This window comes from Anoplopoma fimbria, chromosome 3, assembly GCF_027596085.1.
Source record: "Anoplopoma fimbria isolate UVic2021 breed Golden Eagle Sablefish chromosome 3, Afim_UVic_2022, whole genome shotgun sequence".
NCBI classification, from domain to species: Eukaryota; Metazoa; Chordata; class Actinopteri; order Perciformes; family Anoplopomatidae; genus Anoplopoma; species Anoplopoma fimbria.
The window spans coordinates 24,032,079-24,157,753 of record NC_072451.1 but is presented as its reverse complement, the minus strand read 5'-3'; the positions used below and the strand labels follow the sequence as shown (position 1 = coordinate 24,157,753).

Below are 125,675 nucleotides of genomic sequence, written 5' to 3'. Positions count from 1 at the left end.
TCTACTTATAAATGTTTTTCTAATTGCAAGGGCCCAATGCCTGGCCTGTTGTGTTGCTTCTTGCAGTTTTCTTGGAACCCGCTCATACAAACAACTTCACACTCAACACCTGTGCTTCAAGGGTCCTCAGAAATACTTCTTCCATTACATAGTTGCGCCACACACCCAAGTTGCGGCTAATTACAGTTATGAACACCAGTGAAATACACTCTGGTTCACAGGAAAAAACAACAGGGGCAAACTTTATAATTAGTCAAGGTAGGCAACCTAGGCCTGGGGGCCAAAATAAAAGGGCCCCAAACAGCTATAGATGTATTTTCGATCTTAAGATATGAAAACCATTGAATACTATACAATACAACTTAACCCCAAATTGCTCCTGAAGGCTGTGCCATCTGTGTGTAAATGAGTGTGAATGCTTAGATAGTTCTGATGGGCAAGTGGCATGTACCATGGTAGCCCCAGCCATCATTCTATGAATTGGTGTGAATGGGTGAATAACATGTAGTGTAAAAGCGCTTTGAGTAGTCGGAAGACTAGAAAGGATGTATACAAGTACAAGTTCATCCAAGTCCAAATGCGGTATTATTCGTTTCATTATTAATAGTCAATAGTTATAAGCTATGAGTTTAATTCAGAGCAGATCTATGATTCAGTCATTGCCGACCGGGATTTCCTCCACACATGGCTCTCAACATGGACACAAATGAGCCAACGGCTAGCAGCTAAGGGTGCTTATAGCACGAACCAGAGAGCTAACAGCGTTAACCTGGGGGGGAACTGGAGGTTAGATGGACCCCATGTGTTGGGACTGCGTTATCAGCACTAACTCAAACGCAGTACAGGCACAGTGTAGAGCAGTGTAAGCTAGCCAGGGGGACACACAAAGGTGGCAGGGCCAGCTTAGGAGTTATGTGGGTACTGGCAACCTTATACGTGTTATGTGTAAATGGCAAAAACCATAGGCAGAGTGGTGCTGTTCCTGTGTAGGCTATCTGGTTGAGCTATCTTGTGAAGTAAAGTTTGGTTGGCAAAGTTATCCAGCATCCAGCAGCCAAAGTGAACTGTAGTCAATGACATGCTAGACTGCAGAGCCCTGAAGCTCTGCTGCTGAACAGAGACTGTTCCCGGGTTTATTCAAACTCTATTAATATTGAACATGTCTGGTGTCCAAATTGCAACAAACTCCCCACAGCACTCACCTTTCTCCCCAGCAAATACACCCAACACGTGTGGAGCAGATCAGATGAGCTGTTTTTGAGATATGCGTAGAACACAGACAGACAGAGATTCTGCTTTACAGTAAGATGAATGATGGAAAAAAAAGTGATGTGTTGATATTTGATATATTTAGGTTTAGAGTCCATTCAAGTAAGGGTAGAAAGTAATATTTTCATAATTGTGTATCAATAAGTATTTCAGTACTACATCTCTATTAGGTCAACTTGTTCTAACCAATTTCAGTTTTTTTATGTTATTGACGTTGGTATTCAGATCTGAGGTGTTTCTGTGGTATTTTGTGTGCGTCAGTGGCTTGAAAAGATCTTTTGATATGCGAGTATAACATACAGATTCTCAGTATAACATAGAGATTCTCAAAAGTAATAATGCTCAATAAACATAAGAGTATGTCAGATTTACCTCTATACGTGAAGGACATATGATCAACATTATCACAGCATTCTGCTCTCTAGCTATTTGTCACATTACTGCCATACTTAAGTAAAGCCACTTCCGTAGTTGTTTAAACCCAAACCACTATCTTTTCTTAAACCCAAGCTAGTTTTATTGTTTCCTTAACTGTAACTGTTGTTTCCTGTGAAGAATGCAAATGGTATTTATTACATTTATTTTGCCTTGTCTTGTACATAGACAGTATAACTAGAAACCAGACCGCAATATATGCATTTTACTTGTATATATTAAAACTTTATGTCTGTTTGTCCAGTATGTTAATACCTACTTGTTGTACGTCAATAGCTGAATCTATGTTGTTCATCCGTGTATAGATTTGTTCTCTCTGTTTAGCCGTTGGTTTCCTGTACACTTGTTACTTGCACTATGTGTAAACACAATGAGAGCTACTGACAACATGTACATGTATGGGTCATCATACTACAACATATCAACTCAATGCTCCATTGGATCTTAACAAAAACACCAAAATTGCTCAAGAAGAATTTATTGGCAAACAGCTGGAAAAGGTCAAACTTTATGCTCTTTTGACATACACACATTTATGAAAACAAGATCAAAATATATTTAAATATACATTACATTTTTAATCACAGATACAACAATATATAAAGGTCTATTTTTGTTTCATGGTTGTTTACTCCTCATAGAATAAAGCAAGAAAAGTCCATTTGGAAAGAGTGATGTTTTTCTGACTTTGTCGTGTGATTCCTCACACACATTTATTCTGGCCCCTTCTCCCTCCCTTTCCATTTCTGCGTTTCTGCTGTGGTGCGTTTGTTAATGGCAGGGACACTGTTGGTGTGGTGTTGCTTGGTGATCCTTCTTCAACCTGTCCCATCTCTTGCAATGCCTTTTTTTCGTCCACCTTCAGAATGACTCTTTTTGCCCATTTACTGTTAGGGTCGGAGCAAATCCTGGATCCACCCTTTGTCAGAAACCTGTAATTGATTGTGATCAATTAATTGAATTGCAATGCTGTTTCAATATTGTTATTAATGAACGTCTTCAAAATCATTTTCATGTCATTAAAAAACTTGTTTTCTCACTTAATTTTAGTGGACAATTTAACAGCAGCATCTATTTTCAGAAAGGATCCCTGGGTTTTTTCTAATCTAATTTTCCAATGCCCAAAACCTGGGCAAATAAAACCCAAACTGTCTGCATATGTACCAATGGAGGTAAGTGAGGAAATGTGTTCCTCATTTGTGTGTTGTTAATGTGAATTTTGTGAATCCACCATATACATATTTGTTCTTAGTTGAGTTATTGCTTAATTACAATTGGCAGGACCACTTACACTATGGCTGTGATTTTACAGGCTCCTTCATCCTGATAGTAGTAATCCAGAATATTTTTAGGATGGACTTTTGTGTCAGACCGCCCGAGACAACAGCTGGCCACCGGTGCATGGGCTAAACAAGACAGACATGGAGAAACAGCGATTAAGTAACCTTCATTTTACCCTCCTAAACGCTCAATCAAAAATCTTGAACATTTCTGCGGTACTCACTTGCATGGACGGCGCTCATCCATGTGACGAAGCAAAGGAGAGCAGCTAACACAAGGCTGAATCTCATCTTCTGGCTTTGTTTTCAATTGTTGAGTTTAGTATCTCTCAGCACAAACCTAGACGATCTGAATCACACACAGAAAATAATTTTGCTGCTTGCTTGAGAAGTTGTCAAAGCAACAAGACAGTCTTACTATTGCAAAGAGCAAAGTTCTGATCATTCAAGTTTTGATCATGGCTCTTATAAAACACAAGCCCTTTCCGCCTCTCCCCCACCATCACACCCCTAACCCGTCACTATACACGCTGTGGCCGCACAGTGGGGAGAGGAAAGAATGAGTTCAACTTTCACAAGTCAAAGATGAGAAACGGATCATTCACCACAACCCCTGCCCACAATGCAGCACGTACACAACTGTAGCATCACTCAAAAGTACAAGCATTAATAGATATGTGTACACACACACACACCGACAATCATCACTTTCCTTTACATTCACTCTGAAAGCCACAAACTGCTTCTACTCTAAGAGTCACCGATGATGAAAAGTTTGGTGTCTAAAAGAAGCATTGAATTTATTATTAAATGTTATGTTATGTTTGTACCAGGTTTGATATATTCTCATTAGAAATGCTTGTACCAGGGTTAACTCGTATATAAACTGGTTGTCAACCACACAAAAAAAGCTTTGCTTAACGGCCTTGCCCACCTATGGTACGCCCACACAGTTGGTTGACCCTGACTTTTGGGCTTCACATCAGCATTTACATCTGTGACATTTCCAAATTAAATTTGTTTGACTTCTGTGAACTTTGACATGTGAATTCGGTGTAAACCCTATTGACCCTGCCGACCTTTGAGTCTAAAATGGAGGAAGTTATATTAGCTGTAACTGTAAAATATCTCGCTCATTATATTTTGGTCATAGTTATCTTTAATTTCCAAATGTTTTTATTTTTTATCTTAATTATCAATATTGGTATTGGACATCTGTGACCTAACATAATTTCCAGCATAGCTCTGTTTAACTATTTTCGAATTGAGACAAGACTTTTTACACCCCAAATAACCTATCTGGAGGAACGTAATAAAAAGTAGCCCATACGGAGGAGGAAAGAGGGAATAGTATTGAAAGCACATCTATATAGTAGTTCAAGGGCAAACAGATGAAAGCGGGGGCATGAATAGTGTATACAGAAGGAGGCATGTGTCAATCTTCAACCTTTAACACAGCATTTAACCGACCGTAAAGCGAGGCATACTGACAATATAATAGACTCAATTTAAAGCTTAAATCGCGAAAGAAAGGGACCATGGATCGAGCTAGAGACTGAAAAGGAGTGAAAGTGAAAGAGGAATATAGAGAAGGTGATGTAACAACAAAGAGGTAAAAAGCTACACAAAGGGTATCCTTTAAAATCCATTGCAGAAAGAGTTGAATGGAAGCTGAGACACAACAGGTGTGAATTAAAGAGAAACTGAAAATGATATGAAATGGAGGAGGAGAACAGAGCACATACTACAGTATGTATCTGGGCTCTGTGGTACATCATAAAACCATTTCAACAATGACACCTGACTGGCCTTCTACCTGCAGACAGGATGGAAAGCTGATGTTAGCTTCATGCCCTAGACTCACTCAGTCAACAACAGCGAATCCCAAGGCACACCAACGACTGTCGTCCCAAATGTCCTGTCATTATATTCAATGAAAAATTGTCTGGTGTGTTGCGGAACACACACAAATACAGTTGAGATCATACTACATACACACACAAATGCACAAACAAGCAAGCACACACATAATGACCTGTCCGCACTGATGTACCGGGCACTACACACATACACATTTCTCCACCATATCCCAGCCTCATCATTATCATCCCTGTGGCAACCTGTTTGTCAGAGGAGAAATGCCTCGCTGGATTATTCGTTCCCCTCTTATTCGTTCCCCTCTTATTCATTAGCTGTTGTCCTGGGCAGCAGCCAGGGCGGTTGGTTGGCCGACAGCGTAGCTGATAGGTATTAGTCTCCTGATAAAGCAAGAGAGCGTAAGGTGGCGTCACAGGAAATTACAATCAATACTGACTCTCATATCCTCATCCGATATCGACCGCAAATGGGAATGAGAAGCACATTGTCGACCCCCTAATCATGGACACAAGGGCATGCTTAAAAACACATTTACATGGGCTCCGCATGCATGTTAACACACACACACACACACACACTTAAATACTGTATTCAATGTGGTTATTGTTTTACATCTTTTAACCATACACAGAGCAAACGTGAGAAAAGGGATAGGGAAACCAAACTCCTCCGCCTCACACCACAACTCTCTGATCTTTGATCACCCTGTCTGCATTCACACACACCTATGCATGACTCACAGACCCTAAACTATGGTTGTGCTCTCTGTGTACTCTTCGGTGTCAGTATATTACCATAGATATGGTATTTTTAGGACCAGGTTGAGGCAGTGAGGAGCGTTTTTTGATATGAAAGGCACAAACACTGGTTAGTGCTCGACTGAAAGCAAACACAAACGCACATGCAGGCAAAGACACGTGAGTGTCATGTCGCAAATGAGAGCAGTCATTTTATGAAGTGTCTCATCAGATGGATATATTTGGCTGTCTGTTCTCTCCTTTTTTAATAAAGAATCAGCTCCAGACAGATCAAGTTTAATTGTATCCTTTATCTCACACTGAGGAATCTTATTGATTCATTTTGGAAGATTAAGATATGTGATTCTGTCTTCTTATTATTTTTTTGCCAGAATTATAATAATCAGACGATCAGATTAAATCCCTCCCTCTCCTTCCTGTCTGTATACACACACTGATAAGTTCATCTTGAGTAAAAAAATGCCCGAAAACTTCTATAAAGGCCAGGTATGCTGTAACAAAGAACTATGTGTCTGGGTTTGAGTCTGGTGGTGCCTCAGTGTGACAGGCCGAATGGCTGTCTGGGGCTGGATTGCTGTAAAGAGCAGTGTACTTCAGGTCATCTTTAGAGAGAAGTGTTGAGAAGAGCAGAGATGTTTTTGATATGTAACAGTGGAGACATACACGCCGATCAATACACCGACCTTTCTCAGACTGATTGCATGATGGTCTGCTTTGCCCCTAGCACCAGCACCCACCAGAGGTCCATCAACCATCAAGCATTGTTATTCTCTGTTTCAGCAGGCGAGCTATGGCCAGTTCTCTTCTGGCGCTCTGCTCTTTTATTTTACCTCAGGACTTTTTATTGTGTTAAGCTCTTTTCATTTTTATATCTGTCTCTGTCTTTTCTTCAACCCCACACACACTAACACACACACACACACACACACAAACACAAAGAAAGATGATTGTGTCAATGAAGCCAGTGAGAGGTTGATCCGCAACAATTGAGGGTCTCTGACCCATTCCCCAGGGTCTCTATAGATGGATCTTCTATATTTCAGCTCAATACCAGGGGATGAAAAGAAATCCCTCTTGGAGTTGAGAAATGTCATTTACTTTCCAATTAATATTTCAATTAACAAAGTCATTCCCAATTCATTTCCTGAAATCGGTGGAGTTGAAATGAAGCTGACCTCCTGCCTGAGATCAATCTCGCTGCCATTGACCCCGAGCTTCAATTGCAGATCAACCGTCCATTTAGGGAACCCGTCAATAAGCGACTCAAACCGTTGGCTGTATTACCATAGACATTAGCATAGTAAGAGTGACTGAACCGCCCGGTGCCTCGGGCTCACGCTTCAGCGAACGAAGGAGCACGTAAAGTCTAATCAATAAACGCTTTAATTATAGCGGCGCTCGGCCCGCAGCTCTTCACGGTTGGGAGCCACAGCTGATCCAGCGCGATCATTTCAGACAGAGTGGGTTTTCACCGGTTCAGTAACTTGTCTCTTTTGGCCAGTGCTATTATAGACAGCAAATTGTCAACTTCTCTCTTTAGATTTTCTGAAATGGGTCGATTAACAGGGAGGTGGTTGCCACGTTTCTCTATTGTGTTGCTGCTTTGTGCTTTAAGTGTGGAATGGGCTTATGCTTTATCTTGTAAAGAGTGCCTCATTTGAAATATTGTTTGTTGCAGTTAATTTAATTTATATAACATTCAGAAATGATAGTGTTAAAAACTAGTATTTATGATCTTATAACATTTTAATTATTCCTAAAAAACAATAGAAAAGTATAATAGGCAAACCAGTGCCAATACAGGAAAAGGAGACTCTGGCCAATTGTGGTCAATTTGCCATTTAGGGCTTTATACGTTTCACACATCTTAATGTTTGAGATGCCCATCCAACCTTTTTCTACACAATACGATGAGTAGAATAAGTCAATGGTTATATATCCTAGGTCGGAGTGACAAACTGAATCTAGGGCTTCAAGAATGGAGGCAGATCTGTCATCTATAAATAACATCACCATAATCCAAGACAGACATGACTACTGAGCATAGGAAAATTTATTGTAGCTTGCTGCCAAGTGTATGAATGTGAAATAACATTCAACATAACTTTTTAATCCAGCCAGATACCCAGGCATTTAAACTCACACTACTGTCCACAATAGTTGAGAACAGCCCATATTCAGTCTTGTATGCATTCAGGACTAATTTAAAAACAAAAAATTGCATTTGTAATTTCTCAAAGGCTTGTTGTAGCATTTCTGTGGCTGAGTGTGCAGTATAAATAAAGCAATATAGAACTGTATCATCTGCATAACGATGAGCATTAACAATATGTTATGAAGCATGTAATGTTAGTATAAATTGTGAACAAGACAGGACCCCATACTGAACCTTGTAGAACCTCCTTTGACAACGGTAAAAATATAGAAAGCTTAAAAGGTGGGATAGACCATTCATACATCAATGATGACCACCTAAGAGGAAGAGAGGGTCAACAGCTGTATTTTAATCAACCCGCTTATATCATCGATTATAGTCTAAATAATACAAATACCTCTCATTAAAATGGAATTCAGTTCAACAGCACCACAAACTAAATCCTGAAACCAACAGTTTCAACAAAAACTGTCAGGGAGGGGTAGTGTGGACCCAATAGCAGTGCAACTGGACAAGGAATATAGTGCAGCAGATTTATTTGAGAGTGGGACTAACAGCAAACAAACAGGCAGGATAAGACTCAGTGGGAAACAGGCAGGGGATCAGGCAGACAGAAACCAGAGGAATCGGAGGCTAAACGCGTGGTCGGGGACAGAAGGCTAAAGTGGCTAACCGAGGCAAAAGCAAGGTAGAAATCCGGTGGTTGGGGACAGAAGGCTGAGTCGTTGGCCGGGGCACAGGCAAGGCAGGGAAGTCCAGACAGGCAGGGTCAGCAACGGGAAATCAGTCCAAAGGAAATTGCTGGAAGGTCTAGCATGAATACAACGAACGATCTGGCAGCGAGTGTGTGACTGACTGGGGTTTAAATACTGCAGGGTGTAGATGCAGCAGAGTGAGCAGGTGAGAGGGATGGTGCTGATGAGGTGGGTGTGGCAGACAGGTGCACTGCATGAGGCTGATTAGGTGAGTGAGGGAGAGTGTGGTGAGAGAGAGGGGGGGCTGGGCTGTGAGCTGGAAGTGGAACTGGGAGTGGCCGGAGTGAACTGAGAGAGAGTGACAGGCAGGTGAACAGAGTGAGCCAATTAGGTGAGTGAGACAGAGTGACAGGGAGTATGGAAGACAAACTGTTACAAAAACTGAACATTACAACCTTCATGGAGGTAGGATTTCTTCGCAGAACTGTATTAGAATGTATTAGTTTAAGCCCAGTGTACTTAATAAACTGACAACCGTGTATTAAAACTTTTATCCATCTCCATCTTTCTTCTTTTTTTCCATTTGATTCTGATCTATGTATTGTGATATATTACTATCAGAGCATACTCCTCCTCTTCTCCCTCCAAATTACAGATTGTCACCAACACAGACTTTATACAGCGGCTCTACTAAATCTGAATGGGATTTAAAACGTGTATGAGACAGCATGGTGCTTACTGTGAGAGTCCACAATGAGAATCTTTTTCATTTTAGCGAAGCATCCCTCCCTCCCATTCACTGATGTCTGATTCACACATTGATCTACTCCTCTGTATTTTCAGTTTCCTTTCTGAACTGTCATAAGCGTGCACTAGATGGCGTACTTCCCCTGCAGTGTGTGAATGGGGAGCGGGACCTTGACAGCCTCTGAGAGAGTCATCCAAATTTAGCCCAGTAGTCAAGAGTGGCAAAAAACACAAGTACTGCAACCCCTAGGCTATAGCTGGCATTATTCCTCTCTTCATGGCAAAACAGTAAGTTGTGCGGCTAAAGAGATAAAATGTCAGCTGGCCTTGAATACTTTAGACTTCCCATGCTAGACATACAGTAGTTGAATAAAGCCTACAAGTTTGATATTGTACTTTAAAGTGTTCAAAACCCTGATGTGTGTCTTTTCATTGGCAGACGATGAACCCGCTGGTTGATTTTTGTGTCTCGTCGTCAGTCATTTGTCTCCCTTTGGTGGTGGTGGCATTTTAAATGAAGATGTGCTTGAGAAATATTATTAGAGGAGGATCAAAGCGCATGTGTCCCTTTTAGACCACTGCAGCAAGGTCTCCCTGTCTCTTCATCTCACTTGTTATTTGTCCGCTTTGATCATACAGTCCATTCAGTCCACATCTCACCCTCTTGCTTCTTTTAGCTTCTTTTAGTTTCTGTCTTTTAGCTGCCACTCACTAGCTCTCTATTTGTCAAGCACATGTCCCATGATTGCCCTTTTCATCCCCACCGCCACCGATTATTCTGGTCTTTCTGACCACGTAGACCCCCTTACGCTTAAAAACTTTCTGCCTAAAGCCCTCTCTTCCCCCTGTGACACCCTGCCATTCGTTACTCTGTTGGGTTAAGCAGGGTCATATCAAAGCCTTATTGCCTAAATGTGTGTGTGTGTGTGTGTGTGTGTGTGTGTGTGTGTGTGTGTGTGTGTGTGTGTGTGTGTGTGTGTGTGTGTGTGTGTGTGTGTGTGTGTGTGCATGAGAAAGCATGGTCTCTCCTGCTTAAGCTAGATTATTCTAAGTTCCTGACCTCTGGGTGGTGAGAGGGGCCCATGTTTGGAAACACAGGCACTTGTCTTTGTCTCTCGAGCCCGGCGGGGGAGCTACACCAGGGGCCTCTCTCGCTGGGTGAGTCCATGGAGGCACTCGGTCTGTCCTCTTCATATTAATATGCCGTGAATACGCAGACAGCTGGCTAGGCAGGCAAACACTACCAAGACACACACACAAACACACACACAGAACAACAGGATGAGTTTGGCTTGCAAGCAAAAACATTGATCCTGAGTCCCCTCACTGTGAGTCAATCTGGCCCCAATAGCCATTCAAGTGTATCTGCTTGATCGGATGTTTCCCAATAAGAGAGATTCCTCCCAGGGTGTGTGTACGTGTGTGAGAGAGTGTGTGTGTTTGAGAGATATTGATTGTTGAGTGACATGGCACTATAGATCCCAAGCAGCTGTTAAGAGTTTAAATGAGGCCTATAGCATATCATTAAATCTCTTTGAAAATGCCAAAAGAAAAGTGTTTTTTTCCCCTTTTTTCGTCCTCTAAAGTGTTTGTGTGCATTACATTGCAGGTTGCATTCTCTGCTTGGCTGTCATACTGTAAAAAAACATCCATACAAAGGTCAAAGGTCGGTAGGCCAGAGGTAAGGAAGCCCTCTGATTGAGGACCATCAAATCGATTAACCTCTGTCTGATTGGGGTACAGTGGCCTCGATCTTATAGGTGCAGAGGTTCAGCTAACTTTGACTTCACATAAGCAGGAAAAAAGTAAAAGGTAACTCTAAAATCCTCCCTCAGTGCTTCTGAGATTTCTCCTCTAATACAATTTTATGAAAGGCACATCCACCTATTTTAGATGAGGGAGGGGCAGGGTGGGAGAATCTTCAGATATAGAAAGATATATGGATCAGATATAGAAAAGTAGAGAGCTGACGAAAATGAATGGAAAGAGACAGGAGGCATCACCACCATGACACTCCTTGAACATTATCATTTACACACATTCAAAGGTCATGTTTTTTCTTTCAGGTTGTAAGCGTATTGACAATAATCTTCAAATGCCAGCGATGATTTTATGAACCTTATAAAACTGTGCTTTAGACTGCAATTTCACTGGGTGGTCCAGATGATATCATATCTCTTAATTGATATAGTATGTCAGCACTGAAAAGAATCACCTTTGTGACTGTAGTAATTCCAGATGAAACATTCAAGACCGCCACAGTGCCACTACTACTGAGCGGAAAGTCTTTTAGATCCTGATTCCATTCACTTTGACCATACAGGGCGTGTTTTTATACATATTTGTATGGAGGATACTTAAACACACACACACACACACTGACACACACACACATGTCCTTCCAGATGGCGGAGGTGATGTGGTTATGAGTGGTGTTACCACAGGTAATGTGATCACGGCACAGAAGGAATGATGTGTTTATATCATCAAGGTTGAGACAGGATGGAGTGAGGGTAGCAAAGAGGGAGGGGAGGACAAACATGACGTTAACAAGGGGATTGGAAGGAGGTGAAGGGAGAGGGTGTAGAAGGAACACAGGAATGTGCACAGCAGGAGGGAGAGCTAATAAAGTATGAAAATGGATGACAAACGATGAGAACGACGGGAGAAGACAGCTAAGAGGAGGGAGTCTGCCTGTCAATCAGATTATGAACCAATCATTTGACTGAGGATTACTCTGACCTGAAACCTGCCGGATCACATTTGCTCCTCCACACATACACACATTCACGGATGCACTCAGTATCGTTTCCACACAGTTGCATGGAGATAAATGTGTCTCGCTCTCATCCAGTCTGGTGTTAAGTGCACGTATTAGCGCCTATCAGCATTCATGTATGTGCTCCGTGTGTGTATGTGTGTGTCTGAGTGTGTAAGTAAGTGAATGGGTAATGTGTGAGTGATGGATGGACGATAATGCACATTTAGCCTCTCTCATGAGGGCTCGAAGCGCTTAGATGTCTAGCCCGGCTCACACATACACACGCCAACACAGCGTTGTGTTTGATAAGACGACTTCCCTCTTATTCATTGTATACCATGCATAAATCTCGTCCCTGCTCGTCTCTTCTTTATATGTTTGCCTCTCACTACATTTATCTCCCTCTATATCCCTTATCTTGAACCTTTGCTTCTCTCTCTCCACCTCTTCCTCTCACCCTTGCTGTCTGTCTCTTAGTAATGGAGCTAATTTGTTTAGCACACAAAGAGTGTCTGTCCATTAGCGTGGGCCCTTTCTGTGCCAAGAGAGATGGTGACAAATCACACCCACATGTGTATCTACTCTATGTACATAATTGTGTGTGTGTGTGTGTGTGTGTGTGTGTGTGTGTGTGTGTGTGTGTGTGTGTGTGTGTGTGTGTGTGTGTGTGTGTGTGTGTGTGTGTGTGTGTGTGTGTGTGTGTGTGTGTGTGAAGAATCCACACTTCCTGAGAAAGTGTTATTTTACAGATTATAAATATTTTTGATTTGAACTTTGAATCAAATGTGATGTAATGAGACAGAGTCTCTACAGCTCTCAGCCACTCTGAGCTAACGGTTTTGGGTTTGCCTGACTCAGACAGATATTCGTTAATAGACAGACTTTTTTCACACCTGCACTTCACTTTATTGAATTAAGTGAGCACAGCAGGAAATTTGGCCGCCTCTGTGCTACTAGTGAATGCAATTACTTTCTGTAGCCCACTAGTTTTGCTACTTTCTGCCCTTTGGCAGACAAAAGGGACTTAATGCAATCCTTTAGCCTGCTTCCTACTCTTAGGCCAAATATTATCTGTGGCCAATATTTTTATAGTCTCAAGCCTCAGCCCTTTTACTATCATTTTGTTGTATCATTTGAATGTAATTTCATGTTATGTTATTTTACTCTTGTTTACTTTTGTTTATGAAAGACAAGAGTATTATTATCCATGTGACCAACTTTACTATTATTTTTCAGGGGCTTTATATAGCGCATAAATTTCACATTCAGAATTTAAACACACTCAGACAGATAATTACAGTGTCAACAGAGATGTGAAAGTGTGACAGTGAGCCATCATGCACAGTACCAGGACCCTCAAACCGAAGCAGCTAAATGAAATCCAACCATCATTACTTTCATTATTTACACTTCCCCTACTGAGACATTTCAACATGTATTCTGTGAAGTAGGCCTACTGTTTATGAGCCAACCTTTTTCTAATTAAAGGAGATGGTGATTGAATAATTTAAGGTGGGGTTTTCCCTTAGCAGTTCACTCCTCTATTCATATTCATATACTATTCTGCATAGTTTCAGACACCAAGGACCATGGATTTACTGTCACTGAGGCATCAGCGACTACCTACCCTAATAAGACTGGAGACCTGACGACGGCAGTTCTATGTGATCCATATGTACGACAGTGAAGCCTAAATCCCTTTTCATATCCAACATGATGTCAGCCAGCCTATCGATATGAGGCACTAAGCAAGCAGAAAATGATTGAGCTCTGAGTTTGGCATTCCTCCCTCCTCTCTCTGCCAACAGACTGTCACTGTTTGAGCAAACTCCAATTGGTCATGATGACGCCATCCTTCCTTTTATCCATCCATCCCGCTCTCTTTTAACGCCTAAGATATGATGTGACACTGGCTGAATGTGTTCACATTTGTATTTATTACAAACAAGATGATTTGTGATGTACATAAAGATGAATCATTTTCTTATTTTCTTATTATAAATAAAAAATGTTGTTCCCAGATGTTGTTCACATTGTTACCCCTCAGGTGAATCTGCATGTTTTTTTTTTTATCATTGGCCAGTAGGTCAGCTCCGACAGGAATGTGATACAGGAAGGCAAGGTCAGTTTTCATTGATTGTTAAATCATTCCTCTGTTTGAGAAGGACGTGATTGAGACGGTAAGACACTGACTGCTCTTCCCCAGCAGACTTACAGTAAACATCCCTCTCCGGGCTCAGCTCTATGCCAGACAACATTCACTTTGCCTTTGGGTCAGCAGTTAGTCTGTCTGTGTGTGTGTGTGTGTGTGTGTGTGTGTGTGTGTGTGTGTGTGTGTGTGTGTGTGTGTGTGTGTGTGTGTGTGTGTGTGTGTGTGTGTGTGTGTGTGTGTGTGTGTGTGTTTCTGTGGGGAGGGTATACCCCCAATATTTTGTTTCTAGCAACCAGAGAAAATCAGGCGCACAAGACACTTGGAACAGTGTGAATATCCTCGTGTCACAGCCTTTGTGTCTGTCAGTTTGTTTGCCTCTCTGTCTACATAGCTGGTATCAGTCTAAAGGAAATCCTCCCACTCTTTCTCCCTTTTTGTGGGTAGAGCTGGCAGACACTGGTAGAATTTCCTCCCTGAATGGATGTTTTTTATTTTTTTTTTTATCACTATCTCTCTCACCCTGTCCCCTCTGTCTCTTCCTCCCTCTATCTCGCTGGCTGAATGGCTGTCTGGACCGAGCTAAAGGGTTCGTTTGGGGGGCTCCGAGACTTAATGATGAAATACGTTTTAGCACACTATCCATGAGCTCACGCATGTTAGGATTGGTGGCCACAGTACAAATCCCAACCTGGCTCCTGATGCGATGGGGGCCTTGAAGACCACAGGGTGGGGGATGCTGGAGGGGCTCTCGGCCTGCGTATGCAGCCGAGACAGGGAGACAGACGGGGGCAGGGAGGGCTTTGTGCACCAGCCCTTTCCCACACTCCCTTTCACCTTTTGTTGTATGGTAGCACCAGGGCTCTCTGACATGACGAATCGCTCTGCCTGCTTGAGACGGTGGCGGTAGAAAAGTAAGAGTGGAGTGAAGTGAAGTGGAATAATGTGTGTGTGTGTGTGTGTGTGTGTGTGGTTGTGTGCGTGTTTGTATATGTGTGTTTGTGTTTGTGCAGTTTGTGCAGTCTCGTCCTTTAATCTTCGTGCATGAAACTTTCTCTGCTTCCCATCCCCTGTCCTGCTCCTCTTCACCATACTGAGCCGAGTCGAGGTCTCAATGCTTCGAGGTGTAGATGGTCAGATTCCACAGCGGATGAGCCAGACACACACACACACATTCGCGCACATTGCTCATATACACACTAATTCCTCTGCCCGAATGCCAGCACCAAGCTGTTGCCCATAAAGCGTTCAGGCTGTCACAATAGAGACATTACCACATGAGTGAGTGGCTTTGAATAGGGCCAAGGGTGTGTGTTTATAAAGAGTGTGGTGGCTACGGGGGAGTTCCTGGCGAGGCAGACGACCCTGTCATCACCTCTGCCCCTTGTCAAACAAGTGATCACCGCCAATGGCACATGCACGCAGCACACACTCTTGCACACACTCCTTCTACGCTTCCCGTTGCGCTTATCCAAGTTTCATCTCCACTTTGTTACAGTTCTGTATTTTCTTCGGCGGGAGCTCTGAGGGAAATGTGTGTGTGTTTAAGGGAGGGAGAGGGAGAAGTGGGTGACTGGTGAGCTGACCAGCACAGGCTGAGCAGGTTGAAGGGTGAGAATCCAGAGGTCGAAAGAGGAGTGAAACACAATGAAAGAAGAACTCTTTTCAAAATGAATGAAAGGGCCAAGACAAGATCAGTGCTTCCTTGTGGAAATAATTCTGTAAGCTTAAGTGAAGGGAGTGAACAATGCGAAAGGCAGATAGAGTTATGTGTGTGTGAGGGCGTAAGGAAACACATGACATATTTAAAATGTTTGTTGTAGGCTACTGTCTCTCAGCTCAGTCAGGGAATTGTCACTGTGTGCATTTGCGGGTGCGAAATGTGCAGCCTTGACATGTCATTGTGCAAAATTGGTGCTTTGCGCATGTAAGATCACTCTTCCACAAGGCATGCAGGATGGGTTTGTGCGTGTTTGGGTGCACGCATGTGTGTGAGTGAGGTAGAGGGAGTTACAAGGGTTTAAAAGGGCCGTGTCACGCTGTCACTGCTGGAATGCATGACAGCAATGTTTTGTCACCCTGCGGATGAATGCAGCGTCATGGCAGCAGAAGAAGGAGAAGATGAAGAAGAAGAAGAAGAAGAAAAAGGAAAAGGAGGAAGGAGTGAGTAGAGGGAGGAGAAGAATAAGGGTATAGTATTTTTTTCTCACTCAATGAGGAAATTAGGTCATCCAAGTAAAGCCATTGCAGGGAACAAATCATCATCATAATTGGACCCTTAACAAATCTGTGGAGGTGGCTGCTTCACACACACACAAGACAAAACACAAAAGCCGTCACACACTTCCATCCAAACACACATGGCCAGGAGGGTGTAAAACAGAATTTCAGCATAAATCAGGGTATGTTTGACAGTTTTATAGCTCTTTCAGGAGGCTCATTTGGGACAGAAGCGTGATAGAAGAACGTTACTCGTGGTAAATATAATTGTGGTCATGATCCTTCCATAAATCACGACAGGGTTACATCACATTTGCCTGCAAGCTGTAGGGAAAAATATCCCAGTGCATCAGGTGACCTATGGGATCTATTTACCACATTCTTACAGCTGTTCTGAGCATTCACAGCAAGAGAAATGTAAATTTAGATATAAAATTAGGTTCTTATTTCACCCAATTTGTAATGAAAACCACACGCCAAAATGCAGCCAGGCAAGAAATTGTCTGCCACATAGCCACATTCTGTTATTTTTACACTTTCTTTTGTTTTTGTAGAGATTATAAATATATATATCATTTTAATAAGTTGACTTTAAATGTAATGGTAGGTGGATTTTGTTGCCTTTGGACAGAGCCAGGCTAGCTGTTTTTTTGCATCCTTTGTCTCCATGAGCTTTGGTTTAGTCATATCTTATTTTGTGTTGTCCTCAACTTACAGGACACATAATTGGTTAACCGGACAGAAGCTGACACAGGGGGGTTGAGAAGTACATTATATGAACACACACACACACACACACACACACACTTGAGCATTCACGCAGGGAAGGACACTGCCCCTCCAGAGGTAGCAAACACCACATGAGCTGGGTTAAATAAGAGGAGGATTGAAAGGTTGACCTTGCGCACTCTCAGCTCTTTCTCACACATTTCACATGACAGGCTGCACACGTTATTTATTCATGTTAAAGACTGCTCGATACTAACAGCAAGATATACACACAAAAAACCCACACACATCCCTAACACCCAAACTGCAGACGAACAGCTGTAAAAGGCAAAATAAATCTCCATAAAGTGTTTGATTGTAATCTGTTGTGCATGTCAGTGTTGCAGGAACCATATCAACAATTAGGAAAAGACAGAGCTGACACCAATCCAGTAATTGCCACATGCCCATGTCTCTTATCAAAATAATTGACAGGATTTTTAAGAGTGAGATAGGAGCGTTTATCCTGGTGCTACCCTGACAACACTGTAGATCCCAACAACTCTGGATCAGTAATGAGATGGTTGTTTTTGTTGAGGTTTGTTTTCTCCAAGAATGTGATCCTGGATAAATCCAGTCAGTTTACTGCATTGACATTTTCCATTTAAAATGACTACCTCACTTAAAAGTGATAAAATACTGTGATTTTGTGTTGGCCTGATATGAACTAAATAAATAATCAAATAAAACTTTTATATCAAGTGTGAGATTGTTTACATTATTATCTTAACTCAAAGGTCATGACTAGATTTGCTTCTAATTATCAGTGATTAACCTTCCAACTGCTCCTGAAAGGGAGATGAGATGTAACTGATCCCAAATGAGTTAAGCATTTTATACAGCCAACAATAAACCAACAATACTTTCACTATTCCATTCATTTACTTTGGAAATAACATTTTGAAAATGTTATTTAATCCTTTTAAAGGTTTGGTTTTGTTGAGACATGTATAGCCTATTATTAACCTTCAGAGCACAATGTAGAGCATTGCTTTCAGTTCAGGATAGCTTTGGAAGAGATTGTGGCAAAGGGAGGACATATATATGAGGCTGTGGCGTAGTGGAGAGCAAGGTAGTTCTCCAATCAGAAGGTCGGTGGTTCGATACCCGGCTTCAGCAGTCGATGTGTCCTTGGGCAAGACACTTAACCCCAAGTTGCTCCTGAAGGCTTGCCATCGGTGTGGACTGGATGATGAATGTTAGTTAGAGTCTGATGGTGGCACCTTGCATGGTAGCCTGTCATCAGTGTGTGAATGGGTGAATGATATGTAACATACTACTGACTGTAAGTCGCTTTGGATAAAAGCGTCTGCTAAATGACTGTAATGTAATATATAGTCAGGGGCGCCGAAAAGGGGGGTAAAGGAGACGGATTCTAGGGGCCCATGATGAGGGGGCCCAGAGAGGCCCCTAATGATGATGAAATTATAATACAGAAAAAATAATGACACTAAGTTATTAACTAACATATAATCACACATCAAAAAAATACCATTAAAATGCATAATTGTATGTAAAATAGCATCAAAAAATTTTGCCGCTGTGTTGGGGGCCCTGTAAAGATTCTTTTCATGGGGCCCAAAATCCCTAGCGGCGCCCCTGTATATAGTTATATTAAAACTGAACAGTCTAATCACTTTTTCACATGGATCTTTTTTTTTTTTTTTTTTTTTTTTTTTACAGTGCAGCTAAAGTGAGGAATCTCTAAAGGCTCCCATCCCACCCCAGAGCCAGGCGGTGATTGACAGGACTTGGCTGACTGTGGAACCTCCCAGCGTCTCTCTCTCTCTCTCTCTCTCTCTCTCTCTCTCTCTCTCTCTCTCTCTCTCTCTCTCTCTCTCTCTCTCTTTCTCAATCGCAGTTCTGCTCACCGACTCGACACCGCCAACAGGGATGCAGCGAGGACGCAGCGCAGCCTGAAACATGGCACCACCACCACCACCACCACCACCACCACGCGTCCTGTGGATCTATCCATCCCTCCACCTCCTCTCCTCCCTGCTTCTTCTTTTCCACGGGCTGTCGCCGTGCAAAGCTTTACGGAATTACCCAGAGAATGAAGGTGGGTGTCCTGGCCTTTATTATTATTATTATCATCATTATCATCATCATTATGTGAACCCTTTAACTGGAGTGGTGGATACGAGTTTGGTCGTTTGCTGGATGAGGAGACTCCCGTTAAGTGCTCGGCTCGGTTATGAATCATGCATAGAGAAAAGCAGAGAGAGAAAAAAAAAGAGAGAAAGAGAGAGAGACGTCACGTTTTCCGAGCATACTGACATTAAATTTGTATTACAGATACACACAGGCAACCCTGCCATGCTGAAGATGGAGAGGCTTCACTTTCTGACATCGAGAAAAGCTTCTTCACATTTTATTGATCTCTGCAACTACATGTCTTCCAATAAAGTAGCCTAACTTATAAAGATTGAAAACAACATTGACATCACTGCCAAAATCTTCTTCTTAATTATAGATATCTTCATTATAAAGCACTGATATATTATATCTATGGGTTTTTTTTCTTCCACCCTGCTGGAGCTGACTGCCATAGTCTTCAGAAGAGAAGCAATCACATTACATTTGTCGCACGCTGCTGCTCGGTTATTGTATTAACATCGACGCTCGGCCTGGAATTAGCCAATGCATTTACTCACTAACTACTCCTGACTGCCTGGTGGGCTGAAACATGGGAGCTGGCTTGTTTAATGGGAAGTTGGAACTAAATGGAGAGAAAAAAAAGAGGACAGAGCTGTGCGCACAAGTTATACTCACAATAACATGGTTTATAAAAGAGATAGTAGGTTATTTGAACTATAATTGGAAGTGTGTGGTGTTGTTTTTTGGTTTTTTTTGCTGGCTGGCTGTCAGACAGTCTGCTTGAGATGATACAGATGTAAGTTGACTGTCACTGTGTGATTCATTTCATTCAGTAACTCCCCAAAGCTGTTATTAGCTGGATGATTTACCTCTTTCTCACACAAACACACACCAACATGTACACAATGACTAAAGCCTCCTGTGTCTGGCTGACTTCATGGTATAAGGTGTTTCCACGTCCATGCCACTGAATGTATGTCACAGCCCCGTGGAGTTCACACAGAACAAAGGCTCTGGAGGATAGACAGGGAGCGAGACACACACACATACACACACACAGACACACACAGAGAGACGGTGCGTGGAGGTGTGTTTTAACAGCAGGAGACAATGCATGTGAAGGAGACACTAACACACTGTTGAAATATTCATTTAAATGAGGATGAATGATGAAACCAACTGGAAGCCAAAGGAAACTCCTGTTGATTTAGATAAACAGCCAGGGGCATCTATGAGCTTCTGTTCATGCAAGTGTGTGTGTGCGTGTGTGTGTGTGTGTGTGTGTGTGTGTGTGTGTGTGTGTGTGTGTGTGTGTGTGTGTGTGTGTGTGTGTGTGTGTTTGAGTCTTGTCCAACTTCAGAATTTTTGAGGTGACTGACAGGTCAGAGGGTTTTTCATCACTAATACACACTCTTTAAATAATTTGCCTGGCAGTCCACGTCTGTGTGTGATTCACTTGCATTCTCATCCTCTGGATATTTCTCTGTCCTGCTGTGTCAGACTATTGGCCTAATTGGCAGCTATAAGCCCATTGCCCGACTTGTGTGTGTGTGTGTGTGTGTGTGTGTGTGTGTGTGTGTGTGTGTGTGTGTGTGTGTGTGTGTGTGTGTGTGTGTGTGTGTGTGTGTGTGTGTGTGCACGTACCCCGATGGGAAAGTAATCCAATGAAGCCATTTTTGTAAACCACTCTCTGCTCTGCGTTTACCTTTTCGGGCCTGCCAGTTTTCCTGCTGTGACTGCAGACTTAGCTGAGGGATTGCTCTTCTTTGTGCCAGTGTGTGTGTGTGTGCCAGTGTGTGTGTGTGTGTGTGTGTGTGTGTGTGTGTGTGTGTGTGTGTGTGTGTGTGTGTGTACCTTGTGTTTGTCTATGAGTGTGCATATTCTCCACCCACGTATCTCGGTAGCCGTGTGATTCCAGGAAATCCTCCCTGTGAGTCTGTCGAGTAGAAAGCGAGGCTGTCATAAAAGCAGAGATAGAGCTCTCAAAGCTCAATTAAGAACACAGTCCCTTTGATGGAGCTGATAGTGTTAGCGGGGAAATGGTGTTATGCTGTCAACAAGCTTAGTTTACTACCAGAGCTATTGATCTGCTCCAAAATTGTTGGCATTTAAAAGGAACTCAGTTGGGAGAGAATTGTTTGAAACTGCTGCAGACTGAAGAACATGAGAGACTTATAGTGGAAAAGGGTTCAGTCATGAGTTGTTTTGATGAAGAGCATCCTCTGAAGGTCTTTGTTATCCACAGTATAAGGAGGAAGAGGAGTGGGTGAGTCTTTGTGCACCAGCAGAGGGAGCCCAACACACCCTCCGTCTGAACCCTGAGGGCATACTGATGTAACATTAGGGTGGATGCTCACAGGTCTCCCATGGTTCATTTTTGTCCTACTGTCCTCATCCCGACTTTGCTCTCTTACCATATCCCTTACAAAAAAGGTGGTACGTCTCTCTTTTTTGTTGTTACTTTGCACCCACTCCTCCCAGGTTCCTGGCTGGCGGGGAGAGGAGCAGACTATTTCTATTTCTGTGTCTTCCCTCTCTCTCCCTCTCTAAATATACCTCCTCAATCCTTGAAAACACAGGAGCACGACTGGGAGCCCCGTGCTTCCTTCCGCTGCGTATAAGTGTATGTTGATTATCGTAAACTATAAGAGGAAGAGAAATGATTTAACTCCAAAGTCTGACTGAAAATTCCGTGCAAATGTATGTATAATCAAATTAATAATCAAGAGTCGGCAGAAAGGGAGAGGAAACAACAAAACATGGGGGAAAAAAATGTGGTTTATGTTACGGTCATAAGGTTTACTGTAATATGTAATTGGTCTCGGAACTACAGTACACTTGAAGCGTTTTATTGGATTGGCCCAAGGGTGCAGAGGGAGGGGTTGGGGGGGGGGGGGGGGGGGGGGGTGTATTGCTTTGTAAGGTTAACATGAGGGCGAGCGGTTAGTGCAGAGGCAAGCATATGTAAAGCATGCCCTCCTCTTACACACACACATCGTATGATTCACACAAGATCCTGACTGTGGTATAATGTTGGGTCAAAGGTCCCCTCTGGTTTAATTGCTTTAATCTATAATGGTTGCTTGTAGTTATCGGCAGAGCTGTACCTCACTAAGTGTGTATATGTGTGTGTGTGTGTGTGTGTGTGTGTGTGTGTGTGTGTGTGTGTGTGTGTGTGTGTGTGTGTGTGTGTGTGTGTGTGTGTGTGTGTGTGTGTGTGTGCGTGTGTTCAAGAGATTGCTATGCTCCCATGTAACAATCATGACCTTGGAAAGAAGAGGATATAGATCTAAGCAGAGACAGACAGCAAGCGCGAGCACCTTTTTTTCCTCGTCTACCTCCTCCACTCCCATACATCCCCAATACCCTTCTTTTATATCTTCTTTCCCTCGTGGCCTCCATCTCTCTTTCCTTGCTTGTTTCCCCTTTTGTCTTCTTCTACACTACCCTCTCGGTCTCTCTCTCTGACCTCCAGTAGCTGTGTAACAGTTGAACAGCCACTGTGTGTTTGCCGTAATGAGGCGGCGCCTTTATATATGTTTAACACAGGCCCATACTGTCCACAAGCACAAATGGATGTAGGTGGGCATGAATGCACACACACACACACACACACACACACACACACACACACACACACACACACACACACACACACACACACACACACACACACACACACACACACACTCATCCTATCATAATGTATGGCTTGGGGGCAGTTCGGTGGTCTTGGTCCAGATAATAGTGTGCCATGTGTCCTTGGGTTATAAATACAGCTCAGTGACAGAAAAGGATTCTGCTGTGAGGGCTCCACGTCACCGTTTCATTGTATGTTTGTGTGTCTGTGTGTTGAGAGAGAGAGAGAGAGAGAGAGAGAGAGAGAGAGAGAGATAAACTGAATTATAAATAAAAGAAAAACCACAGGAGAGAAGCCAAAACAAAAGCGATAAGAAAACGAACAAAGAAAGAGACATGGTTCTAATCAAACCCGCCCATTTCTATGTGTTCTATTGAGCACCCGTAGAGCCTTTGTGTTGTATTCAATGGCAGTCAGTGCTAGCTAAATATGGTTTTGGTATTCAGCCCCACTAATTCAAATTATTCTGTTTTGGTATTTAAAAAAACAAACTGTTAACACTTAAAATTCCATTTACCTGAGTAAATTGTTTGACATTTTGCATTGTTTACTTTCTTGCTCAGAAGATCGTTACCACTCTCTTGTCTGTAGGCTGAATATGAAGCTATAGTCAGCAGCTGGTTAGCTTAGCATTAAGGCTGGAAACAGAGAAGAAACTCCTAGCAATCCAAAGTCTAAAAACGACCATTTGTGGTTTCATAGGGCCTTCCAGGAAGTCACTATGTCCGTCCAAGAAGTAGACCGCCAAATAATTCCCCATAAAACCACAAATAGTCAGTTTTATAGTGCGACGTTTGTTTGTATTAAACAGACGAGATATAACATGTTCACTAGTGAGCTTTAGAGGTTTCTCCCTGTTTCCAGATGTTATGCTGAACTAAGCTAAGCATTAACTGGCTGGGACTTCATATTTACCCATGTGAGAGTGGTATCTCAATCATCTTCTAACCCCGCAAGAAAACAAAAAAAAAGTATATCTCTCAAAAGGTCAAAGTAATCCTTTAAAGTCTGAAACAAGTCTGCCGACTATTAATGCTAAATTCATTTCACATTCCCAACAAATTTGGCAGATTCAAACTTAATGTGTCAGTCAAGCTGATCTGCTGTTTTAAAAAATGATGGAAACAAACATCTTGACTATATTTATTTATGTATATGCATACATTTAGTTTTTCCTTTTTACGATGTGAACAAATGCAAACAAAAGCTAATCTAAATGACCTATAAGTATTAGTACAGTGAAAAATGTAATATATTTCTTATTAACTTCCTTTACCTTTATTTTGCTTGCTTCATGGAGTAAATTCATCATCTATATTTTATGTCATTGTCAGTATGCTTTATTCATTTCACATTTCCATAAGTTGATACACAAGACATTAACTGATTTTTAACACATTTCAGTTCCCACCAGTAAAGGGAACGTGTGCGTATGTCTTAAACAGCTCAAACTTTTGGCTTAAAGGATTTAAGTGGAATTCAAAGCTCTTCCATGATGTCTGATGGCTGGAGTGAAGTTTGGGTATAAGCGAGCCCCGTCCATGTACACTGACCCCCTCCCCCTCTGAACCAGCCCTTAACTGCTGGTCAAATCACCGATCACTGGGCCTTGACCAATTTGTATTCACCACATGAACGAACACACACACACACACACACACACACACACACACACACACACACACACACACACACACACACACCAACTCTTCTTATTTTCCTCTCGCTGCCCTTCCTCGCTCACATCCCCCCCCACATCCCTGCCCCTGTCTGTTCTGACCTTTAATTTGTCTAAATTGAATTTGGTTGTTTCCGTACCTCTCCCTCTCTTTCTGTTTTTCTCTCGTTGTTTGCTCTGCGGTCTTGGCTCGTGTCGCGGCCGTGAAAGGCTGCATTAGCCAGCTTTACAAACAAACAAACAGCAGAGGATTTGGGTCAGCCGTAGATATATAATGTTTGCTGACCGGCGCCCAAATAAACTGTGAAGGTTTTATCAGGAACTTGAAAGCTGAAACCTAACCTAATATAATATTTATACAGCTTCTTCTTGATTGTACTTTACAGAAAAGATCATAAATGTGAAAATCAGTGAATGTTGGAAATCAGTCAAATAGAATTATATTTCCAAGTAAAGCTGTGAAGTACAGTACCAGTAGAGACTGAAAAAAACTACAGCATTGGTCACTTTGTTCAAAGACTTATAACAATCATTAATGAAGTTTTCCTCAAAAGCAAATTATTTTGTGTTTGTGTCTTCTTATGTGTATGTTTGCTGCTTCTCTGATGCCCTCCTGCAAGTTATAAACGCTGACCCCCCTCTACGTTTGTTGTCCCCGCTTGCTGATTTGTAGTCTTGTGTATTCTAGACATTCGTCTCCAGACACCAGGAGAGCTTATTTTATGCATACACAGCCAAGCTAAAAAACATTTCTCTGTTGGTTTGTGCTGTTTTGCTGGCATCATTTTCCCCCTTTATCCCCTTTAGCTTCACGGTTTTGCTAGTTGTACGTGCTCTGTCTCTCTGTTTACCACTTGATGGTGTCCGCATCAGTGCAAATTGGTTTCATGTTTGGGTTTGACGGAGGCAGCAGTGCAGACAGACAAGTTGCCAGACAGACAATCACTGTAGGCGTGTGTGTGTGTGTTTATGTCATGTGTGTGTGTACTAACAGTAGCAACCTGTCTAAGCACACATTTATCCAACATGAGATTTCCTAACCGTCTCCACTGCTGTGGCTCACCCCTGAGATTCTGGCCAATTTACCCTCCTGTGACCAACCACTGTGTGACAGCCGTGTGGTTGAGTGTGTGTGCTCTTGTCCCATCAGGAGGAATGTCATAAGAACTAACAGAGCACAAAAAACCTTTAGAAAAAGCCAAAAAAGAAAAGCACACACTCTCAAAGAGGGGATCATTTAGAGATTAGCTGTCCTGTGTCTTATTTAGGGGAAAAAAGCTTTATCTATCACCCCTCATTCACTTTTTTCACTGCTTACAACCTATTTTAATGGAATTATTTAAATGAATGGTGGGATGCGTCAGAGTCGGAGCATGTGCGCAGATGTTTGTGTCAGTGGTTTGTACCGCAGGTTGTTTCTGAATCCTCAAGGTCTCTACTTTCTGTGTGTGTGTGTGTGTGTGTGTGTGTGTGTGTGTGTGTGTGTGTGTGTGTGCATCGTTACGGTTGTGTGTGGATGTGTTTGTTGCTCTTTGCCCTTGATGAGTTGTTGGCGTACTGGTAGAAGAAGCTTATTAAAAAACAAGTGTCTTGATCTGACTCGGTGTCACAGTTCAACACTGTACGCATTCAACCATCACCCTCAGAAAAACACGCACACGTTCGCACATGCACTCACACTCCAGAGCCTCTTCAAGCGACAAACTAGGGCAGTGCTCCTGTCATAGTCTGTCAGAATGGCATCTATTCTGTTCTACTAGTGCTGCAAGTATATATATATGAAATAGCAGAGTAGGCTAATGTATTTTCTGCCACGGTGGAAGGGGGAGGGAAGTCCAAATAAATGCAAGCTCAACGAGGTACAGTTCATCACATATATGAATTTTTTTTTCCAAACATTTTCAGCTTTGCACACCATATGCCTTTTTAGGTTGCCAGGGTTTCAAGGCTTTGGAGAAGGTTTTCAATAAACCATGTGCATCCCTTTTAGAAATCACTTCACTAAAGCAGCTGCCTAGCTTCCTAACATTTAGTTTAGTTTAGTTTTTTATTTGTGCAAATAAACAAGATTAAAAAAGGCAAGAAGATTTGCATAGACATACATAGATGCACGGGTGGGACAAAAGAAACCCCGAAGGGCTTATTAAGGATGTCCACCTGACATTAAAATACAATAAGGTAAAGAAAATAAAGTAAAAGAAAAGAAAAGACAAACAAAAGTAAAATTATAGAGATAAAACAACTACAAAGTCATTTTACAAAAATGAGAATACATTTGAGTAAAAGTAAAAAAAGCAAAGTAAAGATATAACTAACAAGCAAAAAGACAATACAGCATACATTCAGTTTATCATATTATCATAGGCTTTTAAAATTAGGTACATTTTAAGATATTTTTTGAAAGTAGCTAAAGATGAGTGTTTACGTAGAGTAGCTGGAAAACTGTTCCAAACGACTGGACCTCTGTCCCTAATAGAAAACTGTCCCAGATTTGTTCTGAAAAATTGCGGTGAAGGAGATCTACAGATCTGGTCTGATGACTATGGATCTGTGACCTGGTTATAAAGAAACTGTTAAAAGAAGAAGGAAGTAAATTATTGAAAAACTGGAAAACAAAAGTGCCGATCTGAAGAGTATTCACATCATATATGCTTAGCAACTCCAGATTCCGAAATAATGGAGCACTATGAGCGTCCCAACTGGAGTTGGTTACAGATCTAACAATTTTTTCTGTAACAGAAAAATCAATTTACACTGGTTTTGTATGTACTAGCCCATACTATATTACCATAGGATATAAAGGGATAAATAAGGCAGTAATATAAATCCATACAAATTTTCCTTGACAGCACGTGTCTTACTCGTCTAATAACCCCAATGTTTCTAGCCAATTTATTGGACACCTGTGATATGTGTTTTTTCCAATTGAGCTTATGGTCAATAAAAACCCCAAGGAACTTAACATTGGAAACATTAGCAAGTGCATTGTTCCCATACACACATTTTTACCCATTTGTGACTGCAGTGTAGAAGACATATTTTGGCTGTTACCTTGATCTGTTCTTTACTGAAATTGGGCTTATTGTAGTAGGTTTGATAAATGATGTGGATGTATTATCCTGTTTGTATTGTTTATTTTCCTTAAACAGTTCAGCCTGGTTAATCTGACTATGCTTCCTCCATGTATCAGTTAAAGAGAGTATTGCACAAAAAATAAATGATAACAAGAAAGTGAATTTATATTAAATCTTTACTTGTTTTGACATGAAGGATTTCATTAAAGCCGACTTGATTTGATAAATGTAAACTGTCTTACCAATGTGTCATTAGCACTACTGTCAAAACTATTTAAGAGCAAATGCATCAATCCATTCAAACATGTATCAGCTCTGATGTGCAATTATAGGGTAAATGATTATCATTATCATTTTGATTAAGCTTTGATCCATTTTTCTATTAGCTCATGATTCAACTACTATTTAGCCATGCATGTAACAGTTAATTGAATTTTATTGGTGTGTTTCACAGACTCAGCTTTTACCTTCACTGATCTGCTCCTGTCTATCACTCATTTGTAAAGCTATAGGCCACTTTTTAATTATCCATACAGTTCAGTCCAACCCAATTTGTGTTAGTCGAAGTGTGGAGGATCAACATTACATTTCTATGAACAGAATGGGAAGTTAGAAAGCAGCGGTAATTGAACTGAATCAAAGAAGAATTAGGATTAGAATTTAATTTAAATACATTGAATTATTCATAGACACATTCAGTTTGCAGACAGCTATCACACTCAAAAAAGAATAACATTTTCCCTTTTAAATCATTCTGGATCTCATCATAAACTCATTAAAAAATGAAATAAAAAATGTTGCAGATTGTGATATGCCTGCTTTAAGGGTAAACACATCCCACGCACACAAACAGCACATCACAGAGTCTGAAAATCTGAAGTGTGAATACAGTTTTGGCAGTTTTGCTGTAAAATCTCTCACATTTAAACTGCACCTTGATGCATGCTTGTGAGAATATCTGTACAGTATTCTGTAAAAGGCGTTCACATAAAGCTTCAAAATCAGGGTGTAAAAGGATGGCTGAAAGAGTAATATTCTAAACACTTCAAACCTCTTTTATGTTTTATATATTGTATATGTTTCATCAGTGTAGGCGTTAATACAAGAGCACATACAGTATTAGATAACAAATGTACCCTTACGAATAGGGGTCAAAATCATTCCCCCCCCTACTACTACTTGCACTTTGAAGATGAGACAGAAAATACAGCTGGTAGGCTGCAGAAGACATAGAGAACATATTTCATATTTACTATAAACTAAAAACAAAGAGGATGTAGAAATGACCCATAATAAGTCTTTGCCCATTACATACATTTTTATTGCATGTACCCCAAATGTAATACTGGCCATGAATTTGCCTTTTCCTGTAACATACATGCGAGGTGCAAGATAGTTCACCCATCAGGATGCATTCGTGTATGTATACAGTATTTCCGCCACACAGAACTATGTCTTAAGGGGGAAGGAATCATATAGAAAAGAGATTTTAAAAAAATAACGGAAAGCAAAATTCACTGGTGGTGAGGATAGGAAGGATATAAAGTCACACATGGCTTCAATAAAAGAGCACAAGCGGAGAACAAGAGCGAAAACTAAGAGAGACATGAGTGATTGAGAGCCTCTGGTGGTTTGTGGATGAGTGGAGAGAGGACTGATGAAAAGACAGCAAGCGAGAAGGACTAGCAGTCTTGGTACGACGCCAGTTTGTTCCTAAAGTTCAGACCTCTCCTCTTCCCACTCCTTCATCCTGCTCTCCGTCGGCCCGTGTGTTGCCCTGACAACACTCTCAATCGTTGAACTGCACTCTCAGTGGAGTGGAAGCAAGGGAAGGTCTGTGTGTGTGGCGGCACTAATACTGAGATAGTGGGTGTGTGTGCGTGTGTGTGTGTGTGTGTGCGTGTGTGTACTTGTGTGCAGTTGTATAACTGTTTTATTTATTGCATATGGGTGTATTTGAGTACAGTAAGTTATCTCAGTATATGGAGCAAGCTGCATAGCCCTTTCTGCGATACTAGAGCATGTACTTGAATTTTACTGTGATTTTTCTCTTTTCTACTTTTTTGTTGTTGTATTGAAGAAGAGATAATCGCAGTAGCAATGTATTTCTGATTAAATGAATTTAATTGTTCAACATTTTGGGAAATACACTTATTGGCTATCTCGCCGAGGGTTAGATGAGAAGATTGATACCACTCTCATGTCGTTTCACCATGAAGCTATTGGCAGAAGCCGCATAAAGACTAGCAAAAGAATATTATATTCTGGCTCTGTCCAAAGGCAACACATCGAAAGTTTACTATTCAGTACGTTTTATATTGTTTGTTTCATCCATACAAAAGCAAACCGAGCCAGGCTGTTCTGTTGCTTTTTTGTTTAGCTTAGCTAAACTGCTAGTGGCGATAGCTTCATATTTGGGATGCAGACAAGCTTGTTATCGATCTGCTGATCAAACTTGGGGCAAAAAAACAAATACATGTATTTCCCAAAATATTTAACAATTTCTTTAATAATGAAAGAAATATTGGGAAATTGTGTGCATAATTTAAGGATACACACTGCACACTATATTTTTAAGAGTAGTATAACTTTTTTTTTTACTATTATGTCTTACTGAATGTGTAGGGCTAAACAGACTCTGAAACATGAATATACTGGTTTCTTTGGAATGAGAAGAGAAAGGTAGAATTCGATTAAAAATGATACAAATATTTAATGTGATATAAAAAGACGAGACAACCTCTGGGGTAGAGTAGCATAGATAGATTTTTACAGTATTTTTAAAGATATTTTTTGTAATGAAAAGGAATGAGCAGCATGTTATATGCGTTTTCTCTCCACTTGCCTCTTCTCTTTCTATTACCGGAAGATTTTTTGCCACAAGAGCATCTTGATTTCAGTAGACTGCAGTTGTCAGCATTTTCTTGCAGCAGGAAACACGACTTTTGGGATGTCTGGGGACATGAAACCTGGGTGAAAATTGCTTTAAGCTTATGAACAAAAACAATGAGGCTTATATGTAGTATCAGCATGTTGAATGTTGTGTCAGCAAGCCCCCCCCCCCCGTTATATACCAGGTCTACCGATGTAATATTTTGTGTTCTGAGCTGAAACGGTCTTATGAACTCATTATGTAGTCACATATTGTACTCTATATTGAGTCTGTGGTGGTCTTATTGAGCGGTCTTTCTCCTAAGGTGTGTGTGTGTGTGTGTGTGACTCAGTTTTGTGTGTGTGTAAGCATCCTGGTCTCTTTGTGCGCCAGTCTGGCTGTTGGCATTGCCGTTTGATTCTTGGCAGGTGGATCACAGCTTCTTGCAGCCCAGCTGAAGCGGTGGATACCAACCAGTGAGAGAGTGGCAGAGAGACATAAACAAGCAGAGAAGAAGCAAGAATAAGAGACGGAGACAGACAGAGAGAGAGAGGGAGAGAGAGAGACCCCAGAGGGAGGAAACAGGACTGAGAAGAAAAATAGACAGATGCAGATGGGATGAAGACACCAAGAGAAAGAGATTGAAAATGTTTGGGTTTTTCTGCACACGGTTCTATAAGTACTGAAGTTTCAGCATTTTTCAGCGTTTGTACAGGAATTTACAAATTCACACCCTCCTCCTCCTCCTCCTCCTCCTCCTGTTCCTCCTCATCTTTCACTCCCAGAATCTAAACCTAACAGTTTGGTGCTGAAAATCAATAAGACAGCATGTCTCTCCGTAATCGAACAACTCTCACAGTAATCAGGTCACATGTGCATGTGTATGGATCTGTGCATTTATGCCCCATGATGAAAGCTTGGGAAATATTAGTGTGTGTGTGTGCGTGTGCGTGTGTGTGTGTGTGTGTGTGTGTGTGTGTGTGTGTGTGTGTGTGTGTGTGTGTGTGTGTGTGTGTGTGTGTGTGTGTGTGACCCTGAGTGAATTTGCCTGTCTGGAAGTGGTATTTTTCAGGTAGAAAGGCTGGGTAAAGATGTGGTAGTAGATAGATTTTTGTTGTCATGATGTCAGTGAGAGCTCAGATTTAGAGATTACTCCACTGTGGGTATCATACGTCATGTTTAGCAGCTCATCAACCTGCATATTGTGTGTGTGTGTGTGTGTGTGTGTGTGTGTGTGTGTGTGTGTGTGTGTGTGTGTGTGTGTGTGTGTGTGTGTGTGTGTGTGTGTGTGTGTGTGTGTGTGAAAGAGAGAGAGGGACTGGTCATTAGATCGAACATGAGCCTGGCCTGAGTGACTGACTGATGAGCTTGGTGTTTTTATTCTGGGCTGAAGCAGGCCTGCCCCAGGCTTAGATTTCACACACAAACACACACAAATACACACAATTTAGCCAGTTCCCCTAAGAAAGAGGAGAGAGAGAGGGAGACAGAGTGGGAGCGTTTGGAGATGGATGGAAAAATCGATAAGAGGCGTGGCTTTGTTATTGTTTGTGGAAGAAAACTAGATATTTTCATAATATCTTTGTTTTCTCCTCATCTTTGACTCACAAACACACACACAGGTACACACTCACATATACGTACTGTGTATGCACACAGGGCTGTGTCAGCAGACAGGAAGCTATAGCAAATACATAATTGATGAGTCTAGTCATTGATTACTAGTGATAAGTGGTATTGACAGGAGGTGTGAGGAGAAGAGAAAAAGTGTCGATGTGTAGGTTTTTGTATGTGTGAGTTTTCCCAGTGGGCCACAAAATGGACATACCAGACTTTAAGTTTCTTCATGATGGATGACTACAGAAACGAAAAAGTATCTTTAAGGATCAGATTTTGTTTTTTTGCTTTCTGTACCTCTAGAAGTTTGACTTTCTAGCAGTGCAGATAGTTTCATTTTATTTTCCTAGTTTTTGAGATAAGTCTCAGAGACTTTTTCATCCAAAACAACATTGATGGAATAAGTAACAGGTAAAAGAATAATTTACCTTTTTGGGGATTTATTTGTTTTCTCTGCTACTGTATGAAGGGTGGAGCTTGTACCAGCAGGAGATTAGTTTAGCCAGAAAATACTAAACCATTAGTATGACCACAAGGTGTTTTTACATTTATATTGTGTGTAGGCTAAACAAACAAGACATAAGACCTTAGTTAGTGAACGTTAGAGGTGCTGGACAGCAGACCTTAGAACTTTGAACTGAGCATGACTAGCTGTTTACCCCTTCCTATATTCTATATGCTAGGCAAGGTTAAATCATATTTCATTAAATAAGATAAAAATATTTTTTTTCATCATAATTGTAGGTGCCGCTTGATATTTAAAAACATTACGTGGCTCCAAAATATAAGCATGAACGACTCATTTTACTAGGTGAAAACTCTGTGTGAAAATGCGCTTTTTAAAAGTCACAATAGAGAGAGAAAGACAAAGACAGACGGATGACGGAAAGAGAAAAGGGATATGATAGAGAAGTAAATAGTGCAAGTACTACACTACATGAACTGTATCTGAAAATGAGGTATGCGAGTTGAGTAGAAACAGGTATTCTGTTTCTACTCATATAAAGAGAACAGACTGAACGTCTTCAAGTTTGCAGTTTGGAGTTAATAAAAAAATAAAGTGCCAATAAAGAGTTGAACATTCACATCTTTACTCCACAGGTTACCCCACTGAACAACTATAGGGGCAATTTCTTCAATGAAGGATAGTTCCAATTTGTATCAGGATATTGTTTCTGAAACACTTTATTTAAATGGAAAAAACATTAAAAAATATCACTCCGAGAAGTGAGAAAATATGTTTTTGTAATTTGAGTGAACCAAACCTTTAATATATCAAGGTTGCTCTCAGTTATAATGCCTGTGAAACACATGAAGGTATTGCAGTCAGTGAGTCACAGAGAATACTGTTGGTATAACTGACTGAATCCAAAACAGACAATTTTCCCAAATTCCACGAACCTTGTTGATGGGTAGCTTTTATCTCTGAGTGTGTGTGTGATGGGTAGTGTTTTATGTCTGTGTGTGTGAGAATGTGTGTGTGTGTGTGTGTGTGTGTGTGTGTGTGCCTCTCCGGTGGGTCCTGAAAACACATATTATTATACTATTATGTCTAATTTCTGTACGCCACTCAAATGCCCATGAACTGAGGGAAGCAGTCTTCCTGAATACACACACGTGCTGAATGCTGCTTCTGACCTTTAGCTGCTCAGCGCCTCTCCTCCACTGTTTCTGTCTCATCCCTCTCATTTAATCTCCCTCACTCTCCCTCTCTCACCTGCGCTCTGCTGTGCGGCCTCTCTCTCCGCTTCATTATACTGTGAGCACTATTTTGTGGTTTCTCACGCAGACGCTGCAGTGTGTGGCGTGACACACGCGCATACGCACATGTACACTCACTAATACAGCATGACATGCCTCCCTGCTGTCAGGCTGTGCTGAGCTGAGGAGAACGGCTGGGGTTCAGTAAGGGCTGATGAACAGCATGGGTGCGAGAGGAAGAGAAAGTAGGGGAAAAGATAGGAAGAAAGGAGGTTGGACCAATTTTACAGTCCCTTTTGTTATACCTAGAGGCAATATGGATACGCAGAGGGGCTTGTAAACAGACAATCCTCTTCAATTAAGTGATTAGGGCTCATTTGCATTCAGGTAGGCAAACTGTTCACTTTTTACTTTTGAATAGTTTTTACAGGTCACTGCCTTAAGAAATTGGAGGGGAATATGAAAGTGCGATGCTTTAAAGCGATGCCGTCAGTTTAAATTGCGTCAGGTCAGCAACTCACTCATCTGATCTTGGATCTGTGGATTGAAAGCATAGGTTCAAAGATTTCGATAGACGGAAGACAACCTGAAGCCTCAATGTTGAGTGAGAGAAAGAGAGAGTGAAAGAGAGAAGAAAGAGAAAGGCAGCCTCTGCAGATGGATACTGATTAAATATTGATAGTCAGCGGTGTTGAAGGCCTGATTAGGACCTGACTGAGCCAAGCCATAAGAAGCACACACACACACACACACCTACACCGACACACACAGACACACACACACACAGGTGGAGAACCTTGCTCCAGAATCTGAGCAGGTTTTCAATATGCCTCATGCTGGTCAACCTGCCACCTTCCTCTCTTCCCTTTTCATTCTCACCTTTCTGAATCCTTCTTCTGGTCACACAGAGATCACACACAGGAAACAACATGTGAAAATCTACATTAGTGCTACTGTTGCACATCACTGACAGCGATAGTCCAACACAATCCTTTTTAGTATGAAAGTTATATTATTACACCCTTTTCAGGCTGGAAAGTTGTTGAAGGGCTCACCCAAGTAAAGAAAAACCCATATATCATCACTTATCTACAGTGCTATCCAGCCATGGAGACACTTTCAGTTTTATGTGCCAAGGTTTTGGGATATACATCTCTAATATCTGGACATTAGCCACAGGCCATGATGTCAACAGTTTTTATGGGGACTATTTCTCCGATACAGTCGAGTGTTCACAGAAAGGTCTGTGGATTTTCAGGACAAGAGTCATTTTTTGAGTACCACAAGTAGGATTACCTGTATGTATTCGGGTTCTATAGATCTATAAGTAGGCTATAGAGTAAAGTAGGGTAAAAAGTGTGGACTTCTTAAAGGCCTACATGTTCAGTTCTGTATGCTTTCCTTCAAAGGAAAATGTCCTTTGAAGGAACAAAGGGATTGTGATGAGGTTGGATTCAAATAATTCATAGTGGATTTAACAGTGACTTAAAGTTTTAAACAATTGAAATTGTAACTGAGAAAACAGATGTTCAGCAAAGTAGATATTTAAGCTGGAGGTGTGGTTTAAGAAACATTTTGATTTGTTTTATGTGGCATAAAACTTTCCATATGATCCATTATAACCACTTTGAATACAAACTTGACCACAGTCTCCCCTCTCCCTGAACACAAGCCAGCCTTTTCTCAAGCTTACAGACCGAGTGGTCGAAACTCAAAAATATTTTTTCACTTGCATATCTAAAATGTAAATGTAACTGTAAAATATACCCTTGACTATACTCTGTATATCGATGTTGTTTCTCTGACTGACCGACTGTCCCCTTGAACCATAACAGCTGCATCACAACCACAGTAATCTTAAAATTGAAATTATAGGTTTACCACTGCTTGTGATTCCACTGCTGTTGTACTCCAACACAACAAAAGGCACCCTTGTATAAAACATCTTGGATCTTCCTACTGTATGTGGAAAGCATTATCATTGGTTTAAGGAAATGTGGACTGAGAAACAGTTCTTAGCATGTGTGTGTTAACATGTATGTTCTCTGTTTTCTTGCAGTTACGTTGCTGGACTCGATGTCGGCCTTGGCTGACCTTGGCTGGGAGGCTTACCCTAATGAGGGGGTGAGTATGCAGCCAAACACACTCACAAACTAAAATCATCCCCTCTTTATGATGGAGCTGGCACCAAAAGTAAAAAATCTTATCACAACTAGCGGCTTTGTTTTGACTTGTGTTGTTTTCTGGGAGTGAGCAGGAGCAGCGCTGGAGGGTGTGTTTTAGGGAGCACTGGGTTCTTGAGCGCTCCTTGCTAAATCGGGAGACTGCGGGGGGAATTTACAAATTATTTCCGCTCCACTGAAAACGCTGTGGCACTGGAGCCTCCATTTATTGCAGGTGGCCTTTTTTGGGGGGGGATGGAGTAAAGGGACAGAGTGGAGGGGTAAATATTCTGACGTAAGAGGAGACATGTTTGTGTTTTTTGCGTGTGTGTGTGTGTGTGTGTGGGGAGGGGTTATGTAACTGGCCTTTTGCAGGTATAGGGACCGAGGGAGTCTGGAGTGCAGCCACCATGCATCAGAAATGACAACAGAGAAGTGAGAGGAGAGGAAGAGTGCGTGAGCGTAGAGAGGAAGAACGCCGAAGTGCATTGAATGAAGAAATAAGAGTGGATTCTGTATGTCACACTAGTGCAGGAGCTGTTGAATGGCGCTGAATTAATTCTATTTCCCCTTGAGAGATACTTCCCCTCCACTATTCAGCATCAGTGTGTTAAATCGCAGGATGCCACACGCGGTTTCATGGTTGTGCGCAGCAGAGAGGCAGCTGAAGTGAGCAGAGCTAAGCAAGGTTGTTTTCTCAAGCAATCAAGGGTTTCAAGTTCCAGTGTTGAAATGCTCTGATTGTGTGTCCTTACTGTGGATGTTTGTGTATCTTTTCCTTTTTTTTCCACAGAGGTCTTTATAGAAGAACTGAATGTGTTCCATCTGTGGCTCAGCCAAAAGATTCAATCTAATTCTGAAACCCAAAGAGTACACAAGTTACTTTTATTGAAAATATGGTTCAGTTTGGGGTGGCTTAGTCATGGCCCCGGAAAAGCACATGTGTTTTTAGTTTATCCTTAAAAAAAACGTGTTGGCTGGAAAGTAAAATATATATAATAAACTCCATCCTGTATATCTTGTTTCATGAGCTGTCAACAGAGTGGGGATCTGACACCTCCTCCCTGAATGTGTACAGAAACTGAGAGGAAACTGGCTCTATGGGCTTCTCCAGAACTCCTCTCTCAAAAGAATACAACAAATAGATCCTTTATACGACCGAATCATTGCAAAAACAAAAGTTGTTTTCAATGAGTGTCTTTACTTCAGGATCAGCCACAAGCTTTATCAGCTGTTTCATCTGACCGAGGATTTATTAAATTGGTTAAAACTGGTGAAGACTTTGCTTCATGGTTGTTCTTATTTTGCCTCATGGTGCATGAATGAGATGTTATCTTCCTCCTGGATAAATATGATCCTCCTCTCTCTCTTTTTCAGTGCATTCATTGCAGTTAACAAGGCAATTGTAAAAAAGGCTGAATTGGCTGTGCTTGCTTATTTAAATAGGCCCACAGTTTTCTTTCTTTAGCTACGACTGCCGTAAAATAAAATATCGTTTCTCTTAAAGAATCTTGTTTCTCTTGAAGAGCTGGAAGGCTCTGTCTATCTGCACACATTTCTGCCTGCTGACTGGCCTGACTTTTACTCTACCTCCTAGTAGAGTATAGCCGCACCAAGCCGCGAACATTTCCCATGTCCTTATGCAGAGGGTAGTCTCGTGCTTTTATTGTGAAAGGAAATGTAGTTCGTAGTGGAAAAACAGGTCTAAGCAACAAAATATGAACATATTCTGTGCCAAGGTGCCTTCCTCCCATCGTAATCATGAAAAAAATATATATATTAATACTACCGGTTCTAGTATTACTGTGTACTGTACTTCTGCGTTTGGTTGTCCCAGTGGTGTTGCCGTACCCCAGCAGAATCTGTTTCTCGTCCCTGCACAACAGACGCAATACAGCAACACAACACAGAATGCCTGAGAGCATTACTGCATTATATTCCATTATATTGAATGTTGAATTAAGTACTTTTTCATTTCATAAATAAAAAAATGTAATGCAAAAAAATTGGTGCATAAATGCTGCAACGACACCTAGGCCCTTGTTCTGTGCTCGATGGTCAGCAGAACAGTTTTATATACTGCAAGGAGAAGTAGGCAGAAACAGTGAGCTGTTTGATGAAGATCTGAGGATGAAAAGCTCTAACTGCGGTTCGTGAAAACACATCTAAGTTTAAATTTTCTCTGCTCTGCAAGACTATCCCAACCTGTGGTGAAAAAAAACATGACGGGATAATTCTTGCAAGATGGAGTTTGACTTTGTGAAGCTAAATGCTTCTTGCCAAAGATAACTTCTACTTGCCTTTCGTGGGCAGATATCATGTTGTAAAACTGTAAATGTAGCTCCTTTTGTGCCAGAAAACAATCCAGCAACTTACTAGTTAAAACTAACCTGTTGTCATACAACATGAAAAGCAGTATAGATACTAGTGGAGGCTACAGTAATGTTTGTCTAATATAATTTGTCTCAAATGAATGAGGGGATGATTTATATAAAAGAAATGGAGAAGAGAAGGGACAGAGAGTGATATGTTAGTGACAGACTGAGAGAAGAAAGGTGCCAGGGCTGTGAGAAGGTCTTATGTTTCATAACAGGGGGATTATCTAGTTGACCTTTGAACTTTAAACCTATGGATTGGCCTCAGCGAGAGGCAATTCCCACCAATCTGAGACCACTGTCTACCTGAATTAGTCCAAAACCACACTTGACCCCTGCAGGTCAAGCCCTAATCCAAGCCGTGCAGGGCCGGATGTGCCTGAGACTGCGTGGAGCGGCCCACTTTCTGTCACCAGGCAGGGGTGTTCCTAGTGAGGGACACAAAACAGATATGTCTTAATGATGTTTGAAAATTGAGAGGGGCCCCACAGAATCTCTACTCCCCGAGACCTCCCCCCCCAATCCTTCCTCTTTCTTCATCTTCCATCTCTGTTTCCCCCCCCCCCCTCACTAAGCCGGAGCTTGTTCCAGAGTTTGGGGGCCAATTAAGTCCTCGTAGGTGTACCCATCAGATGATTGCAGAAGGAGGGATATAATGTTAAGCTGGTGAATGGTTGAACTTAAACCCTGATCCGACGTCTCTGCTTCACTTCAAAGCAATCAGGCGGGCTCTGCGCTGATTGGCGAAGGTGATTGAGGGTTCAGGGAGGAGGGTTTTCATTCTGAATGTTAATCAGTGTTCAGGCCTGAACCAACACTTTGTGCGTGTGTGTGTGTGTGTGTGTGTGTGTGTGTGTGTGTGTGTGTGTGTGTGTGTGTGTGTGTGTGTGTGTGTGTGTGTGTGTGTTTAGAGTAAGAAAAAGACAGGGAGCTTAAACTCTTCAGCCTAACCAAACATTTTTACAGTTGTGTTTTTGCTCAGTTTTTTTCTCTCAAGCGGCGGGGGTATCATTAGGAAATAAGGAGGCCGAGGAGGTTGTTTTCATGTTGGCAAACACACCTGTGCTTTACACCAGGCAAATGTGACAATGAACAGACTCGCCAACGAGGGAAATAAGTCGCTCACCAGGAAGTGGCAGTAATCCAGCCTCTCCAAACTCTGCCTACAAAGAAATAAACAAAGACATCATAAAGCTCTCTTTATCCCTCAATGACTATTCCCATAAATGCTTTAATCACCACTCCCTGGGGACTCAGCTTTGTGTGTGTGTTTGTGTGTGTGTGGGTGGGTGTGTGTGACCGTCCTGTGATGTCCGACTGGTCTCAGCTCTGCACAGATGGGTCTATTTAGCTGCCAGGCGCGCCTGTAAATTACCAACATTCATTCCTCTCTCTTTCTTTCTCCCTCCGTCTCGTGTTTTGTTCTTTTAATTGAACAGAGGGCTCCTCAGTTGTTGTGTGCGCATAACGTCTAGCAAGACTCCAGTGATACATCATTTATATATGTAATCTTCAAACTCCGAACTGGCTGTCAGCGACATTCGTGTCAGCCGACTGTAGCAGCTTAAACAATCTTCTGCCTCCTCTTCCTCTTCTTCTCACATTTCTTCCCTCTCTCTGTTTCTGCAGTTGAAGGACTGTTGGTTCAGGATCAAGAGAGAGAAGGTTTTGTTCCAGCTCCAATTCATACACAGTAGACGTTTCAGCGGAGACTGTGGGGGATTAAAAGCATCTCGAGTGTGTGTGTGTGAGAGGGAGCTGGAGAGAGAGTGCGAGTCTATGTGGGAGTGTGTGTGCTTTTTTTATGTGGATCTGTTTTAGCGCTCAGGACTCTGAGGTGAAATGCGTCAAGCTTTTGCCGGGTTGTTGGCCCGTCACATCAGATTAACCTCAAGAATCCAACCTTAGCTTGGACTCCGCTTGACTTAAAGTTTCTCTTTTTTTCTTTCTTCACTTACTCTTCGCCTCTCAGTTCATCTAGCCATCAACTTTCATTTGAATTTAAAATCACGTAGGGATGACAGGTAGTTATTCCCATGGGTCTCGGTGTACATGTGAGTGTGTGTATCATGCCTGTGTGTATGTATCGGGGTCTGTGTTTACACGGCTGGACTACTGTAAGGTGATATGTGTTCATCACTCTGAAGCACAGAGCTTCAGCCTTAAGATGATGACAGGAGCTCAGAACAAAGATGGTGGTCCTCTTATCCCTCACCACAAACTAGGACTCATCCTGTTTGTGTGTGTGCGTGCGTGTGCGTGCGTGCGTGCGTGCGTGCGTGCGTGCGTGCGTGCGTGTGTGTGTGAAGGGGTCCAAGAAAATCCAGTTAGCTTCCCCTTGAATGGATCAGATATCCACGTCGGTATATTTTCATTTTTCTTTAAGGAATAGAAATGTTCTTTCTCTCATTGTGTGTGTGTGATGGTTTATATATAGGTTAGTGTGTGTGCCTGTGTGTAGATAGAAATGTTTTCCTGCTCATGCGAGAAGTGTTCTCAATTATTGCCTTAGTCAGAAGTGGAAACAGATGGTAGCAGATGACGGGAGACAAAGTAGCTCTGTCTTACCTACTTCCTCTCGTTTCCTCCTGCTCTCTCTCTCTCTCTCTCTCTCTCTCTCTCTCTCACACACACACACACACACACACACTCCTACCTCTTAAGCGGTAAATCACGCATTTACTTTAGAAAAACATGCTCACTCTATGCACACGTGCAGCATGGACAAAGACAGTCCTTCAGTCATCTTGACACAGTTCATCACTCATGTTCACCCAGACATGAAAACAGCACACGCAGGCTTAGCGTCAGTTTGCATCGAAACCACTGCTCATTGAACTCGGGCCCAGTTTTCCCATAAAGCAATCATAGGAATGAGATCTCCTTTGTCCATTGACTGGCGATGAAATGAGACGATCTCACAGCAGAGTTGTGCTGTTGTCGGGCCGGCCCTGTGCTGCTGAACGTCACTCTACCACTTTGATTTGAAATGTATGTTTAAGTTGAGGGGATTTCCTCATCACCTCAAACACTCCTCAAGCACTCACCTCTTCTATTTTCAACTCTCCTTTCCTTTCTCCCTATTCTCACCCATTTCTCCCCCTTCCACTCTTTCCTCGACTCCTCCTCCCCCTCTTTTTATAAAACCTTTCCCTGAATTCCCTCCCAGTAATTCACTATTTTCTCAGCTCCTACCTGCCTTCTTTCTTTCATCATCCCATTTCGTTCTTTGGCTCTCCACCTAAAATAAATTGTCATCTGTCAAATGTGGAAGTCCAATCAGAAATTTCATGTCAAATAAACATCCCTCTCTTTCATCTAGTAGACCCACTTTGCTTTTGCCCCCCCCCCCGCCTCTCTAAACCTCCTCTTTCTCATCTTCAGTGGGAGGAGATCAGTGTGATGGATGAGAGGAACACCCCAATGAGGACCTACCAGGTGTGCCGCGTCATGGAGGCCAACCAGAACAACTGGCTGAGGACGCGTCACATCAGCCGAGAGGGAGCGCAGCGGGTCCACATTGAGATCAAGTTCACCCTGAGGGACTGTAACAGCCTGCCCGGGGTCCCTGGTACCTGCAAGGAGGTCTGCATCCCTTCACACACACACACACACACACACACACACACACACACACACACACACACACACACACACACACACACACACACACACACACACACACACACACACACACACACACACACACACACACACATAATACACATGCAAGCTTTTGAACACACAAGCAGTATGGTGGCAGATATCAAATGTCATCGCATCTGGGTTGTTAGCATTTTAGCCCTACTTTTTGCATTTGTGCTGCTAATTTGTTCACTCTTGATGAGCAAGACATTGCATTTTGACAAGCTCCATAAGTCCTGTTGTGTCCAGTAGCTGTGTGCACTCTTTTGGAAGCAAGTACAAAAAAAAGACTCATTTCTGCTTTGGAGATCAATGGCATAGGAGTACGTTTATTTGGAATTTGGAGGCAGACATTGTTTGGAGTCTGGGTTTGTCTCAGAAAAATCCCTTATGCATTGATACAAAATATTCTCTGACTATGCAGTGCTCTCAGCCTTTTGGATAAAATTGAGTTGGCGTAATTAGTATTTCTTATATCCTTCACTTCTCACATGTAGAACTAATTTTGCAGAAACAAATTGTATTTGTCATGAAAATGGTTTCATCACAAATTGGAACAAATTCACCCTACAGAACACGCAATTGACACTTTGTTTAGTGTGCATAGCTAATCGACTAAATCAGCGAATTAACTTCAATAACACTTCTCTGCATTTTCAATTAAATCTGCCTGATCTCCATATTTTATCTGATACAATTATGCTGGATTGTTTGCTTTTGCTGCCTCTTTTTACTGCAGCAGAAAATCTAGACACTTGAGATAGCAAAAGAAACATTAAGTTATTAGAAGCAAGTAGGAGCAAAATGAAGCACTAGAAATGTACTTTTGTTCTAAGACTAGGTTGAAAATGTATTGCTTGATGCCAGTTTACATAATTACGTATCAAAATGGAAATAAATTCAGTGTTGGGGAAGTATTTGTGTCCCCACACTTCACAAAATATGGGATCATTTTATTATCACAGCATGGTTTAGTACATGTCAACATATATATGTTGATGTAAGGCCAGTCAAGAGGTGGTAGTTTTGTGTTTACTATAATTACTTGGTATAAAATAAATGCTTATTCCGCATATTATACTACATGGCACTGCAGAGCTCATTAAACACAAAAACCCAGGTGGAAGTTCACGTCGATGGTTGATAAATAGACAAAAGGAGGGAAAAGAATGACATGAGAGAATAGCTGCTGAATGAAACAGACGACGCTCTAGAGTCTTCTTTTGTGGCTCTTTGTATATTTTAACTTCCAATATATTTTACTGTTCCCCATTCTCTCATATCAGCCTGATATCACTGGTCCTCTGTATTCATTTCTCTCCACTTTGTCTGCCCTATGCACCCTCTTCACTCTCATTACATCTCCAGAATGAGTAGTGGAGATAACATGAGACTGAACAGAGCTGCACTTTCATGAAACTGCAGACAGTGTTGCTGACTGGCCATCGAGACAGATGGACTGCAGATTTGAAGAGAAGCAGCCGAATAGCTGGAGAGAGCTGTGGGAGCCTTGTTAAAATTTCACACTGGATGGACTTACTCCTATCGTCTGGTTTTACTGCGTGTTATTCTGTTTTGTCTGTTAAATTCAATTTATAGAGTTTGTAAGGTGATGCATGTTTCTCTTGCAGACATTCAACATGTACTACTACGAGTCAAACAATGCCAACCTGTGGTTCATCAAGGAAAGCCAGTATGTGAAGATCGATACAATTGCTGCAGATGAGAGTTTTACACAGGTATGGACGGACACACAAACGCACAAATAACATAAGCAAATAATCTCTTACATGTACTGTGTATATGGCATGTAAATATACACACTCAGGTATGCATTTTGTACATATTCCTGACATAAAATAGGGCATTAAAAAATACACAATAATGCAACAACTAAGTAAATATTTCCATCACAGTCACTAAAATGAAGGTGACCAGTTCTGACATCCGCCTAACGTTTGTTTTTTATCAGGATTTTTAATCTCTGTAAAACTTGACTCTCCCCTTTCCTTTTAAAGCAAAAAAAGAGTAACAAAAATGGATCTAATTGTTTCACATTGCATCTGTATGCTGGCCATATTTTCCACAGTGTTTTCTATAGTGATTTTAGCATTCAGCTCCCTCTGTTTGTATGTGGCCATCTGATTCTATCATAGAAGAGTTCAAATATGAGATACTGACCACTTGCCACAGAAATCCAAGTTTGAATGTGTGTTATATTTAAACTTCATCATCTTATCCCATTTGCTTGCCAAATAGACAGGGTTTTAAGGACGTAATTATTTCTGCCTTGCATTCCCTGAGTTTCAGGCAGCAGCAAAATACCCAAACAAAATGATTACTTTTGGACTGAAGAAAAAAATGCTGTGATTGAATTTGAATGATCCCATTTAAATTAACTAACACACGTTAAATGTTCTCCGTCCACAGGTGGACGTCGGCGACCGCGTCATGAAGCTGAACACAGAGGTGCGCGACATCAGCAATCTGAGTAAAAAGGGTTTCTACCTGGCCTTCCAGGACCTGGGCGCCTGCATCGCTCTGGTCTCAGTCAGGGTCTTCTACAAGAAGTGTCCCCTCACGGTGCTTAACTTGGCCCAGTTCCCCGACACAATAACGGGCGGAGACACGGCGCTGGTGGAGGTCCACGGTGTGTGCGTGAATGCCTCCGAGGAGTTTGAGGCGCCAAAGATGTACTGCAGTGCAGACGGAGGCTGGCTGGTTCCCATCGGGAGGTGTGTGTGCAAACCGGGCTTCGAGGAGAACAAGGACGTCTGCCAGCGTAAGTGGGGTTTTTGAGTGTGTGTGGGATGTATTTGTAAGTTTATGTGTGTGCCCGTATATCTCTGTACGCACAGGTCTCATGAAGGATGGCCTTCTGATACAGAAGCTACTTGAGTGGAGTGACAAGAGAGATTCCTCAACAGCTTAAAAAAGTGCCAACATTTTAATGAAACACAGCAATCATATCAATCTGCCCTCCAAGAGGTTAATATGTGATGTGTAAATATTAACAACCGTCTGTGTGCACTTGTGTCTTTGCCGAATGAGTATGTGCAGAATCATTTCAGCACTTTTTGCATGTGTGTGTGTCAGCGTGAATGTCCTCGCTCTGAGTGACTTCTATACAGCTTCTGACGTTGTGAAGACATGTCTTGCAGAGAACAGAGTACTGTAGGAGTTGTTTTAAGGCATCTCCTCTTTTTTTAGTGTGTCTGTCAGAGGTGAATATCTCATTTTCCCCGCAGACTAGGGGAGCGTGTTACAAGTGCGCGCGTGCATGTGTGTGTCTGTGTGTGGAAGTGCTTATTGATGTGTGTTTGTGTTGTAGGAGGGGAAAAGGTGTGCCTTAGGAGGCAGATTATTGAATCGTAAAAACTCCACAGATGGTGCGTGCAGTCTGTGTGCATTTGTATGTGTGTACATACTGAGTGTGCATGAATTTGAGAATGCAAGCTGCATTAGATTTGCGCCGTCACCTGTCCCCACGGGCTCGCCTCCCCGAAAAAAGAAAAATGGAATCATAGATATTCATCACTGAAAACTTGGAAATTGGTGCACACAATGCAATTTCAGTTGTTTGGGAGAAGCAGCCGCCAAGACGCCCAGAAAACTTGGCAGTTGGGCCTTAGAGACAAGTGAATAAGAACAGAAGCTGTTCTCTGGAGCTCGCAGACTGGTAATGTGCACAGATTGTGGCAGACCTCTGGCTGCATCTCAATCGTGAAAATGCTTAGCTGCGTGTCTGTCTTGTATAAGTGACACGCTGTGGTTGTTTGACAGGTGATTGCACTGACATGATTTCACTACCTACAGCGTGTTCGTCTATTTCACATTTCCCGTACTGCAACTTTATTTAAAATCAGTCTGACGCAGAGGGGCGGTTGATCCATGAGCTCATCAGTCTGCTGCCAAGTGTTATCACTCCGTAGAGAATAAATAGAGCAAGGTAAGCATGATTAACAAGCTAGATTTAACTCAATAACCGCATGTGTATGTGTGTCAGTGAATGTGCGCTATAGTCGTGTCCTGATTCCCTTGAGTCCCTTTGGCAGTCTGAGGTCAGAGGACAGGAAAATATATGTGTCCCTTGTCAAATAAGTTATGGTCAATACAGATGTGCATGCGTGTGTTTGTTTCTGGAGGCAGAACAGGTGTCCGCTGTCTGCAACACTGGAGAGTAAGCCAGGTTTTTCGTTTCAGCTCATTTCAAGGCATATTTTTGTGGCGTAGCGATTATTCTGGAAACAATCAAATAGCATTTTCCAACAGATTTTAATTCCTTCATGGTGAATTGAAACCTCTCCGCCGCAGGGTTGTCTGCTCCACCTACTCAGTGTTAGGAAAATTGTTTTTTGTGGAATCTCTGGCGGGATTTACATAGCAATGAAATTTCCTCCTCATACTGCGGGAGAAATTGCTGTCCCACGTATGGCAGTCTAACACATCTCATGTTTGTTTGCGGCTTCAGAGATAATACTAAAAAGAACACCTTGGAAAACCAGCTGTCTTTTTATCAATATGGCATTTATGCCGATGCTGTGTTGCCCGTGAGTGTCTGTATTCTGATATTGTTCCCTTCTCTCGTCAAAATTTCACTTAGCCCGCCTAATGTAACTGCATCTCTTATCAGCCTGCTTTTAACAAAGACATGGGAGGACACAGAGAAGTGCAACAACCCAGTGCGTTGCGCTTTAATGTGTCCCCGAGAGAACGGGGGGGCCAGGCTTTTAAAACAGTCCTCCCCGAGCTCGGCGTCGGCTCCAAACAAAAGGTTCCTGCCCTGACACAGTCTGTAGGTCCTCCATAGGGAAAACACACTCCGCTAATGCATTTAAATCAGCTTCTCTCGTTTGCCGTCACACAAAGAGAGGACCGGGTGAGAGCTGGGGAAAGGTCTGAGGGGGCATTTGTAATTATCGTCACCGTGCAGGTGAACAAGCCTTTTAATGGAAACCTTGCATTAGATTTCTCTTGTTCTTTTTGTGTGCGGTTTATTTTACCTTTTAGCTGCTCTGATGCTCATTGTTTTCATGCTTTAATATTCTGTGTGAATCTTCTTGCATTGTTTTGGCCTCTCTAGTCTCCTCTTTGTGTCCCTGTGTTACACTCCCTGTCTCCCCCTGGCTCCCATTCTTTCTCTCTCTCTCTGTCTTTCTGTGTCCCTGTCTCTCTCCCTCTCTCGGTGTGAGGCGCTAATGGAATCATTACTTGCCTCTCTGTGTTAGACAAACACCAGACACCTCCAATTACAGCCCTTTTTTTCTCAATCTCGGGCTCTCTCCCTTCCTCTCTGCTATTTCCTAACCTTGCTCTGGTGTCTGTTTCTATAATGGGACTGTTTTAGTCCACCTCTCTTTATCACACAAGCCCCCCATTTTGCTCCTCACCCATCCTTTGTGATACTGTCTTCCTTTTTTCACCTCATCATTTTTCTTTCTGTCTTCCTCCTCCTCGCAGTCCTCATCTCCTCTGTCTTCACTCGTTAAACATTTATAGATCACGGGTTCATCTTTCTCTTTTTCTATTTTCTCGCCCCATGCTTGCTTCTCCTTCCCTAAAGCGAGGCTCAAAGTGTGTTTAAATGTGTGTGAATGTTTTGTTGTTGTCAATGTTGGACACATGGAAGTGATTAGATCTGGTGAATTGTTTCATGCTGCTCAGGAAAGCCACTTTTACTCCAGTACAAACAGCACAAGAACTAACTGAATATGAAAGAGGAAATAATGTGATTCATGGGAAATATTACATTACATTACATTACAGTCATTTAGCAGACGCTTTTATCCAAAGCGACTTACAGGAAGTGTATTCAACATAGGTATTCAAGAGAACTACTAGTCACCAGAAGTCATAAGTGCATCTCCTTTCTTAAACAAGCATCTTAAAGCATAAACCAGAGCAAAAGTATAGTGCAGAGGCAAAACTAGAAAACAATAATTGCAACAGACTAATACGAATATAATAAGTGCTACAAACTAATACGAATAGGATAAATGCAATAAACTAATACGAATACAATAAGTGCAACAAACTAATACGAATGCAATAAGTGCTACGAGGAAGGTTATGGTCTAGCAAGCAACAACAAGCTACCAGCGTGTGATGGAAACTATCATGAATCTTGACAGGGATGAAGTTATCATAATACATGTGATTATGATATACTAATATTTGATAATCTCACTCAAAATCCAATTAAGTTCATTCCTCAGTCAGTCTTTCAAAAACAGGTCACAAATATATAGCTTCATTTTTCTTAAAGGTTTAGTAATTGGGATGTACCATTTATTTAAATTTCCAGAAATAAACTGTGTAATTTGGTACTGATTAAAGGGGGAATAGCGACAATGTTGTGACTCAGTAGACACAAGTTTTTTATTATAGTTTTAAGTAAATGTATTTGAAAGAACTGCTTGAATCCCAATGGCTCAAAAAATGCAATACCAAGTGAATACTAATGATTGTCAGTTTATTCTCTCTATTGAATTAATTGCTTGCCTGTAAGACACACAGTAAGCCACATTAACACTCATACATGATGGCTTACCTGCTGAACAAAGATTAAAAGATTAGAAGGTTACAATGGAGAAATAATGGGAATTAACTTATGATAAGTAAAATATGTAAAATAAAGTAAAAACGCTTTATTTTTAGCAAAGAGGAGTGCATTTGTTTGGGGCTTCAGCACCGGTTTGATGCACATTTGAGGCTCTTATGAGTGTTTAACCCAGCAGGACTGGTACGTGGGAGTGACGTTAAACTGGGCCTGTGTTTATTGTAATGGAGGACAAATGGCAACCAGTGCAGCAGTAGAACTCATTGATGTGTTTCTGATGGACGACAATAACGCTCTATAACAAAGAGGAATACACTTTATCAGCCTTTTCTACACAAACAATACATTTGAATGAGATCAATACATTGTTGGAACACTTGGTCTTTTCATGAATTCGTTGACAGTAAAATAGAGTTTATCACCAGCCCTGTCCTTTAACGTTTAACATTGCAGTTGAAATACTTGATTGATATCTTTTGGGTTTTTTTATTCACCTTTTGGTTTTCTGGCTCTGCTGCTCCATCACATGATATCACATTAATTTGCTTTGTCACCAGTGGAGTTACATAATCTATCTATCTATCTCTCTCTCTCTCTTCTCTCTTTCTATCTCTGTCTCTCACACTCTTATTCTTTCAACACATACTCCCTCTCTCTCTTTCTCCCTCTCTCTCTGCCACATACAGTTGCTCACCCTCGTCTACCCCATGCAGAGGCCTCTGTCAGTGCAGCCCACGTCCCCCGCCTCGTTCGCCCTCCTGCTTTCCTTTCTCTCTGTGTCTCAGTCTCTTGTGCATTCTGTCTCTGTTCTCCCTCTCTGTTTCTGTCTACCACTGTTTCCTCTACCCCCCCCTTCATTTCCACCTCGTACACCCTTGCCCTCTCCTGCTGTCTCTCTGTCTCACAGCTGGTAGGGAATGTAGTGAATTCTCCTCTCGAACCTCTCCTGCCTTAAGCCCTAGAGGAACATGCTGAAGGGTAGGAGTGTGTATGTGTGTGCAGCTGTGACTAGACGTGTGTTTGAGTGTGTGTGTGTGTGTGTGTCCTGTCCTTCTCCGTGTGTCTGACAGCACCAATTACTGCCTCAGATGCCTGGGAGATGGAGGAGACGGAGTGGAGAAGGACAGACACCTGTCACCTCGACACAAGTTCTCTTGCTCTCATCCCCGCTCTCTCTCTCTCTCTCTCTCTTTCTCAGCGGGCAAAAGTAATATAGGTCAGCATGACATGTCTGTCTGTCCGTCGGCTATACCTGTCTGTCTGACGGTCTCCTTTTTCCCTTCTGGTTCATGTATCTGTTTGATGCTGCCAAAATCAAGCCAGAATTTAGTTTACAAGAAGAACTGTTCAAAGTCACACCACACTTGTTATACTGATTCCACTTAGCTCGCCTGCTGTTCTTTTCAATTCCTAAATTGGAACAAAACCTAAGTGAGAAATCACTGAGGAACAAATCCAAGCGACTTTCTACCAAATGGTAATTGCCTTGTCAGCTATGTGTTCATTTGGAATGCTGTGGATGCAGACACACAGGGTTTTTGGACTGGAAAAGAAAAGAAGATTGATGTAAATGTGGAGCCGTTTTTGTGGTATTTGCAAAGTATATTTTCACAGTCTCATAATTATTTAAAGAATACCATTTTCTGATCTTTTTACTTAAGAATGAATAACAATTATATTTTGTGCTCTTCTTATTTGTAACTATTATGGCTAATTAGATGATAAGGTGTTTACTTAAGCAGGCATGTACTGTAGGAGTCGGTGTAGAACAGGGCGTCAGTGCAGTCTTTGACCTCGAGTTAGAGTCAGGAATGTTGCCTGGTTATTCTTTTTTTAAGTGAAAATAGATCCGCCAATATGGACGCAGCAGTAGTAAAATGAGTTTGACACTCCTGACTTAGAATAAAGGCTGGAAACGAGGAAACAGCTTGCCTGGCTCGATACAACGGTAGCAAAGTCTGCCTATCCATCTCCTCTAAAGCTCACCAATTAACACGTTGTATCTCGGAACCTGTGAAAAATAATTTGGCAGGTTTGGCATCACAGGGCCTCTTCAGAGATCAAAACCAAAATCCGTGCTCACTAACTGTATGCGGCAACTTCCTGCAAGAGACGCAACATAGAAGAGTCGGCCGGATGAAAGAACAGATTGTCTCTAAAAAAATAGCTCCAAAGTTGAACTTTTCCTTGAAGGCAGATTCATGTAAACGATTAAAGCCTGGAAAGCACCACACCGCTTAAGCACTTACACACTGTAAACCCTATTTAACCACAGCTATGAGATCATAACTATTGGGAGGGATAACTTAGTTCTGCACAATGTCATTCTCAGTAGAAGTAAAACTGTAGTTTGATATTTTTGGAAAGCATTGCTTTAAACTGTGGTGGGGGAATTTGACTTTCTGTCTGCACAGTGACGCGAAGCAATGAAAGGCCCGCTGCTCCATCCGTTGAGTCGATCAGACCCGGCCCTGACCCGAGAGCAGCATGAAAGGATTTACATTTTTACAAGTGTTTGTTTGTTCTCAGAGCGACAATCTTCTATCTGTACAGATAAGACAAAGTCATATGATACGTGTGCTGTAAGGGCTCGGTCAAGATCTGCACTCATATGCATATAATGAAAGAAAGAGTATGACCATGCACACACTCACACACACACACACACACACACACACACACACACACACACACACACACACACACACACACACACACACACACACACACACACACACACACACATATATACACAATGGACTTTTACATTTTACATCTCATAAGAGGATTGCAGTCTCTGTTCATAATGAAAGGTTTGAGCTGGGAACAGATGTAGGAAAAGCCTAATCTTTGCACCTGTGAAAGAGATTTAACTCACTTACAGAGAGGTCTGTGTGCGTGTGTGTAGGTGTGTGTGTTTTGAAAGCTCAGTAGGGAATCTGCCTTTCTTTATTGCCTCTCCAACACAGAGCTTGATCTCTGCCTCTATCCTTACAAAAGTGTGTGTGTGTGTGTGTGTGTGTGTGTGTGTGTGTGTGTGTGTGTGTGTGTGTGTGTGTGTGTGTGTCGTGAATATGTGTGTGGACAGTGTGAGTGTGGTCGGTAAAGTGAGCATTTTTATGTTGATCACATACAGACTTTTGAAGGTCAAGTGCTCCCTCTTGCATGTAGTATGTTCAACACACACACACACACACACACACACACACACACACACACACACACACACACACACACACACACACACACACACACACACACACCCTCTCGTTTCTTTGCTCTTCTCTTGGTGGCAGCTTAGGGAGCTCGAGAGCAGTAAGGTGTGGGTAGGATGAGAGTGGGCGGCTAACAGAAGGATTAAGACAGCAAGTCAAGAGATTTTTTTGTGTGTACAGTCCAAGTAATGTGTGTATGCAGTGTGTGTGTATGTATGCTGCAGGCATTAGTGCATTAAGCTGCCGAAGTGTCAGGCAGCAGGGCGTTATTACTATCCAGATGTTCTTAAAGGACAAATGGATATACGGGACAAGTAGGCCAGCCATGAGTCCTTTTACCGGTCTGTGGGAGTGTGTGTCTTCCTGCTGCTCTTCCGTCTACCTGCCTTCACTTTTCATTTATTTGGATAAAGACCGCCACCTTTTACTATATTACGCCTTTATCTCTTCTCTCCCACATGTCCCTCCTAAAACTCCTAAAAATCCCTTTTCCCCCATCCCTTTTTCTTATCTCCCCTCTTTTGTGTTTGAATAAATGACAAAATCACAAAGGCTTAGGCGCTCGCTATATCCTCTACCCACCATAGTCCCCGTCTAACATACCCACACAGCGCTGACCCAGATAATGTCTATTCACACAGTTCCTCCTAGCACAGCTCCTCTTTCGCCATGGCGGATCTCTTGCCAGACATGAGCTGAGTTGCCAAAAGCCACCTAAGTACCAGGACGCATTTGCCCTGCTGAAGTTTTAGCCACAACGACAAACCCAAGGACACTAAGGTGGCTTTTTGCGAGACAGGACCTCGTAAAGCTCAGCTGAGTCGGATGCTGTGGGTTCAACTCTGTGAGCAAAGCCTTAGAGAAAAAGAGGAAAAGAAGGCCAACGGTTAATGCGTGTTTCAACTCCTCATGTCCTTATATAGCACTATTCCCAACAGACGGAGGCAGAGAGAGAGAGCTGTAGACGGGAGAACGTCCCTCCATTGGGTACAGTTGCCATTAATTGGATGCGTTCCATTAGCTATTGAGTTCCAGTTAGGGATAAACATGTGTGCACTCATGGGAAAGTCCATAATTTTTACATTTCTATAGTGTTGAATCAGTGTTGAGTCTGCTCCACTTAAGATCTAAAGGTTTGGAGAAAGGTGCATGTGTGTGTGCGAGAGAAAGCAGAGGAGGCATTAAGGCAGCCAGCCGGTCTGCTCGAGAGGAAACACAGGAACAGGAAGACAGCCATTGACCCCTTCCCCTTATCCCCCCCCTTCCTCCCTCTCTTTCTAGTTCATGGATGGCTTCCAGATGTACGATCAGCCCGTCAGACTGATTGGGTCTGGGTAGCACAGGCGTTATTGCTCCAAACACGAAGTACAGATGTAGCCACGGTCCAAGTCCAATTTGTTTCTGCTTTCTTTTTTTTTTTTACAGACAAGACGAACCATTCAGAAAAGTTACTCAGGACACGATGACAGATCAGATTATGTTTCATTTTTAAATTGTCCATTTAGAGCAGCTGCTGCATTATAAAAGGTGGCTACAGGCTAAAACTGACACCTTGTATTGGTGGCTAAATACACCTGCAGGCTAGAGTCTTCTGTTCCTTTGTCAGTTATAACTAAATAAATTATAAAAATGTGTAAGTTTTAGGAAATAATGCACACATAACACACCTCAGGCAAACATATAACCTCGGTTTTGTGAGTTTTATATAAAGCTAAAAGTAAACGAGCCCAATAAATGCAGCATAAATCATGATCAGACACTACGATCTCCTCTCTCAAATTGCAACCCTGCTTTATTCAGCGCCACGTTGAAAAGGCATCATCGAGGTCTGTGAGCGTCATTACCTCTCAAGGCTGCTTCATAAACCAGATCTGCCTATAGACCTAATTGTTTTGCCGATATTTATTTGTTAGATGAAAAGCTCCTGCTGCCCTGAACTGCCCAGATTTCTTTATTGAGAGCTCAAAAGGGACACGCAGCAGCAATTTTTCCAAAAGGGGGACTCTTTTGTATGTGACACCCTTGACTTTTCTGCAGGATGCAGAATGGGCAATGGGGTTTCAAGTATGTGGATAAGGGGGCAGTATTATTTATGGAGTGCTTTATTTGTACCATTAAGGTAATACTGGGAGGTGGGATACGGCACTTAGGGTCACACAAATACAGAAATAGATAGGTAGTCACTGTAACGTCACCCATTTGTCTGTGGACTGCAGTTTTGAGCCTTTGAGTTTGGCATTTTGGCCGTCGCCATCTTGGTTTGGCCGAAGATGAAGTCTCTGTGATCTTTTGTCGCTTTTATGGGAATAAAAGATTTCCCTGCTATCGTCAATGTGCTGAGAGTGTGTCTAAATAAGTCGTCCAGAGCCCACCCACATATTAAGGACAGATGGGATATGGCCTCCCACTTGATAGGTACATCTGCATAAAAGTGTGTGTGTGTGTGTGTGTGTGTGTGTGTGTGTGTGTGTGTGTGTGTGTGACTGACACAGAGAAAAAGGCACGGGGCTCTTCTTTCCTCCTCCGCCTGAGAGAATGAATTATTGAGAGTGATGAACTGAAAATAACGCGGGTGAGGAAAGGAGGTGCACAGCTCCTCCTACACACACTGACGGTCACGGGGCTGGCCGATGAGGGCACGTTTACTGCCGCGGCGTGTGTGTGTGTGTCTGAGAATACCTTGGAAGATATGATGTGTGTTTGTGTGTTAATGCTCTGTAGGTTGGGTGTTTTTATGGAAGGTGTTAAACTACATGTGTGCCTGGGGAGAGAGAACATGTGTGGTTATAGCGAAGGTTTTAATCTGTGTATTTAAAGCTGTGTGTGTGTGTGTGTGTGTGTGTGTGTGTGTGTGTGTGTGTGTGTGTGTGTGTGTGTGTGTGTGTGTGTGTGTGTCGTAGTTTTATGTGTTTACTGGTCTGCCTGGCTATGTTTAAAAGGGAAAGGTGAATCTTTGTGTTCCTCCGGCCTTTTATCTTGATAGCCAAAGAGACAGACAGAAGAATAAGTTATTCAGACTGTGAACCAAACTCCCAGCAGACTCCTTCTATAAATCTGTCATGCTCTCTCTCTCTCTCTCTCTCTTCTTCTTCTTCTTCTCTTCTTCTCTCTCTGTTTTTCTGTCCCTCGTCCATGATCCCATTCACACAGAACTGCACCTGGAATCTATTTAATCTGATTTTACACTGCAGGATAATCACCCCAGCCCAAAATTAGTGAGCCATCAGCTGGGGCTACCACTGTGTGTGTGGACGTGTGTTTGCTTTAATTGAACTGAAATTGAGCTCGCTCTCTTTCCCCTTCGTTTTTTTTTTTTTTTTTGGAGGGGTTTGTGTATGTGTGTGTGTGTGTGTGTGTGTGTGTGTGTGTGTGTGTGTGTGTGTGTGTGTGTGTGTGTGTGTGTGTGTGTGTGTGTGTGTGTGTGTGTGTGTGTGTGTGTGTGCCTGTCAGCGAGAGAGTAAATATTTGTGCAGGAGCTCTGGAGAAGGTCAGGGTCAACGTATGACAGACAGCCCACTGGGAAATAAGACACACAAAAGCAAAGGCAGACTCCCACACACACACACACACACACACACACACACACACACACACACACACACACAAGAATAAAATAGAGATGGCCAGAAAGGGAGAGAGAAAGACCGAAGGACAGAGGCAGAAAAATAGAAATAGACAGACAGGATGGCAAGGCAGGGAGATGGATGGAGGGAGAGCGAAACAGAGGAAAGACGGTGATGAATGGAATGAGGAAGAGGCAGAGCTTCATCCCGTGGTTCCTCTTGGGCGCTCTCAGTAATTGGCTGATGTCCAGAGGACAGACAGTAGATCAGAAGGAAGCCTGAGTGTACTCATGTGCTTCATGTACTGGACATCACAAACCATTTCATATCCGGTCCGACCGTGTGTGTGTGGGGGGGGGGGACAGAGAAGTCATAAGATGCTATAAACGCAGTACGGGTCTGTCCTGAGGCGTCAATCAGAGAGGCCTATGTCTTCTGTCTGGACATGGCTCATATCTCATGCTCGCTCTGCGAACATGTGATCTTGCCTCGTCTTTCCATAACAAAAGTCTGGGAAAAGTAATTGCTGCTATACAACACACTGCTTGCTTTGGGAATACAGTTTTTAAGACATTTTTAGAATTTGTTGTCTCTTTTAGTGACGACCTGAGGTAGAATTGGGATAAATAGATGTCAATACGGTTAAGTAGTCACACTCGTACTACTCATGTTTGATAATATAATAGACTGGGTCTGTGTTTCTACCAGTTGATCATTTCCCGACGCACACGGGCGGCTGTGGCGTAGTGGAGAGCAAGGTAGTTCTCCAATCAGAGGGTCGGTGGTTCGATACCCGGCTTCGGCAGTCAATGTGTCCTTGGGCAAGACACTTAACCCCAAGTTGCTCCTGAAGGCTTGCCATCGGTGTGGACTGGATGATGAATGTTAGTTAGAGTCTGATGGTGGCACCTTGCATGGTAGCCTGTCATCAGTGTGTGAATGGGTGAATGATATGTAACATACTACTGACTGTAAGTCGCTTTGGATAAAAGCGTCTGCTAAATGACTGTAATGTAATGTAACACCACACACAAAAAATAATATAATAATTAAAGCGCCATTATTGAAATTCTTCTGATTGAAATGAATATGTGGGACACTTTTCTCACAACCAATTCAAACCTCTACCTATATGAACCCTTAAATACCACATGATCTGACGTACAGTCAGATCACCACTTTTAAATTGTGTTTACTCATAAATAGTCTAGAAGGCTATTTTAACACCTGCTCTATGTTTGGATTTTTCTCTCTCCATGATAAACATCAAAGGCTGTCTGCACACATTTTAATTAAACATTTTTAAGACGTAATTTACTCTCATTATACAGTTAAATGCTTTTCCTTTTTTCAGGCACCAGTATGCCCCGTTCCTTATCTGAAATAAATGTTTTTTACAGATCCTTTTCCTTCCTGTCAGTAATACAATTCAGATGTGGAAATATTAAATCACTAAATTTTATTTTGTTGACAGTTTCTCATTACATGGCCTGATAATTGGGTTAACCTGGAACAGCAGTTACTGTTGCTAATTGGCAACATTGTTAATTTCTTATACCCATAAGTATTTTATAGTTGTTAAAATAACTGCTTGATTGTTCAATGCATGTTTTATCAAGCTTATCTAAAAAAGCAAAAAAGAGTTTCTACTTGTCTTGTCTTTAGAGCTGCTGATATTACAATGATGTCTCTTAGTATTACACAAAATAATCCATATTTAAATGTTTATGTTTGTGTATTTTGTCAGTGATTTTGTGGTTTGTCGTCAGTATTTTATGGTGAGATTATACTGTGAGAGGTCAGATGGTTTTAGAATCCCTGAGGTTACATGACTACAATGAACCCACTGTTTTCAAAACATTTCTGTGGTGGTGATGATGCCACTAAGAGAAAAATGCACCACAACAAAAACAAAACTTAAAGGCAACGAAAGGCTGTAATGCAGTTGAGTGTAATTGTTCATACACAGTCAATAATGTGAGGTAATTCATGTTTAATGAGTCAATATTATGATGAGAATTGATAAGACTGGACAGAAAGAAAGAATGAAAGAAAGAAACGTTTAGCCAGCAGATGAAATGTCAAAACAGGCAAACGGATTCCAACGGATTTCATAGGATTAGTAGTTACGGTGAATATTATGGTGTTAAAGTTTGTCATGAACTCCAATTAGGGATTAGAGGTTCACAGCAGGGGGCTGGACTCGGATGCTCACATCTCTATTCCACACAAACCTCCTCATCTCCTCATTGCCACACACACTTATGTACTTTGCACTGCTCTCTACTCTACAAACAGACCCACATACCACACACATAAACACACACACAGCGCATCTTCTTTTGCAGCTTTTAAAAGGAGTACCATTAAGCGTATAATGGTTTCTTCAAACCTGAATGTGTATAGTTATTTTTAACTTTTGTTAATGTTTGTTGAGCATGAAAACATGTCAATTCGACCACAAGCACGTTTAAAGGGAATGTACACATGAGCACAAAACACACACAAACACTCGTACAGATGCGACCCCGGTGGCTGTAAAGGATGTCAGGTTCAATCTCGTCAGATTTCTCCACTGACACTTGATGTATCAATTTTTAAGTAGCTGGCTCCAACTAAGGCCTGTTTAGCCTACACACACACACACACACACACACACACACACACACACACACACACACACACACACACACACACACACACACACACACACACACACACACACACACACACACACACACACACACACAGGCTGCTCTGTGCCCCAGGAGCTGTGGCACTCGAGGGGTTCTAGAAGGGTTCCATCTTGAAAGCCTGTTGCCATGGACCATTATGGAGCTCATCTCCCATGGGCCAGCGAGCTTTACACTGGCCCATGGGAGATGAACCACCAACTATGAATCCCCATTGAAAGAACACACACACACACACACACACACACACACACACACACACACACACACACACACACACACACACACACACACACACACACACACACACACACACTATACCCCCAGGTTTCTCCTCTGTCCGCCCTTTATGGAAAAGCCGGCGAGGAGCCAATGTTTGACTTGACCCAAGTGCGACAGAAAGCAAGAGAGCGAAGCAATTAACAGTTAAACTAGAAAAAAAAAAGTTGAAAGGGAAGTGGAGGGAAGGAAATGGCTCTCAACTAGGCAGAGGCAGTGTTTGTTTCAGAAAAGTGCTGCTGATGTGATTCTGCGTACGTAAAGAGCCGCCTGCTTGAATGTAATTAGACTGGAATGACTTTTCCTACAAGATATCGGGTTTGTGTTTCTGTGCGTGCACTTGAGTGTGAATCTGTTCAGCCTTTCCAAAACGAACTGAATACATTTCCTGAACTCTGTCGGTACAGTCAGCAGCTGCCATGTCATTCACACGAGCAACTATTCACACATAAATGCAGCTAAAGACGTCTGATGCCAGAAAGAGTCATTTCTCACAGCATTTTTAACCATAGTGTATAAAACACTCAGCTCCACACATACATGACCCCTTAACAGTATAATTTAAATGAACTGTTACGTGTGTGTGTGTGTGTGTGTGTGTGTGTGTGTGTGTGTGTGTGTGTGTGTGTGTGTGTGTGTGTGTGTGTGTGTGTGTGTGTGTGTGTGTGTGTGTGTGTGTGTGTAAGACACTTGGTACACCTCCCAGTGCAGTTTATTTTGGCTTCCTTTTCTGTGGACACTTGTTGTAATGTACAGATCACATTCATTTTTTATTTATTTTATTTATTTAGATGATTTATTCTTTTAAGTTATTTATCAAGCCAAAATTCCAAGCATTCACAGGTCACAGCCTCTGAGCTGTGAGGATGTGCTCATCTCTAAATACATTTTGGTTTTGAAACGTTGGTCAAATAAAACAAGCAAAAACAGTATTATCAGATTGTTCTGTCTTTGTTTGCCCATTTGGGGGCAGCTGGAGGTTCTTGTCACCTGATGAATGCAAGTCAAATATTTACTCTCCTTTGACCTCTGATTTGCTCTCCAACAACTGCTGAGGCAAATATTTGTCTATTTAGAGGCTAAATGCAGCGCTATGTTCAGAGGCCAGCCGCTCAGTCCGTCCGTCTGCTGTTGGTGCTGGGCAGGTAGCATACAGTCGCTTTTATTAACCACTGCCTGCTGCAGCTGGATACATAGTGGATGTGTGGTGAAAGTGAACCAACGCTGTAAGTAGAGAGCCAAAAACCCAAACAATGAGTTAAGAGATGCTAAGAAGATTTCTAGAACTGAGGGGGACCGCACAGTTGGATGATAATTCCCTGTGGGTTCATCCCTACTGTATGGAAGCCATTTACATTACACAGAGTCATTTTACCCATTGCTAAAATACATTTATTGGGGAGTGAAGATTTTTAAAGACATATCCCTGTGGTTTGGGGAACTGTAATACGCTTATTTTACTAGTTTCTGTCATTTCACAATCAATTACAGAAAAATAAACAGTAGTTGCAGCACTAAAAAGAGTAGAAAAGAATACAGTGGAATAAAAATAAATCTCAATCAGCTCTTACTGTGTTGTGGTTGCTGTTCCCTTCTCAATCAGCGCGTGGTGACTGAGGGTGTGTCTTGAGTAGCAGTACTATATCATATCTAAGAGCTATCGATTGGCATAAATACACTATGTCTCTCTGGTGACCGGATGAATATTTAATAAGACACTGGATCTGAGGCCACTCTTTGTCTTTAGAAGAAACAGACACACACACAAACACACACACCCTATATATTGTACAGCATTGTCAACTGTTACCTTGAAGATTATGCAAATTTGGAGTTAGCTCATCTTTCTACGACATAGTTTTTGTGACTAAACTTTTTTGGTGCTTCTGTGTGTCTGCCTCGTGTGTGAGTGCATGTTTATGTGAGCGCGGTCTCACTGCCTCAGCCTCCTTGTCCCTTTTTTCATATCTACGGTAAATCATTAATCATAAGGGAACCAAGTCAAGTAACACATTTCCCATGGGGCACACACAGGGAGTAGCTTGAGAAAAAAAGAGCCAAGAAAAGTGGGAGAGGAAAAAGGGGGCTGTGAGAGAGAGAGAGAGAGAAAAGGAGTGAGAACATGGTGGTAAAGCAGAGCAGAAAACAGAAGGAAGGAGAAGGGAAGCTCCACTGGAAGCAGCCAAGTCGCCATTCTTGCACAAAGTTTTTGATCAGGCAGCTGTTTTCGGACGCCAGGCCTGGCACGGGGCGCCCTGTCTGTCCTCTAGCGCCCGGGTCCTTTTGTGCCTCTGTGGCTGGCCGGCGCCCGGAGCCAGGACTCTCCGGATGAAACTCCCCGGAGAAAAGCTGCTTTTCCACCCTGCTCCTGCAGCTCAGCCAACAGGAACACACACACACACACACACAAACACGGGCACTAGCACAGCACATAGGCACCCATTACCTTGGAAGCTGACAGGAAGGAGGAAAGAGAGCAGAAACCCTTTGAGAATAACCACTCCCTTTCCATTGCTTTATTTCTTTCTTTCTCTCTCTTTTGCACCTACACACACACACACAAACACACATCCCTTTTCCAGTGTTCTCTCGGGTCTTTTGGGGATTGTGCTAGTGGACTTTGCTCCCCTATGATGAATGATTTGCCTAAAAATACTGTCTGCATGCGAGCGAGCGAGCACAAATGTCCAGGTGGAAGAACTTACCTCCACAGTGAGAAAACACACTACTTTTAGGCCACTTTTCCGTTGCTCTATGCAGCAGGTTAACCACGACGTAGAACTTAAAGTGTGTGTGTACCTGTGATCGTGTGTGTGTGTGTGTGTGTGTGTTGCAGTTATAATTTACAGCCTTTCTGGGACGAGTGACGTGTAGCTTGATTAAATCCATGACCTTCACCGCCAGCACAAGCAATCAGCTGCGAGCACACACAATCACGCACACGGCGCATACTTAACACCTTCTCGCACACAAGCGTCCAGCGCACGAACATGCAATCAGCACCTGGCGGATTCTGTCGCATCATTGATCCAACCTATTCACACACACACACACACACACACACACACACACACACACACACACACACACACACACACACACACACACACACACACACACACACACACACACACACACAAGGCATCTATAGAGTTGCATTTGAGACACCCTCATCTTTCTTACACAGGGTTTTGTACACTGTAATACTATTTACCGCCGTGGCAGAAAGGGCTCGCGAAGATGGGAATACCAGGGCCTATGAATGTATAAATAAATAAATGCGTAATTTATATTCAGATTACCAAAGGGAAAGTCAGGAATTCCATTTTTACTGCCTTGGATGCAAAAGGGAAATCATTCAAGTCCCCAATCTATTTCAGCGGACTGCTCCTGGTGAGCGGAAGCACGGTTTTCCCTCCACAGTTTTATGACTTCACATAATGACTAATATGCAGCCCGCCGACACAGCCGTAGCAATAGTCATATTATGTTATTGTGACTATTGCTGTGACTGCGGCTGTGTATTTTTGTTCCCCCGGTTGCCTGAAGATCTAAAGCTTATATAACAGGAATGACAGTTGTTGTGCTGTTGCACTGTGTTATAGTACTGTACGGCCCCGTGGTTATACAGGCCTTCAGCCTGATGTGAAAGGATCTCTCGTCGACCTAATGTCACAATATATTAAATCAAACGTTGTTTTCTTTTTTTTTCGCCAAGGGTGCTGCACGGCACATCGTATGACCTATCGGTATATGTAGAACCTTTGTGGTAGCATGACTCCTCATGCCGTTTGGCGCTTTTGTACATTTTCTACTTTTTTTTTATTATTTTGGCATTATTGTATCAGTTATAATAACACTGTACTCACCAAGTTGATATCTGGGAAAAGTCAGACTGTACAAGCGACATCAGTACAGGTTGTAAACCAGCCAACGTTTGAGCTGGATTATTATTATTAAAACGAATTAATTTAGAGGAAAAACTGAAAATGAATGGACCTGAAAGCACATTGATGTTTAAAACTAATAATTTCACAATTGGCCGTCTTCAAAAATCAAGTTTGGCTACAGGTTTGTTTAAAACGCCTCTGATCATCTGACTGTATAGTTGTGGCCTCATGATTGTTTTTTAGCAATGTTGCTAAACAGCTCAGAAATTACTTTGGTGAGAATAATGTCATAGTGACTGACAGAATCGATTAAGAGAAATATGACCCAAGTTGTAGTAAACTGGAATTATCTTATAAAAGCATTTCTGGCACAACTTTATGGACTTCAGTGGGTGCATGAAAATGTCTTAAAGGGTCAAAACAGCACAGCCTCTAACCCTGTGTTTATCTCTCTTCTCGTTCCAGCATGCAGACCCGGTACCTACAAAGCTTCAGCCACAGACGCCTACTGCACCAAATGTCCTCCTCACAGCTCGTCCCCGCAGGAACAAGCCATCGAGTGCGTTTGCGAGAAAGGTTTCTATCGTGCTGAGACAGACCCACGCTCCATGGCCTGCACACGTGAGTGAGACAAACGCTGGCAAAAAAAATCACACAGTCATAAAATTAGAAGCTAATTTCATACCATGTTTTATATTCAGTGCTTTCACTGTAGTCAAATATTTGCATTTGGCTGTGTACATTTGTATGCTATAAAATGTCATTGTAGTAACAATGATTAGATTACATTTTATTGAATTAGTTTGAAATGTATTCCTCTCAAAATTCACATTGCATGGCTGCTTTCCATTTATATATATAAAATCCCTCCATGCATTTTCCTCCTCCTCAGCCACTATTGTTTTACACAACACTAGAGATACATACATTAACACACACACACACACACACACACACACACACACACACACACACACACACACACACACACACACACACACACACACACACACACACACATTCATGTTTGTTAGCTGTGTGGTTACGGACCACAGATATCTCAGATGAGAACACTGGTATGGGTGATACTCTGATAGAAATCTGATGATGTTTCTAATTCTTTGTCTGCCTCTCATGCTCATACACAGACACACACAGAGACACGCACACACGCACACACAGATGCAAGAAAATCACAGAGCCAGGGGGATCGGACCACGTCCTCATGAATGTATGAGGTGGGGAGATTGAGCAAAAGAGAAAGACAGAGAGGGATGGATTGAGCTGGATGGAGGGATGTGGGGGTAGGAAAGGACAGGGACATGCTGGGGCTGAACTAGATAAATATGGAGAAACACACATGCACACTAGTGCACACACACACACACACACACACACACACACACACACACACACGCACACACGCACAGACACCCATTATCAGGTTATGGTAGATTACACTCATTAATCGTTGTAGCAGGTGAGATGTGTGACGGTTGGTGTTATCAGCTGGAAATGAGTAACGGTTCGTTCAAATATGTATGGGCACACGCATGCCGCTCAAGAGGATGGAGAGGATGGAGAGGATGGAGAGGGGGACAATGAGAAAATAAGGAGAAAAGGTGATGGAAGAATTAGTCATGGAGAGACATGGAGAATGACACTTAAGACACAGGCAAAGAATAGAACAGCGGAGGAAATAGTGGACTATCAGAGGCCTATAATTTAAATGTCAAAGAAGGCTGATCGGGAGATGACATGATGGACAGTTAAGTGTGGCCCAGTGAAGAGGGGGGATGAAGAAAAGAAAAAGACAGAATTAACAGGATCAGTCAGCACACCCTTTCAGGAGATTCATGACTGACAGCCTCAATTATCCATAGCATGGCCTCCATCCCCCACGGCTAGCTTTCCTCCCCATCCCTCCTCATTTCTGAGAGGCTTGCCACTGGGAAGGCTAATCAGGAAAGTCCCAGGCTCTGCGGCCGGCCACCCTGGGGCTCACTACTCGACCAGGACCTGATGAGCAGATCACCCACTGACAAACGGTCACCTACTGACAAATTTCCATACGGTTGAGATACCTGCACTGTGCTGTGCAGTGAGCAACCATAATCAGTGCTTTCCATAAGACTGGTTCCCACACAACAGGAATGACACAGTGAAGGCTTACCTTGATGCTGGTTGGATATTTGTTTTTCCCTCAAAATGTCCTTCTTGACAATATTCAAAACTGATCTGCCAATGAGAAAGCACAGAGAAGGCCCAAATGTGAATGCACTTCATTATTAAACAAGAAGTTACAAGTAGGATGCTTACTTTGGTGAGCACTTTCTGTATCTGCTACACTAAGGCTGGGTTGACATAGCAGCGTTGCCAATGCAGAGGGCTCCAGCAGAAAATGAAACATAGTGGGTACAGCATGTTTAGTGGGATGGCAGCATGGATAGAATACGTTATACAGCGCCAGTGTTTAATTGCCATACAAGTCAGGTTTCCACTGACCAACACAAATGTTTTTGTTGCCTTTAACAGAATTCCTTTGAATTCAATCTAAAAATGTTTTATAATTCCCCTATTTTCATGCCCCTAAACTGCTGATTATTGCTCTAATGCCTAGTTTGTTCTCTGCTCATTGATACCACTATGGATCCATGTGTACACACACACACACACACAAACAGACACACACACACAAGTGCTGCTGAACAGGTAGGGTCAAATTTCTACAATCTACATTGGAAAACAATAAAATGACCCTACAAGAAGGTTTATTTGCAGACACAGTTGTGTGTATGTTAAAACATTAGTATGCTGCTTCAACAAAACCATTTGAAATATTACACACTAAAGATGTGTCTCTGCCTCTGTGAGAATGATTACTGGCACACTTTTCAGATTCTGACTGTGTGATACACTAATCATTCCGGATGACGTTCAGAGTACAATGAATGGCTCTGAATCATAAAATGTACCTGACTCATGAGAAAATTACTCCAGGCCTTTTCTATAGATCATCGTCCACTCACTGTTAATTGTCTGCAGTGTAGCCCTAAAGAGTATCAGTTAACTTCACATGGTTAAACCCTCCTTGCAGTGGAGCGCCAAGTATTTAACATCATATGAATTCTCTTCAAAGATGGATTTAAACTTCGGAAGTGTAATCTGTTCTCCTACCGTCCCATTTACAATCAGCCAAGCCCTCTTAATCACCGTACGTTCCATAGCTATTCATTAATAGAACGCTTAGTGTCCACCCTCTGGCTGGAGACGCTTAATTCATTTTTTATTTAATCAATGTGAATTCTGTTCTTAATAGACACTGCAATACATTTAGTAATATACATGAAGACGATGCACGTTTAGAGAATGTACGTTTGGGGAAAAAAAGTATTGCTGTTTCATGAGCTGGCACTGATAAGGGGTCGTAAATGCATGGACTGTGACTCGTTCGAGTTGTACCATGCTGCTCAACCAGTGCATGCTGGGATGGCGCAAACAATATATATGGTTCTGCTGAATCTAAACTGTAAATAATATAATATAACATAGTTAATAATATAATGAATAAATCTCTGTCTTCTCCTCCCTCAGGTCCTCCATCCGCTCCAGAGAACCCCATCTCCACAGTGAACGAAACCTGCATCACCTTGGAGTGGTCGCATCCCAGAGAAACAGGGGGCCGAGGGGACATCACCTACAGCCTCCACTGCAGGAAGTGCTCCGGTGACGGCAGGAAGTGCACACCGTGTGGTAGCAGCATCCATTTTGTTCCTAGACAGTTCGGCCTCTCGTCAACCACCGTGCTGGTCACCGACCTGCAGCCGGACTCCAACTACAGCTTCACTGTTGAGAGCCAGAACGGAGTGTCGGACTTAAGTCCTACACCAAGAGGAACTGTAGTCATCAATGTGACTACATCACAGACAGGTGAGAATATACACGCATTATGGGTGTAATGTATATGTAAAACAACTAAATCCCCAAATTGAAATATGACTGTCAAAACACCAGTATTCAGTGACACAGACGGCTCTTTTATAGAACAATGTTTATGTGTGGCAGTTTGTTTTCAGATTTAAATTACAGTAAAAACTTTTAAAAATATAAACCCAATGGTGAAGAACGTTATCATCAGCCTGAAATAGGAATACAATTGATCAGAGAGAGTATTTTTTTCTTCAAATTTGTCTCCTGATTGAAGGGTTTTCACAAAAGTAACAGGCTTTTACATGGTAACTGTAAAATCACTGCTGCGCGGCATCACTCTGATGCCAAAAAATGACATCTCTGCAACTCTGACATATATTATCATGCATGCATATTGCAGTGTGGGACTATGGGAAATTGTTGCAAGAGAAGTGTGTATGACTAATAGGCCTCATACTATGGGCATGTGTGTGTGTGTGTGATAACGAGAGGGGGAGGTCAACCCACACGAGCATGTGCCCCAATGTGTAAAGGCTTTGTAGGAGGTCGCAGGGTTTGTGGTTAATAACACCAACCGTTCACACACCATACACACACACGTCACACATACACACATCGGAGAATGCTCTAATCACAAATGTATAAAACAGCTTGTAAGCTCTCTCTCATTAGCAAAATTACATCACAAGCACTTCAAATATGGGTCTTCTCGTTATAGCACAGTAGGTATCCATCTGAAATCTCTCAACCTCTCCTTCACAGCCCACTCTTTTATCACATTTTATTTTCATCTTGCTGAACTTAACAATATCTTATTTGCTCTTACTTTCCAATTGTGTTCTTTGTTTTCCCACAGTGAGCGTTGTGTTGAAGGAGAGGCGAAGCAAGGACAGTGTGACTTTGGCCTGGCAGGGTCCAGAGAGACCCAACGGAGCAATAGTGGAGTATGAGGTCATCTACTATGAGAAGGTGAAAGAGATGCACACCCGCTCATTTTTTTTGTTTTGTCAGATTTGTAACAGAAAGCCTGTGTTATACACTGGAGGGGTGGAACAGTTTTAAAGTTTTGGGAGGTATTTGCTAGGTATTTGGTAGATGGTAGAAAATTGGTGCCACTCTCATGTCTGTACGGTAAATTATAAAGCTATTGCTAGCAGAAGGTTAGCTTAGCTTAGCTTAGTACAAAGACTGGAAATGGGGACATAGCTGGCCTTGTTGTGGCAAAAGGTTTAAAAGAATCCACCTATAAGCACCTTTATACTTCTATATATCTTGTTTATAGTGTAAACACGACACCCAGCCTTACACAGGGGGCTATTTGCCAGATTATATATAAGCCTGAACCAACTAGTCGAGACTCCAGGAATTTACTGGTCCTGACCAAGAAATTGTACAGCACATTACCCCCTGTAAAACGTCAAATTGTTTGTTTTTTTCACTTGTTGCTAAATGTATTAAAAACGGACAATTAATTTGTGAGCTTCAGACAGCAGACACTAATTTCTCCCCTTTTCCAGCCTTTGTGTTAAGCTAAGCTAACCGGCTGCTAGCTGTAGCTTTATATTTAGCATACAAATATGCGAGTTGTATCAGTTTTCTCATCTGACTTTCAGCAAGAAAGCGAATAAGGACATTTACAAAAATGGCAAACTATTCCTTTAAACTCAATGCTGATTTTTTTTTTGAGGAACCTTTTAACAGGTTTAACACAGCATGTTTCTCTCCCCCTTGTTCTCTCTATATACATATCGTCTAGACTTGTAGGTTATGGGTTTAGCCTCAGGGCCCGTCTGTAATGACTTGTACATCACAAACATCTCTGTCTATCCCTCACACCTCCCCTACTGCTCACACCAAGCCAATTAACCACACATCTGGCGAACAAACCGTGTAAAACAAGGCCAAGGTGATGAAATTAAGCCTCTGTGTGTGTGTGTGTGTGTGTGTGTGTGTGTGTGTGTGTGTGTGTGTGTGTGTGTGTGTGTGTGGGCAGGCATTAGCAGTAAAATAGTGTTAATTCTTGTTGTAGAGTGTCTTTCATTAGGTAGAGAATCAGTCTCTCTGCAGGGAATCAGTTTACTGACAGACACACTTATTCTTAATTCATCCTTCTACACGCACATTTTTAACTGCACGCACACACACACACACACACACACCTAGGTAGTCACACACCTTGGACTACAACATAGTAGAGGAACGAAGCGAAGCGGGACTTGAGTAACCACATATTGTCCCCAGGAGTAAAGGGATAAGAGGGGATAAGATTTGGGACTTGACAGATGCTCATGTTTAAATCCGACCAAATGGTCCGATCATGATCAAATCAGAACTTAGTGAGGTGTACAGTACGTAGCCCCTGGAGACATTTAAATGAAACTATTTGAGGTGTCTATTATTTTCAGACTTTTTTTTCAGTCCCTCTTGATACCACAGTCCATTACTTCCAATATTACCCTTTAGAGTATATCTATAATTTCAGCCCTTACAGTATTCTCCGTCCCTTAATATTATCCACTGAATGTAGTATTAAATTCCCTCCTTTTGCTCTTTCTTCCACTTCAGAATCAGCGGGAGCAGAACTACACAGTCTTGAAGACTCGCTCCAACATGATGACAGTGGACGGGCTGAAGCCAGGGACCACATACGTGTTCAGGGTCCGGGCCAGAACCGATGGGGGCTATGGGAGCTATGGTGGAGAGATTGAATTGGAAACCAGCCACGAAGGTAAAGAGATGAATAATATTTGCTCACAACAAATTACTTAATTTCCGTTTTTCCTTTTGTGTAATTGGATAGCTTTTTTGTTGTTGTTTTATATTCCTCTTTTTAAAATGTCCTTGTGGTTTTCAGCTGTAAAAAAAACAGTAGCAGGCAGTGCACTGAATGTAGTTACATGCCAGTCTTTAAAAACAAATCACAACTTAAACACCACATATTAGAGGTAAACGGTGAACATGAGGTGAGCTAGAAGCACAAATATTAACTGCAGAGCAAAGAGTACTGGCATATTATATAATATTACAGTACTGTAAGAGTCTGATTCAGCCCAGCTGTACTTTGAATCAATCCACCTGATGGCTATTAAATAGCTCACTTTTCATCCGAATGGCTTATTCAGTTCTTTTGTCAGACAGAGAAACTGCAGTCGGTTGTCATCTACGTGACTGAACCAGCTCTTGAAAGTATCCTAGAATACCTATCATCTAAAAAGGAGGCAGCCCAATTTCACAGTGAAGGAAGAAACTATTTGACAAAGATTGTGAGGATTTGATTCATACCAACGACTAGAGCAAAATGAAAAAAGGTAGAAGAAGTTTGAATCATCAGAAATGAACATGACTGGACATCTGATTCTTATTTTTGGAGTGGTTTTACATTACATTAAATTACAGTCATTTAGCAGACGCTTTTATCCAAAGCGACTTACAATCAGTAGTATATTACATATCATTCACCCATTCACACACTGATGACAGGCTACCATGCAAGGTGCCACCATCAGACTCTAACTAACATTCATGCAACATCCAGTCCACACCTTCGGGAGCAACTTGGGGTTAAGTGTGGTTGGGGGGGTTAAGGACACATCGACTGCCGAAGCCGGGTATCGAACCACCGACCCTCTGATTGGAGAACTACCTTGCTCTCCACTACGCCACAGCCGCCGTTTTACTCACCCAACTGCAATTATACCCTAACACCAGTGAGCACCGGTGATCTGTGTAGAGCACTATTTGTTTTCCTTTTTTCCTCTTAAAGGACACTGTCTTTTTACATTTAGAAATGTATTCCGTACTTACCTTACCTTTGGTAAAGAAGAAGAGGAGACACAAAAGAGAAATCTATGCCGGGTTCGATTCAGGCCATTAGGGCCGCTCCTCACAAACAGCTCTGGGTGCACTATGATGTATGTCTGTCGTGATGTTTTCAATCCCTCTGTCACTCTGTCCTTTTCTCTTTTCTTTGCTGTCATCCACTTTCATTATCGCTTCATTATGTGCTCTAGTATTCTGTGCTTTAGAGGCCTCTTCAAAGAGAGCATTGATTCCCAGACAGGCAGGCAGAGGGGGATAAATCAGTTAATGTATAGCGCTGCGCTATAGATTGTCTGTGTAGCACACAACGGCCACACATTAGCCTTTTAATCATTAAACGATCAATACAAGTAATTCAAAGTCCTGCAACAAATATCAGGAATATGATGTTAAAAAAAAAGTAACTCACGGAGCTCATGACACAGGTTGGGTATCACTGGTATAAAGCTGTTTCCAAACCTTCATAAAGAAGGTTCATAGTCAAGTTCAAGGCTGTAAAATACAGCAATCATATCAAGGTTATGTAATCAGATCAATTATATTGATTGTTAAAGAAGGCTGTATATGTGTGCAGTAAATGTAATAGGAGATCAATGCTTTTCTGTGGCTGCCTAGGGGCATTAATTTGCCCCTCCAACACACACACACACACACACACACATATATTTACAGATATACATACACTCATACAGACACACGTATCTGCTCATGCTTAGCTAAGCCAGATAAATAGCGCATTTGTTTTGAGTAATGGCTGGATTGGTGTGGCGTAAAAATCAATGCCTCTTTGCAGAAAGTTCTCCGCGGTAGCCTTGTTATGTGCAATGTTAACATATCCATTTGGACAGCGTGGCCGAATGGGAATGGCTTTCACGTCTCATACCCTCATAGGCGATGCAGAGAGGGAGAGCGCTTTTCATCAAGGACCTTACTTACTATTCCATCCACCTCCCTCGCTCTCTTTTTCAACCTGTCTTTTATCTCCTTTTCTAATGCTATCATATTTCATTCTCTCTCCCTCTCTCCCCGGCCACACTCACCTTGCTGTCTTTTTTACTCCCGGCCTACCTTCATCTTTTCTACCCTCACTTTCCTCCGGCAGAAAAAACATCCTCAGCTTCTGTCCATCCTCCATTATGCTTTTGTTTATTAATCCACTTTGCTCCCTTTGTCTCCTATATAGATGTCTTTGCTATCGGGGACCCTAACCAGTCCACCATTCTCGCTGTGTCCATCGCCGGAGGAATCGTTCTCCTCATCTTCCTGGTGACTTGCTTCGTTGTCAGTGGAAGGTAGGGTGAAAAAAAAAGAAAGAAACACACTACAGTCCCTAGTGCACCCTAAACAAGGGTGTTTTTTAAGTAAGTTAATTATTTTTCTTTTTATTATTATCAACAATAACCATGAAGAGACCAAACTCAACAAATTGTTCAGTCTAACTAATACTATATCTTATTCCTTCACTGTTGTGCAAAAACTCTTAAAAACACATATAAGAGACACTTCTTTGTGCCGGCTGACACATTCTTTTGTTATTAAGAAAATGGGTAATGTAGTTCATTTGAGTCGGTCTCATACAGACTGTCCTGCTGCCGTAAATGCTCACTGGAGCATCAAATCTGCAGCTGAAATTAGCCCCCAACAAATTCACTGGTTACCAAATGAAAATGTATATTTTGTGGTCAATTTTTTAAAGATTTACATCCTGGGGTGACAGACAGGAAGTGGAGAGGGCTGAAAGACAGACTAACGAATTGTTGGTTTGGACTTGTTGGTTTATTCCTTTTTTCTTTGTTGTCATACCGTTTCTGCAAAACCATCAATGTAATCTCATCAGTGGCACGTTATAAAGTAACAAAATAAGAAGGCTTAAATTGAAGCTGACTGAACTTTGAGTGCAACGTCTAAGGTAGTGCTGCCATGAGGTTTGCGTCGCGCTCTCTCCATAGGAAAACAATAGCTCATGCAAAAAAAAAAAAAGCATCTGCCACTAATCATATGCAGAGGGCCTTTATGATAATGTAGAGGAGCATTCACTCACACACAAGCATTACGCACAATCTCCCACTTGGTCTCACTTCATATCGCTCTGGCTCTCTCTGAGGGATTACATGTGGGAGTGTCAAAGCACAGCCTCCAACTTTGACATTTGTACTGCTGCCAAAGCCTAAACTAAAGGCTGTGTTATTGTGCATGTGAAGAGCATGGACCCTCTGTGATCACTCTCTTTGAAGGTTAGGCTGCTGTTAACGCTCTGTCTCAAAGATGGCCAAAGAGGAGCAGGAGATGAGAGAGGAGAGAAAGGGGAAATAAAAGAATGCCGATTGGTGAGAGGCGAAAAAAGATGAAAGCATTGGAGTTAGGAGAGGGCTCTTTGGAAGAAGAAAAAAGAAAGGGACAACGTCAGCAGAGGAGAGGAGGAAAAAGGGGATGACAGCATCTGTGATTTACCGTGCCTGTAACTAAATGTTTATCCTCTATGAGCTCTGCCCAGATTAGCTTCATGTTAAGAAAAGAAACGCAAACATGCACACACTGACGTACGCACACTAAAAACATTAGTATTGATTCAGGTGATTGCTTATCAGGCTGAGTGCTCTATTCACTATTGACTAGGAGGGATGTAATCAGTGGAGACTGTCCCGCGTGGCACACACACTCTTACACACATACACACACACACACATGAATGGGGAACACATCAACATTTTGTTAATCAGAGGGGAATTATGAGGTTGTGCGTGTAGGAATCAAAACAACCTGTTAAACATGGTGTGCCATCAACACACGCGATGACACAAGTGCACTCACAGTCAGCTAATCAGGTTTCACAGAATGGGGAGGTGTTAACTAGGTTTTACAGAAGGGTCGATGCACCGCCATGAATTTCAGGCGTCTCTCTCTTCCTCTTTCCTTTCACTCCGTCTTTATCCATCTTTGAGGACACTCGCGAAGAGAGTAGTGTTGATTACTGCTTTCTAGTAAACGACTTCTGTGCAATCCGTCAATATGTGTGTGTAGGTGTGTATTAGGTGGAGTGCGTTTGTAGCTGTGGAATCAGGCGAGGATCAAAGCTACATCACTAGAGAGGGAGGAGGAGAAAGAGAGAAGGGGGAGGGGGGGAGATGGACAGAAGGAAGTTAAAGTAGAGACACAAGTGGAAGAAGAAATGAGAGCGTATTAGATAGGCCGTGGGAATGACAGACTGTACCAAAAGGGGTGGGGGGGAGATACATCTGAAGTATGTTTGTGCCACTTGAGAGCTACATTTTGAGATGGTGTGAAAGAGAGAGAGAGAGAGAGAGAGAGGGAGGTGTGTGAGAGATTGGAAGGAAAAAAAGATTGATGGAGGGAGGAGGAGAGCCAGCGGCACAACGGGAAGAAGGAGAGAGGTGCAAGGAGCAAAAGATGAAAAGGTAGATTTGAAGAGTATTTGAGAGAGGAGGAGGAGGAGGAGGAGGAAGGGTGGTAGATGCAATGGGAGTGTCATACTTCAGGTTTTGGTCTGCTGTTCTATTCATTTCGCTTCATCTTTGGCTCTCTGGCTTTCATTTCCTGCTCCTTTCTTAAAATTTGGATGAACCCCCCTGTTTCATCCAAATGTGTACGGGTCTCAGCAGATTCTCGAATCTGATGCATTTGCTGAGACCGGTTCAATGCGGGTGATGATTAAATCGGAATTTAAATGGACACAGATTCAACCAGGGTTGAAATGATCCCCCTCCAGACCTTTGTAAGCCCCCCCCTCTAAATGTCAGCTGTTTAAATAATTTCCCCAATAACCATTAGACTGGATACGTACTGGAGAGCTTTTTGTTCTTGTTTTGCACCTAGTTCACCCTTTTTATCCACAATCCTGACCACATTTTGAACACCCTGATGGAGGCTTTTATCACTGAACTATAAAACCACAATGAATGCCCGTACAGTCTCTCTCTCTTTTCTCACTCACACACACTCACGGCAGCCTCGGCTGGCAGGCTGCTACACAGCTATGCCTCATAAACGAGCTGATTTGCAGGCCATTCTGTTCTGTCCTGTTCTCGTTTAATAAAGTGCTGTTATGCTATTGTTACCGCAGGAGGGAAAACATGAAAAAATGTCGAAAAGCTCCTCAGACGCAGCACGGCGCTGACAAATCACACCAGTTATTGCTGTGTGCGTGCCATTATTACTCTGTGAGTGTATGCGCCCCGGTGTGTGTTTGTGTGTGACGTCGGTGCTTTTTTGTCCTCCTGAGGGTGCTTTGGCAGGCTGGCAGGTGCGAGCGATGGGAAGTTAGCAAGCGACTGGCATCGCCACGGACCCGGCAGATGGCCTTTCACTCAAAAAAGCTTTTCTCTCCATCGGTGCTCACTTTCTCTCACTCCTTGTTAAACATGTTACAACTTCTGCCGCCGGCGTTGAGTGTGTACGCCTCTGTTTTGTCTGCAGTCTAATGATTCTCCAGCTTTGCAGTCGTCTTCCCTTTCTTAATAGCTGCAGGCTTTGGTTGTACGCCAGATTCTAGTGTGTTTTTTCTGTGTTCATATTTTTAATGTGCAGTTTTGGTGAGAAGTCAGTGTGAAGTTGATCCATCCATGTGATCCCTGTTTTTTTTTTGTTTTTTTTTAAGACGTCTCATCTGCTTTGTGTCTCAAAGTCTGCCTTTCTAAGTGCATCTTTTGTTAGAGCCGGGGATATTCAGCAGGGAGTAAAGGGGTGCAATCTGTCTGAAAATCTTGAAATAATAATAAGGGATTAATTGGATTTAGTGTGAAGAAGATGAACAGTTCTTTACTAAAGCCAGATTTACTTTTTCAACATAGGTAAGCTCAAAAAGAAATCTATTGAGCACCATCTTGCAGGGTAGTTCAGTTTTCATCCACGACAAAAAGAAGATCAAACTTTCCAGAGGACGAACCTACAAGCCTAGATTTCTTAAAGAAGAAAAACATCCTTTTCTGAGGAGAGTTTTGAATTATAAAGAGTGAAAGGCGGAGAGACAAAGCTAGGCAGGAAAGTGAGATGTCATTATAACGTGGCTGATTCTAGCAGAAAGACTTCTCAGTCTCTCTAATGGAGAGCGTTAACAGCTACACCCCTAAAACACAATAGCTTGCTCTGTTGATGTGCGTGTTTGTGCACGTAATATCTTTTACCTCCGCAGCAGCTGTTGTAGCCGCCCAGGGTTATTCTGAAAAACTTAATGACACAAAAGAGGAGAGGAAAAGAAAAAAAGAGGAAGCATGCGCTAATGAAAACATTCTGTTGAGAGAGCAGAGTCAAGAGTTAGCGAGAGAAAGAGGTTTGTGAGAAACTGAAGAGCACTAATTGAGTTTAAAACAGCACAAAGTTGTGCTGGAGAGAGTGTGTGTGTGTGTGTGTGTGTGTGTGTGTGTGTGTGTGTGTGTGTGTGTGTGTGTGTGTGTGTGTGTGTGTGTGTGTGTGTGTGTGTGTGTGTGTGTGTGTGTGTGTGTGTCAGCTTGTTTGTATTTCAAGGAGACGTGAGATGTTAAGATTAAAAAACTCCAAAGTGAGTGAATTTGTAGCTTGGGTGTGGGAAAGAATTTAAAAAAAGATAAATTGCTCCATTTTGAACTACGAAATAGAACAAAAACAGGAAGTAAACTAGAAAAGTACACTCAGTAGAGAGCAGATATCTGCCAGATGTATCTGCAACAACCACTGCTGTAATGTTTGAATGAATACAGACACAATTATTTAACCCAACATTTAGACAGAAAGTGGCAGACGCGCTTTTTTTAAACTTATATACGCTCATTTTAATCTTTGCAGCTTTCTGCACCTGCTCCATGTAGGCTCACGTTTTTATTAATGCTTTTAGTCAACACTCGAGTAATGCACGCGTGAACATCAGATTGATGCCCCAAAAAAAGGCACTGCAAAATATATATTTATACATTTTTGCAGCCTATTTGCGTCATCGCGACACTAAAGACTCTATTTCACTGGGACTTCAAGAGTAGTGAGGGGTCAGCAGTCAATGACGGTATTAAACAGTCTATAAAATATGTTGTCAATGAAGTGTATTATTAAAAAATCGGAAACACTGCAACCACGAGAGGTCTTGGAGCATACAGTCATAAAATAGGTCAAAAAATATTATGCTGATGGGTCCAGTGGTATTCGAGATTAGCCGTGGAAGGTAGACGGACAGAGATGCACTCATGCACGCACACATAAACACTCACGCATGGACACAAAGATGCATAATCTCCTGGCAGAGATAATATAAGAATAAAACAGGAACAAAGGCACATGTTATCCAACTGGTGGATCTGGTGGAGGTAGAAATCAGCCAAAACATTCCCTTCCCTGTGGGTGGTGTTGGTCCGTTTGCTTGATAATAGCACTAATAACGACTTTAGCAGCCAGGCGATTCTGTGTAACAGGAACAAAACAGGCGATATATGTGATGGTGGTGATGTGTGTGTAATGTCATAAGACAGATTTGTATGTGTTGCTTGGATGCTGGTGCTTTCAATTACTGCAGCTAAGCTGTAGGGTGTAGCTGAATACAGCTTTGTCTGCAGAATGCCTAGAAAGTAGCTCTGAAACATTGGAATAATAGCAGCTAGTCGCCGCAGGTGCAAAGCTATTTCACACAGGCGTTATGCAAATGAGCAGATGTTGCAGTGGGGTTGATCAAATGTCCTATAAACATCAGACAAATTCAAAACTGTTTTCGGTTGGGATTTTTAAGTTTATAGTGCATTTAAATAAGTGTTTTCCATTCACACACACACACACACACACACACACACACACACACACACACACACACACACACACACACACACACACACACACACACACACACACACACACACACATTATGACCGTGACCTAATCAATTTGTGTCTGTGTAGTTACATCATTAGGGGAATTAGTTTCACACTGATGTGTTCGCAAATATAGAGATACACTTCACCTGACGATACAGATGACATGCTAACGTCTCTCATTCTTTTCATTCTCTCTCATTTGACCTTTTCACCAGGTTGTTAAAAATTTGGCTACATCACGCCAATTAGCAAAGACCCGCTCCAGACCTCACTTCTTCTCCCCCACCTTTCCATTCCTTTCTCTCCTTTCCCTTCTATTACCACTCTCTTTAATGAGCAGGAGTGAAATGAAATGTTTCCAAACAGGTTGTTAATGAAACATGGACAGATTTATTTTCTCATAACTCTCCAGCTAATCATTTCCCCTTCCTAATAATTAGCCAGAGCTGAGTAAATCTTTTTACACTGTGGTCAGAGAGTGCTGAGCCGGTGCCAGACACCTCCAAGATGGAGAGAGAGAGGGAGAGAGAGAGAGAGGCCCACTTGTGTTCCTGAACGTTACATCACCCAGACTTTTTGTCAGCTTGTTTTCATGCTGTTTTGACTCTTAATTAATTATCCACCATCATATTTTATGAACCTCAGTTTATTAGCAGTGAACGTGATTTGTTTTTCTGGTTTGTGGTTGAGGCCTAATTTTGCTGTGAAACAATGAGAGTGAATTTAATCCATTGATTTCATTCAGTAATTCTTTTTTATTTAATAGCTTGATATTAAATGGAATCACCATTATCATCAGTAATGATGGGAGCAAATACCCGGGGTGTGTTTGTGTGTGTGTATTTTTAAACATGCGAATGTGTGTGTGTGTGTGTGTGTGTGTGTGTGTGTGTGTGTGTGTGTGTGTGTGTGTGTGTGTGTGTGTGTGTGTGTGTGTGTGTGTGTGTGTGTGTGTGTGTGTGTTTGGTGTGAAGAAAGGAGGATAGATGTGTCATTTCATTGTGTCATGCCGGAGGGGTGACTAATGATTTACTGATTTCATTTTTCTAGTCATTCTGATTAGCAGTGGGAAAGTGATGTGGAAAGACAGGAAATGAAAGAGGAGAGGAGAGGAGAAGAGAGGAGAGGAAAGGAAGCATAGTATTTTTCTGTATGAATGATCCCCTCTGACTCTTCCTTGTCTCAAAGTGTATCAATTTCTTCTCCCGGCCTCTAATCCTATAAAAAGGTGGCCAGTCATATTAAAAAAAACTAAGCGATACCACGCAGCTTAGAACTACACACTGTATGAGCTCTCTTCACGTCTCAGGTTAACATTAGTCCAAGGTTATTCACTCTCATGAAGACTAACCTATCTCGTGTCTCTCCTTCTGTCCCCGACACATCATCCTCCACACACACCTTGGGTCTTCTTCTACTATCTCTACCTTTAGTGCATAATAAAACTAAAGACCTCTCTTGTCTGATCTCCTCTTTTCATTCCTCTTTTCCCTGTTCTCTCCATTTTCACTCTCTTTTTTCATTACATTTCTCTACTTCACACCCTCTCAACTCCATAAATGTTTCTTCTTTTTCCCTCTGATTCAGGTAGATAGACCCTGGTGGCTCAGTAGATACTTTTCATGAGGGAACTTTTGTGAACCGCAGGCTGTTACAGCTTTAAATATCAGAGAATACAGTAGCAGAAAAGTACAGTTTGTGTCACGTAATGACCGCCCTCCATATCAGTGAGAGGTTATTCTCTTAATTCCACACTGCACTGTAATGGTTTAGCGGCCCCAGAAAACTAAAATGACAGCAGAATCACTGAGTGCTGGTTTTAATTATGAGAAGGAACACAAATCAGTGCAGCAGTAGATGTTATCGATGCGCTCTTTATAGCCTGGAGTTTGACTGAGGGGGAATGGGAGCAGCAATAGAGCTAGAGGCTGAATAGACAAATAAATTAAGACTAAATTAAGAGAAAAAAAAGGAGGCGGCTTGCTGTGTCGCACATTTTTTAATCTTCTTAAAGGTTTACAAAATCAGGCTGATTCCCATTGTGTTTTAATACACGACATGGGCCCAAATGTATCTATTTTGAGATTCAATGGATTTACTTGCCACATGCTCACACAACAATTAGAAAAGGTAATGAAAAGGAAAAAAAATTAACAAATATGAACATATGAAAGTATTACATATAATATATACAAATACAATAACATGGTGTACATACTCAAGTGAAAATATGAAAATGTGCTGGGCAATGCAAACGATTAACAGATGAAAAGGCTGAGGATATAATGAGGTCAGAGTTCACCAATCCTGATGGCCCTGAGGGAAGATTGATTCAATCTTTATATTAAAAAGATTATGCCATGTTTTAATTCTAAATTCACTAATTTGGAAGGATGTTTTTCACCAGTATTTAGAACCATGACCTGACGGAGAGACACTCTGAATTCAGCCTTTATCTTGTGTTCATGTGAGTTGACCTCCACGTGCTCTGGTTTCCTCCCAGTGTCAAGTGGATCTTCAGTTTGATTAAGTTTTTCTGTCTTCTGTTAGCCTTGTGAAGGACTGGTGACCTGCCCTAGCTGTAGAATCCAGCTTTCCCTGTTAGGTCTATGTGATTGAAAACTTTGATTTTTAAGTTTATTTAAGGTTTATTTTGACTCTTTCATGCTATATTTGGTTAACTGACTTTTCTCCAATTTACTGTTGCATCATGGTTTAGTCTAGTCAATTTTCTCTTTCACTCTTTCTCAGGACACTCAGGGCTGTTGACTGACACTCGTCTCTTTGTCGGCTCTTAATCCGTCCATCAACTCTCTTAGGGGCCATTCATATGTTGCGTGTGGAAAACACCAGCCGTGCCATGTTCATTACTTTATCCAAAATGGTTGGGTGGGGGTCGCGATACTGTTGAGCCTGCCATTTCTTAGAAACCAAAACCTGCGCATTGCGATGACGATGATGAAGTTTTGCTTATTTAGCAGTAATCCCAACTGACTAAAATATACAAATATAAATCCATCACAGTCATTTTACTGCTGGATTTGTTGTAAAAAAAAAAGAAGTCTCCCAGTTGTAATTGGTTGTTCCTTATCACATAACATGTGTTATGCTGCAGCGTTCCAAAACTTGAACTATTTTCATCCCTGGGCGCAGCAGCACGCCCTGAACAAAATAAACTTTTGCTAAGCTCTTGCTTTTGCAGAGAGGGCGCAAAAACACGACAGGTGCACCACCCCTTAACCTTTTTGTTACTCTCTATGTGCTGAGTTGTTCTTCTTATGTCTTGCCAATATTCAAGGTCTCCATCCCACCTTATTTAAATTCATCTTTTCTCTTGCACATGTAGCCGGCATCCCTACTGTAAAGATTTGACATCTCCTCCTTGGTGACTGTTCTTACTCACTCCATCTCCATTTAGGGCTCTTTATTCTCATAATATGCCTACTCTCTCTTCCTTTTTATCTTCAGCTCCTGTTGTTGCAGCACACAACACTGCCCCACCCCTCTTTCTGTCCACCTCCCTCACGTTAACCTTCGCGTTTCTATTCCTATATGGCTGCCTCCCCGTCTCTCCTCGCTCTCCCCCTCCATCTGATTGCTTGTTAGTTGGTATGCAGGCTTGGACCCCCATTGTGCGTTCTTGCCTGTCAGCACTCTCTTTTTTCCATCTCCCCCTCCACCTCGCTCTTTGTTTCTCTTTTCAGCTCCAAGGAGGAAGAAAAGGAGGATGCGTGTGTTATTGGAAAAGGGAATAATTCTTTCTTAAAGGAAGAATTAAGGAAGAATGTAACACCCGAGAGAGATAAAGGGCAAGAAGGGAGAGCAAACAGGGGAGGGGCTTTGGCTACGATAATATATGGATGAAGTTCTATGAAGGTGGGAGCTTGCTAGCAGAATGACAAATGGGTCTCGAGTGACAGAGCATTATATTAAAAAGTAAATTGATATGCAAATGTGGAGTGTGTGGCTTTGGAGGACAGGGATAGCCTGTTGTCCTCACTGAAGTGGAACAGAGAGAGGCGGAGAGAAAGGTGAGAGCCCGGTGTGTGATAGTGATATCGCAGTCCATTAAAGTGTGTGTTTTTTTGCGCAATCACCGCAGGTGTGTGTGCTTTAGATCTGCATGAATACACAGCTGTGTGTGCGTGGTTGTGTGTTTACTGTACGAAACAGCAGAGTATAGTGTAATTAGATGGCAGCTAAATGGAACGGCAACTTCTCCCACAGTGACGGAGAGTGCTAACTTCAAACTGGAGCTTAAAGAAGCAGCTGGTGGCGACGGGAGGAGGACTGTCTCATTACAAAGTCTGTTCCAGCTCAGGGGGCTATAAACGCTCATAGTGTAACGTGAAAACCTTTGGCATCCAAATTAATAGCAGACAACTAGCTACTCGACGGGGCTATGTGGTCTACAAAGCCATGTTTTTTTGCAGTTGCAGAAAACTAAAGCCACTTGCAGAAAACTAAAGCCACTTTTGGGCAATTATGAATACAATCAAAACAATAAGCAACTACAAAACTAAATATGCTTACTTGCTTTGCTGAAAACGTTGTGGCGGAAACATGCAAGTAGTTATCTGGATTACAAGCACTGAGAATGATTTTTTTCCCAATCTAGGAAGAGACTTTCCTATACGGTTGTTGTTAAAAGTACAGGACTTTGATAGCAGAGTGTTCAACATGTCGGGTCAGCTGACGAAAAAGTGGCGTAAATGACAAAAAAACTGGAGTCACACCTGACTCAAGATTCAAAATGAAATGTCTTGTGAACTTAAGCTCAAATAAATTGAATGAAAACATCAGTTATGAATGCACGAATGCATGACACCGATGCTAGATTGGGAGCATTTTGGTTGCCTCTTAAAGGCTCTCAACATGTAGATGGCAAGCAGGCGGCTCACAGCTAAAAGTGCTAACAGCTAGTGCAAACAACGGCAAAAGTGCCGACAGAGCTAACAGTTGTTACCTGAGGGGGAACTGGAGGGGGGATGCCACACTTCTGCAAAAACTCTTTCTGTCAGGACGGCATTATTAGCTGTAACCACTGTATGAGAGTAGTGCAACGGCAGTGAGCTAACCAGCGGGGCACGCTCACATGCACTGACATGCACTAAAAGCACGCACGACCGGCCTTGCAATGTCAAAAAACTGATATAGAATTTAATAAATCTTCATAAAGGAAGACTTTACTCCTATATCTTCACATAGAAGAGAGCTGTTTGCTGTCATAATAATGTTCAGAATGTTAAAAACAGCTCCTTTAATGCAAACTACAGTAGCATGTGGAGCCCCTGGAGGAAAAGAAGAGAGGTACTGGGCCAAAAGCTACTCAGGTGTTCCATTTCCTGATGTCCATTGTCTATTTATATTCTAGTTAAATGAAAACAGCATGTCAGGGTTCTCTTTTTGAAAATGTAGCTAAGACTGCAATCTTTTTTCAAACCTAAACCTATGACCTTTGAGTGCCTAAACATAACCATTAAATGTTAATCATGCTTTCAATGACAGTGGGTATTGTAGAGTAATAATTGTACAGTAAATCTGAAAATGTATTTTTTTAAGGAATAGGGTTGATTCCCAACATGTGTTCTGTAATGAATCCTGGATAAATTGAAGCAATTATAGAAAGAAGTCGCAAATACAAGATAACATATTGCTGTTGACTGTAATCAGCTATACGTTGGTGAAAGCAGATCCTCCAAAGAAAGAGCATTGGCTAAATATTGATCAGAAAAAGTGAGCTCATTGGAGTAGAAAGTGATTTTATTTCAAGAAAGTTGAAAATGCTGAACAAGCAGCCTAATTGTTTAAACATGAAGTAATGAGAACCATCCATATATGTGTGATACCCTATGACAGCTAGTTGTTCTGTAATGTTGTTTCTGTACTGCTAGCAAATGTGAAGTATTAAAAAAAGCCTGTGGCATCAGACTCCCTTATAGATGAATTATTGTTCAGTTGCATTAAGTTGTAGATAATAAATAAAATATCGATATCAAACACACACAGAGCCACAGCTGTCGGGTGAAAACAAAAGCCACAGCCATGTCAAGTTTTGTGCCATGTTTGAGACTCTGCAGCACTAATGATTCATGACACTTCTAACTGAAGAGGAGAAATGAGTAGCTCTGTAATTACTATGGAAATGTGTTCATTCCCCAGTAGACACACACACTCACATATGCAGCCATGCAGCCGTGGAGACACACACACACACACACACACACACACACACACACACACACACACACACACACACACACACACACACACACACAGATACACATCCAGCAGTGATGGGGAAGTGTTTTGAACATGCGTCTTGCAGAACTAAACATGTGTGTGTCGATGTAGGGGGGGCAGACGTAGGACCCCACAGGATTATCACAGTTGGAGCAGAGGTGTGACCCGTGTCCCCATTCCCCATATGCTCAAAACACATGCCCCAAAGCACTGTGTGTGAGTGTGTGTCAAGGGGGTAATGATAGTCCCTTGGTGTTTGACTGGCTTGAGCCCAGCTGATAACCAGGTGGGGCCCAGAGACCATTAGGTCCCCCTCCTCTTTATCCTCAAATACCAGCAACGAGTCTCTACCCTAACGCGCGTGTGTGTGTATATTCCCAAGAGAGCCTATTGATGTGTGGGTTATACCATGCATTCAGCTGTGTAAAATCAACACAAGGATTAAACACCAAATGACTGAGATTTGCTGAGCCCAGTGAGACCCCGCCTTTCTCCATTTCTGCCGCTGTGTCTCTCATTAATGCTTTACTCTGTTTCTATTTCACTCAGTATTTTATTTTTCTCTTTACCTTACTTACTTACTTACTCCTCACCCTATTTTCTTCACTAAATCTTTGCCATTTATTTTTGACTTCCCCCCCTCTCTCCTCTGTCATCCTTCGCTCTGCTTACCTAAATCACACACAGTCTGTGCTGCTGATTCACAGTTACTCTTGGCTCTGTGCCCAAATCAATTAATCTTCATGATGGACAGACATACCGACTGGTTGCTGCTTTACCTGCACAACAGTTGAAGAGGATCGGACATTAAAGAAACAGAGGAGAGGACAGGAGAGGAGAGGAGAGGAGGCTGTAGCATTTATGTTTGTTGTTTAGTACCTCGTAATACGAAACTGCTTTTACATTTTATGTTTTTTGTCCTGAAATATTTGGGCTGAATTTAAAAGATCCATAAATCTCAGAGACAGTGTTATAGGGGATCAGGATTGTTAAACACTATTTGAGGCGGAAGCTGAACCTAGTGAAAGAAATACACTGACACAAACACACACACACACACACACACACAGCAGCATCCCCCCACATTGAGGTCTGTAAAACAGAGTAAGTTAAACACTTCCTCACAGCTGGACGGCCGGAGCGAGTTAATCAATTTGTCAATACCTTGTCTTGATCGTTGGACTGACCCGCGCTGCAGGGTGTGTGTCTGTATGCACCGGGGGCTGGGGGGAAAGGGCATAGAGGTGTGTGTTGGTGTGCGTGTGTGTGTGTGACACATGATGCTATTGAAGGCAGTGGTGAACGGCCAGAAAGAGGAGTGTGCATCATGCATAGATCTGCCTCTATATGGACATCTATGACACACACACACATTCAGTAAACCTCAGGTGGAATTGACAGGTAGACGCAGAGAAAAAGAGGAACAGTTTGTTTCCTCCGAGCTAGTCTCAGAGGAGTGGATGTGCAAAGACAAAGGAAATATCTAGTTCACCACTGTTGGCTGTGTAGTGCGGTTCTAGTGCATTCTTAGAAATACTTTTTATTTAACACCTGTGTGGAATTGCACATACACACTCAACGGTATGTGATCTTCTATAGACGTGCTAGTAAGCTATATTGGTATCTGTGTGGTGAAAAAAAACAATCTGTGCTGTGTATATAGGTCTAAAGTATATACAAGATCATAATCCAGCTGTGCATTTCTCTTTCAGGCACTGTGGATACATCAAAGCCAAGCAGGACCCCGATGAAGAGAAGATGCAGTTCCAACATGGCCGAGGTAAAGAGACAAACACACATAGAAATGTTTCTGTGTTCATCGCAATCATAAATGTGCATGTGATGTAAAAAAAATTCCCCACTGCAATCAATAATTTTCATAACTTGAAATGTGAGTTTGTGCTTATGTAAGCAAGCTTAACACCATCCTGCAATGGATCAAATCATCTGTATTTATGGTTTACACAGTTGAAGACACTCCAAAGACACAACTGCTGTTGGTTATTCACATACAACAGTAGTTCTTTGTTTGCATACCTTCAAATGTTTTGTTAAAAAAGTCAGAGCTACAGTTAATACAGTTAGTGAATATCTACGTCTACAACTTTGTAGCATTCTCATCTAAATAATCCACATGGTTTCACACTCTTGCACAAATATTTGCTGGCAAATAATAACTCCTAATGGGTTCCTGTTAAAACGTATGAGTCAGTTTAACACCACTGTTAACAAAGTAGTTATGTGTTTAATTATGTAATAATTTGCAACGTCACTCAAACAGAGCACCCACGCTCAAGCTCCCATTTTAACATGCATTCACACTGCTGAAATGCCAAGTAGAAATCTGTGTGGGTTCCAGGAGGAAAACCATTTCTGCGAGGGATCAATACACTTAATATAGATACACTGAGCAAACGCACGCTGTATCAGCACATTTAACTTTTATTTCTCCTCTTTTTTTTTCGCTCATGCAGTCAAGCTGCCAGGCAGCAGGACCTACATCCATCCTCACACCTACGAAGACCCCAACCAGGCTGTCAGGGACTTCGCCAAAGAGATCGATGCTTCCAATATTCGCATAGAGAGAGTCATTGGAGCGGGTGAGTTGGCAGTAAACAGCAGTCGAAGACTTAAATAACTCCAGAAACAGTAAAACTTTCACCTGAATTAAAATAACTATTGCCTTTTTCTGTGCGTGTGTGTGTGTAGGAGAGTTTGGGGAGGTTTGCAGTGGTCGACTGCGTGTTCAGGGAAAGAGGGAAATCTACGTAGCCATCAAGAGTCTGAAGGCGGGATACTCTGACAAACAGAGGAGGGACTTCCTGTCTGAAGCCTCCATCATGGGCCAGTTTGACCACCCGAACATCATCAGGCTGGAGGGTGTCGTGACAAGATGTGAGTGACCGCACACTCCCCTTTTGATTTCTCTGTAGTGAGTGAGTGTGTCTCCCACATAGCTGATGGTGATGTAAATAAGAGCTAACCCTGGACCAGATAAAAACTCCATTTCCATGGCAACACTTTGATGACACATGGCGGTGTGCATGTGAACGGCGGATATCTGCCACTGATGCAGCCACTTGTTTAATTCACATGATTGTGTGAGATAGACACAGGCCTGGTTCAGCACGATAGCCTCGCTCTCAATCACACCCTCTGTCCATCTCTCTCTCTCTCTCTCTCTCTCTCTCTCTCTCGTCTCATACCTCTCAGTCAGTGTGCCTCTAATCTTCTCATTCAATCGCTCCCCACTTCTCTCCTGTCTCTCTTTTGTCTCCCTCACTTAAAAACCCAGAATACATCAATGCAAAGCAGGCAACATTTTTTTTAGCTCTAACCCATTCTGTAATCTCCTACTTTAAATCTCAAAATAGGTCATCACCAACACAGGCATTGTAAATTGTATCCGTATTTCTGTTGATTTCAAAGTGCAGAAGAGCCTGACTAACCGATAGCATTTATGACCAGTGATGAAATCTATATTTTCTGCTTCTTCAGATGGTAGAAAACAGCAAAATATGATAGCAACTAAATTTGGAGTTTGTCTGCATTATAACAATAGGGATCATTGAAAGCAAATGTGTACAGAATTCAGGGTATTTCCTTTTTTACTTATACTAAACGACGCACATCCTTTTCATAGCATCATTTTTCTCTTAATGTGGCATCAGTGCTCTTCCTCTCTTTCCCTCATCTTCATGTTCCTCAGTTCCAGGGCTCTTTCCCTCATCTGGTCTGACACCTTGTTATGCAGATGTTTCTTAGAGATCAACAGACAAGCTAAAGGTAGAGGGAGATAGTCGGACAAATAAACCCCTGCTCTCCCCCTTTCTAGTCTAACTCCCCCCCTCTCTCTCTTTGTCACACACTCACACACACACACACAGATTTTGAGTCCATCACACACCGATGCTCAGTGGCACTTAGGCCACCAATAAAAGAGCAAATGCATATGCATAGGCTTTTATCATGAATATTAATAATCCATAAAGTTAATTGGATGTGTTTTAGGCTCATGAATATTCAGCAGCATGCATATTAAGAAAAGAAAACACACTGCATTTCTTACTCTCTCTCTCTATGTTAACTGTGACCTTTGCACCTTTGTATAGTTGACTGAGGGAGTTTGTTAGAGTATGACGGCAACAAACTTAATCAATTCAGTTTTTTTTTGTTTTTCATCCTGGCAGGCAGACATGTAATTATGGGACTTTCATGTCAACAGCACACGCCATTCTTATTCAAAATACCAGAATAAATTCTAGACTTACTCCAACGCTGACTGTGTAATGATTGGCTTGACAGGCAACTTAAATATAATCAGGCGCTTTTCACTTTGCTGTGCTCTATGAATATAAAAACGTGTTTGTGCTCGTCATGTTTGCTGTGTGTGAATGTTACGAGCAACCGTTTACTTTTTACATGCGTTTCTTTGCGTCTCTCGTCTCACTTTGCTTCACGGCACATTGAGAAGCTGATAGAGCTCCTCAGAAACAAATCTCACCAGTGGAGCAGTAATTTCACAGGTCAGAGCCCAGGGTGCGTTTGTGAGAGGGAGGGGGTGAGAGTTGAGATGGGTCAATAATTCCTTCAGGCCCTTTTTTTCTTCAGCACCAGCTGGTCCCTTCACACCGCCCTCAGTCTAATCAGGCAGGCTGACCCTGACTGCTCTGGGCTCAGGTGTGTTGGATTGCTTTGTGTAGGTGTTAGCAGTAGTAGAATCAGCAGTTATAGGGGGTACTATTAGTTGGAGTAGTACTAAGAGCAGCTGTCGTCACAGTTTTGCTGTAGCAGAAGTAGCTGTGGTATTAAAAAGCAGCAGCAGCAGTTGTGACGTTTAAATGAGAGGATATCAGACAACATGTAAATGTAATAGCCTGAGAATAAAATGTGCTAATCTGCTTTCTTGTCGAGACTTGACCGGATGAGAATATCACTCTCATATCTGTCTGTTAAATATGAAGCCGGAGACTGTTAGCTTAGCTTAGCATAAAGACTAAACAGGGGGTAACAGCTAACCTGCCCGTGTCCAAGGATACAACGAGTGTGCATTAAACAAAGAAAGTACAACGTGCAGAGAGCGTTATAGGTGCTGGTAGGGCAATTCTATTTTGAATTTTTTAACAGAACCGGGCCAGCTGTATTCTTCCGTTTCTTGCCTTTATGATAAGCTAAGATAACCAGCTGCTGGCTGTAGCTTCATATTTAACAGACAGACATTAGATCATCATCTTCTGACTCCCAGCAAGGACGCAAATAAGTGCATTCTTTAAAAAAAGGAAGAAGGAGCACTTTAGAATGATTGATTTTGTTAATGGTAGTCTTACAAGTAACAGCATAATAGTACTACTAGTAGTAATGATGGAGGGTAGTGATTCTAGCAGAAATGGTTGTTGTGGTATTTATTTGAATTTTGCAGTTGTTTTTTTTTGCATTTGGTGTGTGCTTTATTTGGCTGTCCACATTTTCCTTTTTCTATAATTACTGTGTGTGTCTGTGTGTGTGTGTGTGTGTGTGTGTGTGTGTGTGTGTGTGTGTGTGTGTGTGTGTGTGTATTTCCGCTTAAAACCTCATAAGCCCTCAGCCTCAGCCGCGTGCCACTCTAATAACCTATACTCTGCTGTCTGTCACCTGATTGTTGCTATTGTCATGCTAATTACAGCGCCACATGCGAAAAAAAGGAGAAGGAAAAGAAAGTTGTTTCTTTTTTCCATCTGTCTCTCTACACATCAGGGAAGTGCAGCATTCTGCCCCCACCCCAGTCCTCCCCCTCCCTCCTCCCCCTCCATCTCCTTATCTTTCCCTCATCTCCCCGTCCCTCATTTTATCCATCCACCCTTTATGTATTTTACAATCGCTGCAACAATCGGCCCATTTGGAAAACCCTCAATTACCGAGCTCCATCTCATCTGCCCACATTAACCCACTCCCCCACGCGAGCGCGCACACACACACACACACACACACACACACACACACACACACACACACACACACACACACACACACACACACACACACACACACACACACACAGCCCTACAAAGGTGCTTTCAAATCCCTGAAAAACTACCCGTCTTTTCCATCCGTCTTGTGTTTGAAGAAACTAGTGATTAGTTTTAACTGTGTGTCTTTGTGCACTGAATAATAAGTGTTTCAATCTTTCCTGTCACAGTGTTTGAAGTTATTCATGTTTCGAATGAGTATGCAGATTTAAAGATTGGACTGTGGGGACAAATGAGGAAGAGGAGTAACAGGAGGGGAACGTAGAGAAAAGGGGAGACAACGGGTGCAGGGACGGAGGGAAGAAGTGAGGGGATGGATGAGATAGAACCCATGAATGAGGAAATGAGAGAAGATGGGGCTTGAGAACAAATGAGGGCAACGGGGGGGAAGATTTGTGAAGAGATACGAGGAGGAAAAGGGGCAGATAGACGAGAGGAGAGATGGCGAGGAGACAAACGTGAGGAAATGAGAGGAGATGAGAAAGTGGAGAGGGGTTGAGAGAGGTGAAGAGAGGGGTGGAGATAAGGTTATTGAGTTGCTGCCTTACTGTTTTCTCCGCACCCTCCCCTGCACCCTCACATGGCGCTTCCCAGAACAGAGATCTGTCCTGTGTTAAAAGCATTGTATCACTTAGTTCAGAGCCTTAACATTAATCAATACAGCAGTTATTTCATTTTCTCGTTTGTACCTCGGGCCGACTCATTCAATAATGCGGTAATGCTGGCCCACTAGCACAAACACAGATAGCCACTCGTAATGTGATTGTCCAGATGTATACAGACTGTATCACTTTCATTTACACTCACACCAACACACAGAAACAGACGCTCATAATGTCATTCGCCAGATATACTGTATAGCCTCCATCACTTTGATATACACACACACACACACACATGGGAGGCCTAAATAATCCTAGCTCTATCGTGAGCAAAGCACAGACCACACTTTCTACTTTCACTTAATGAAGATCTGTAAAAAGAAGAGCAACTCCTCACTGATCGTTCCGTAGCACACTCCACCTGGCAGAACATCGATACCTAATCTGCACACACACACAAACACACTGGGAGGTGTTTTTTAAGCTCCCCAAACGGCTGCCTCGTTTCTAAAGGCCGTGGAAGGCTATACATCTGAATGAATATGAACGTGATTAGTTAATTATGTGCTTTCAGGAGGAAATTGCGAAGCGCTCAAAAATGTTTGGCAGAGAGGTGCTCCGCGCCGAGTTGGAGAGGCTCCGTCCTGCCAGCGCGTGTGTGTGTGTGTGTGTGTGTTTGAAATGTGAATTGCATGTGATGAAGTCGCTTCAAGAACTGAAAGGGATTCATTGTATCATCGAGTGTGTTCGTGTTTGTGCCGGCACTTAACAAAAAGAGACGCTAATATACAACTGGAGTGCGTGTGGTCGGGTTTATTGGTAACCTATGTTATCTTTCAGACTTGCCGGGATAATTCTGTATGGCAGGTGTCCAGATGATGGCTAGTGATAGCAGTGTGTGTGTGTGTGTGTGTGTGTGTGTGTGTGTGTGTGTGTGTGTGTGTGTGTGTGTGTGTGTGTGTACCTGCCAGGCTCACATGGACCTCTAAGCCGACACATCAGGATGAATGTGTTTCATTGGGCTTCTCTCTTGACTGCATGTGACACTGTGTGCCTGAAAGTAATATTCTCCTTCACTGGTAACATACATGGGCTCATATGGTCTATATTCTGAGACACAATTAACCAACACTCGGAAACACACCCGCAACACACACACACACCCGCACACACACATACACCTCCCTCGGTGAACAGAAGGCTGTGAGGAGTCAGACCCCCTTTCAGTCGGAATCAATCCCGTCAACTGTTTTATCTATAGCTGTGACAAACACTTACACACAAAAGCTCACATATGTTCTCCACATCTGATCAGAGCTGGAATCAGATGGTCATCCCCCCCCCCCTCCACTTGCCATGCCCTGAAACCAGCTCTGTATCACACACACACACACACACACACACACACACACACACACACACACACACACACACACACACACACACACACACACACACACACAGAGTGACACACCTACACACAACACAGGCCCCGTGTGGAGATAAATGTGACCAGCAGTCCTCACCCCCAGCAGAAGAGAATCCAATTTTCTTTCACTTTTATCCCTGAGACTAATGTTACTGTCAGAGAAGACACCACCACCAGAGACCAGGCGACTCTGTTTGTGTGTGTGAGTCCCTGTGTGTGTGTGTGTGTGTGTGTGTTTGCTGCAGTGAGATAGGGAATTCATTTAAGGTGATGTATTGCTGTCTTTACCTACAATCTCACTGTAAGCCTCGGTGGTGTTGTTCCTGCCTTTCCATGACAAGCTTTTGACCCCTCCTCCTTTCCTTTCTTCTCCTCTCCCTCCTTTCTCTTCCTTCTCCTTTCCTCGTTCTCTTTTTTCTTTTCCTTCCAACTTCTCTTCTTCCCTTCTCACTTGCCCTTTCCTCCTACAATCCATCCATCTTTTCCATCTTTTATCTTTTTAACCCTGTGCTTCTTTTATCCAATTTCCATTATACTCTTTAATCCTTGATTTGTTTACCAGTCATTTATTTTCATTAAAAAAATAATTAATTTCACAATTCTAATTTGTAATTTAAATGGCACTTTGTTGGTGTGGCATTTTGTAAAAAAAAAACATGTTTTCTTGGAAAGGAAGGAAATAAGGCGAAGTCTTATTTCCATTTCTATTTTTACTGTGTTCTTTAAGAAAACAAACCAAAATAATATTCTGTCTCGTGCTGTCTTATCTCTACCCCAGGTTTTTTTCCCAGCATCTCTGAGGTCTGATTGGGGACTATGTGAACTATTCATCACAACTGACATGGGCTGTGTGTTTACAAGCCATGCACACACGCACATACGCACACACACACACACACACACACACACACACACACACACACACTCACACACACACTCACCATCATTTGTACTGCACATTGCATGTTTTTTTTGTGATTGGCAAAGCTGGGCTGTAGGGGGTTGGTAACTAGGGAGAACCCTGTAAAACGGGGACAACCGCTGTTTTTTGGTGAACGGGTGTGTGCCTGTGTACATGTGATTGCAGGTACTTTGTTCATCATTTGTAAAGCCCCACCAGATGCCATGCAGGGGACCAGAGTGTGCGGGGCCTGTCAGTCAACCACCCCTTCATCCCACAAACACACACACTTGTGCAGGTGCATATAGCGATCCAACCACAACCCCTTCCCCTTGAGGCTGATTAGTATTCACGAGATCTCAGGAGGCCCCTAATACACACACACACACACACACACACACACACACACACACACACACACACACACACACACACACACACACACACACACACACACACACACACACACACACACACACACACACACATATATTCTGGTGGATTGGTCCATTCTAATTATCTCCTGGCGTTTATGGAGAGGGCTGATTAGAAGCTGTCAGTGTGACTGATGACGACATGCCATGTTATCCCCTGGAGAGAGGCAGAGAGACAGAGAGGGAGGCCGGTCACAGCTGTGGACTTCACTACTTCTCTTTCCTCGTCTCTTTATAGTTGGTGTCTTTCTTCCTTTTAATTCTGCTCCAATAATAACAGCTGCCTCATTATGTGCCTCCATAGGTAAACCAGTGATGATCATAACCGAGTTCATGGAAAACGGATCTCTGGACACTTTTCTCAAGGTAAGTCACGGCTCAGCTGGAAGGAACACCACACACACATATTACCTCCAAGGCCAAGGCCATGTGTCTTTACTAAGGCCGCGTGGAAAATGAATGAAAATTGTAGCACTCAGTCCCCCAAATTGCTGTGCTGAAGGGCACATTCTTTTAAAAATAGATAAAAAGATACTTGACTGAGGTTCTCTTTCATCTCAAGCTGGAGAATTCAGTATATAAAAGGTTTAACAGCTAGGACTTCAGTTAACAAGTCTCCATTTAAAAAACACTCTTTCAGCTGATTAGTTTTTAAACTTGTTTTGAGACACATTTTTATATGCAGTCACCACATTAGGAATGTAATGGATGAACAACACATAAACAACATAGCTGTTGTAATTGTTTGCAGCTAGGAACGACAAATGAAACACATCTTCACTAAACAGTAAAGGATTGAAAATCATCATTTTCTAAGCTGCAGGAAATATGCCATTACTATACAATACATAGATGGAGGTAGTGATCGTATTCATTATATATTCAAAACACAAACAGTAAACGTTTGTCCTTATGAAGTATGGACAGAAAAGTGGCTGAGAACAAAAAACACTTTCATCACATGATGTTTGATACTGCATCTATGAAATGCACTTATTGTATATATCCCATTGTCTTGATCATGAATGAACAGAGAAGTACAATAATCAGAAATATAACTAGAGACATTTATTATGATCTGAAAATAATCTCAGGAAAGAGACTAATACAAAAAAAAAGTTTAAGTCCCTGCCAGAGAATTTTAAAATGAAGTCCTGAAAAGCAGATTTTCCTGAAGGTTATTGCTGAACCCCTTATTAGTGAAGAGATTTAAAAATCGAAGGAAGTCTGTGGAGGTATTGCTTTGTTATAGAAATCGACATTATGACAAGAGTTAGAGGAGCCTGTCACTCAATAAGTTATTACATAAATTGATGTTTTTAACAAATCAGTCCTAAAGGCCGTCCTCTAAAACACATCACAAACCTGCAGACAGATTAACTCAGGAAATCTATCTGTATTTCCTCAAAATTGACAAAAGATTTTGAGGGATTTCTTATAATGTCAATTATAGCCACAACAGTATGGATCTCTATTAAATCTACAGATTTCCAAGACAAGCTAATAATGTTGTATATGTTGATAAATGTGCGATTCATGATTTCTGCTCATGTATCAAACGTAGCAGTAATGATTTAGCTGAGGAACCTTGAACTGGGGTTTTGCCTTCACCCAGATGAATAGCTTGTTGCAGCCCCAGTGTGCCTCACATTGAAAGTCCCCCTGATTCATATTCAGAGTTGCTTGTCAGCCAGTAAAATCACTGCAGTGCTCCAAAGCCATTAAGTCTGTGATGATGGGCCCATCGCTAAATAGACACCAATCCCATCAGCAACACTGAAGCAAAATGAAATGAAATCTGACGGATAAAAAGATGGCCTGAAGCACGCACGCACAAAATCCCACCTACACACATACAACACACGCATGTTGTGTGTTGCAGAATGTATTGTAATGAGGCTCATAAAGAGCGTCCGCAGTGGCTCAATATAATTATGGAATTTTATGGGTTTTACAACTCGTCTGTGCGCCTGGCATCCATATGTGTCTTTAATTACGATGACCATTTATTAAGCAGTCGTCCCTCGGAAATAACAAAACCAGCGTTCTGTCCGAGAAGCTCTTTCCTCTTTTAGTCTCCTTGTTTCTACCTCCAGTAGCCTTTCTGTGCTTTTCTTTAGCATGTCTTTCCTTTTAGTTTTCTGGTTAACTTAAATATTATGTTAGAATTTGCCAAAAAGTCTCATTTTCCATCGTCAACCTTTCTCATCCGTCTCCTTCATCTCCTTGTCTAACCTGTTTGCCCTGCATTTGTCTCCTCTCTCTTTTCCCTGCCCTGCCCACCCTTCCTCCCCCCTTTCCTGGCAATGCAATGTGGTGGGCAGATTGATAGAGGAAGTCTGTAGGTTTGTTAGACAGTCCAATCAATCAGCATCTCACAAAACCACCGGCTAATTAACTTACTCCACAGCTGCCGAGGGAGTGAGAGAGAAAGAACGATAGAGGAACGGGAGGGGGGGTCACAGATGTAGAAAGATGAGGGGAGATAGATGGATGGAGACTGAGTCAAAGTCGTACAGAGTTCTCTCTCTCTCTCTCTCTCTCTCTCTTTTGGGACAGTGACTGAGGACAGGCAGAGATGGATGGAGAGAACAAAGACACAGAGGGAAGGAGAGATGATATAAAGGAGAGAGGGTGACTGATAACATGGATGGCTTTTTAACGGGGGCCGTTGGCCCGGGGCAGAAATAATTGGCAGAGGAAGGTGAGCTGGACCGTCATCGATCAACAGGCTCTGCTCTCTGCCAAAGACAGCTCAGATATGAGATCCAGTGAGCTCTGCTTGCATTCACGGTCAGTGTTAGAGAGGAAAGTTTTGACTGATCTATCAGATCCAATCCTCTGCAAGCAGGATTATTCCGTGATTCTCCATTGATCCCTGGGTGGAGAAATTCATCTTTTGCCTGCCATCTCCCAGAGAGAGGTCAAAGCTGAGGGTTAGCAAGAGCTGGATGGGCTTCAGAGTCTAGCTCAGAGACAAAAGCACAGATTGGTGCCATTACAGATGCTTGAATCCTGGCTTGAGCCTTCACTTCCAGCTGAGGTTGTTGTAGGACTTGATCCTAATCACTACGCCCCCCCCTGATGTGGCTTAACGTCAACATTTACCCTGTGCTGTGTATTAATTCATCTTTCTCCTTGTCTCCTCATACAGAAACATGACGGCCAGTTCACGGTGATCCAGCTGGTCGGCATGCTGCGGGGCATCGCCTCAGGTATGAAGTACCTGTCAGACATGAGCTACGTTCACCGAGACCTGGCAGCTCGAAACATCCTGGTCAACAGCAACCTGGTGTGTAAGGTGTCTGACTTTGGCCTGAGTCGAGTTCTGGAGGACGACCCCGAGGCCGCCTACACTACAAGGGTAAGACCCTCGGCTGTCATAAACAAATGTTAACTCCCATTATAGTTCACCTATTGACCTATACATCACAAGGCTAAGCGAAAAAACAAACACAAAAATGAGCTGATCTGAAAAGGACCTGAGGATAATCAGGCCTGATCCAAAACCTGGTCGACCTAAACAAACCCTAAGAAGAAGAGCAATACATGTCTGTGCGGGACTTCACAGTCCACACGATGAGAGCTGATAGCAAGTCTACTTGTATCCACTTGGTATTATCACCATTCACATCCATAAACACTAGAGGCACAGCTGGCTGCTCTTCAATGTGAATGGAGCCTCTGAATAACATTCTGGCTCTGAAGCCGCATTCAAGACACAAAACTTGGCCAAAAGGTGTGACGTAGAGCAGTTGATAAAGTTTAAGGAAACTACCCCCGACATGGGGGAGTGACAACCCGGATTCAACCAATCATGCTTGTTTTGATTTCCTCAGGAAATAGAACGAGCACTTCAAAGACATTCGTGGAAAGCTGATCGCTTCGTTAAACGGCTTCCCAATTTAATATGACTTTAACAAGCCAATTGAAAATGATGCATAGAAACACATCGCTCAGGAAATGAATGTCTTGTCTTCCAGAATAGAAATGAGAGAAAACATCCAATCAGGGCTGAATATGTAAATCAGGCTAAACACACGAGGAAGCGGCGGTCTCATGAGTGGAAAGAGGGAGCCTGCTACTTTGAGTCCATATGTGTCAAAAGACCTGACACCCATGGCTATAGAGCGGGACACTAACTAGATATGAATGGTTATGATTTGGATGACTCTGGACAAGTGTTTGGGCTCAGTTACTACAGTAGGAACTGAGTGGACCTCTTCTCTACATGTATAACATTTCTGTACTTAGCCCATGTTTTATAAATTGCAAATGCACTCGCTCCCATCTGTGACTCAACAGGGGGTTGGTCTTGATATGTGGCTTGGTCAGGTCCATTGTTGGTGCAATGCTTTTTTTTGAGGAAGAAGAAAGCAATTGTGCCATTAAGCAAATTATAACTTGGCCTTAAGTCAATGTTGCAGTATTTCCCTGCTATTTAAATGGTGCATTATTCCGATAAGATGCGCCTTTATTTGTGGGTTCACGCACACTCTCTGCCTGTTACACACACAGGGACGTGCAGCAGTGCTCCTCTTCAGTTAATTAGGTTATCGGCGCAGTCGTTCATAAGCTGTAAAGGTAATGGGATATGACCATCTGATTGGTTTAATTCATGTTACGCACAAAACGCACCTGGGATTAATTAACAGACTTAATATAACCTGCCTTACATTGCTTATTACTATTAGATGGTTAACTAGCAAAAGTAGAATTGGACACACCCTTAATGCACTTTAGTCCATGTGCTGTAGATGGTTTAAATAGGGCCCTAAAAACTCACTACACAGTGCAGTTGCTTTTTTAAAAACAGTTGACGTTTTTTAATGAGGCCGTGACACGCAGCTGATGACATAAACGTATACTGTTCACAAAATTGAATGCACACACGGGACGCATGCATACACGAGGAACTTTGTGTTTTGCCTCCATATAGACAAATGTAAGCAGTCTTTGGTAATCACCATCCTCTCACAGAGCACGGAGAGAATGAAGAAACTCAAACGTCAGTGAGTTAAACCACTGTGGAGTATCTCATCTAAAATGCCCACAAGGAAATGGCATTATTCATATTCATAGGAAGTGTTGGGTATGTTATTTTTAATATGGCATTAGCATTGCCCTGGGAGGAGTGTATCAGCCGCTGACTGCTCTATTGCAATCACACGCACACCCCCACTGATGTCAGGAGACCTAGATGGAGAGCTGCAGGCATGAGGCCGAGGCGGAGATGGGGAAGAGACAGAGACAGAGAGAGAGAGGGGGGATATCAAATAAGACGGAGATCGAGGGAGGCACAGAGAAAGAGAGAGAGAGAGAGAGAGAGAGAGAATAAGGGAAGGCAGGCGAGGGATCCAGTGAGAGCAGTTAAGAGGAAAAAAAAGAGGATGGGGTAGGGGTGGACTGGGGGTGGTGGAAACAAAAGTACAGTGCTGAGTGACTTGGCAGCTTTGTCTTTTATTTGACTTTGACCAAGCAGAGATGGGAAATGCTAGGTGGTGCAGAGGCAGCTGCCGCATGTTAAAGAGCTGAACTGAGCCCTATAGAGGTACGGTGTGTTTGTGTGTGTGTGTGTGTGTGTGTGTATGTGTGTATGTCTGTGTGTGTGTGTGTTAAATGGAGCGAGAGAGAGAGAGAGGGCGTGGGTATCTTACTGCCTATTGTGTGCATACAGTGAGCTTTATGGAAACCGTTTGATCTTTGCATCAACAACAAAGGCAAGAGAAGAAAAAAGATGGCAAAAGAAAGTCAAGTGTAAGAATAAACACTGGAGCAAAAGTAACCCCCATGTTGAGAGCAGATTAAAGAGGAAGTGTTTCGTTTAAATTGTTTTCTTAAAGGCAGCAGCGGAACACCAAGCTTCTCCGCAGCTGCCATCTTGAAATGTGTTTCATCAGCTCCACTCGTATTTATTATAGAGCTTAGCCACAAACATACTAATGAAGCAACCTTTACATATTTAATACAGTATCCATTACAGTAAAACATATTCAGTATGCCAAGAATGTGTTGACTGTGTTGTGAACCGTCTCTAGGGAGGGAAGATCCCCATCAGATGGACGGCTCCGGAGGCCATCGCCTACAGGAAGTTCACCTCAGCCAGCGATGTGTGGAGTTACGGTATCGTCATGTGGGAGGTGATTTCCTACGGAGAGAGACCCTACTGGGAGATGTCCAACCAGGATGTGAGTCACAGGCACTTACATCATGTTCTCCTTCATCTTCAGCTCAATTCCTAACTATAAGAATTCATTTTCGTGGACATTTTTATTCCTCTCTCTCGTATTGATCTAGAACCTGATATGTTTACCCTTCTCTTCCTGCAGGTGATCAAAGCAATAGATGAGGGCTACCGTCTTCCCGCTCCTATGGACTGTCCTGTGGTGTTACACCAGCTCATGCTGGACTGCTGGGAGAAGGGACGCAGCGACAGGCCAAAGTTCGGACAGATTGTCACAATCCTGGACAAGCTCATCAGAAACCCAGCCAGCCTCAGAGAGCTGGCCAACAGCTCAGCATGGTCAGTGGGAGAACAGTGTCAATTTGGAATCCTGAATTCAGCTCTTTCACTCACACACACATGTAGCCTGGAGATACCTGGATTAGATTGGAGGACGGTACATGCATAGAAGACATAATCACTGCTTTAGATCTACATTGTAAAATTACTTTGTCAGTTTTGACAATTGTGAAAAGTAGTAAATGTCATTTTTTCCCCGGTGATATCATTCTAATCTCTTATCTCAGCAAAGTAAGATTTGACAATGAAAAAGTATGAATATAGGATGTGGGTTGGCATATCTACGGTCTCACATTCAAAATGTAGACTCCCTGCCAACCCAGTTGTATTGCACAAAACCCAATAATATAATTTAACTGATTTTAAGAACCAGACCGGCATACAGAGTGTGTAAAAGAATATGCACACTTAAAAAAAAGAATTAAATAACAAATCCCAGCACAACTAAAAAGACAACAGAGGAGAACTACTAACAAAGGCCTACACTGGATTGCAGATTAAATAAGTACTACATTTGCAAGGTATTTACCAAGTTAGAGCATGCACATGAATGAACACAAAGATCTTTTACAAAAAAAAACAATAGAAAGCAAAGGAACAAGTCAAGGGTTTGACAAGTACACCCATGTGTATTTGTACTGCATTGGGATGAATCATTAAGCATCCTTACCCCACTAATAGGTAGGTTACGTTTAGGGTTCATGTTTTGTTTTCACAGTGGACTTGAGTCTGTCCTGCTGTGCTTGTTGCAGATTTTAAGCAACTCCGTCCAAATACAGATAGAGCACCATGAATGGACATCATCTTGCTCCACAAATGTGCTGCTGACACTGTTTTATTTTTATGAATGCCCAAACAAGAGTTGGACTGAATAACAGCTCCAAGGACAAATTTTGGACCTCAGCCACCAATCAGAAACTGAAATTTACTGCAGCCACTCAACAGCACAACATTTCATTGAGTCGTGAGTGTGCTTTGTATCCCAGCAGGGAGGACCCCACCACCCCAGAGTTCAGTGTGAGCACAGTGGATGAGTGGTTGGAGGCCATCAAGATGGGCCAGTATAAGGAGAGCTTTTCCAGTGCTGGATATGTCAGCTTGGACTCAATCCTCTACATCAGTGTCAGGTACAGACGGCTGGTGACTCATCCCAGTTAAACTAAGCACTCAATAGGTTAACAGTAAAAGACGTACTATATGCCACTTTAGTGTCGATTGAAATTAAAGAAGGGGATTTACAAAAGTATCTTGGACATGAAACCTCAGCAGCTGCTTGGCATTCGAGAGACGTTGTGGAGTCTTTTTTGTGTCATTAATAAAAAAAAAAAATGTTTCTGTCTTTCTTGTAGTGAATTGGCTAAGATGGGTGTGACTCTTGCCGGGCACCAGAAGAAGATTTTGTCCAGCGTGCAGAGCTTGCAGACCCAGGGGACGCACGTCCAAGTATAACAGTTTCCACATAAACACACAGTGAGACAGAGCCGAAATGGATGCTCCTGTGAAGAGTTTCCCCACTGAAATGGAAGTTGTAATGGATACTCTGTGCTCGGGGCCTCCACTGATTTCGAGACACACTGAGATGGAGACAACATGGACGCTTGACTCCTTCACCTTCTTGCAGTTTCACCATTCTCCCCATCCTCGATGGGCACTCGCGGCTTTAGCACTCAAAGTCCAAGCAACACATCCACCATTACAGAGCAACAGAGAGACACACGTCCAACAACAACAATAAGGCCACATCTAGAGCACCCCAGACCATTTCACACCATATCAGCTCAACAAAAGAAGAAAAAAAAATATTCTTAACAAAAGAAATGACAAAAAAAAAAATTAGAATATAATTATCATCACTGTCTGTGAGGTGTACAGTTGTTTTTTTTACTGTCCTTTTGTCTCTTTTCTCACCTTGAAGAGTGTAAAAATCGGTCAGAAGAAATGTATATGTGTAGATATATGTTTATATGGGCTGTGTGTGCCACAACCGTAGAGATGGACCTAACGTTTGTATTGATGGTGAGGTTTATATTGCTTAACCTTAACGGGAGTTATTTCCTAGTAAATGTATGGCCCCCTCCATTATATACAGAAAGCCAATGAGTGAGCAGAGATTATGAATGACATGAATGTGTAAGGCGAGGGGAACAGAAAAACTGGACCTTTAGAGATGTAGATTTTGCTAGCTCATGTAAGATGGAAGTATTATTCATTTAAATAGTGTATTTGAACAGGACAAGGGCTTCCCTAGAGACTGCTCTCAGACACACTTCCATAGCAACTAGACCCAGTGCACCTTTGCTAGTCTGCTTGCACTTGTGATGTAACCGAGTGCAAAGAAACAGCCGAAACTGCTTAAGCTGCAGTCAGCACAGATACATTTTTCTTCTTCCATAACTGACTGTCTATTCCAAAACGACATTGTCTATTCAGCTGTTACAGTATGATGATGTTGGGAATAGTTCAGCCCAAAAAGTTTGCCTTCCCATGATTCAGGTGTGTTAAGAAAGTTATAGTGTTTTTGTGTGGAGCCAAGGTGATGCCAAGGTCATCATAGACTTGACACTGTTAAGAACGTGTACCTTGTTTTTCCAGTGTTGTGCCATGTAAAGTAACCTTGAAATGTTCATCTGGGCAACATACCATAATTTCTACTCTACTCCGTCCTTTTCATCAGTTCCTATTGCTGGATGGTAACACAAGGCCACAGTATTTACAGTGTTTTGTTAAAATAGTCTGCTTGATGAGGAGTAGCCTTGGTATGCACCCTTTTTTCAGCAGGACAAAATATATGCAGTGTTGATTTTCAGCTGTGCTACCACAAGAGGGTACATTGTATTTGAAAAAAGGATGATTTGTGTGTCTTGTTCTGTCTCACATTCTTGTTATCTGTCATGCCAACCTATTTCAAGCATCCCTAGTTACAAACCAATGCTGATAAGGTAAATTAACAAAACAATGTTTACAGCAAAAAGAATATAAATTGGTTTGTTGTTGTTTTTTCCTTATCAGAGGGAAACTGCTGCTTATCACATGAAATACAAGCTTAGATATGATGGGACCCTCTTTGTGTGCACCGCTTTAATGGCACTCAACCTGATTTAGTGTATTCCCAAACCCAGTTTTAATATATGTGGTACTCTATAGGACCAACAGTGGCAAAAAGTACAGTATATATGATTGTATTATAGTGTAAAATATGTACAGTGTTGATTTCCAATGTTAGAATGTTTGTAATGATAACGATGATGATGACTATGATGTACTTTTATTGTGAAAAAGAGATTTCTGAAGTTCTCGTTCAGGGGCGGGTCATACAAAAGAAAAGTGAATGGAGTTGATTTGTTGGTATGAACAAAGGAATGTAGCACGGTGCGAAGCTTCAGCTTTGATTGACAGGTGGCAGTGACTGCAGTTCTTCCATAGCGTTAGAATGAGTAGAATGGACTTTCCTTATTGATACACTGGCTTCATTTGCATATCTCCCTGAAACAGTAATTACATGCACTTTTTAAGCCTTTGTCCTACAAACAACTTTTTTAAAAACTGCTTGTTATGGTGAGGTACCGTGATGATAGAAGGAGAAACGCTGAGATAAGACATGTCCTCAGATAAAATTTCGATCCACCTACACCACAAATGAAACATTTGCTAAACACCTCCCGCAGGCAGAAGTGGTCTAATCATATATTAGCAACCTTAACTAGGCACGGCAGACGTGTCAAGCATCTCCGCATGCTGAAGCAATTTGCATGTAATACTTGGCATTTAAAGACTTTGGATGCTGCTGACTTTTTTTCAGCCTTTCCAAAAAAAACAATATACAAGAGCAAAAGTGTAAGGACTGGATTAAATAGTGTGTTCGTCTGTTCTAGTGCAAACCGCAATTGTTAGCATGTCATGCTAACTAGCTATCGTCATTAATTAACTAGGTTACATTTGTTTGTCGGGTTACAGGCTATGAAAATAAAAGCCCCGTTCACAACTAGCTCATCCATTGCATTTTATTTCTCCACTGACCTGAAGCTGGTCTTGGATGCCATCAGAGTTAAGGGTAACGTTGGCTGTTGTCCTAGGAGATAACGCTTCATGTACCAAGCACATGTAATGTTTAAAATGAACCGTGTTGTTGGAAAATCCAAAGAAGTAAGGCTCCTTTTTAACCCTTTTTGGAGGGTTTTTAATGTAAAATAAGGGAGCTGGAAACATTTTTTTAAAAAGTCTGCAGGGGACAGCCTTTTCAAAGAACTCATTGAGCTAAAGTAAGCTTAACTAGCTTAACTGGCTAGCTGCAGCTATCAGAACATGACGGTGTTTTAGCAAGGAAAACAAAATGTCCTTAGCTAAAAATGAAATGTCTTCTTTTGTCTATATCTGCCTGAAATCAAAGTCCCAGTGTTTTAAAGATGACTATGACTTTTGATGCTTAATCCTCCACTTTCAATGTGCCATTCTAGAACAAAAAGCTTGACAGGCATGTAGCAACTGTAACTAAGGGGGCCATAACTGGTGGCCAGCCGGAGTGGGCAACAGAGTGAAAATTTCAAATACTATAAGGCTTTTGACAATAAAAGTACAATACAATTCGGAGAGTCTTAAACTGTACATTCTACTCTTGCTAACTCTATGATTTCACTCTAGCGGACTACCCTTGACCGCTGGCCTTTTAGATGCCTTATTTACTGAGCTATCGTTCTTTTCTGTTGCCCTATAGAGGCGATATTAAGAGTAAAGTGTATGTACAGGTAGTATTTATCTGTGTTCTTAAGATGACCTCACATCAACACCCTGGTTTTGTAACATCCCAGAGAGCCTCTCCTCAACAGCACCTTCCCTTTTGATTCCTCTAAGCAAAGTCATTTTGTTGCATCATGAATCTTAACGCTGATCACCTGTAAATCGGATAGAGAAATTGACATATTGTTCTTATTTATTTTCATTGAGTCATAAGATATTCAATTAGATATTGGATGAGATTGGTTTAAAACTAAAGAATTTGACAGGCTACATTTAGTTGGAAAAACTTTTTTCTCGGGCAAAATTACTCATGCAATGATTAGAAACATCAATGACAAGTATCACTCAAAGAAATGGGCGCATTGCAACAATGTCATCCCTTTTTAGAAACTTATTCAACACTCACACTTTAAACATTTAAAAAATACAGAGGTCATTCACTCACACTATTCACACTCAAGGTTAGCTATGTAGGTTGATCTCAAGTACAGTGTTTGTCCTCCAAACCCCACCAGGTCTGTGTTGTAAGTGTTCATGAGTGACCCTTATTCAAGATTTTCAGCTCTCTCTGTCTCTCTATCTCTCTCTCTCTCGCTCCCATCCTCCCGTTCTTTCTTTGGCCACCGTACTATGCTTATTTGTCCCCATGCCAGTTTCCTCAGCGTTGCTTATTATAAAGGATGTAGGCATTCTAATGTCTTTCATGTTGCTGTAATAAATATGCTAATATTTCTAATTTCTCACCTGCAGCCTGCCGTGTCTTTTTCTTTCAAAAATTATTTTGCCATTTTCTTAATGGTCTCCATGTCTCAGACACACACACGTGTGTACACACACACACACACACACACACACACACACAACACAAACGCTTATCCACGAGCACAAAACCACAGTACATTTACACTGGGAATATGAGAGTGTGAAATTCCCGATGCCTTTACATGAAAGTGTTATGAAGCCCTTGCTTAATTATTTTTTGCTGTGTAACAAAGCCTGAAGGTATTTAATTGTGTTTTGCTGAGCCTCTGACCGGTCTTGCAGAAAATCAGTGCATGTCTGGGAAATTCAAGTCTCATTTGTCCCCAGCTCTGCTCTAATGGTGATAGCGGTGGTGAAATTCCCATCATAACATTCTTGAATGGCAAAAATATGGCCGCCCTGCAACCACATCTTCATTATCAGAGGGTATGTGTGTGTGTGTGTGTGTATGTGTGTGTGTTCCTTTTGGAGAGATAATTCTGTCTCGGGGGAGGGGGAAGGTCAGTGACTCCTGGCCTTGGTTAACCCCTTAATGCACTGGCCTAGTTGCTGTCACTCTATGTTACCTCCATTACACCTCATTTACCCCATCATATTAGGCTCCATATCCCCTATCGCTCGCTACCCCAGTCTCTCTTTCTCTATCACACACACACACACACACACACACACACACACACACACACACACACACACACACACACACACACACACACACAAGACATACAAAAAAATTCAGGGCCTGTTCTCCATTTCCTCAATATCTATCTCCTCTTACTGGCCTCCTCTTAATCTCTCTGCTGGCCTTGTGCATCCCCATGTTTTCTCCTCGATGCTATCCATTCTGTGCAGACAGACAGGTTGTGACTGGTTCTCCGACCTTGAACACCCCATTATCTCCCCTCCGCTTGCTTTTTTTTCCTCTTCTCGTAGCTTTCTAATTTCCCCCACCTCCATCCATCCATCCATCACCCCATCCATGCAGAAGTTTTCTCCACATGCAGCCCTCTCTTGGAGGCCCATCGCCTCTTTTAGTCTCACTGGTAGCACCACTGGGTTTCCTCTCACCATTACAAGCCAATCCATAATCTTGGGCTTTTGTCTCCAGGTACCTCAATGGGGAAGAAAGTCATCTGACATATTTTACTCTGGATAACAGGGAGGCCACTGGGATCCGAAGGCTTAGGCAATTGATTCATCATGCAGCTGCTATTGGCATCATGTGAAAAGGTCAGGTGTCCTTACGGGGAACACTTTAAAAGGCCATTGGTGACTGATGAGCCTGTCATTTTCTATCACATACATGCACAAGCACTCTGTTGCTCACTCTCTATCTATGCCTTTCTCCATGTTCTTCTTCTCTGCACTCTCTCTACAACACACACACACACACTGTCTCTTTTTCCTCCCATGGGAATGGTAATTGGGCCCCTCTGTCATGCTGTCGGGTGTGGGTTTGAGTGTCCCCTCATGTGCAACAGCAGACATTAAAATAACACAAGGGACCAAACAGCCATAGATCCACCGTGACCTCAGGGTCAGCCATATGTGTACGTCTGTGTGTGTGTCTGTCCATAGATGTATGAATGTTACATCTGTGTGTGTTCATAACGCTTGTGAGACCAAAAAAAGATGTGTGTGTGTGTGTGTGTGTGTGTGTGTGTGTGTGTGTGTGTGTGTGTGTGTGTGTGTGTGTGTGTGTGTGTGTGTGTGTGTGTGTGTGTGTGTGTGTGTGATACAATGTGTGAGTGAGAGAGCGGTCCGAGTATCAAGACAAAATGAAAGTAGATACAATCTGAACCAGAGGAAAGATTTCATCAGTCATTGGTAAAATTTGCTGAGTTCCTGCTTTGTCGCTCTTGATTGGATTGCATGTGTCCTCTCTAATCAAATATGGCCGAGTTCAGACGGGCTCAGTGTTTCGCGGACTACACACACATACACACACAAACACACATGTACATGTACACACCAGTGCTCTTCTGTCTCATGAGGTTTTAGTTTGCTATCAAAGCGATTTCCTGTCTCAAATTTTCATCAGTAATCAAAGTTCCTGATTGAATTTGAAAAGTGAGCCCAGCTCTATAAATCACATTACATGCCTCACTCCCATCATGCCTGCTCTCATCAGCCACAGGAATGAGACGCCACCCTGGGTGTATGTATGCGTCATGGTCTCTGTGGAAGTGTGTGTGTCCTGTGCAAGCAGTGGAACTGGAAAATGGATGTTGACAGAACTGTGATTTGATCCGTGCAATTTTTTGTTGGGACAGATAATACAAAAAGGAGAGAGGAACGGTGAAACGACAGTGAAGATAACACACTTGGGTCTGATTGTGTGTGGACACAATTCTTGGCGTCGTTTTAAGCTCTATTGGCTCACAGTTTGGCTGAGCTTATATGCATCAGTACAGCTCAACACTGATAAAGTCACGCAAAGTGAATTTTGTAAAAACAATTCCATCCAATAGTTGTGTTTTTCCTTATTTTTTCCTTCATATTAAATCTTCACATCATGCGAAAGCTACAGTAACATTTTATTAAAATAGAGCTAAATTAGTAATGTAATTTAAATGTAAAGTTTGACAGCAGAATAGCTCTGCTTTAAGAAAATAGAAACCTGCTCTTCTGGGTTTCCTATATTGTGTATAGTGTGTTGTAGGAATAATCAAATTTATGCGAGGAGAGTCAGTTTGGTTCTGCTTTGGACAGGAGTCGGACAGTCTCGCTCTTCATCTCCAGAGTGAACTAAATACTTAAGTACTGGCGTTGGATCAATAACTGCGTCTGAAAGGTTTAGTTCACCTGCACAATGTCACTGAAACAGACACAAAACAACAATAAAGAGACACAAAATGACAATAAAAGATGAAAGAACAAAGAGACAAAAACAACTGCATTGACTCAAAACATAACAGAAATAAATGCAAAAAGACTCCAAAGATACTACAAGACTTAAAGAAATATCAATAACAGATGCAAAATTACTACAGAGACAGAAAACAATGATTACAGAGAGATGCAAGACAAATACAAAACTGCAAAACTATTACAGAGAGATAAAACAACTAAAGGAGACTGTGCACGGACTATTATTGTCTCATAATCCGCCCATGGCTGTTGGCACCAAATAGGAGAAAACTGTAATATTTCCACAGTTAGACCCAAGTATAAAAGGTAACCAGAAAAAGAAAAACTCCTGCCTGTATTGGAAAGCTGTCACCACCTAAAATCTGTTACAGATTACAAAGTGGAGCAGAAGCAGATAGAGGATGAACAGAATAAGAGGAGAGGAGGAGAATAAATAGTGTTTGAGTTTGGAAAAAAAAAGGTGAAGAAAAACTTGGAGGAGGAGGTTGGAGGAACTGAGATAATATTGACCACATAATCCCTTACAGATGTGGGAATTACTGCTGGCAGACATGACATGCTGAACTGCTATTGGCTGACTCAAGAGGGAGCCTGACCAAACACAAACTCGCTCTCGTCCAAATCGTGCTCTCCATCGACAGAGAAAAAATGATGAAAATCTAAATTTAGAGCAAATGTATCAAGAGCACATCTGTTAGTCTGAAAATTACACAAACAGATACACGCAGGCTGTATATCTTTCCAGGGCTTAGTAACTCAGTAACATATGAGGTGATAGTGTCTATGGAAGCCTTATTTATTTAAGTGTAAACACACTGCTAATGTCTTTTCACTCCGAAATGTACAAGCCTAGTTCTGCCTTTCTGTGATATCCCATTATGAACTCTGTATGTGACGGCTGATTGCAGTGTGTTGCATGATTTCCTGTACATGTTTATATGAGGGGAAGAGACATGAGTGTTCATTTATACACACCGAGTGTTTACGTGTGTTTTTCTATCCTGTATAATCAAACACAGATCTTCAAGTGCCATCAATCAAGCTTTGCTGTTATGAAGAAGAGCACTGAAAACGCAGCAACCCCCGCTATGAGCTGAGAGAAGTTGTTTCAGGGCTGGTGGATCCATGGCAAATGTTTTCTAAAGCAAATGGATGGAGAAGATGTGCATTATATAACCCATGAAAATATAATCCGCAGTTTATGTCAACACAGTTTTCTGTGAACTTCAAAACAAATTGGCTCTACTCGGAGCGTCGCCTCTTTTTTTTCTATTGCTTTGTTTATCATCTGAAGAGGATATGAAGCATGAGGTTGCATTCAACACCTTTAACAGAGACACAATTGTTGTAACCAATTATAACATATCCATGATACAATACTGGATGGATCTGTTAAATAGAATAATTGTGATATTGTTCCGAGTAAAATAAATATTTTAGTAGGAAGGAAAAACACTCTGAAGTAGCCTGGTAAATGCTAAATTGAATATATTCAGTTAGTATTATTTAGCCTCTCATACACCGATACACACACACACACACACACACACACACACACACACACACACACACACACACACACACACACACACACACACACACACACACACACACACACACACACACACACTGGGGTTAAGTGTCTTGCTGAAGGACACTTCAACATGTAGACAGGAGAAGTTGAGAGTCAAATGGCCAAACCTGGATTGATTGGCAAATGCAACTTGTTCTAACCAATAAACCAATGCCAAAAACAAAACTGTTAAGGGTTTGCCCATATATATTAAAACAATAAGATTGTTGATTTTGTCAATTTTTTTTTAAAATGCTATTTCCATAGTTAAGAATTAACTTGAAAGATTATCCTCCAGAAATTGTGAGGCCTCCAAGAACGGTTGGTAGACCACTACTTCAAGATATTCCAAATATATGGGGTGGTCTCTTAATTTTTTCCAGTTGTGAATGGAAAGACATTTTTAGTGGTGGCTTGGAATGACTTTAAAGTCACTCAAACATCTTCAGCCACTGTAAGTTCTGAGCATGGATCAAAACCCAGACATATAAGGTCATCTTCTGGTGCTCTTAAACTATTTTAAGAGCACTTATTCTAAACTACGCCCTCCTTCATCTACTCCTCCTCTTCCTCCAGCAGCCTGTTTGTCGTCTACATAATGGTTGCCATTGACAACTGGGCATGGCTACTTGGCATTGATTGGTGGTGGCCTCTGGGGATTCGACCAGTGACATAAGAGTAAACAGAGCATGGATGAGGGGTGCTGTTGGTTGTGTACGTGTGCGTGGATGGGTTTTTGCGAAATAACAGGGTCTGAGTAAGGAAGGTTCACATTGTCCAAAGAAATAACGCATCAAAGTTATTTAACAATGGACTTGTGAAGGAAAACCCACTCATATAAAACACTGACTTTCCAGGACAAAATGAGGTGTGACTTTTGTGGGAATTTTGGTGGTCAAGGGCTACAACCACATGCAGAAAGCACACATACTGCAATAGTTGATGTTTGACCACACAAGATGGGTTACTGAAAGAGTGTGCGTAATTTGTGGTCTATTCCAAACAAATAAAAAAACATTTCTCTCCGACTATTTCTTTGTGGTACTCTGTTGGATATTAAATGAATGTTTATTGTTTATGCCATTACAACAGAGCATTTGCTTGTGCATGTGTGGTTGTATGCGCACACATATTTCAAGCACAGACACGGAGCTATGCGTAGGCAGTCGGGGCTCTAAATCAGCCACATGCTTACTAACAGAGGTTTGACCCAAATAACAGCGTAATTTATGAAGGCTTTTAGGCTCCCAGGCAGCCGTGGAAATAGAACAGAGAATAATGTGAGTCTGACCGTAGCTGCATCACTTCAGTTTATGTCCTAGTCTTTTACTAGGACACACGTTCTTAATGATACAGAGACAGTAAACACAATGTTAATGGTCGCTGGTTTTACAAAGAGTGCTCAGCGGCCGCACACACAATTATGGACATGCTCATGAGCAGGAATACTAAACAGGTGCAGGTACGGACGGACACTTTGCAAACAGAGCTGCAATCAACAGTGGAGGCAGTACAGTAAACAAGAGGGATAAAGTAATAGCGGCCATTGTTAAACACGTGAGAGACGGATGGATGTAGAAGGAGGGACAGACTGAAGCTGAGGGATCATTAGAACCCCAAAGTAAGGCTCCGGCCCCAGGCAGGGTTAGAGGTGAGATGGACCGTTAGCAGCTGCTGGAGGAGATGACCTCTCAGGCAGACCCAAAGGACGAACTAAGACATCCCAAGCACTTATATAGCTCTGTGTGTACTGTAGGTGCACATAAAGTATCTGTGTGTGTGTGTGTGTGTGTGTGTGTGTGTGTGTGTGTGTGTGTGTGTGTGTGTGTGTGTGTGTGTGTGTGTGTGTGTGCCTGTATACATATAATCCTCCCGTGCTGCAGCGGGTCATTTGCCTCAGTGTTTGAAGTAGAGATGCAGCTCTGAGGATCAGGCTCCTGTCAGGGCTCCACAGATCAGAGCACAGAGCGAAAGGATGAGGAGAGGAGGAGGAGGAGAGGGCAGAGACAGACAAATGGAATGACATGAGACCTTTCCCACACAAGCTTTCCTCGAGCTTGTCTTTCCCAGACTATGTCCACACTGCAATCTCAGTTTATGATGCAAACCACCGAGTGCATCACAGCCCACATCTGGAGAGGATAAGGAACAGACACAGTCCTGTTACTTTGCCAAGTCTCAGCTGGTTAAACCTCCGATCTGTCCCGTCCTGCTGTCCATGATAACGCATACAATGTCTTAATGGAGCCAAACGAACTATTCAGTTGTGCTCCTTTAACATATTTTACTGTTTCTGTTGATAGACAACTAATAAAGTATCGAAAGTGATTTGGTTGATGTTGGTTTGATGTCTCAGCAGCACATGGATTACAATAATGATTATTAGGTAACATTTGTGAGTCTGACTCACGGCTTGTTTTTCTCAGATTTTTTCCAGTCCAGTCGGGAGAAAGAAGAGAGAAAGAATTCTGTACCATGGACGAACACTCAGAGAGAAGAACCGATGCAAAAGAGTCTTTCATTCTCCTTTCTCACTCACTCAGAAAACTAAAGAGTACTTTAATAGAGAGCCGTGAGAATCAGGGAGGGGAGCGGTACGTCAGTAATGACATTAAACTGTTCTTTTTTCCATCTGATACACAGTCAGATGATTTGCTTTATGATGAGAGAGAGAGAGAGAGAGAGAGAGAGAGAGAGAGACCCAATTTGTGCACTCACATGTTTTTCTCAGACTTATCATCACACAAATTAGCTCCTACTTTCTGCTGATAAGGTCAGCTGTCAGTCTAGACTTATTTAAGGAAGTGTGTACACTCAAACAGACACATACACTGCTATACGCACAAAACTGATTTTTAGGCGGATTTGCATCATTAGGACAGTACATACACACACACACACACACACACACACACACACACACACACACACACACACACACACTCAGACATTTGTGTGCATCTTACACATTTCATTTATTGGGATGACAGCATACTCCCCCTCTCTGGAAAGCCCTGCATAAAAAACCCCACTAATTCTTCTTGTCTTTTTTGGATTTAAATTCATAGTAATGTATTCTTATAATCCTTGAGTCATAAGATCATGAGTCATAAACTGTAAATTCAATTGCCCGTTGCAATCAATCCCTATGGAGTCACCCGTATGAATTGTGCGGTGCAACAATGCCACTAATAGTCGAGTATCTTGTGAGGAGAAATGTCCCCGTGCAGGTGCCAGGCCCTGACGTTCCAACATATCCATTCTGACTATGGCAGGCTGTGCATAAAAGGCATTGCCAAAAGCTGAGTGTTTGTTAAATGAAGATGAATGGGATGGTTTGGATTGAAGGTGATATTTTATTTAGGATCAGACGTTCTCTGTTTGGTAATGCAACAGCCACTCTCGCAACAACATGACAGCCCCGGGAAATGGATATTGATTAGAAAAGGTTGATGCTATTTCTCCCCCTCGTTTGTTTTTTTCTCCTTCTTTCACTCCCTCCATCTCTCCCATCTCTCTCTCTCTCTCCTGCTGTTTGCTCAGTATTTCCCCTCTGTCTCTCTCTGTCTGTTGTACGGCCGTTATGTGTGATGTGCTATAAAGCATGATGGATGGTTAGAGCTGATTTTAGGGCCCCGCAGCTGAAGCCGGGGGTTGGAGGCCACCTGATCAAATTGCGGTCATGTACGTGCTATTTTGTGTATCAACTAAAACTACAAAAGTACTCAGTGTGTATGTTCTCACGCACAAAGGAAGGAATTATATCATTTCTGAGCCTATAAGACATCTTTTATTTGTAGACAGCAAGAGGCAGTTTTTTACATTATGTAAGAATCAATCCATTACTAACAGAAAATGAAAAAAAATAAAGAAAATGATTGTGTGTGTGCGTGTGCTTCTGTGTCCCTGTGTATGCTATTTTGTGTGGGTATGTGGTTAATAAACCGCCCTGCTGGCGCCATAACCTTGCACAGTCAACACTCTCTTGTTCAGCAGCTGTATATCTGTGCTCTATTATACGGTATTGTCCAACAAACTCACTTGTTTTTGACACTTGGTGTCTTTCCTAATGTTAACCATAACCATTAGATACATAACCTCATCATTTTCTGTAACCTGACATTAAACATTCAATAACTGATTCAATTATCGAAACACAACTCTGACATATTATTGAACTTGTTAACAAACAGTTGCCTAGCTACATATCTAACTGACACGGAGTAACATTAGCTATGAGTTGGAGTTTCTGCTCATGTTATGAATGTAACAAAAATAAGTCTGATATTTACTCTCCTTTTAGCTCCGGTCTCTACCAACTCCTGAGAAAAATATCTGGCTCTATAGCTGCTAAATGCTACAAGATGTTCACCAGCTAGTCGCTAACTTTCTCTGCCTGAAATTTGGCGCTGGTCAGCTGGAATACAAAGGTTTTATCAAGGTTTTTTCTCGCTGAAAATTGCAAACAACACTGATAAGAGTAGTGAGAATTAATCAAAACATTAAAGTATCTGGCCAGAAAACCAAAACGATGATCTAAAAGAAGCTAAAGCAGTCAGTACAGCTGAGGGGATCTGCAGAGTTGCGGGATCATTATCAATGGATTCATCACTAGATGGGCCCCTTTAACATATAAGTAGCGATGTGATGATTGATCATATAAAAACATTGATTAGCTGCTTTAACTAAATACCAAATGTTCCCCAGAAAATCTAGCTTTTTGACCCCACAAGGTGATTTATTAAGTAGACACACACAGACAATCCAAGACAAGAAAACTGTGAATGAGGAAGTGTGAAGAGGATATATTGTGTTTGTGAACAACAGTGTTCTCCGCAGTAGGTGGTGACATCATTAAAATTCCACACACACACAGACTAACCCGAGTGTGCCGCCACACCACACATGCGCTTACACACACACACACACACACACACACACACACACACACACACACACACACACACACACACACACACACACACATACATACATAAAGACACACACACTTAGTCTATTATTATCTCTTGTGCGCATACACCCTCATTACTATTCAGCTCTGATCCCTGATGATAACCTCTCCTGGGCCACACGGTGACCAGGATTATGCGTTTTTGACAAGTCCAATTAATACAGACCTAACGACAGCGATCGATAACACATTGATTAAACATGGCATGGAAATTCATAATTGCTTGGAGGTGAAAGGTTAAATGACTTATACAAAATCTTAATACACCATTAAACACACCCGGGGCTCGCTCCTTTGTCGTTCTTTCTTTATGTTCACCGCTCAAAGGATAATTGACCCCGAACACACCCCCTGCAATCATTGCATTCTTTCTTTTTATTCTTTTATAGTTGAGGGCAACCGGCTCTAGCATAGTAATCAATGACTAGTGAGGAAATACTTTGGATGTTATTATCAAGTATAAAACACAATATTGATTATACATATTACAAGGACTACAAAAAGAAACACAATTGATTCGTTTTTGTAAGCTCATCAATATATCCTTTTGAATGGAATTCTCTAAGTGTTTATTTTTTGATCGACTTTTATCTTATCTGTACTTGTTCCACACTCAGCTGTTGTGGTTTCTTTGAATGGAATCTGTCAAGGTTAAAATATAGATTTCTTGTTTGTCCAGGATTAAGTGGTAGTGGCAGTTAGATTATGAAGGGGACTAAGTGAAGACGGACATGCTGGTTGATGGCAACAGGAACACAAATCAACAATTCTGTAATATTAACCAAGGCATTGTTGGGGTTTTTTGACAACTTGGGGGCAAAAATATCTGGCTCTTTAACTTCCAAATGCTTTACTATGTTCCCCAGCTAGTTGCTTACTTTGTCTGTCCACCATTTGGTGCTAGACAGATAGCATACAGTGAGTTTATCAGAGACTCCTGCCGCGTCTGGAAAGCACATTGATGAGAGCGGTGAGAGTTGGACACTGTAAAACCAAAATAATGAACTCAAAGATGCTTAAACGCTCCTTACTATGAACGGCTCCTTTCACATCACACTTTACATGTTGTCATTTATCCTATTCTTAATATACAAATATTGATTAGTGTAGCTTTATGTAAATGAGGGTAAGGATGCGGGATATGGCCAAAATCCCTTTATAGCTAATTTCATGTCTTATAACAATATATATTACAATGTAGCATGTTGTATGAATTAAGACATATTTTTGTAAACTCTTGTGTGAATTAAATACTTGACAAATGAAAATCTTAGAGTACTTTCTCCTTTAATTAAGACCTATTGGATGCTTCTAATTAACAATTGTGACGACATAAATGTGTATCACTATCTCAATATATAATTTTATCACAATACTGTTACGTTGAGAGATGATAAATTAGCATATTTAATTATCCCCCAGGTATGGTCTGTTCCAGCTGTATAGAGATTAAAAGTCCTCAACGAGGGAAATTTTATATCTCATATTTTCCTCCTGTATAATAAAATCCTTTAAGCAACAATCAAATAGTGGTGGCACACTTTTGCAACCACATACAAGGATGTAGTTTGGTTATCTTACAACTGTTAAATGTTTTCTTTACCATCTAAAATATAACTGCAATATGTTGTTAACAGAATTCAACAGGCAGAGATTCAGCCACTCCAAACATACAAATCTCCCAGCCCTAAGAAGTACACAAAGAATAATCCATTTGCTTTCGATATGAGCCTCTAAAAAAATCCTTCTCTCAATGAACTCTTCAACAGCTGATATCTTCACTCCGGTTGAGCTACACTCGGCTGCAGCTTTAAACGCTCTCAGCAAGGTTTACCCCCACAGCCCTCTTGTCTTCTGTACTCCGCTCTGAGCAGCCGCTTCGCTACCAAGATGAACAAGATGGAAGGCAAGAACAAGAGTACTGCAAGGGAATGCTGCCCAGCAGCCAGGCTTTGATCACCTTTGTGTGTCAAACACACTTAACTCCTTTTAGGAATCAGTGGGGGTCGATCCAGGTGTATCTCCTTCTTCTCACTGCATACTCTCAGCAGCAAAAGACTGCTGCTTTAGGAACTATGCTGAAGGGGAAATAATACAATTAAATAATAAGATACATAGTTTATCTAATTCTTCTTTTAAATCTAATAGGAAAAACAGTGCCTTGTAATTGATTCACATGCATGAAATGGCTTGTAAAGATAACCAAACATTTCTTTGCATATTCATCCCTTCATCCCTTCCATCCCTTCCTCGTGGCCAAATTACTTTTGCATATTCACCTAAAGCTTTACGAATGTATCACCTATCCACCTCAAAGAAAAGCCCTTTCTTCCCTCCCTCATCTACGTGAAGACCAGAGAGCAGGATCTGTTATCTACTGATGTCGTCGTGGTTTTTTTTTCCTCCTTGTCACTGCCAGTCTAACATCAGTGGTGCCACTTTCATATACTGTGGGTTATCAGAGCATGGGCGCTTTTATAAAGCTCTTTGAGTCTGTAAGTGTAGTAAAGGGCTACACAAATAAACTTGACATTCACAAAGAAAGCATATTATTGTGAGGAATGATTTTCCAAGAATATAAAAGACATACTAATAATTCTTTTACAGTACATTTAGGGTTGTTTACTGACAGAAAACAGTTGAATGATGTTTCAGTGTTGGTGAATTACTTCAGCTTATTTTTAAATGTTACAGTGCGTAGCATTTAGGGGAATCTATCAGCAGAAATGTAACATAATATCAATGAGTATGTTTTCATTAGTGTATAATCTAATGAAAAAACTGAAAAACTGAAAATAAATGTACCAATAAAAGGATTTGGTAACTTTAGAATGATCTACATAGAGAGCGGTTCCTCTTCACGGAGTCATCTATTTTGTAACACCATGTTTCTACAGTAGCCCAGAACACATAATACAAATACTGGCTCTACAAAGCGCCAACTCGCTGGGCACACGGGAGAAGTTTATGAAAAAATCCATATAATGCATCCCTAAATATGATCAATAAGTAGGTTAAGTAGGAAATAATCTGTCAGACTTCTATCTGAAAACAATCCCGTGGCTAAGGCACAGCAAAAACTTTGTAAATTGTTTGTAAAGCAGGAGATAATTTAGTTACATATATGTTGTTACACTTTTTACAGTATGTTTACATTACACTAGCGTGCCATGTACATGCATCTATGTACAAAGTTTGCATGTATACATTGCCTGTGTTGAGTAAAAAACTTCAAATTTATAATCTTTTATATCAAGTTTAATCAAGTTATCCCTCATTTGTTTTGCTATCTCCCACAGCTTAACATGTAATAAATGTGTCAAGCTTTAAACAATTTTAGTATATGTACTGTCTTATGCAGATTCCTGATTTACACTCAGGTCTGTCGTCATGATGCAGGACTTGCTCCCCACAGTAACAGCCCTTGCCTGCAGATGTTTTGGTGGTATCATGAGATGTAGCTAGAAAAGGAGCTGTTAACACTTTTGTATGCTTTCATCTTGGCAACAGTAAAGTGAGGGATAATCCACAAGATAGATGTAGGCCTAACATCGCCAAAGTGCAGATTCTGGCAGGGATTTGGCGGATTTTATTGACTACAATACATGTCTATGGATCGCAAGAGCCCAAAACCTGCGTTTGATCTCACATCTTTGTTTTTCTTCAGCTGAAAGGTGATCCAAATATTCATGGCATGAAACAGAAGGGAAATTGATCGCCTTGTGCTGCGTTTCTATGGACAGTACAGTGCAAGCCGCCATGTTGGCCAATTGTTTTGCCCTCCAGGACACCGCGCATGTCACATGACCGAAAACTATGAATTGTAGACGAAAAATGCTTTTGGGGATTTTCTAGATGCAATTTTTCCAATTGTGTCTTCAGCTTATACACACCACCACATGTTTTTTTATACTGAATAAGCATTTATTGATCCATACCCATGTAGTCTTATCCAGCTTAAATCAATGCAAGTGTGTGCTTTACATTGTTGAAGAGAATGCACACAAGTTGGCACGGAGAGCATCTAAATCACATCACAAGTCTATACATTTGTGTGAAAAGCAGCACTGTTTCATTCTGAGTCATGTTCTTGTTAAGGTCATAACATCGCCAGTCGTACTGTTACGCATAGTTACTAACTTATAGGTAAGTGGTGTCAAAGAGAGTTCCCATTTAAGTAGCGCCTTACTGTATTTTACTCCTTCAGTTACATTAGGAAGGCACAGAGTGTACTTGTATAACCAGAAGCACTAAATGCTAGATCCTAGATGGATGTTTTTTGTCAGTGTTCCCATGCACATGTGAAATACAGGGTGCCTGTCTGTGTGAGTGCATGTGCGTGTGTGAGTGTACTGACCAGGGCTTTTTGTCAGAGAAAAGGCAGGGAGGCTCCCAGAGGTGGCAGACGGGACAGCAGGGAGCAAACAGAGGTGACACTGGGAGAGGACTCTGGTGACATTTGCACAGTGGGAACCGACCGGCACAACTTAGTGACGAACAAGGTCCGCTTTTACTAATGAGTAGAACAAGGAGGAGGATGTGAGCAGAGAGAGAGCCTGACATCCACATGCTCATAGTCAGTGATCATGGACACTTCTTTGTCCATGAAATAGTCTGATTTATATTTTACTAATCAATTTATTGTTTCTTGAATAGGGTATTAAGGCTGGCACCTGTGTTTATGCAAATGAACACTCATACACAGGCTAGATTCAAAAGCCCTCTGGTCAAACAAAGCTCTAATGTAGCATTATCTGTGTATTGACACACACTTGTCCAGAGGCTGCTGTGAGCCACTGAAGCACGGTCTCCGTTTAGAGCCAACCATTGGCAGTCTTTCTGCATCTCAATAACAGATGTCCCAGGGCGGACGGGGACTCACAGTGGCTGGTCAAGAATTAATGAAAAGTGTGTCTGTGTGTCTGTGTGTGGCTATAGACAAACACATTGGTGTGGGTGTACACAAGCATTATCTAGAATTTAATTAATTTCATCCACTCTGCATATTATTGACCGCCTTCTGCCTGTTTAGTGTGTTAATAGTTAAAGTAGAAATTATTATATTAGTCTTTTCTGCATTATTTCATTGCTGTGGCATTCTTAGTACAGTGATGTATTTTCCCATGAATCCTCTATAGATAAACGTAAAGAAATTGTTCAAGAAAAGATTAATACCACTCTTAGCGCTTAGCGTCTCTGTACTTTGTTTACGTGGTCTTGGATATGTGTGTGAGGAGTGCAGGGCAGCGTTTGTATTTGTGGTGCGAATGCATCAGAGAAAAAACCCTATACGTTTTGAAGTATCTGGGGAGGTCAGCAGTTGGCAGTTCATCTCCAGTCACAAGAACAGTTTGGTATGGAAAAGTGTATTGTTAGCGCTGTCAACACTGTGAATGTTGCCTGCACTGTTCATGCTGTTAGCACCTTTAGCTGCGAGCCGCTGGCTCAGCTTTCTCCATGCTGAGAGTTGTGTAGATATTCTCTGAATTTCGTGTTGAGCATATTTAACTGGTATTTTCTTCAGTTTCAGTTCAGCGTTACTGCTGTCAGAAATATAAAAAAAAACAAAAAACTGAAGAATCTTTCAGGAAAAAACCCGACCCAGTATCTAATGTTCAATATGCAAATTGTTAAATGTTTCTTCCATCGGGTATAGCCTGTATCCCTATCTGTTTGCTAATGTTCTATCAATTAACAGAAGCAGAACTGGTAGTTATTTAAATTGGAAGTGGAAATATAGCAGATTGTTCACTGGCAGTTTTTTTGGAGGACGGTTACTTTGTTGGGAAAATGGATAAACAAGCACTTATCGAGCAAAGGTGGTGTAGATGTTGTGGGAGCGGGCTGCAGAGTAATAGCTGACTGTTTGAAAGACGGTTTGAGGGGGTTTCAAGTGCTGTGAACAGAGACAGACACTCAGAGAATGACATACAAGAGGAGCCAGTGGCTACCGGCTGCACAGGACCCAGGCCAGAGAGACGGGGTTGGTATCGATCTGTAGAGTTTGAGTTTCTTTGTGAAACAGAATCCGAGGAGACAAGCGAGAGTCTTATTTAAAAGTCTCCCTATTCACATCCATATCTATTGATCCATGCACACTTTCATCCAGCTTTAAGCAACTCTCTGGTTGCCTTCTATCTTTTCTCTGCGTCTCCTCTTCTCATTCTTTATCTCTTCATCATGTTGTTGTTGCTGTCCAGGCTTAAAGTATCTCTTACTTTCTCTCTCTCACTCTCATATTTCTATCTTTCTCCATCTCCCTTGGCCCCTATTTAGGACTTAGGTGTTCTTTTAAAAGCATGCAGTGATCCTGATCATGTTTCCAAGCAATTCATCTCTTAGTGATTGAAACTGTGTCTTTTTTTTATGGGTGTTTATTTTTCTAATGTTTCCCATAAAAGTCTATCTCACCATCCTCAGAATCTCTTATCTCTGACAGCAATACATTGAGTGGATCAACTCAATGTAGTACAATCACATTAAGCGATGACAAGCAGTTTTCAACACTCCCAACACACGCAAACAAAAGACTGTGTAACGATGCCTAAGTCTTGTGTTGGATAGGAAGGTAAGTGCACACACACGCACACACACACGCACACACACACACACACAGACACAGAGATAACAACTTTGTTCTTCGGTAGATTTGATTGGCTGCGGATTGCCGTTGTCAGACTGCAGGAGTAAAATATGGCTGTCGTTATTGTGTGCTGTCATAACTTGGCCTGTAAATCTCTCCCTGAGTGGAAGAGGGGAACCGAGAGAAGAGAATTGATTCTCTTGTTGTACTTCATCTTTTAGCCTCTCTGCTCTTGGTGCAGAGCCAAAGGCCTTGGACGCTGTCTTCATTATGTGCACATCTCCAGGAGGAGACAATGTTAGCGACCCCTCCATTTTAATTACCCTGGATTCACATCTATCATTCCACGGCTGTCCTTCCCCTCCCGTGTCTCGCTTAATGCCTTCTGTCTTCATGTTTTTTAACCTTCTCCGTTTCCCTTTTACCTTCTCATTTTCTACTTCGTCTCCCCCCTCCTACCCAGCAGCAGCTCTGAGCAGACCTCCGCCGTTAAGCGGGCTACAACTGATAACGTCAACCGTGCTGTCTGTGACTGACAGCTGAGTAAAATGGCTGTGGCAGCACACAGAGGCATGGAGAATCCGTTTTCAGGCTGCACCAGAGTCGGTCCCCGCACCCATCTGTCAGCCGAAAATCGGAGCACGGACTATCAGTCACAGCTGACCCCGAGTCAGCCACGGGAGGGACTAGATGGGAGGGGAAAAGGCTCAAAGCAACACAAATAAGCATGAAGACCAACAGATGGCTCTCTGTCAATCACCGTCCCTTTCTTTTTTTCCCCTTTTTTTTTAATCTCACCACCCCTCTCTCTGTTCTCCCCCTTCATTCACTCGCTCTTATCTTATCCTCACAACCAAACATATCGTCTCATTCCTTGTATCTTTTTTCCCCCTCCTCGGTTTCCTCCATTTGTCCTCAGGTGGTACAGCAGTGAATGTTACATGAGCTCAGTCAGGTGTTATTCTCTTCTCCCCCACACAGCTTCGATTGCTGTCATTACACTCACCCTGTGCTATTTCTCTCCCACTGTAGTTGGAGGCGCTGGGAATGAAAGCGGGGTCCTTGATTTCACACTTTGAAGATACCATTGGCTTGGGGTGTGCTTGCCAACGGAAGGTGTGTTGGTGTAGGTGTACGAATGTGGGTAGTGTGGAAACTGTACAATTTTACATTACAGAAAAAGAGACTGAAGAGAGGCGGACTCCATATTTAAGTGTTGCAAATGTTCATTCACAGTGATGCTCGCTGCCTTGTTTCAGGGAGGTGAGGTGGTGAGGGCGTGACACACGTTTACCGCATGGCCTCCTTGTTCACAGCCCCGTATTACAGAGCGCAGAGTATAATGTCTAACACCTTGTTAATGACCCACAAGCTGACAAGACTGAATACAAGAGCTGCAGGACATAGAGATACTATCTTCTCTTTTATGCTCACAGATAAATTAAACTACGTGTAAAACCATAATTCTGCTGAAAAAGGACAAAAACACACTTAAAGTGTGGAGGGGGGGGGGAGAAATCAATGTGGCAATTTAATTTAGTGTAGAGTGAACACTTCTACATATTACTGTACAAGATGCAAATGAGATTTCTCGCCTTGAATAATCATCCGTCTAAAAGGCTGAACCTCACTGGGAGGTAATTAAACTGCTCTGATCATTAAATAACCCCTGTTCTCGCTCTCTCTCTCTCTCTGGCGCTGTCTTTGCAAAACCACCGACACTAACACACACTATTATACACACTGAAATATGCCACCAGTTCAAACAAAAGTAGCACTTTTGCTCACACAAACTTTGAGCCCACACACACACACAAATGTACGGTGCCGCGTGATTCACACACCTCCACATCTTCTAAAACATTGAACAGCCTTCCTATGAGCCACACTTCTTTTTTTATAATATAACACTGTGAACCAGTGAGGTTCTGCATGCGGTGGCTAACAAGCTTCTATTTGAGATGCAGCATTTACTCCAACCTCTTGTATAATGCAATACAGTCCAGCAACACCATGAAATGTGGCCGAAAAAAATTCTCATTTTGCAGCTTCATAAAAAAAGTGCATTTATTGCAGCGCATTGTATTAAACCAGTGGCATCTTGGCCAAGAGCCTTTTTCTGTAATTCTCTAACTTTGTGTTGCCTAAATAGACCTACCTCCTAATAACTGATTACATGACATCGCTTTGGCACAAAAACAAGCATCAAAAATATAATAATATACGGTATATTAGGTCTAACAACTTTTACAGTGACAGAGGGTTATGACTGTTGGACTTGCTAACATGCACATCTAAAGGCCCTTTTCAACATAATGGCATTGCTTGGATCAATCTTTACTTCCTGTCAGTTTATGTCATTCACATACTGCAACAGGAAATAAACTGGGACACATTTGGAAAGTTAAAGCTTAACTGTTAAATGTTCTATAGAGGCCGAGGACAGTACATGAGCATTCCAGCAGCATAGCAACACGCCTGCTATACAGACAGATCAACACAGGAAGTGCTGACAGCTCCCTCGCCTTGTGTACGTTACCGGTTAACATGGCACATTAGCATCAAGTGTTTGCCATTTTAAAGATCCTTTACCTCCACTGACTAATAGCTGCCTGTGTCAACACAGAGGGACAAACCTAAATATATGGTGGACTCAGGGCTGCACAGTGGTGGGGTGTCTAGCACCGTCGCATTACAGCAAGGCGGGGATGTCCACTTTTGTCCAAATTCTCCAGCTTCCACCCACAGCCACTGCTTAATAACAATAAGTTCCATGCAGATTTATAACGTATTCGTGACCATATATGGCAGGATAAGCACCTACTTTCAGCGGTTGTCTTCCGGTATTTTTGTAGTGGAGGCTCCTGTTGGTTTTGGACTAGAAAAACATCGATAGTATTCGCAATTACAATCTGGATCAGTCTGCAGAACAGAGTAGCAAGAGCAACAAATGGTGACCGGTATACGAAGGGTTTACGTCTGGCCAGTCCCATTTCCAGAGACGTCACTATACACGTCAACATTTTTAGCAACCTCAACCACCTCTAAGATGTATTATAGCAAGACTCCATATAAGCATATGAATACATGGCAATAGTTTATTCTTAAATTATGGTCAGCTAAACATTACTGAGTACTTGCGAGTGCTAACGCTACTCTGTCTCTCCTCCAGAAGATGCTTTAGCTCCTGAACATGATGTACAAATGAGCAGCATCTTTCATTCCAGTACTGTTAGCAAAAGTTAGAGTTTTTTCAAAAGGATAAAAGTCATTTGTTTAATGATGAATTCAATCCAACGACTTAGAGTTTATACTAATAAATAGGGTGATCTAATGTTACACAACATTATCAAAGACTGTAAATGTGGGTGCAGTGTTAACCATTTAAAAAAGTCAGAAAAAATGATTGCACCATTAAAAAAATCATACAATGTTAATTTCATTCAATGTCAACTAAACTAGCTCTTTAAAAGCTATCATTAAAGTTTTACTCATGAACCAGGGTTACCAGTTTAATAGGTACACTTGTATTTAATAATGCTGTTTAATATAAGATTCTATCACTGGAGGCTCCTATGTCAGAAACAAATATTACATTTCAACATTGTTTTTCACAAATAATAACAACTTTTTCCGCCAAGATAGTGAGGATACTTTTACTCTGTTTGTGGCATTATTCCAGCTGTCTAGCTGTCTTCACCTGTCTCACAGTAATAACGCTACCGAACACCTAAACCGAGCAGAGCTCAGTTTGCTTCACTCTGATCAAATAGTTACCAAACAGCAGGCATTTTTCTTCACTACAAAAGTATTGTGTTTTATCAAAACACAGCTGTAAAACTGTATTCACTGCTCCCTTTACAACTTGTCTATTGCAGCTGATTATGATAGAGTGAATAGATCAGAGGAAAGTAGGACACTTCATATTTTAATTTGCCTTTGTTTATATGTCATCAGCAGTAATCAGTGAGGGAACACAAAATTGTTTGATTGTGCAAAAATAAAAATAAATTGCTTTATCTCTTAACTTTTAGAAAATGTTGTGGCTTTTCTGAATCTGACTCTGGACCACAGCAGCTGCACAATGTCAATTCTTCCTGGAACTGGTTGAAATCCCTATCTGGGATGCTCTCTATGGACATCAAAGTACAAACCTTAGCAGCAACCTTGCTCATTCACGGAAGACGATGATATTGCAAAACTCATTATGCTAGTTGTCAGGAGAAGGTCAGCACTATGACACGGAGCTCCAAGCTGCCTGAAGTTATTTAGTATGGATCACCTTCTGCAACATGCAGAGCTCAATTCCAGCTGTCATCAGGCTGGAGGAGGCAGAAATGCATTACCAGCCAGGATAATGTGCTTTATTATATAGCTCATATGCCAGCTCACGTCGCCTCAGGGCAATGAGAGGAGCAATTACAAGGACAGGGATGTCTAGTGTGTGTGTGAGTGTGTGCATGTGTTGTTCATGCACATGCACGTATACACACCTGCCAGCATTTACCTCTCAAAGCCAATAAACTCTTAATGCGTCATTTCAAGTCGCATCAATGTTTAAAATCAGCCCGCGGACCTGCACCAGCGCTTACTGATAATCTCCAGCACAAGGACATAATACGTATCTGCCAATGCAATATAAACCCTGTAACACTTACACATATAGTGCCATGCATTCCCCCAAAAGCCATATAGTAGTTTTTTCAATGGATTTCTGAACATTTCTCACACCGACACAAGTGATTTATTGTGTGAAGCAACAGCAACAATCTGGTAGTTTAGAGGATTTAGCATTAAGTGACTCAAAACACCCAAAAAGCTTGCATTCATTCAAAAGGGAACAAAAGCACTAACTGATATCTCTGTTGGATGAAATGCAATTTCACCATGTACCACCGGCAGAGCCCGTCCCATGGCACAGCGACTCTGAGAATGCTTTTATGTTCCATCTGACAATAATCCTTTGCGCCTGCGTTGAGCCCCAGCCCTGCATGTTCTTAACACACCAATACAACAGCATTATGTGTTTTCAGATAAGAAAAACCTCAACAAAGGCTGAATCAAATAATCATCATGTGTTACCAGTTGATCAGTAATCTCCTGTTTTCATTTCGCCGCCGCTGCTTTCTCCATCCCTTATTCCCTAGCTCTCATACTCCCCGGTTTCATCTGCACGCTCTTTCTGATGTAATCTTTTGGTGGATATGGAAAAGAGAGAGAATGAGAAACAAGGATACCTTAAAAACAACACAAAGCTGTTTGCTCTACTGCTGGAGTTACTGATGAAGTTCATCTCCCAATGTTTGCAGGTGAATATGTGTTTTTGTG

At 42.0% G+C, this 125,675-nt stretch overlaps 2 protein-coding genes across 5 annotated transcripts; one reads left to right on the top strand and one right to left on the bottom strand.

Annotated features, from left to right (window-relative positions):
* Positions 1–2,174: 2,174 nt before the first annotated feature.
* On the bottom strand, positions 2,175–3,481 carry LOC129089394 (C-C motif chemokine 3-like). The gene is made up of 3 exons (XM_054596828.1): positions 3,209–3,481; positions 2,996–3,110; positions 2,175–2,636 (listed from the first exon to the last, which is right to left on the bottom strand). The coding sequence occupies exons 1-3, from the start codon at positions 3,273–3,275 to the stop codon at positions 2,408–2,410; spliced, it is 411 nt and encodes a 136-aa protein (XP_054452803.1). The 5' UTR covers positions 3,276–3,481; the 3' UTR covers positions 2,175–2,407.
* Positions 3,482–35,858: 32,377 nt separating this feature from the next.
* Positions 35,859–100,615, top strand: epha4b (eph receptor A4b). Of its 4 annotated transcripts, XM_054596826.1 has the most exons (19): positions 35,865–35,921; positions 41,719–41,919; positions 43,611–43,718; positions 44,410–44,761; positions 62,644–62,799; positions 65,773–66,108; positions 66,965–67,077; positions 68,674–68,836; positions 71,111–71,219; positions 84,671–84,738; positions 85,433–85,558; positions 85,668–85,853; positions 92,634–92,695; positions 95,484–95,693; positions 98,368–98,517; positions 98,659–98,856; positions 99,581–99,591; positions 99,842–99,979; positions 100,202–100,615. In XM_054596826.1, exons 1-19 carry the CDS (start codon positions 35,874–35,876, stop codon positions 100,299–100,301), a joined length of 2,835 nt encoding a protein of 944 aa, XP_054452801.1. In that variant the 5' UTR covers positions 35,865–35,873; the 3' UTR covers positions 100,302–100,615. The 4 variants fall into 4 exon arrangements, with proteins under 4 accessions (XP_054452799.1, XP_054452801.1, XP_054452800.1 ...); XM_054596824.1 differs by lacking the exon at positions 99,581–99,591 and having other exon boundaries at positions 35,859–35,921; positions 98,659–98,852; positions 99,839–99,979; XM_054596825.1 differs by lacking the exon at positions 99,581–99,591 and having other exon boundaries at positions 98,659–98,852.
* Positions 100,616–125,675: the final 25,060 nt, after the last annotated feature.

Coding starts and splice junctions, on each gene's coding strand:
- LOC129089394 (XM_054596828.1), bottom strand. CDS start 3,275: ATGAGATTCAGCCTTGTGTTAGCTGCTCTCCTTTGCTTCGTCACATGG. Junction 3,111..3,208: donor GATGAGCGCCGTCCATGCAA/GTGAGTACCGCA, acceptor TGTCTTGTTTAG/CCCATGCACCGGTGGCCAGC. Junction 2,637..2,995: donor TGTAAAATCACAGCCATAGT/GTAAGTGGTCCT, acceptor AATCAATTACAG/GTTTCTGACAAAGGGTGGAT.
- epha4b (XM_054596826.1), top strand. CDS start 35,874: ATGTCGGCCTTGGCTGACCTTGGCTGGGAGGCTTACCCTAATGAGGGG. Junction 84,739..85,432: donor GCAGTTCCAACATGGCCGAG/GTAAAGAGACAA, acceptor TCGCTCATGCAG/TCAAGCTGCCAGGCAGCAGG. Junction 85,559..85,667: donor AGAGAGAGTCATTGGAGCGG/GTGAGTTGGCAG, acceptor GTGTGTGTGTAG/GAGAGTTTGGGGAGGTTTGC.